Source organism: Armigeres subalbatus, chromosome 1 (genome assembly GCF_024139115.2).
Source record: "Armigeres subalbatus isolate Guangzhou_Male chromosome 1, GZ_Asu_2, whole genome shotgun sequence".
Classification (NCBI taxonomy): domain Eukaryota; kingdom Metazoa; phylum Arthropoda; class Insecta; order Diptera; family Culicidae; genus Armigeres; species Armigeres subalbatus.
In genome coordinates, this window is record NC_085139.1 from 263,222,991 (window position 1) to 263,367,169 (window position 144,179).

Sequence of the window (144,179 nt, forward strand, 5' to 3'; positions counted from 1 at the left end):
GTCTAGCCTTGAGGCAGGCTGATCGTAGGGCTGCAATTTCGGCACTCCACCAGTATACCGGGCGTCTGCCATTTCTTGGCAGGGCTTTCCTCGGCATAGTAGCGTCGCACGCGCGTGATAGGACAGCTATCAGCGCATCCCCGCTTAGACTGTCGGTGTTGGCCTCCAGTCCCAGGGCCGCGGTGAAAACTTCGCTGTCGAAGTGATCGGACTTCCACCCACGGACCTGACAAGGATCACCCGCCCTCGGACGCTGCACACCATAATTGATCTTGAAGCGAATTGCTAGGTGATCACTATGGGTGTAGCCCTCGTCTACCCTCCAGTCCAGGTCCGAGACCAGACTAGGGCTGACAAACGTTACATCTATCCATGACTCGACCCCATTCCTACGGAATGTGCTACTGGCTCCGTCATTGACAAGCACTGCGTCGAGTTTTGCAAGTGCCTCGAGTAACGCTTGTCCCCTCTGATTGGTGCAGCGGCTGCCCCATTCCACTGCCCAAGCATTAAAGTCTCCCGCTATAACGAACGGGCTCCGACCTACTAGGTCGGCCGATAGCCTGTCGATCATCTGGTTGAACTGTTCCATTGGCCACCTTGGTGGGGCGTAGCAGCTACAATAGAACACCCCGTTGATCTTGGCTATCGCGACACCCTCCGCGGAGGAGTGTACAACCTCTTGAACAGGGTACCTGCCCGTTGTGCAAATTGCCGCCGACTCTAGACCCGTCCGCCACCCAGTTGCCGTTGCCGGCAGGGACGTTGTACGGGTCGGACAGGAGGGCGACATCGATCCTCGACTCCGAGACCGCCTGCCACAGGAGCTGCTGGGCAGGTGCACAGTGATTCAGATTCAGCTGTGTTACTTGCACGGCTTTTTCCGATTGGCTTCTCCGAAGGGACACGCAGGCCCGCCCATAGCATGGTTCCGGGCCTGCTTCTTACTGGCGCAGATAAGACACCTAGGTGCCTTGTCGCATTCCTGTGCTTTGTGTCCCTCCTCGCCGCAGCGACGACACATCTTGCTTAGGTCTGGGCCCTTGCAGTCATAAGACTTGTACCCGGACTCAAGGCACCGGTAGCACCTGTCCACTGAAGGTGGCTGGAGCACGCTTACTGGGCATACTGACCAGCCGATCTTCAGCTTCCCTTTCTCAATGACCTTTTTGGCGTCAGCCACCGGTAGTCTGAGATAGGCTACCTGCGTACCAAAGAATCCCCCTCTTAGACGTACAGAGGACCGCTCAACCTCTGTGCCGCACTGCTCTTTGACGGCAGAGACGACGTCTTCCGCGGTCGTGACCTCATCCAGCTGCTTACACTGGAGGGTCACTTCCGCACCCAACGACCTGACCTGAGCGCCGTCACCCAAGACCTCCTGGGCAAGCTTTTTGTAAGCCACCCCGCTGGATTGCGCGCCACGCTTCAGTACCAAGATCATTTCACCGTTCTTGGTACGTCTAATGCTGCGCACGTCCTGGCCCAGGGCCGATAGGCTATCGGCCGCTCGCAGCGATTTAAGGACATCGGCGTATTTGTCCTTGTCGGTTTTCACCACCTCTGTCTCTCACTTTCTTCGTAGGTCGAGGGGTGTTCGACTTCCGCGCCCTACTGACCAGTTGCCAAGGATTCGCATCCCCTTCGGCGGGTACCGATGGCTGGCTGGGGCCAGCTTGTGGCTCAGCAACTTGTGCCTGTCTAGTGCCTTTCGCCTTCTTGGGCACACGCCCTTCAGGCTCCGGTGCACCATCCAGGCGACGCTTCGCCTTAATGGTAGCGCGTTTGGGTCGCTTCGTACTTGGCGTTTTCTTGCCCTCACTGGCCGTAAGGGCGGTCGCCTCTTTCACCGCAGTAACACCGCTAGGGGAGGAGAGGGCCTTGGTCTGCGTACCTTTGGCTACCTTCTCTGCTGCCGCTACACGCCTGATATAAGCGACCTGTTCTTGTCTTGCGACACGAACAGCTCGCCGGAGCACCAACAGGCTCTGCTTAAGCTCCTTGTTGGTGTTCTGCCTGCCGCTTACGAACTCGATGATCTCATCGAGTTGCTCGGCCACCACCCGTATCCCTGGTAGTGGCTCGTCAGGCGTGCAGGCAGGGCTACTCCCCACCACCACTGGAGACTCTTCGGTACTGCCAATAGCAGCAGCCGTCACTCCAATCGCCCCCTCTTTAATAGGGGACCTCACTAGACCCCTTTTGGCAAAGGGGTCCGTCACCTCCAACTCCAAAGACTGATTTCGTTCAATGCTCATTGCTGTATGGGTCCCCTTGCGGCTGCCGCCGAATCCTACTGGAGTAGTCGCCTTTAGTGATCCCATGGTTATCTATGCCTGCCTTGCGGCAAGCAGGAGGCCATGCGAGGGTTGACACTTGCGTGTTCAGAGCCAGATCAGCGCAAGTCAGGAAAGGGCATCTGAGCCTACTCCCACCCAGTAGGCAAAACTGGATGGCAGGATTGGGCAGCGTGCTACAAGGCCCGCCACGGTTTTATGGGACGGAAGACAGCCTAGCCATTAGCCCACTCGCCGGCGAGTCGGTGTCACCCGGCCCTACTAAGAGAGTAGAATGTCAGACTGCCAGCCCTCACTTCACAATACAGCAATATCCAAATACAAAACCAGTACACGCAACCAGTATGCCATAATCAGGGTCTTACTGATATCAACCCTGATGTGCCAGTAGCACTCCCTGGGCTTGTGCTTTTGAAGCGGCACACAGTCGCTTTGATAGAGTCTGATTACGGGCACTTGTGGTTTTTTGGGAGGGATTTTAGCAGAGCCCACTGCTAAATCCCACCACGCCCTAGGCAGTTCTCCCTGACTCACAGACAGCTGGGGAGGGGTCGTCAAGCCCTTGGACATGGTCCATGCTGTCCCTGCTGTCCCTGCTGCCCCCTGAGCACTCTAGGGTTTAGGGGACGTAAAACGTATTCATCCTGGGCGGCAGCCCGCGTTAGTCTTGGACCTTGGCACTGGTTAGATTCCTGTTATTTCTTTATCAAGGCTACGCCGCCACGAGCCCCTGGGTCTGCCTCTGCTATAATATCTTTCCGGATTCCAGTCCTGCCCTTAGCTTGCAGATTTCATCTTCGCTCTTTCGTAATGTGTGGCCGACCAACCTTCTTTTACGTTTGCGCTTTTCTGTTCAAATCTGTTTCAGATCGCCGTTGGAGCTCTCAGCATTCGAAATCCAGTTGTGAGACCACCAGACCCGAATTATAAAACTTAGACATCAGTTGATGAACACTTGCAGTTTCTTCGTGATATCTGCTGATCAACATCACTCACTGGCATATGAGAACATTGAGATTACGATGAGGAACAGTAGTGGAGATAGAATGCATCCTTGCCTCACTGCAGCAACTGCCCGGTTGGGGTCAGACGGTTGTTGCTGCAGTTTGGAGTCAGACTGCACGTGAAAGCTTCGTACTTTTTTTTTCTCCGTTGCGTCTAAGAACACCCACAGATTTTCGTGGTTCAGATAATTGAAAACTTTTTGCAATTCGTTGGAATTCGTTGTCCTGTCCCTAGGATGATATGGAGCGCGACAATATGGTCCACACATGATCTTCTAGGTTGGAATCCTGTCTGATGCCGCTAGGGCCTGATTGTAAAACATTTATTATTTCAAAAAATGATTCAAAACTCTAAAGATTTTAGGGTATTTTTATTAAATCAAATAGTTAGCATCATACTGTACGCAAAAAAGCGTGTTTTATTTAGAATCGTCTAAATTGGTTTTGAAAGCGGCATCTTCTGAAACATTTTCTGCACAAGATTTTCCCCCAAATCACTCATAGAAATAAAAGCATCAGAATGTGGAGCTTAGTCTAAGTAGATTTTAAATGAAAACCTACTAAGATGTCAATAATTCATGTCTTTTCCTTTTCAATTGATGGCAACTCACGCTTTCATTTGATTGAGCATTAGGCCTTACCAGTTTGAAAATACAATTTTTGTTGTATTTTCCATAATTTGTGCAAGCACCATTAATAACACACATTAAGTTGAAATAATAATATGTTCCTGCAATTTTTCATTTTTCCGACCACCTGTAATTCGAATCACCCTTTCCCAATTCATTCAATAAAGTCTCGCAATTGACAAGAAATTTGATGGCAATCTAAAGGAGCTAGTGAATATTTTTACGTTTCAACGTTCATATGAATGAGACGAAATTTATCAGAAAGCTTGGTTTATATACAAAAGCATTGATGCTAACTTAACTTAACAACCGCGCATTTAACATCCGTTGAAGTACCTAATGATTACTAAGCACTAAGAATGAAATGTTCCAGTTGTAAACCTTAATGCTATGTATTAGTTTGCTATTTAGATTATATCTGCCCTGTGAAACAACAACGTCACAAACCCCAATTCGAGTTTGTTTCATAAATTTAAAATATGCTATTTCCTCAATCCAGGCGACAACCCATTAACAATGGTTCCAATCGATCAACTTTACGAACCGGCAATGAAAAAAAGAATAGCTTATAACAAGCCACACATCATCCTTCCAAACCAACCAAAATTTCCCCTCATCCTTTTGTGGATGGAAACTGACTGGATTCGTCATGGTTACAGATGAGTCGGAATTTAAAAGCCATTCTACCGCCCATCACTGTTGCAGTTGTCCGAAGAACTTCCATTCGCTCTACACTCTATGTAGTCGGGCGAGGATGTTGGAAGTGAAAACACAGATAAACATCTTCCCGAAACGACCGAAGGGAAATCCATATCTTTTATGTTGCAAATCAGATAATGGATGGCTACGGATTTTTTTTTCGGAATTTTAAAAGTTTTATTGCCCAAAATCAAACAAACAAGTGAAATGCGATTTTTTTTCCACGGCGAGGTCGTTTGATTTATGATGAATGTTTAATAGGGTTTCGCCATTTGACGGTCATGGTGAAACGTATCGATTATGATCACTGGAAAGGATTTTAAAAACCTTTTAATGGAGTTGGAAAAGATTTTAGGGGAAAGGCGAAGCGAAGCGATGCAGCCGGATTATGGTAAGTGGAACGGTTGACCTTCTCCCTCCCGGAATCGAGCCGGGGTAGAAAATTTCGGCATTAGGAAGTGCGTGCGTCCGTCTCGATTGTCAGCGAGGCGCATTATTAGTTCCAGTTTAGCTGTTTATTACAATGAAAACATACAAATATTGGTAGTCGTATCGCTCCATAAAAGAGCGGGCACACGCCGCTATTGATTCGGCATAAAACGCCGCCACGCGTCGCTAAATTACGCTATTTATTCGACTTCGCCTTTCGGAATGGACTCTATTCGAAACCGTTGAGTGTTACACGGTTTAGTCCGTGGCCAGAATTCATCATCCAGACAATGGAAGACCGCATGTCGTACGTACAGAATGCGAGGATAAATATTTATTATTATTGTGCTTTATTTCGCATCCTTTCTCTCTATGTGCGCCTTTTGTGCCAACGTTTCTGTGGCTTTTCAATATATGGCGACCCGTTGCAAACCATGGCCGATATTCAAATTGTCATCGTGCTCAACTTCCTATACGCAAGTCCCTCTATAGTGAGTGAGGGTGTACTGACTGCGTACATAATTCGAGCTTACTGCTGCCGCTGAATGGGTGATCTTGAACCACAACGATAGGAACGCGAACGTGCCGACGCTAAAGTGTCTCCGGATTCTGTTAATCGGTTCCACGTCTAACCCCAGTAGGTATGAATGGGAATAACCAAAGCGTATCAACCGTGGCAAATCGCCTAATAGCACATCATCGTTGCCGTTGAGTTGATGCCACGCGTTGCCACATCGCGTCTCGATTGGCACCAAAGAAGTTAATATTTGCCAACAGCTACATTGATAGTCGAAATTTGGAATAACTTCCCTTGTATTACATGCAACATTTCAATGCAGGAATAAATTGGAAATTATGTACAGAATCAAGAGTTTCTTTTTAAATGTTCAGAAGAAATGTTCGGTTTGGAAGCAAGGATGTTAGAGTGAAAGTGAAATTCTAAATTATAACAAAACATTTCTAAATCTTAAAGGCTCCCCCAGACCTAAGCGATTTCATCGCCGCGATTCTATCGTTAGGTCGCTGCAGGCAATGTTCTATTTACGCTTCCATACCAACGGCGACAGAATCGCTGTCGCCAAGCAATAGAATCGCGTCGCGACTGTCGCGTCGCGTGTGTTTGGGGGAGCCTTAACCCTTCTTGTCAATATGGAAGTTATCGTCAACCCAACGATGATCGTATATGGTACCTTTCGCGATGACGATGGTATTTACCAAGCTCGGACCAAGTTCCAGCGCGTTCCACAGGTGCACATTCCCTGCTGACGCCGCATATGCATCCGCACCTGACGAGGGCAACGGAAACAATAAATTAGGTTATTGTAAATTATTATTAAGCATTAAAGTTCAGTTCGTAATTGTCATCCATCGAATCAGCAGCTTTTTGACGTAGGATTACGTCCGTCGGGAAGATAGAGACTGTAGATTCCCAGCCCCCTGAAACGGCTGTCATCTGCATACAATATGATTGAAGCCAAAAACTTGGTGCTAGCTGTCAAGTTGTGGCTTTAAGCACGGAACACAGTGACACATGCGACAATATCGCTCGAGGAGAGATTTAATTCGAATAAAAAATTAAAAAAAAAACAGTTTTTTTTTATTTTGAGCTCGATTTTAGGCTGTTGTTAAAAGAAAAAGCGCACCATCTAAAATATGGTTCATTGCATTTATTGCAATTTTCTCTATAGCTGATTCGTTCATTTCAGATACACATGTTTCGCTATAGCGCAAAAATTATCAGCACTGTATTTGTCACAACAACAAATACCAAATATTCTATATAATAAAAATGAAATGGTCTGTGTTCGTATCCGCATAACTCGAAAACGGCTGAATGGATTATCTTCATTCCTTTAGCAGAAACGTTCGTTATAGTTTCCGACGGGTTTATATGATATTTCCTTATTCGAAAATCACGAATAAAGTTGAGAAAATCATCAACAACTAAAATTAAGATTCGTATAGGAATTTTGCTTGGGCAGTTCACAGCGCATATTTCGCCTACTATGCAGGACAACGTCTGCTGGGTCGACTAGTCTTATATATAAAAATGAAATGGTCTGTGTTCGTATCCGCATAACTCGAAAACGGCTGGATGGATTTTTTTCATTTCTTCAGCAGAAACATTCGTTATAGTTTCCGACGGGTTTATATGATGTTTCCTAATGCGAAAATTACGAGTTAAGTTGAGCAAACCGTGAATAACTAAAATTGTGATTCCTATGCGAACTTTGCATGGGCAGTTCGGAATGCACATTCTCGCCTACTATGCAGGACAACGTCTGCCGGGTCAACTAGTACTTAATAAAAATGAAATGGTCTGTGTTCGTATCCGCATAACTCGAAAACGGTTGGATGGATTTTCTTCATTCCTTCAGCAGATATGTTCGTTCAGTTTCCGACGGGTTTATATGATATTTCCTCAAGAGAAAAATCTCGAATAGGGTTGAGTAAATCGTGAAAAACTAAACTTAAGATTCGTATGGAATTTTGCATGGGCAGTTCTCAGCGCGCATTTTCGCCTAAATACTATGCAGGACAACGTCTGCCGGATCGACTAGTCTATATTAATAAAAATGAAAATGAAATGGTCTGTGTTCGTATCCGCATAACTCGAAAACGGCTGGATGGATTTTCTTCATTCCTTCAGCAGATATGTTCGATATCGTTTCCGACGGGTTTATATAATATTTCTTCACGCGAAAATTACGAGTTAGGTTGAGAAAACTGAAATTAAGATTTGTATAGGAATTTCGCTTGAATAGTTCAGAACGTGCATTTCCACCTACTATGCAGGACAACGTCTGCCGGGTCGACTAGTTATTAATAATAACAAATTTGTTAAGTCTGCCTGATACCCATGTTGATAGTTTGATAGATGTCTGAAGATATTTGAAAAATATTTGGCATTGTGATAAAGAGTGGGCCTTCAATTTCTAATGCATCGTTCTGTTAAAAACCCATTTTTTTTCAAGTAGAAAAAATAAGACTGCAAACCAATTAACTGATTGATCAGTAGTGATTTATTTTTCCTCCAAATTTTAGAACACTATTCTCGTTGGAATCTGAAGCAAAATAAAACAAAAACCGAAGACGGCTAATAACAAGACACACAGCTGTCAAATTCTTGCATATACAGTGTAAATCATGTACACTTGCGCCCCCAAACGACTCCCAGTAACATTAACATGATTGTGTGCGTGATAAACCCAAGCTACATCATATGTGTTCGTTTCCGTTTGATGCAAGAAGAAACGTCAAAACCATTTCTTTTTGCATTGAACATTCCGAACCACGAGCGGTTTCTTTCTGGAAAAATATCTTTTGCATATGGATGGTGGCAAACGGTATTTGCGATGATCCGGTGCAACGATATTGTCGGCGTAGCACCAAGTTAGAATTCGGAAGTCGGGACTTCCGAACCGAACTTTCTTCCGAAGTTTTATTTGTCAAACTAATTGATGCGTTGTTTAGCGCATCTTTAGGCGAATCCAGCGCACTACTTCCGAAGTTGGGAAAGTTGCCTGTATCTGGAGAAAAATCCAACTTCGGTATAAAAAGCGGTATAAATTTATTCCGGATAGACAATAAATCGACGAAATTGAATGGCTGAAACCGACACAACAATTTTTATGTGAACTTTATTAATTAGGTGAGGTACACCGTACTGTATCGTAAAGTAAACTCAGAAAGGAACCTAGAAAAAAAATGCAAAGCACTATGAACCAACTAATTTTGTCCCTATTTGATTTGCGTTCAATTATTTTCCGCTATTTACAAAAGAGGATGATGTCGATTACCTTCAAGTGCACGAGCTTCTTTTATGTGGATAAATTATGAAAACCTGGGGGGTGCTGAAAATAATTTGTCTTTTTTGAATTTATTATCCACTGGCAGCAGATCTCGCAACAGCTAGGAATCCGAACGTGCACATTATTTTCACTAATAATAGTGCTAGTTGTCGTCTGATTGTTTTTCAATTTCAAGCAATTTCCCGATGAAAACAAATCCTATCCTGCTGGAAAGAGAAAGATGATTAGCCGTTAGCAAGCTCTCTAGTCCTCGCGCTGTTGAAACAAATTCACACACACAAACACTTCATCGTAGTGTTTCCGTGACCCGATGAGGGCGCTTCGAAAGTGTAGACTGAAAAAGAGAGGGAGCTGTGTGTCTTGTTATTAGCTGTCTTCGCAAAAACGCTGGTATCTCCAGCAGTGTTCTGTTCACGTTTGAATTTTGTTTGAATAAATAAAATAATTATTTATTTTGCTGCTCAGAAATGCGGCGTAATTGCAAAATACATTGATCCGAATTCCATAGTTAAAATAACGCGTTCAATCGCCAAAACATACAAAATTTGAATCTCGTGATTCAATCTGCAGAAAATAGAACAAAGCTGTGCAACAGTTTTGAGCTTTTGAATCTGAAATTAAATTAATCTAGGGCAGCTGCTGGGAGAATGCATGTTTCAGATTCATATTAAATTTAAATGCAGTAGAGCAATTTGAATCACTACTAATCTGATTTAATTCTTAGGTCGATTCTTAAGGATTCTTAAGATTAACTATTAATCGTAACATTTTAATCGAATTCAAATGTTACACATTTAAAAAATGAGCAGTATGGTTAGGTTTCTCGTCAGCTAAAATGGTTCAGCTTAAAGCAAAATTTTATCCAATATCCGCTTATATCTTTCAAATAACACGTGTAATACAAGTCAAAATCACATAATTTCATATATGAAAGTCTTATTTATGTGAAGGAAGTTTGAAATGGGCATCGGATGTTTATAAATCTCTAAGATTTTCAACTAGGGGCCATCCACAAAGTACGTCACGCTCCTAGGGGGGAGAGGGGGTTCCGAACAGCGTGACAACTCATACAAAAATTTTAGAGGTTTAATATAAAAAGTGTGACGAAGGGGGGAGGGGGGGTTGAAAATAGCCAAATTTTGCGTGACGTACTTTATGGATCTTCCCCTAGGTATCTGAAATGAAAATATTCTTCACACTTAACTCATTTCACCGTATTCGGTAAATTTTACCGAAATCTCAGCAGCAGAACTGTTCGGTAATTTATTTTACAGATTTTTTGTAATTTTTTCCATTGCTCAACTGTCAAAATCACCGAAAATCAGTTAAATTATTTACCGAACAGTTCTGCTGTTGAGATTTCGGTAAAATTTTACCGAATTCGGCGATTTATTTTAAGTGTGTTCGTTTTGGACAGTGCAACATATTTTGGACCCCCAAATGTACACATTTTGGACAACTATTGAATGGGATCGCAGTATGCATTGACGGCAACAAGTTGGAAAATTTTCGCGAGTGTCATTTTTTTGCTTTGAATAATAATGAATTATTGCCAGTAGCTGATTTTCTACTCGCCGCTTCCACATCCAGGCGCTATCGTATATGCGCAAATAGCCAGCATGAGTTAACCGCCAGAAATTTGTATGGCGAAAGACATCTAACGCTGGTTTTCTCAAAATGAATTATTGGCAGTGGCTGATTTTCTACTCGCCGCAGCCACATCCAGGCGCTATAGTATATGTACAAAATAGCCAGCAAGAGTTAACCGCCAGAAATTTGTATGGCGAAAGACATCTAACGCTGGTTTTCTCAAAATTAGGAACTTTTCATCTACGCCTACCAAATATTTTTTCGATTAAAGTGCTTAATTTTGAGAAATCGAACCTAGATGCCTTTCGCCATACTGATTTCAGAAAATTAACTCCTACTGTGCCGCTGTAAGCACACTCAAAGCAGTCGATTCATTAGGAACTTTTCATGAAAAACTATTTGGTACCGGTTATGTAGGAAGGTGTCCGCTACTACGCCTACCAAATATTTTTTCGATGAAGGGGCTTAATTTTGAGTAATCGAACCTTAGATGCTTTTCGCCATACTGATTTCAGAAAGTTAACTCCTAGTGTGCCGCTGTAATTACGCTCAAAGCAGGCGATTCATTGTCAGATAATTGTTAGGTTATTGCCCTTATAGAGGCGGTTTTATAGTAATCTTGTTGAGAAGCTATAGTGATCTTCCTTGTACGGTTTACCACGTCTCCGTTGGCAGAGTTGCCGTAACGTTGTAAAGTGAAAGTGCTACACATCGGAGAAAGAATATGCAGAAATGGAGACTTGAGAGCAGGGATTGAACTTATCATTTGATTGTCGTTTGGTGGCCAATAGCTCATTCCGGACGCGGAGTTCCGTTATTTTCGTTATTTTCGTTCTACAACGGGGCCCTCCTTAGCCGTGCGGTATGACGCGCGGCTACAAAGCAAGACCATGCTGAGGGTGGCTGGGTTCGATTCCCGGTGCCGGTCTAGGCAATTTTCGGATTGGAAATTGTCTCGACTTCCCTGGGCATAAAAGTATCATCGTGTTAGCCTCATGATATACGAATGCAAAAATGGTAACCTGGCTTAGAAACCTCGCAGTTAATAACTGTGGAAGTGCTTAATGAACACTAAGCTGCGAGGCGGCTCTGTCCCAGTGTGGGGATGTAATGCCAATAAGAAGAAGAAGTCGTTCTACAACTTTGTCTAAAGGTAGCCGTACAACACTTTTCGGAGTTCCGCCTCTGGGGTGGGTTGTTGGCCGAATACTAAATGATAACGAAGCTCAATCCCTGCTTGAAGGTCGTGTTTGCGAAAAAATGTACCGGACAAACGGATATTATCTCCACCAGACAAGAAGTAGAGAGAGGGATATCAAAAAACAAGCTGTGTTATAGAATCTTGTTTCGGGCAGTTGTGGAAAGTTTCGAGCATCACATTTGTGCAAGCCGAGTTTGGCGTCATCTTGAGCTAAGTGACACATGTTATGATTTTTTTTTGTGTTTAGTGTTTTGTGTAATGTGTATGTAATTTAATTGTAATTTGCACTAAAAAGGTTGAAAACGCTTTTGCTCCTTTGGCGGAATCAACATTTATTTTTCGTGGACATGATTTTCTATTAGATACTTTTGTTGATAAAATTAAGGCCAGAATAGCTGATGTGCATATTTAAAAGCAAGTTATTTTTTTTTCTCGAAATTTCACGTTACAGATTGTTCATTTCAATCAAATTTACAATAGATTCTCTATGGATCGATATTCTATAATTTTACACCAGTTACTGTAAAGCAGATCCTGTCAAACAAAAACATAATTCTGAGTTATCGAAACTTCCATCGACTCTCTAAGCATTTTCTTTTACATCTGCAGACTTTTCCTTAATTTTCATACAAAAATGAATAAAATGAAACTTATAAAATGCTCATAAATTTGTTCACTATTCATGCTATATTTACACGAATAACATGGAAACTATGAGATGGAAAACCGGAGCAGTATCCTAGTGAAGACACGCAGCATCGCCATCAAAATCAACGAAATTCACTAATTTACACTACATTTTTCTACACTAGTTTTCCACTACGCACTAAATGAAAGCAATATCTATTGCTGGAGAGAAGAATTCGAAAAAGAAACTCTAAAAATTTTGATTTTTTTTCTTTTGTCGTCTTGTCGAAGATTTATAATTGCTAAAACAGTAATATTCCGATGTCATCACCCCCTGACGAAGTTTGGGGTGATGAAAAAAAAATGTAACAGAATCGAAAAAAAATATTTTCATTTTTAATTTGTTACAAAAATATGAATCAGTTTATGCATTGGAAAAGCAATGAATGTATCCTCAAACCGAACAAAAAATCACCTCGGCCAACACACGTTTAGCCGCACCGTGCTGCCAAAAAGCCAGGAGCTTTTTTTTAAGTATGGAAATAATCCTTCATCGTTAAAATACATATTCATTTTAATCAAAACGCTCATGTTATTATCTATGATACTGCCATCCGTCATTTTATTTCATCTTTTCAGAAATCAAGAAGTCTATTTTTCGATCTTTGAATCAGAATGAAGAATATTCCGAACTATCGGTTTTCCATCTCTGAAGACAGCATAAATCCAAAACAAGCTGGTGTTGAAGAAAGGTCCTCCTTCATCCAGGACATGCGAATTAAAACTTGGTGAGAGAATTCCATTATATATTATATATTAACCAAATTATATTGAAACCATATGATTTACCAAAAGAACCATCAAGGCACCCGATTGAAGCGATTTGGATAGGAAGAGTGGAATCGCCAACTTCCTATTGTTAACATCTCGTGGATAAAGGGCGGGCTCTTCTCCCCATCTATTGGGTCAATCTGGGAAACGAGGGCTAGGCTATATTGTTGTATGTACTAACTTTCTTCTGGAAGGAGATTCTCGATTCATCCCGTGGATTCGCATAAGTGTCTCTGCTTATGGAACCACCCCACCCATTTTTGGCCCTTCATACAGGAGTTTGATGAAATACAAACAATAATATAATCATGATCAAATCGTTTGTCAGATATGGCCAGTGCTATCGGCAGGTGCCTTGCTACAATAGATGGTAGTATCATCATCATCATCATCATCATCATCAAATGTACACATTTTGGACACCCCCTATTAGTCTGTTCAAAAATGAATTTTCAATTTGCACAGGTCAAAAAATTCAATTTGTTTATCTTTCGATTGACATGCATCAATCAGAAGATTGCAGTGATTTAAATTTGCATAAAGACCATGCGGGATTCAGCAGCGGTATTAATTTTAGTTCAGATATCAAGAAAATGTCGACAGGTGGGTCCAAAATATGTAGGGGTCCAAATCAAGTTGGTTGCCCTAATTTTTCGCCTTGATGTTTGTTTTCATTCGGATTCTGATAAACTTATTTCTCGAAGGACCTTAGCCGGCCTTGTAAACATACTGTGAAAGTGTGAAACAATATAAAATTTCCGGTTTAGGCATACCTAAATTATCATAATCGGATGATAATTGACAGAGTTACAATATGTTTATTCAATTCCTCTCAAAAAAATTTTGAAACCTAGTAAATGTGGTCATGTACAGCATCTTATGAGCGCTAATGGCCGCTTATTTTAATCTCTTTTAGTGAAATGTCTAGAAGTATTGTGTATCCGGAATAAATTTATACCGCTTTTTATACCGAAGTTGGATTCTTATCCAGATACAGGCAACTTTCCCAACTTCGGAAGTAGTGCGCTGGATTCCCCTAAAGATGCGCTAAACAACGCATCCATTAGTTTGACAGATAAAACTTCGGAAGAAAGTTCGGTTCGGAAGTCCGGACTTCCGAATTCTAAGTTGGTGCTACGCCGACAATAATTTGATTAAAAACGGAAAGCAGTACGGGGTTGGACTTTTCTCATACTGTGTATGTATTGCGTTTATTAGGCAGTAGAAGGAAAGTCTAGCCCCGTACTGATAACCGTTTTTAATTAAATTGTTCCTAAAGCAATTATTTTCAAATATTATCCTTCGACTTCTTCTTCTTCGTGCAACCTTTATTCGCCAATAATGATAAATTCATTAGGATGATGATGATCGCTGCGATGACAAACGATACACGACATACGTCAAATAGATTGCACTTTACCAGAACATGATAAATTGTGGCGGCTATCGAAATTAATTTATTGTTTTTTTTTTCGGCGATGATTTCGGCTGATTTTGATGATAATTATATTGTGGCAGCTATTACCGCACGTAAAATGCTGGATAAATAACGAAAACAGAACAATATAACTTAAGTTATTGAAATTTAAAATTTTCAGATCGAAAATCATTTTACGATACATAATTAAATACCCACCCGAAATGTACGGTACAATATGAACGGAGCTTTAAATTTCAAGAACAGCACTAGCGCCACACCAACAAACGGTGGCTTCAAGAACTACACGGAGATTTGAGATTACACATTTTATGTTTCAAAATCACCCACCTTTAATAGCTATATGAAGCTGTCAAAAAGGTGGGTAATTTCAAATTTTCCAAAATGTGTGAAAAGCACCCATCTTGGACTTGCGTTATGTAGTCCCGAATGTGGGTATTTTTCACCATATTATGGCTGAAAATAAAATTAGAAATTTTGATCAAAGTCAAGACATTGCCGCGGCATATCAAGTGCATTTTTGCTACAACTTCTACAATTTCGTAAGCTTTTTCGAAAACCTAGTATTTTGTATTGTAATTGATGAATTGTAGAGGAAAAATAAAAAAAAATGTTCGGATAAATAAATATGTTTTATCGTTAGTTTCCAGGTTTTCATTTTATTAATATTTATTTTTATTCTCTTCGATTTTTTTTTTTCAAATGGGTACTTTTCACCCATCTACTGAATTTTTAGATTTCTGAAGGTGGGTAAAAATTATACATCCATTTTGACGTACAAGTCGTCTACCCACTTATGAGTACAGCTGCTCTACCCACCTTGTGGGTTAGTCCACTTATCTTAAAGGTGGGTGAAAAAACACCCACTTCTGAGTAGTTCTAATCCTCCGTGTAGTGCTTGTTTCACGGGGTTGTAGATTCCATGAGACCGTCACGAAAAGTGGTCAGGAAGTGTGGGCTAATATCTCGGCCGTCGTACCAATCGATTTCGGATAATTTGGTATCAATCTATCGACCAACAGTGCCAAGCACTGTTGAAAATCGATGAACCATCCAATCCTGTATGTGCATCGCAAGCCTACCTGGATACCTGGTGGGCTACAGCGTCGATACACCTATGCCTGGCGTATTGTAGAGCTTCATAATCGCCGGTCTTAGGCGATGTTCCTCCAGTTTCCCCGAACGTCCGATTCCACCGCGTGCAGTCAGCGTGCTCGTGACCTTCCACGAAGTCGCCGACCCTTATCTGGTACTCTGTTGAATATTGTTTTCGATATTCTTTCTTCCGACATTCGCACTAAGTGACCATCCCTCTGAAGTCTGCCGTATACGCAGCACTTTACATACGCGACAGGATTTTGTACGCAGGTTCAGAAGGGTGATCCCTCTGTAATAGGCACACTCTAGTTTGTGCCCTTTCTTATAGATTGGGCATATGAGGCCATCCAACCAGCCGGCAGGCAGTTCTTCATGCTCCCATATTTTCTGGATAATATGGTGGATTGATTTATGCAGCTGCTCACTTCCATGTTTGAGAATCTCGACCGGGATCTCGTCCTTCCCAGCAACTTTACTGTTTTTCAGCTCGTTTAGAGCCTCGTCTAAAAAGCAGGCCAAGTTCCAGTTAGAATGTAGAGCCATTGAAAAAAAGAGAACGTATCCATTCCAGATGGAAATAAAAATCCCAACAAACCAGACTACATCGTTAGACCATTTGATCTCATGCGAACAAAGTTTGTTTATCAAATTCTTTTCACGCGACATTACGGCCGGAAAAGCGACAAGCGGAAATGGCTTTCAATTTTCGTTCCAACCCACGCATGGAGTCGCATCACACGCACGAGACCGGAGGAAACCGTGCGACATTCGGGCATCGTCGTATATATGCAAACATGCTGCAGGGACAGCCAAATAAAGCGAAACCAGTTTCGATAATATTTCCGGTCTGAGATGGTGAAGCGAATTTCCTCTTGCTGTGGCATGCATAGAAAACATCCTCTATTATTGGTATGCTCACTGCGGCAGCAATGTCGTTTTTGCTGTGCGCCCTAAATGTGGCATAACTGGAGAAAATTTTCCTATTTCCGATCGTTCTCTTTGTCGATCCGGATCCGGGAAGGGAGCCTGATTTATGGCGTTGGAATTTTCTCGATATAAACAGGCAATTTGTTTGCCTATTGTTGGTTAACTTTGGTCGTTTGTGGACATAAGAAAGAGATAAACAAAATACATTTAGGTTGGTTGAAGCTAGATTTGAATTTTATGCATGATGATAAGGAATAGGCACAGATAGAATCGACCATGGAAACAAATCAATATCAAGCAAGTTCGATATTATGCAATGATAAGGAGACGCCAATATAATTTTTAAACTTAGATGTACAAATTTTCATGACAGAATTAGAGGCGAATGTATAGATTAGAAAGATTCGTGAGGATACGACAGGCATGAGGAATTCTATAGGGGGAGATCCCCCAGCGCCGAACTCCTCTCAATACCGGACACGTCTAAAAACAACACTTGCAAAGATTCCTACATCAACTCATGTAGAACAAAAGAAATCTATTGAAAAGTCCTATACCAGCATGGAATATCAGATCCTCAGTTGCAAACTTTGTACAAAATTTGAAATTGAACAAAAAAGTTAAAAAAAATCATGTTTCGCCTTATTTTAGAAGGTTTGACTCATCAATATTAAAATCAATCGAATGCATTCTGATTATATAAAAATAGTCAATATTAGTCATATATTAATCAATATTAGTTATATATTAATAGAAGCTCAGAAAAGCAAAATAAAGTTTTTATAATGCATCCGAAAAAATCCCTTGTTCTTTTTGCAAAGTTGTACCGAAAGGCTATCATTGCACTCCGAAAACGAACTTTTGATAGGAGTTCCGGAGACACATAGTGTTATATTTATACCAATCGATTCAGCTCGACGAGCTGAACAAACGTCTGTATGTCCGTGTGTTTTTTTTTCTTCCTAAGCAATGGAGGGGGAATCTGCTCAACAGACATCCTGGGTTGTCCAGGAAGTGCGGGGTTAGGGATCACCTCCAACAGCAAACCGTTTCCATTGCCGCCAAGCCCATAGTCCCTTCGGTACAACCCGAAAGTAATGCTTCAAAGGGAGGCCAGTGCACAACGCACCCTCGAGGTTAGCTGCGTGTCCTTGCAGCACCGAACATCGTAACTCGCTTTTTTAGAAGAACACCATGGTATCGTGCAGGCGCATTGCCGGCTCTCCAGGTGGCCTTATCACGCCCTATGTCCTCGGAAGGTGGGAAGGGTCGACTTTGCGCTTGGTATCAAGAATGATGATGCCGCGTGTACCCCAAATTGACCTCTCTGCGACAGGGTCTATTCGCCAACACACAGAGGGACCTGCCGACGCGGTGCCTACGCCTGCCCCAGCCTTGACGAGGACCCCTTTCCGTCCTCGGGCTCGGAACCCGCCCGGTTGACCGACGCCGCGAAAGCGACGATACCATGTTGTTCTTCGCGCGGCCACTTGTTCGATAATAGGATCGAGTTCGACCACAGAGCATGACCGCCGGTATGACCCATGAAGCCTACTCCGATCCCTTGGACCACATCTTGTTTGCGCCTGAACTAGCCATCCTTGAGTCCACGCGCCACCTTCTGTGCAGCTCCGAGACGATTTGGACGATAGCCGATAAAACGGCTTTCCAGCCAACTTCATCTTTACCTATCCTCCAAACTAGGTTGTCCGGAGCAGTGCCCAGACCACATGTGGCAAGCATGTGGTCACGCATTACGCGAAAACGTGGGCACACGAACAACGCGTGTTCCGCCGTTTCCTATAAACCTGCGTACACTGGACACTCGGGCGAGGCCGAGCAAGCCAGCTGCGTTACCTGTACTGTGATTTTGCAACACGCTTAAACGTCGGGCACTTCGAGCCCCCCAGGGGGTGCTTGCTGGGCACAGCTTTGCTGGAACAAAACAGACAATTGGGGGGGGTCGTGCAGCATTGTGCTATATGTCCCTCCAATCCACAGCGTCAATCCATTGCTTGTGCCCCGGTTCCAGGCACTTGAAGCAGACTTCGGGTTGCTCGTATATGCCCACAGGGCATACCGACCATCCCACCTTGACGCTCCCTAACTTGACTACCTTGGAGGCGTCCGCTGCAGATAGCCGAACCAATGCTACCTGCGTCCCTGCCGGACCTTTCCGTAGCCGAACGGCTGCGGTGGACGTCTCCACTTCACACTGTCGCCGCAGTGCCGTGACGAGCTCTTCGACTTCGGTGATCTCGTCCAGGTCTTTAACCCTTAGATTCACCTCCGTCGTGAGTGCCCTCACCTTGACCGTCTCGCCTAGGACTTCCTCCGCCAACTTCTTGTAGGCGGCGCCCTTTTGCGAGACACCCCGCTTCAGCTCGAGGATCATCTCGCCGAACGTCGGCGCCGAGTTCACCGAGCTTGACGTCACTCCTCATCGCCTCCAAGACGTCCGAGTACTTGTCCTCGTCCGTCGTGATGACTAGGGCATCGCCCCTGGAGTGATTGGCGCCTACCCTAGACTTCTTGCTACCCTCATTCGCCTGGGCCTTCTTTTCGGCCCTCGACGTCTTCGGTTTCCTCTTGTTCTTGACCAGGGTCCAGGAGGCGTCATCCCCCTCTATTTCCCTGGTCTGGTGTGGCTGAGAACTTTCAGCCTGCCGTAACCCCTTATCACCGTCTTTCCTGAGTGGACGGACCTTTCCAGGTCCTTCCTCCCCCGGTTTTGGAGGTACCTGACCGGGGTTCAGCTTCCCAGCCCCACTACCCTTGTTCGGGGTAGTAACCCTCCGCGTTTTGGAGGTCCCCTGGAGACTGTCTCCCCCGTTTTTGTGTCTGCTCCGTTGGAGCAGTCACCCCCGACGTACCCGCAAATACTTGAGCCTCAGTCTGGGTAGACTTTGGCACCACCGTCTTTGCTGGCACGCCTTCGGTCGATTCGACCTTGCCCGAGTCCGCGAGTCCTTGGGCCTCTGTCTGGGTAGACCTCGACTCCACCGATTTCACGGGTTTACACTTGGCCGTCCCGACCGCCCTCTCCAGCTTGGCGTCCAGCATCGACTTTCGAAGTTTCTGCAAACTCCTCTTGAGGTCCTTGCTGATATTATGCTTCGATGACGCAAAGTCGATGATGGCGTCCAGCTGTTCCGTCGCCACCTCGAAGGCCGAAAGCCCATCGCGTTTGCGGTTCATCGCCTCCACAAGCCATGGGCCGTCAATAACCCCTACCGGCGTTTTTTTTAGCCGAGAGGAAGGTTGAGTGACCCACGCTGGCACTGCGCACTGAGCTGCCGACTATTGTCTCTGGCCTCCTAGGCGGAGACCTGAACAACCCACCTCTTGCGAAGGGGTTGTCGCCTACACTACTACCACTAATTGAAGAATTGATTTGGTTTTCCATTTTGGTCCCACGAGTTGCTCGGGAAAAGAGGTCCACCACGCCAGAGCCCAGCATGACGCGGTAAAGGACAATTACTGTGGAGGGTGCCCAAGTACCCCACAGGCTCCGTTAAAGGCCTAGCTTATTATTTCACCCCCCTGGCCATGCATCCCCTCAGCACGGGTCGCTTGATGCCTTGGGATTAGAGGTTAGGGACGATGGTCCCGGTCTAACTCGCAGTGGCCATGGGGAGGGGTCGTCAAGCCCTTGGACAAAGTCCCTGCTGCCCCTCCCCCCCGCGCGTATGTGTGTGTGTGAGTGTGTGTGTGTGTGTGTGTGTGTGTGTGTGTGTGTGTGTGTGTGTGAGTGTGTGTGTGTGTGTGTGTGTGTTTTTTTACAAGGGTTAAAGGCCATCAAAAATCGGCGCGACAGACGCGCCGAGCATCCACACTATGCTCGAAGGCGAGCAGGGATGGGCTCCTCCCGACCTGCTAAAAATGTGCCTCCCGGATAAACCGGGTCCCTTATCCTCCTTGCCTCGATCCCCCCGGGACCACGGGATGCTGCGCATACTTCGGGGGGTGGGGGTGGTGGGCTGTGCTCATGCACTTCTTCTAAAATTCCGGCCCCTAGCTTAGGCTAGTTCGCCGACTGGCTTGCTGAGATCCACTGCTACGTTGTCTCGATCCCTCGGCGGCCACAAACTTCCTCACTCGAATCCTCCTCCTGACTTCCCCCGGCGTCGAGGGTGGTCCACCAGTTCCGGTGAAGGAAACTTCCGCACTGATGGTGCCCCGACTACCGGCGGCTATCGCAGGGGACGCTTTCGCGCATTGCGCCGTCTTCGTCTTCGGGTTGCAGAGGTGGTCCGACAGCTCCGGTGGTGGATAACGTCCGCACTGGCGGTGCCCTACATACCCGAAGCACATCCTTCTTCTTTCTTCTTTCTTCAGCAGGTTGGCAATTCGAGTGCCGAGGTCGGTCCAACGATTCCGGTTGGCAGAAGACTTCCGGTTCGCTGGCGCCCCGACGACCCGAGACCAAACACTGCTCACTGTGCTGGATTTTGCTCCCCGACGCTTACTTGCTGGTCCCTTCTCCATCGACGCTGCAGCTCTGACATTATTTGTGTCACGACTCTGGTTACCGCATGCCACGTACCTTCATCGCGACACATTCGCTCTGCGATGTTGTCCGCCCTTATGGCAGGCATTCTCCTACGTGCCTCCGCAAACCTCGGGCAGTCGAATATCACGTGCTCTGGAATCTCCTCTACGTTGATACACGCCGGGCAGAATGGCGATGACGCATGGCCACACCGGTGCAAATATTGGCGGAAACAACCGTGTCCGGACAGGAACTGTGTGAGGTAAAAGTTCACCTCACCATGCTCCCTGTTCACCCACGTCGACACATTGGGGATGAGCCGATGTGTTTGTGTGTGTGTGTGTGTGTGTGTGTGTGTTTTTTTTTTTTTTTTCCTAAACAATGGAGGGGGAATCTGCTCAACAGACATCCTGGGTTGACCAGGAAGTGCTGGGTTAGGGGCCACCTCCAATGAGGGAGGCAGGACTGCATCCCCGACCAGCTAAACCGTTTCCATTGCCGCCAAGCCCATCGTCCCTTCGGTACAACCAGAAAGTAATGCTTCAAAGGGGGGCCAGTGCATAACGCACCCTCGAGGTTAGCTGCGTGTCCTTGCAGCATCGTGTGTGTGTGTGTGTGTGTGTGTGTGTGTGTGTGTGTGTGTGTGTGTGTGTGTGTGTGTGTGTGTGTGTGTGTGTGTGTGTGTGTGTGTGTGTGTGTGTGTGTGTGTGTGTGTGTGTGTGTGTGTGTGTGTGTGTGTGTGTGTGTGTGTGTGTGTCTGTGCGCACCCACGTACCAAAATATAGCAAAAGTGTCACTCATTTTTGGGGCACTTATTCTCAACCGATTTGCTTGCAACAAGTTGCATTCGACGCAGAATCTTGTCCCATGGTTCGGAAAATTGGCCAGATCGGACTATGGGCTTGGAAATTATGGCCAAAATACTTTTTTTTACAAAAAATAAATAAAAATTTGTCACTCATTTTTCGGGCACTTATCTTTAATCGATTTGCATTCGACGTGAAATCCTGTCCCATTATTTCCTATTGAAAAAACGAACACTGGGTAATGTCTGTGACATAACCGCTAAGTGGAGGTAGGACTTGACTTGACCATGCCTTTAAGATTCATAATATGTCCGAATTTCTCACATCAACTATTTTGGATAAATAATCGGCCTCATCAAACCGACACAGAAATCAAATCTACCTCGAACAAGAATCATCAAAAACAATTCAGGAAGTATCTGTCCGGTCACGGAATATTAGCCTCGACAGTGGCAACCTTCCCACTGAATGACTGCCTGAAATAAGCCACAAGTTGGCCCATCAGGGGATGTAGGGCCTCCTGATCCGCGCGATAGCGACTGAAGGAGAACATTATTTTTAACTCTTAGAGCCTTGAAAAAGGCTGTTTGCTTCGGCTAAGTCCAAAAAGTAAGAAAACGATCTTTTCAAATAACCGCGAATTTCTAGTGGTGGTATAAAAAAGACTGAATGCTCTGCGAGCGAATGCACTTTTCTTTTATACCTTATTTTGTATCTTCTCTGCTTCCCAATTGGTGGGCCAATCAGCCAGTGTCTTGTATCCCGCTTCTTTGTCAGCCCATCATCATCAACGCGTTCGAGAAGGGCTTCTTCTTTTTTACGCTTGTTGCTCGCTGCTGGCGTCTATTTCCTAACGGGACTTTTCGCTTGATACAGGCCAATAAGCCGGGCAAACGAGCATAGAATAGCAGTTCAGGTGAGAAGTACGTGTTCTTTTCTGAGACAACATTGTTAGTAGTAGATGGAAGGAAACACCCGGACATGGGATTTCGGGTGATAAGATTTAGAATTGGTAACATGGGACGATCATTCAGTCACGTTCGCTTTGTGTGCGGTCAGTATCTGGTCAGTATCAAACAAACGTTTATCTAGATATTTCTTGATCAATGCCAAAAAATCCAACATTTGATGAAAAATCGATTGATATTTTATTAATGTTTGAGCTGTTATCGGTGTTTTTTTTTAATCCAAATATCCAAGTATTATGTGAGAGATTTGGACATCTTATGGCATTTTTAGGCATGGTCAAGCGAAGTCCTTCGTCCACTTCGCGGTTAAATCAGAAAAATTATCCACTGTTAAGCCTCAAACGCAATACAACGGAACGGCGACGGAAATGGCAAATTTGACAGAAAATATATGGGCTAACTGTCAAATTTTCCGTTTCCGTTGTATTGCGTTTGAGGCTTTTGTTTTGACGCTATTTATGAAAATCACGCATAAAATTTTATCACTAGAATATTGGATTTGTCACCCAAGTACAATTTCTATCCCGAAGGGTATTGAAAGTTTTGATATTGATCTCTATTATTGGCTCTCTGAAGAACCGTTTGTTTTATGGACATACATGCTGCATCCAGAGTTTCTTAATTCTCGTGTATACATGGATGAGACAGTGTGCCATGAGCTACAAAAGCTCACGTAGCACCGATTCAGTGCGACGAGAGAAGCTAGCGCGCATGAAATAACTAAGTGAGCGTGTCTCAATGTACACATCTCATGCGCTAGAAATGCATAGCTGGCGTTACTTAGGCGACGATATTATTGAATGAAAATTTCCCGCCTAAGCTGTTTTACGCATCTCCGCTGTTGTTTGCAAAGGTTTGCCATGGCAAACAGCGCATGAGCTGATCGCATTGAGATGTCTCAATGCGACTCACCAATGTTAATGTGAGGTACACAAGCTTTGTGAGACTCGCGCGCGCTAAATTTTATGTGCGCGTAGCAGTCGTTGCTCAATCTCATCCTTTTTTGTACGCGTGCATGATGTCTGGCTGCATCATGTTGCTTTTCTTCAGCCTGTCTCGGCTCATCACCGATGCCGGCCGGTCTCGACTCTGCTGCTGCTGCCGGTATCTGCTCAGCATTGCTGCTTTGTCGGGTCTGTAGGGTGGACTGCTGCTGAACTGGCTAGGTTTCGGCTGATGATGGTGGCTTCGATGGTGTCGAGCCGAAAAAGCGGTCGGTGCAGACTTCAATCGATGGTGCGGTTGCTTCGCTTGTCCCGGTCAGAATGAAAGGAAAAAATCGCGTTGCGATATTTTATGGCTTCTCGGCAGACCCAGCGGCTGCTCATTCGCTGGTGTCTGCACCAATGAGAACGTGGTAATGGAATGATGCAAGAGTTATGCGGTACCCATATTTATAGGTTCCCTTGATCTCAATGTTTTTCATTGAAAACAGTTTCATGCCCTACATGAAAGGCATACTTGAAATCTGTCGATTGAGGGGCTTACCGCAGAAATTCGTCCATTGAGACGAACGCTATTAACGTTTAAAATCTTTCAACACAGCGTAACGCGGTCGATTTGAATATTTTGGAATGACACCCGGTATAGTAAAGAGAGACGTAAGTCCTACGTCAAAAATTGGACAGATCGGACCATGGGCTCGGAAGTTATAGACAAAACACAATTTTTTATTTGCACGAGAAAGACACCATCGCCGCTAGGTGGATTAATCAGGGTTTCTAGTCATTCTATAACAAACGATATCTGCTACGATTTATCGATATTATTGGATGTCGAAATATCGAATATCGTATCGATAAATTGGAGCCGATAAATATCGATAATATCGAATTTATCGATATCAGCACACCCCTAAGCAATGCAAAAATAAAAATACTGACTAAAAATACTGACAATTATCGGCCCATATCGACTCTCTCAGTTTTCACTAAAATTTTAGAAAAGCTATTGATCACTCGTATCGTAAACTTTCTAGAACGTTATAACATACTTTACAGTATGCAATACGGGTTTCGCAACGGAAGCAGCACAACTATAGCTATAACGGAACTTGTTGATAAAGTTCTGGAAGAAACAGATTCTAAGAAATATGTAGGGGCATTATTCTTAGACTTAAAAAAAGCCTTCGATACCTTGAACCATAACATATTATTGCGTAAGCTAGAATGTTATGGAATTAGGGGGGTTGCGAATAGTATAATCCGGAGTTACCTCGAAAACAGAACTCAATTCGTGTCATATGAAGGTCAGACAAGTGCTCTTAAACAAATAACTACTGGTGTTCCCCAAGGGAGCAATATTGGACCCTTACTTTTTATCGTATATATTAATGATATAACGAAAATTGGACTTATGGGTACTCCCAGGCTCTTTGCAGACGACACCGCTTTATTCTATTCGAATGTTGATCCAAGATCAATCATTTCAAGTATGAGTGCAGACCTGCAAACCCTTCAGAACTACTTTTCCAACAACCTGCTTTCGCTTAACTTGCAGAAAACCAAATACATGATCTTTCGGTCTCCTAGAAAATCACTTCCAATTCTACCAGAATTAATGATGGGGATGTTATAATTGAAAATGTAGATACATTTAAATACCTTGGGATCCTCCTTGATAGTACCTTATCCTGGGAACATCATATCAAAAAAGTAGCTGGAAAAGTTTCGACCATGTGTGGAGTTCTAAGACGTATTAGCAGTTTCGTCCCGCGAAAAGTTTTGCTTATGCTCTATTTTGCTCACATTCATTCTCATTTGAATTATTTGATAATAGTTTGGGGAAGAGCCAGTAAATCCAAATTAAAAAGCTACAAACACTACAAAATCGTTGTATTAAAATAATTTATAATTTACCTCTGCTATACTCATCCATTGGACTTTATAATGATTTTCCTCATAAAATACTGCCGATACAAAGGTATGTGCGAGGAGCAAACATTACTCATGGTTCATAACATACTACATAACCCAACTAGTATCCATAATATAACTTTAGATGTGGTATCTGGACATCGTATTACAAGACAGAACAGTCATTTAGCTAGGCCTCGTGCATATTCAAGCTTTGGTCAGAAACGGTTTACTTTTATAGGTCCTGCAAAGTACAACAACTTACCCAGAGATTTACGATTGATTAACAATCGTTTAACCTTTAAATCCAACATAAAATGTCTCTTAAGAAGTAGTTTACACCAACTCATAATATGATTACTATTAAACCTTTTTATATATATTTTTTTTGTATCCGTCACCAACATTAAACCTTAAAGATTAAATATTTATAGTTTCTAATTTAAGTTAATATTTTGTTTATTTGCTTTCAATTTGTGCTTCTTTAAAAGGATGCTTAATCCACTAGAAGCACTTGTTTTGATTTATGTAGTCATTGTTCTCTCTTTTTTGCATTAATTTTGTATTAAATTGTTCTCAGTCAATATTGAATTAATTTAGTTTTAGCTTTTTGTTTGATCGCGTTTATTTTTTATGGCTGAGAACTGAGTGTCCACTACGCTCATTTAGAGCTTTTTGGTGTGGGGAAGAACGGAGGATCACTCTAAAAAAAAAAAAAATATAAGCGAACAATAAAAATAAGATAGAATGTATATTAGGGTTGCTCAAATTAGTATGGGAACAACTTTTTTAAATTTTTTTGATGGGCCGCCCTCTTATTCGGTTCTATTTGATGCCCTGATGCTCACGGGCAGCAGGGACTATGTCCAAGGGCTTGACGATCCCTCCCCAGGCCATCTGCGAGTTGTGGGGCTTGCCTAGGATGTGGTGGGGTTTGACAGTGGGCCCTGTTAAACCTCTATAAAAAGCTGCATGTATCCGCAAGTAGGCCCCACCAAAGCGACCGTGTGCCGCTCAAAGCGCACAAGCCCAAGTCCTGGTGTTAGGTGGGACGCTAAACAGCCCTGACACGACGGCCCTCCGACGAGACAGGTGGTTTGCGCAGGCCCAAATAAGCCGCCTAGAAAACCAATCATTACGAACAATATAAGAGATAATGCGACTCGATATAATCGGCAAAGACCTAGGCGACGAATACAGGATCACGATTGGAAGCTTGGAACATGGAATTGCAAGTCGCTAGGTTTCGCAGGTTGCGACAGGATGATCTATGATGAATTACATCCCCGCAACTTCGACGTCGTGGCGCTGCAGGAGATTTGCTGGACAGGACAGAAAGTGTGGAAAGCGGGCATCGAGCGGCTACCTTCTACCAAAGCTGTGGCACCACCAACGAGCTGGGAACCGGCTTCATAGTGCTGGGTAAGATGCGCCAACGCGTGATTGGGTGGCAGCCAATCAACGCAAGGATGTGCAAGCTGAGGATTAAAGGCCGTTTCTTCAACTATAGCATCATCAACGTGCACTGCCCACACGAAGGGAGACCCGACGACGAGAAAGAAGCGTTCCATGCACAGCTGGAGCAAACATACGATGGATGCCCACTGCGGGACGTCATCGGTGACATGAACGCACAGGTAGGAAGGGAGGGAATAGACCGGTCATCGGACCGGATTGTCTGCACACCGTATCGAATGACAACGGCCAACGATGCATAAACTTCGCAGCCTCCCGCGGAATGGTAGTCCGAAGCACCTTCTTTCCCCGCAAAAATATCCACAAGGCCACATGGAGATCACCTAACCAAGAAACGGAAAACCAAAACGACCACGTTCTAATCGACGGTAAATTCTTCTCCGACATCACGAACGTCCGCACTTACCGCAGTGCGAATATTGAATCCGACCACTACCTCGTTGCAGTATGCCTGCGCTCAAAACTCTCGACGGTGTACAACACGCGTCGAAGTCGGACGCCGCGGCTTAACATTGGGCGGCTACAAGATGGTAGACTAGCCCAAGAATACGCGCAGCAGCTGGAAGTGGCACTTCCAACGGAAGAGCAGCTAGGCGCAGCGTCTCTTGAAGATGGCTGGAGAGATATTCGATCCGCCATTGGTAGCACCGCAACCGCTGCACTTGGCACGGTGCCCCGGATCAGAGAAACGACTGGGATGACGAGTGTGAGCCGTTAGTGGAAGGGAAGAATGCAGCATGGGCGAGATTGCTGCAACACCGCACGCGGGCGAACGAGGCACGATATAAACAGGCGCGGAACAGACAAAACTCGATTTTCCGGAGGAAAAAGAGCCAGCAGGAAGATCGAGACCGTGAAGAAACGGAGCAACTGTACCGCGCTAATAACACACGAAAGTTCTATGAGAAGTTAAACCGTTCACGTAAGGGCCACGTGCCACAGCCTGATATGTGTAAGGACATAAACGGGAACCTTCTTACGAACGAGCGTGAGGTGATCCAAAGGTGGCGGCAGCACTACGAAGAACACCTGAATGGCGATGTGGCAGACGAAGATGGCGGTATGGTGATGGACCTGGGAGAACGTGCGCAGGACATAATTCTACCGGCTCCGGATCTCCAGGAAATCCAGGAGGAGATTGGCCGGCTGAAGAACAACAAAGCCCCTGGGGTTGACCAACTACCAGGAGAGCTATTTAAACACGGTGGTGAGGCACTGGCTAGAGCGCTGCACTGGGTCATTACCAAGATTTGGGAGGAGGAAGTTTTGCCGCAGGAGTGGATGGAAGGTGTCGTGTGTCCCATCTACAAAAAGGGCGATAAGCTGGATTGTAGCAACCAGAGCATAAAATATTCACTTTCATGAAGCAACTTCAGTCCGAATTTTGACAAACATCGCATGAATATTCAAAACATAGAATGACATAGTCAGACGACTACTCCACCAACTCATTCATTCGGCTGTCACGGAGTGTGCTTACTATATGCAGAAAAAAGCATAATTAGCATTGTTTATGTTGATGTTCACCGTTGAAAGTGCCTCGCGGATGAAAATCGGATGCAGCTCTATGTAATAAATTACTTTACTCATTTGAAACGTGTTCAGATTTCAGATAATTTATCAATTTGTAAAATGTGCATAAATATTCAATGACTAATATTCAACTGAATATTGACAGTCCAGAGCCGACTATGAATGTGTTTGGAAGTGAGCTGACAAGTGAAGAAAGGTGGACTTCACCAAAAAATGTCGATTATTTTACACTCTGGTAGCAACTACCGCGCAATCACATTGCTGAACGCCGCCTACAAGGTACTCTCCCAAATTTTATGCCGTCGACTAGCACCAACTGCAAGGGAGTTCGTGGGGCAGTACCAGGCGGGTTTTATGGGCGAACGCTCCACCACGGACCAGGTGTTCGCCATTCGCCAAGTACTGCAGAAATGCCGCGAATACAACGTGCCCACACATTATCTATTCATCGACTTCAAAGCCGCATATGATACAATCGATCGGGACCAGCTATGGCAGCTAATGCACGAACACGGTTTTCCGGATAAACTGACACGGTTGATCAAAGCGACGATGGATCGGGTGATGTGCGTAGTTCGAGTTTCAGGGCATTCTCGAGTCCCTTCGAAACCCGCAGAGGGTTACGGCAAGGTGATGGTCTTTCGTGTTTGCTATTCAACATCGCTTTGGAAGGGGTAATACGAAGAGCAGGGATTAACACGAGTGGTACAATTTTCAATAAGTCCGTCCAGCTATTTGGTTTCGCCGACGACATAGATATTATGGCACGTAACTTTGAGAAGATGGAGGAAGCCTACATCAGACTGAAGAGGGAAGCTAAGCGGATCGGATTAGTCATCAACACGTCGAAGACGAAGTACATGATATGCAGAGGTTCAAGAGAAGACAATGTGAGCCACCCACCGCGAGTTTGCATCGGTGGTGACGAAATCGAGGTGGTAGAAGAATTTGTGTACTTGGGCTCACTGGTGACTGCCGAAAATGACACCAGCAGAGAAATTCGGAGACGCATAGTGGCTGGAAGTCGTACGTACTTTGGACTCCGCAAGACGCTCCGATCGAATAGAGTTCGCCGCCGTACCAAACTGACAATCTACAAAACGCTAATTAGACCGGTAGTCCTCTACGGACACGAGACCTGGACGATGCTCGTGGAGGACCAACGCGCACTTGGAGTTTTCGAAAGGAAAGTGCTGCGTACCATCTATGGTGGGGTGCAGATGGCGGACGGTACGTGGAGGAGGCGAATGAACCACGAATTGCATCAGCTGTTGGGAGAACCATCCATCGTTCTCACCGCGAAAATCGGACGACTGCGATGGGCCGGGCACGTAGCCAGAATGTCGGACAGTAACCCGGTGAAAATGGTTCTCGACAACGATCCGACGGGCACAAGAAGGCGAGGTGCGCAGCGGGCAAGGTGGATCGATCAGGTGGAAGATGACTTGCGGACCCTCCGTAGACTGCGTGGTTGGCGACGTGTAGCCATGGACCGAGCCGAATGGAGAAGACTCTTATATACCGCACAGGCCACTTCGGCCTTAGTCTGATTAAATAATAATAATAATGCTCTGGACAAAATTTCAGCCAAATCGGTCAACGTTTGGGCGGTGCTAAACTCGTTGGAAGTTTATATGCAAAAATGTATGCAGAAACATCCAAAAACAGTGAATTGCAGTTGGACGGCACAACTTACGATGAAGCACTATGATACTCATTCAGATCTTGAAGAATTTAATACAGAATGTTATGCAGAAAACCACGAGAAGATTACAGTTTGCCCGGCTAAGTTATTAGCATTTTTCTGAAGTGGGGTTTGAGCAAATTTCGTTTCTTTTACCTTTGAAAAGAAATAAATTTACCCCTACAACACTCCAGTAAAATGCTAATATCTTCGCGTAATAAACTTTAATCTTCTCGCGGTTTTCAAGCATAACATTCTGTATTTTATTTTACAAGAACTGAATGAGTATCATGGTTCTTGATCGTAAATTGTGCCGACCAACTGCAAATCACTGTTTTTGGATGTTTCTGCATACATTTTTCCATATAAACTTCCAACGACCTTAGCACCGCCCAAACGTTGACCGATTTGGCTAAAATTTTGTCCAGAGCATCAGGGCATCAAATAGAACCGAACAAGAAGGCGGCCCATCAAAAAATTTAAAAAAGTGTTTTTTGAGCCACCCTAAGGATTTTTACAACCCTGAAAAATCTACAATAAACGTACAATAGATTATTATGTTTATTTACCATACAATCTAATGTATTCCAATGGATTATGTCATACAAGGCAATAAATTTTTATCCGGTAGCAAACATAAAACAAAACCTTCAAGATGACACGCACACATCGCAATAGAATATGGTTCAATGATATACCTTCGATATCCATTATAGCTCTTTAATAACTGTGTGCGTCAACGAAAAAAAACTGAAAAATCTACATTCCGTAGCAGTCGGTATAATTTACTTTATACAAGTTCCATTCAATCCATTCTATGCCTCGCATTTTGCTGCAATTTTATATCCATTGGCCCTCTGTGCCGTCCAATATTTGCGATAGTATCAAACGTGCGCAGTCGCAGGGCAACGTGATGGAATTTTGAAGTTTCTCGATGCACGTGCGTTTGTTTTGATTCCTCTCATTCGTCAAGTGTTTATCAACGGTGGTAGCGCATGCACGGTTTCTCGCGGTTGTTCTCGTTAATATTTCGAATTTTGAAGTGTGTTTCCTGTTGAAATCAGGACCTCGTTAGCTCTGGAACATGGATTTAATGCTAAGCAATTTTATCACAGATGACGGACCAGTGGTGGAGAAGGTAAGTTGTATTGATGTTGATCAAAACATATCTTCGATCATACAATCGTTTGTTTTTTAGCGGAAGAAAAAATCCGCCGGAATCGATGGCGGTGGAGAAAAGTTTTCAATGGTTTTCAATACAAGTCAACCTGTGAAGGCGGTTGTGGCTAGGAAAAAGTCATCTATTGCGCTAAGACCGAGTAGCCAAAAGGGTGAAGTAGTTAAGAACACGTCTATTTCGTTAAATTCTCCAGTGGAGGCTTCACCCGTGGAAAAAATCCCGGCCCTTCCAGAGAAAAAAACAGATTCTCTCCAGCACAGAAAGCCTAAAGAATCATATGGTATGAAACACACAAGTCCAAATAAACCTAAAGTGAAACAAGATGAAACGAATCAAAAGTTTTCCCTGACACACAAATTCGCCGAAGTCAAAAAGCACCGTAAATCGAACATGTTCGATCGAATGAAGAACGATATGCCAAAGGTAGAACTGCCGGAAGTGCATCCACTGACTGAGAAGGTATTCAGTGATGTGACGATCGATTCACTGACTATTCACCCGCATTCAAAGAAAAACATCTCCGACTTGTTGCATTTCAAACATCTGACGGTGGTTCAGAATCTGTCGATTCCGAAAATCTTGGATGGGAAAGATGTGCTGATTCGGGCGCAAACGGGTTCCGGAAAGACGTTGGCCTACGCTCTACCCCTGGTGGAGCGATTGCATTCGCAGGAAGTAAAAGTTTCGCGATCAGATGGTATTCTAGCGGTGGTGATTGTCCCAACGAGGGAATTGGCTTTGCAGACATATGAGTTGTTTCTTAAGTTACTGAAGCCTTACACGTGGATCGTGTCCGGGTATTTAAGTGGTGGCGAAAAAAGGAAAGCGGAAAAGGCTCGATTGAGAGCTGGTTTGAATATTCTGATATCAACGCCGGGCCGTTTTTGCGATCACTTGAAGAATACGGAATCTATGAAGATGAACGCGGTCAGGTATCTGATTCTGGATGAGGCGGATCGTTTGCTGGAGCTGGGATACGAAAAAGACGTCAAACAGATTGTGGAATCCATTAAGGAAAATCGAAACGATGCTGACTGCTCAATCCAGACGGTTCTACTATCAGCAACATTGACCCATTCCGTCAAGGAACTGGCGGGATTGACTTTGAAGGATCCGGATTATGTCGACACAAGTGATATCGCTGTAGAGCGCCGGTTTGACAGTGTTGATTTTGAAAGCATGGAGGAACGAATAACCATTCCAGCCACGGTTTGTCAAAGCTACATCGTTATTCCTCCGAAGCTTCGACTTGTTACCCTTAGCGGAGTCATTGCGTACGAATTCAACCGACAAGCCAAAAAATGTCTCGTATTTATGGCCACACAGGATTTGGTGGACTTCCACTACAACGTCATGGTGGAAGTTCTTACCCAGAAGAAGCCTGATTCGGACGATGAGAAAGATTCCGATGACGACGAAGATTCAAATGATTCAGAATCAGAAAAGGAAAGTACTTCCATCTATCCGATTCTGCTTCCCAAAGTATCTTTCTTTAAGTTACACGGAAAAATGACGCAAATCGAACGAAGTTCGGTATTCAAAGAATTCCGCGCTGCCAAATCAGCAGTCCTGTTATGTACGGATGTAGTCGCCCGCGGGATAGACGTCCCCAGCGTGGATCTTGTAGTTCAGTACCACTCGCCGCAGATCCTGGCTGATTATGTGCACCGGGTGGGTCGAACAGCCCGAGCAGGCCAGTCCGGAAAAGCCCTGCTTTTCATCGAACCGTCCGAAATTGAATTCATAAAATATCTGGCCGCAAAGCAAATCAAACTCGCCGAGGAAAGGGTGGATCCTATATTCGGTCGTATTGGTGTGCTGATTAACAGCACCCCGGGGCGGAAGAACAAAAACAAGGAACAAGCGGCTATCGAGCTGCAGCAGCGGTTCGAAAAGCTCGTCGCAGCCGAAAAGGAGCTCTTCGGTGGCGCTTGTAAAGGTAAGTGCATTATTCGATGGCCTAATTGTTATTGGAATGTTCGTAACGAATGAGAGCTGGATAGCTTCCTGGTGTGGACCGACCTTAATTACAACACACCAGGCAGAAGCGCCCCGAAAATTGTTAGATTTAATTAGGGTTATTTATTTTGTCCTCCCACATTTAGTTTTCACGTTGTCTTATGGCCGTTGTGAACATGGTAACGGCAAACGATAAAGGATATCAGATTGCAGACTCATGAGCGGATTCGTTCCTATTATATAATGCGTGTTTCCTCGCACGATGCATATATGAACGATGCGTGTCATTACGTATGAAGTGAAACGCTGGGACCAATGCTGGCTTCGCATTCGAGTCATTGCATTAGACCCAATGTAATCCATTTTACAGTGGAAATTAAGTCCTTCTAATAGAAACGCACTGAAAGTTTTTGTAGAAGAAAGAAGCCAAAGACAGTTATGGAAAAATTTTATATTACGGTACACTTAACGATTGCGAAAATCGGGGACCGTCACGAAAATATGATAGACTTTAAACTTTATTATCTCAGCCGTTTCACGATGGATTTTCAATTTTTTTGGACCATTCGATCAAGGATGAGTCAACGCTTCTTTGTACGTATTTGAAAATGCTAATTTTAAATTATTTATTATTGATAAAATGTTTAGAAATAGATAAACCAACCAATCACGTACATGCATGCAAAATTTAAATGTCAATTTGAGAACGGTTTTTTACGAACAGATCGTAAGTTTCAGTTATAATTCGTTGAAAAATGACGACAAAGATATACTTTTTCCCATTGTAATAATTATTTTGAATCTCATGTGTTAGATTATGGCCTTTCTTGTATATTTGGTTTTTGGATTTTTGACCAAATTGCTTGGTCAATCTTATATTCATTTTTGTTGTATTTTCTCCCGCTTGCAAGGCAGTGGCAAATAACATTCTCCGAATGGCCCATTGTCTGCGGAATCCCGATCAAAATGGTTCGCGCGCGCCGGAAAGCAGCTTTCTTATATCTAATGAAGTAATTCCATTAGCCCCGCCCCTTCATTAATCGTTATGAGTGCACATTAGGGTGGCTCAAAAAACACTTTTTCAAATTTTTTGATGGGCCACCCTCTTATTCGGTTCTATTTGATGCCCTGATGCTCTGGACAAAATTTCAGCCAAATCGGTCAACGTTTGGGCGGTGCTAAACTCGTTGGAAGTTTATATGGAAAAATGTATGCAGAAACATCCAAAAACAGTGATTTACAGTTGGACCGCACAATTTATGATCAAGAACAATGATCCTCATTCAGTTCTTGTAGAATTAAATACAGAATGTTATGCTGAAAACCGCGAGAAGATTAGAGTTTATTAAGCAAAGATATTAGCATTTTACTGGGGTGCCGTAGGGGTGAATTTAATTCTTTTCAAAGGTAAAAGAAACGAAATTTGCTTAAACCCCACTACAGAGAAATGCAAAAAACTTAGCCGGGCAAACTCTAATCTTCTCGCGGTTTTCTGCATAACATTCTGTATTAAATTCTTCAAGATCTGAATGATTATCATAGTTCTTCATCGTAAGTTGTGCCGTCATCGTACTGCAATTCATTGTTTTTGGATGTTTCTGCATACATTTTTCCATATAAACTTCCAACGAGTTTAGCACCGCCCAAACGTTGACCGATTTGGCTGAAATTTTGTCCAGAGCATCAGGGCATCAAATAAAACCGAATAAGAGGGCGGCCCATCAAAAAAATTGAAAAAGTTTTCCCCATACTAATTTGAGTCACCCTAGTGCACATTATATTTACACCTATATCAGATTACAAAGAGGCGGGGATAACGAGCTTAATTTATTGAATACAAGAAAGCTGCTTTTCGGAGCGCGCAAGCCATTTTGATCGGGATTCCGCGAAGAGCGGTTATACAAAATTTGATGCAGCGGCGCGGACACAGAAGCACGAAGGCGTGGGTAGCAGTGGCAATGCTGAAAATTTATACCAAAAGGTGGAGGCTTAGCGAAAAATCATCGAGTGGCTGTCGAACAATTTCAATGCAAGGTCATTCTATCCCCGACAACCGATCTGATCGGACGTACGCGGTTCTTTGTTCTTATCGATTCGTAATTTTTCGGTGCGAACTTGCGTTTTTCCACCCCGCAATGGGTGACGCGGTGGCCGATACGGCTACGAACAAAGGCGCCAAGAAGAAGGTGCTTGCGAACAATATTTTTTCTACACTGGACGACGATGATGCTTGTGCGGCCCAGTTCTGCCGAACAAGCTATTACGGGGTGTGCTTTATAATCGCGCGTGCGTCTCCGTTCGTTGCCCACGAGTGAAGAGGCAAAGTCATGGCCTGCTATTTACTAGTTAGTGTTGGCCACCAAACCGTTATACGATATTTGCATATCTGTCATCAATGCACTCTTAAAGTGGATTGCCCAACTCCTAATATATCTCACCCTCGCATTCCCCTTCTTCTCTCACTAAAAAAGAGAAAAAAAACCATTGACTTAGGATTTTCATAAACAACTATTTACATCGCCTTTGTTTTTTTTTTTCTAATTTTACAATCCAGTATCCAATATCCGTACTCAATTCCTATATTCAAAATCATCCTAATTCAAATTGGAATTCAAATATTTCAATATGATTTTCCAATCTAATACTCAAATCCAATGTATGAACCCGAAAAGCAAATCCAATATTCCTATTCCATGAACAAAGTTTTATTCCCAGTTTTATTATTTATATTGGAATAATAAAATCAAACATTCATATAAAATGATCAAGTTTTTTTTTTCATTCTCCTCATCTTCCATGGCTCTGCATTACAACTAGTTCTCGGTTTACTATTTATGTGTTCTTTAGCATTTCCACAGTAATTAATTGAAAGTTTTATTTATGCCTGCCATTGCATGGTTATGTATTTTGTTCTTCCAATTGAAAAACCAATACCAAAAACAATCCAAGTTCAATATTTCAATTCAAAGTCCACATACAAATACGCAAATACATATTTACTAAGCAAATTAATCCAGCCTTTTTTAACATTCTGAAAATGTCAACTGTTTCAGATTCATGATCCTCCAGCTGTATTCCTTCTAATTTTTTTGCAAATATTTTCAGCATTGCAATCCAAAACCAATAGAATTCGATCCGGTAGTCTATATCCAATACAATTTGATGGCCTTCCAATGGGAAAATCAAAACAATATCGTTGGTTCGCCAAACATACTATGCCCTTTAAGCTCAAGCCAATAAGTCCGACAACACCTCCGAAATTCAAATTTGAATAGTTGTGTTCTGCTGATCCGCATTAACGTTGCTTTGACGCGAACAATCCGCCCCTCTTTTACACCACCTTCACCATCAAAAGCTGCAACAATCCGATACTCTTGCAGAGCACCTTCGACAACACAAGCAGAAAACCGATAGGAAAACAAATCATTTATTCCGAAAAAAATCATGTTTAGTCGAAACCGATAAGAACAACAAATCATTCAATCTGGCACCTTCAATATTACAAGTGGAAACCGATGAGAAAACGAATCATTTGCTTCGGCACTACTCCAGAATTCTTTCGACATTTTAACTCGTTTAAGTCAAACCAATAAGAAAACAAATAACTTTTTTTTTCGGCGTTTTTCCAGAGCGTCTGTGACGTCACAAGTCAAAACATTCAATCCAGTGCAATCCATAACATTCAACAGCAGCTTCCACATCACATTGCGAAACCGATGAGAAAACAAATCATTTATGCCTTCAACTTTTTTTTAAAGTAAAAACCGTTGAGAAACAACACATTTGTCAATCCAGCGTCTTCGACATCAGAAGTCGAAACCGATGTGCAAATCATTTTATCCGACGCTCTTCCAGAGCGTCTTCGACACTACAAGTCCAAACCGATGAGCAAATCATTCATTCCGACGCTTCCCACAGCATCTTCGACATCACAAGTCGAATCCGATAGACAAATCATTCAATTCGACACTCTTCTAGAGCGTCTTCGACATCACAAGTCGAAACCGATGTGCAAATCATTTAATCTTCCAGAGCGTCTTCGACACTACAAGTCGAAACCGATGAGCAAATCATTTTATCCGACACTCTACCAGAGCGTCTTCGACACTACAAGTCGAAACCGATGAGCAAATCTATCAATCCGACGCTCTTCCATAGCGTCTTCGACATCACAAGTCGAAACCGATGTGCAAATCATTCAATCCGACGCTCTTCCATAGCGTCTTCGACATCACAAGTCGAAACCGATGTGCAAATCATTCAATCCGAAGCTCTTCCAGAGCGTCTTCGACATCACAGGTCGAAACCGATGTGCAAATCATTTAATTCGACGCTCTTCCAGAGCGTCTTCGACACTACAAGTCGAAACCGATGAGCAAATTTATCAATCCGACGCTCTTCCAGAGCGTCTTCGACATCACAAGTCGAAACCGATGTGCAAATCATTCAATCCGACACTCTTCCATAGCGTCTTCGACATCACAAGTCGAAACCGATGTGCAAATCATTTAATTCGACGCTCTTCCAGAGCGTCTTCGACACTACAAGTCGAAACCGATGAGCAAATTTATCAATCCGACGCTCTTCCAGAGCGTCTTCGACATCACAAGCCGAAACCGATGTGCAAATAATTTAATCCGACGCTCTTCCAGAGCGTCTCCGACATCACAGGTCGAAACCGATGTGCAAATCATTTAATTCGAAGCTCTACCAGAGCGTCTTCGACACTACAAGTCGAAACCGATAAAAAATGTCCCAATCACGCCCACAGTCGAATCACAAGTCGAAACCGATGTGCAAATCATTCAATCCGAAGCTCTTCCATAGCGTCTTCGACATCACAAGTCGAAACCGATGTGCAAACCATTCAATCCGACGCTCTTCCAGAGCGTCTTCGACATCACAGGTCGAAACCGATGTGCAAATCATTTAATTCGACGCTCTTCCAGAGCGTCTTCGACACTACAAGTCGAAACCGATGAGCAAATTTATCAATCCGACGCTCTTCCAGAGCGTCTTCGACATCACAAGTCGAAACCGATGTGCAAATCATTCAATCCGACGCTCTTCCAGAGCGTCTTCGACATCACAAGTCGAAACCGATGTGCAAATCATTTAATTCGACGCTCTTCCAGAGCGTCTTCGACACTACAAGTCGAAACCGATGAGCAAATTTATCAATCCGACGCTCTTCCAGAGCGTCTTCGACATCACAAGCCGAAACCGATGTGCAAATCATTCAATCCGACGGTCTTCCAGAGCGTCTCCGACATCACAGGTCGAAACCGATGTGCAAATCATTTAATTCGACGCTCTACCAGAGCGTCTTCGACACTACAAGTCGAAACCGATAAAAAATGTCCCAATCACGCCCACAGGATACTTACAAAACAATTATTTTCAACCAGGAACAACCTGGCAGGATCGCCAAATGTGCGGCCCAGTTCTGCCGAACGAGCTATTACGGGGTGTGCTGTCTAATCGCGCGTGCGTCTCCGTTCGTTGCCCACGAGTGAAGAGGCAAAGTCATGGCCTGCTATTTACTAGTTAGTGTTGGCCACCAAACCGTTATACGATATTTGCATATCTGTCATCAATGCACTCTTAAAGTGGATTGCCCAACTCCTAATATATCTCACCCTCGCAATGCTGGTAATCCACTAGCCAAAAAACAGAAGAAGCAGCATGAAAAGCAGCCGGATCGGAAAGAGAAATGACCACCGATTTTCATCAAGGGCGACTCTGTGACTTTGCGAACAATGTTTCGCGAACGAATTGCGAAAGGTACCCTAAAATACACGAGCTATGCTCCGACGGAGTGAAAATTATAACGGAATCGAAAGCCCAGTTCCAAAGGGTGCTTGATGTCATGGACAAGGAGAAATATGAGTATTTTACTCATGATATCCCTAGTGACAAGCCATTCAAGGTAGTGCTACGTGGCCTTGACAATATGCCAATCGATGAACTGGAGAAACAACTAAAGGAATGCGGACTGCTACCCAGTGGAGTCTTTAAGATCGCAAGGAAAGATAAATCGCGGAAATATCGTGACCAGCTTTATCTGGTGCACCTAAAGGGGAGATCCACCCTGGATTTGCTGTCAGTGAAAGCAATCGACGCCACCGCGGTGGAATGGCAACGGTATAAACCCGTTCACCGCGAAATCACTCAATGCATGAACTGCTGTCATTTTGGACACGGCACCAGAAATTGCCACCTTACGCCTCGCTGTGCTAAATGTGCTGGCAATCATAAAACTGACAACTGTTTCTGGAGCGCGTGGGAGAAAAATCCGGATATGAGGAAAACGGATCAGAAGAGTGCAAATTGTAACGAAAACCATGAAGCTACAGCCAAGGATTGCCCGAAACGAAAGGAGCTCATCGAAATTCGAAAGAAAGCCAGCTCTAAGAACCAGCCCCGGAGTAAACCTCCAGCATTCACCAGTGAAAACTTCCCCGAGCTACCCTGTCGAATGCGAACGACAACTACTGGTACTGCAGCAACGACAAGTGCATCTGCCAATGTATGGCTTCCATCACGTCCTCCGGGATTCCAGCAGCAGCGTTCAGGCGAAGATTGTCCTTCGGAAGATGCCTCGCCATATACACCGGAACAACTCATCCCAATCTTCAGTAAACTTGCGGTCCGTCTACGTGGCTGCAAAACCCGATTCGATCAGATCCTTGCTCTGGGCATGTTCGTCATAGAGAACGGTTGCTAGAGAGGATCTGATCGATGGGTTTACCGGCTAGCCAGTGCTGGTATTCTTAGGTTAGGTAGGTAGGATAAAAAATTAATAAATTAAAACCATCAAACTATACACCAGTCAAGGTGAAACTATTTTATATGTGACATAATCCTACTCTTACGAATGTTCAAAAACATATAAACATTACTTTAGAGATGTAAAACTATTAAGTTAAATCACTCGCAATGTAAATTTATTGTTAAAACAAAACAAGAGAAAAAAATAAAGAGAAATTTTACTACTTCAATGCAAGGTGCCGACAAGCGTTTGGATGCAGTTGGTTAGTGGAAAGGCGCATTTGGAAAAGAAAATTGGTTCATCTCAGGACCAGCATTTTATGGAAGAAGAAGTTTTTCGAGTTGTCTCGTACTCCATCCCAGCAAGCCCGGCCTCACCGGGACGCAAAAACGTCGCGCCGACGATGAAAACGAAGAAAATACAAGCAAACGCGTCCTGAAAAGCAATTGTTTCGCTGTGCTCGCGACGGACAACGTGGAAAAGAAGGAGCGGCTCCAGCCCTTCTATACGAAAGGCTTTCCGAAGAAGCTGTGTTCGGACATAGATTACTACGTCAGGCAAGGCCTGCAGGTCAATCTCCGCCGGTGCGCGGGTGGCTACAAAATAGCCGTCCCCTCCATCAATCACTACCGTGCTGTGGAGACTCTCTTGAATCGTTCAAAGCGATCCTAAGGGGTCTCGACGATATAGATCAGCAAGCTGGAGGAAGAACTGAAGGAAGCTGGTCTCAAGCCGGAAAAGTTCTTCAAGATCAAGCGTCACAACGTGAACAAAAAGTACCGCGACCAGCTGTACCTGCTCCACTTCCCGAAGGTAACAGCGACGATGAAGGAGTTGCACGGCAATCGAGCTCTGTCCAATCACATCATTGATTGGGCCGGTACAAGCCAGTGCATCGCGGAGTTACGCAGTGCGCAAAATGCTTTAATTGAGGGGGTCAAACGCAAAGGGGTGTAAGTGCCAAAAAATTAGTTCGAGAAAAATGAGTGCAAAGTTTTTCAATATTTTTTCGCTTCATACAAACCGTATGGAAGTTCAAAAAATTAAAAATTTTCTTTGAATTTTTACATTCGTACAAACTATACCAACATATTGCCGCAAAGCACAAGAACCGATACATTTTTTGCTGTAGTCAACTCAATTTTGACCAAAATGTCACTTACACCCCTCTGCTTCTAACCCCCTCAATTCTGGCCATGGGGCCAAAAACTGCCATATCCAGTGCCGCTGCTCCAACTGCGGCGGGAATCACGCTTCGGTCAAATGTGCGGTGGAAGACCCCGCGGCGAAATGCGTGAACTGCGTCCAGCACCACTCGTCGGTCCTGCTCGAAGCGAGCTGAATTCATTCAGTTTCGCAAGCAAGCTAACCAGCGAAACCGTCGCCCGAAAAAGCAGCAAGACAACATCGACCTCGGCCCCGACTCCTTCCCGGAGTTACTCCCACCCAAAGGAGCCAAGCCAGCTCAGAAGCAAGCATTCGCCGGCCCGCCCCCAGGATTTTGGGGCAATACCCCGCCGTCGACTACATCTTTTCATGCATAAGATGCTCATGAAAATGATGCAATTCTTCATGCACTGCAAGATTCGCCTTCAAGGTCCTTAATCGGAACATCAACTCGGTGGCGAAAAAACAGCCGGAAGTTATCGACTTCCTGCAAACCGAAAAAGCTGACATCGCGTTCCTGACGGAAACAAATCTCAAGACAACCAAGAACTTCAGTCTTCCGCATCATTCTATCGTCCGACTCGATCGGATCAAAACTTTCTGGCTTCGCACAGTCTGGGTCGTGATATTGTCAGTCCAATGGAAGAACAGGTGTTGTGACAGCAAACACGGCGATCAAACTTTCTGATGAGCAACAGATCACAACGCGTGAGTTTACCATTGATCAAATCCTCAAAAATATGAAAGCTCCTGGGTTTGACGGCATTTTCAACATCGAACTCAAGAATTTAGGACCGAAGGCCATCTCGCTCCTTGTTAAAATGTTTAACCGCTGTCTGGCAATAGGATACTTCCCATCGGTCTGGAAGCGATCCAAAGTAGTCGCGATCAGCAAACTTTTGGAGAAGCTCATCTACTCCAGACTTCTGTCCCATACGGAGTCGAACAACATCCTTCCGGATGGACAGTTTGGCTGTGGTGCAACAGATCCAGAGGGTGACAAACTCCATCAAGAAAGCGAAGGCGATCTCGATAACGTCAGATGCTAGATGTTGAAAAGGCTTTCGACGATGTCTGGCATGACGGTCTGATTCACAAGCTCTGCCAGTACAACTTCCCAGTGTACTTGGTGAAAATCATCTTCGGCTATCTCGACGGTCGATCTTCTCAAGCTTCCGTTGGCTTCGCACTCTCGGGTTTGTATCCGGTTACCGCCGAGTTCCCCCATGGAAGCATACTTGGACCCTTGCTGTACAACTTATACACCTCCGATTTCCTCTTCTTCCGGGAGCAGGCACTCTTTCACTCTTCACCGATGATTCAGCTATCACCTACATAGAACGTGTCATGCGGACGCTCCTATCGCAACTGCAATGCGGTCTCGATACGTACACCAAGTACCTAACGTATTGGAACATACGGGTAAATGGAGCCAGAACACAGACGATAGTGTTCCCTCATCGCAACTCCGATCGTTTGAAACCGTCCACCAAAATCACGTTGCAGAACGTGGAAATCGAATAGGCTGACGAGGTCCGCTACATTGGACTTGGCTTGACAGAAAACTCCTCTTTCGGGCGCACGTTGACGACCGAGTAATGAAAGGAACAGCGATGCTGAAATGCCTCTATCCAATAATCAACCGACGATCCAAAATGACCATCAGCAACAAACTGGCGGTGTTCAAGAACATTGTTGCCGATGTTGGAATATGAGTGTCCAGTCTGGCAAGGATGTGCGAAAACCCATCGGAAGAAGCTTAAGGTCCTTCAGAGTAAATACCTTAAAATGATTTTGAATCTACCCCCACAAACCCGAACCGTAGAAGTACGCCGACTGGCAAATCACTATACCATCGATCAAAGGGTTGTCCATACTTTCCGAGCGTCACCAATTAAGGGCACAACATTCAGAATTCGATTCAATCAGAAATCTAAACCCAAATTTGTAAATAATAGGTTAAGATATGTAGTACAGTGTCAACCCGATTTTGTCACTCCCCGATTGTAAATATTGTAATTGTAAATGTAATGTAATTGTAAACAACACCGCAAACAACAATAATTTTCATAAAATAACTTCCGCCGCCTGTGGTTTATTATAAATCATTTCTGAGTACCAGTCAAAGATTTAAGTCTTTTCGACAAGAAATAACGGGTGCCATTTACACATTTTACCTACTCAAGGCATAAACTGATTCATTATTTGTGAAATATTTAAGTTAAAAATTGAAAATATTTTTTTTCCGATTTGTCACATTTCCTATTTTATCACCCCAAAATTCACCAGGGGTGATAAAATCAGAGATATTATTTTTTTCCAATTTCGTTTATTTGGTAGGCTCAGGCGTGTATAACACTTTACGGAGTCACGTTTCTTTGAGATATGTACAATCGACATAATCTTATTATTAAATTAGTAAGAGAGGAAATAAGCCAACGTACTCGTGGTGACTCGAGGTTAGGTTTACAATGTTTAAGGATGGACGGGGATTAGGATTCGGGAATCAGGGAATCATCATAATCAAGGAATTTCAGCAGCTCATCCGGTCATTTGGCGTCGGGGACGATGTGGTGTGTCGTCGTGCTCGAAGAATGGTTCGAATGGGAGCATCTTCCGGACGGCCAGAGCTACGGCGCTCTACGCGACAGACAGACAGAGACAAACAAAAAAAAAAAACTTTTAAGAAAAAAAAAAAAACAAAAGTATTAGATTTTTATGTCAGAGGAACAAAGAAAACTATAAATGGCTTGCATATATACCACATCACGATCCCCCAAAACACCTCTTATCTCCTGGGAGGGTTATTTACCTCAAGCCACTAGGGTATCCAATAATTGCTCTCTGGAGACGTCGTTTTCCGAGCAGAACCAAACTACGTGATCGATGTCATCATAACCGGCTCCGCACCTACATAAGTTGCTATCGACAAGGTTTATTCTGTACAGATGTGCGTTTAGTGAATAGTGATTAGACATAAGTCTCGACATCACGCGAATGAAGCCTCGACTTAAGTCCTCACCTCTGAACCACGCTCGCCCAGAAACTTTTGGAACTATAGAAAATAGCCACCGTCCAAGTTCGTTGTGTGTCCAATTTCTTTGCCAACTTCGAAGAGTACTCTTGGGAAAAACTCATTGCTCGAGAATCGTCTATCATAAACCTCACCTTCCTGTGCGCCCACCTTTGCCAGCGAGTCTGCCCTCTCATTGCCGTAGATTGAGCAGTGAGAAGGGACCCAAACAAAGGTAATCTTGAATGATCTTTCGACCAAAACACGCATCTGCTCTCTTATGTTTGTAAGAAAGTAAGATGCGTGCTTAACAGGTTTCATCGACCGGAGTGCCTCGATAGAACTAAGACTATCCGAGAAGATGAAATAATGGTCTACGGGCTGATTGGAAATTATCCCCAAAGCGAAGTTAATTGCTGCCAGCTCAGCTACATAAACCGAACACGGTTCCTGAAGTTTTCGGAAGGTGGTTAAAGTTACATTGAAAACACCCAAGCCAGTGGATCCGTTAATGCGAGAATTATCAGTGAAATATCTCTTTTTGCAATTGACATGTTCATATTTTTCAAAAAAAATGTAGGGAATAGAAAGATTTCAAAGATGATCTGGTATTCCTTGAATAGCATATTTCATGGACAGATCGTATTCAATTAAGAAACTGTCATTGGTTTGACTTCACCGAGGGGGGGGGGGAGTATAACATGGAAGACAAAGATCTGACGATATGTAGTTGAGATAAACTCTTAAGAATCTTGACCGATGAACCAGTTCAAGCATATTATCGAAGTTGTGTAAGACAAGTGTGTTACTTGTTCCACATTTGATTAGTATTCTTAATGAGAGCTCCCAGTAACGGTGCTTTAAAGGAGTGACTCCAGCAAGCACCTCCAGGCTCATGTTATGCGTTGAATGCATACAGCCAAGGGCAATACGCAAACAACGATATTGAATTCGTTCCAATTTGATAAGGTGGCAGTCAGCTGCTGAGAGGAAGCAGAAGGAGCCGTACTCTAAAACAGAGAGAATAGTCGTTCTATAGAGTTTGATGAGGTCTTCCGGGTGAGCACCCCACCATGTTCCGGAGATAGAACGTAGAAAATGGATCCTTTTCCGGCATTTCTCTATCAAATACTCAATATGAAGTCTCCAGGTGCATTTAGAATCAAACACGACCCCAAGGTATTTAGAAGATAAAGATTGGTTGATGTCATCATTCAACAGCTTTAGTTTCAGTTGAGCAGGGTACCGCTTCTTAGTAAACACAACCAACTGAGTTTTTGCGGTGAAAACTCGATCCCCAAATGTCTGGCCCAAACAGTCAGATTATCTAGGGTACTTTGTAATGGTCCTTGCAAGACAGCTGCACTTGGACCTCTTAGAGAGACCACGGCATCATCTGCAAGTTGTCTGAGCGTGCATTGTCCTTCCAAACAATTGTCAATATCTTTAACATAGAAATTATAAAGCAAGGGACTTAAACATGAACCTTGGGAAGACCCATGTAGCTATTTCTGGAAGTTGTCAGAGTGCCGAGTGTAAAATTCATTTGTTTTTCTGACAACAAATTGTACAAGAAATTAATCAAAATAACGGGCAATCCATTATTGTGCAGATTGTCTGACAGCACTTTTATGGAAACTGAATCAAACTTTACTTGCTTACGGATCCTGTACACCTCCGGTGGTGCAAAGGGCCGACTTGAAAGATCTCCTTCCTGAGCGTTGCCCGGCTATCGCTTTAACCTGTTGCCAGGTTAGATTTCGGTCGACTTCTTTTATTTCTTTATTGAGGCTTCGCCGCCATGAGCCTCTGGGTCTGCCTCTGCTGCGATGTCCCGCTGGGTTCCAGTCTAATGCTTGTTTACAGATTTCGTTTCCGCCCCTACGTAGAGTGTGGCCGACCCAGCCCCACTTCCGATCCCGAATTTCTGTTGCTATCGGCCTCTGGTGACAATGACGATGGAGCTCATTGTTTGAGATCCACTTGTGAGGCCACCAGGCCCGAATTATATACCGCAGGCATCTGTTAATGAACACCTGCAGCCGTTGAGTGTTCTCCACTGATACACACCATGTTTCGCTAGCGTATAACAGCACAGATTTCACGTTAGAGTTGAAAATTCGTATTTTGGTGCGTTCACTTATCTGCCTTGTTTTTCCAGATATTTCTTAAACTCGCAAGGGCAGCCCTTGCTTTCTTGATCCGTGCGCCTATGTCGATCTTGGTACCGCCGTCCGACGCCATTTGGCTACCAAGATATTGGAAGCTTTCAACATTCTCCACTGGTTGCCCGGCTACTGTGAAACTGGAAGGAGTCACCGTGTTTACATCCAACTATTTGGTTTTGTTGACGTTGATGACTAAACCTGTCGAGGAGGAACGCTCGACAAGGTTGATGAGCTTACTCTACATATCAAAGCGCCGTTGCGCGAGGAGTGCAACATCATCACCCAATTCGAAGTCGTTTACGTGCTCCATGGTTATATGCTGCCATAACAGCCCGCGGTTTGGTTCACGGTCAATCGCATTTACCAGAATCTCATCTATTACGATGAGGAACAGTAACGGTGATGGAATACATCCTTGCCTCACACCAGCTACGACCCGGATAGGGTCGGACAGCACCCCATTATGCAGCACTCTACAGGGTGTTCAATAAGTTCGAATACACTTTCAAAAAATGTTTAAAAATTGTAATTAAATTATTTCTTTTCCCGGTTACATTTCATTGAAAGTATTGTTTATAAGGAACGTTTGTAACATTTCTTCTGGAATGACCTTTATTTTGTACTTCTTCACGAGCTTCAAACGTTTCTGAAATCCATCGCAAGCGGCACGCACGGTCTGCATGGGCATTTCGTTCCAGATTTTGAGAATTACGTCTTGAACTGGTCCAAGTTACTGACCTTGTATTCGTACAGCATTAACATAATAAAGGACCAAACAAGAAAGTTAAGAGGGTTCAAATCCGGGAAGCTGGAGGTCGCAAAGTTTTGTCCAAAAAGTCGATGAAATTGTCCCCAATTTCCAAAATTGGCTTAAATCGCAGTTTCCGTGTATAAAGGGTTATTGTCCTATTGGAACATGTAGGGCTGATCTCCGTCTTATCACCGGGCCACGGGGGGTATCAATCTTCCCCAAAATCTCAGTTTTGTAGTACATCGCAATGTTTTTGACCTTCAAAAAATGCTGTTTACAATGCCCCAATCCATTTTCACCGCGCGTAATAAACAAACAACAAGTGACAGAATGTCAACACCACACACATCCGTTAGCGTATATATACCGCTAACGCTGACACCAATACTTATACAGAATATGTATATTGGGCTTACAAACACAATGATCAAACATTTGTATTCGAACTTATTGAACACCCTGTACACGAAAAGGCCTCGTACTGAGCTTCGATGAGGCCGATGATTTTCTCAGGAACCCCTTTGCGTCTCAGGGCGCCCCATATATTCTCGTTACTGAGACGGTCGAAAGCTTTTTCGTAGTCAATGAATACCAAGTAAAGGGACTCTTGGAATTCGTTGACCTGCTCCAGAATGGTGCGGAGCGTGACAATATGGTGTACACAGGATCTTCCGGCACGGAATCCGGCTTGCTGCCGCCGGAGAGTCGCATCGATCTTCTCCTGAATCCGGGCTAGGATAATTTTGCACAGAACTTTGAGAACGGTGCACAGCAACATAATGCCTCGCCAGTTATCGCATACAGTCAGGTCACCCTTTTTGGGCACCTTCACTAAGATACCTTGCATCCAGTCGACCGGGAAAGTTGCGGTGTCCCAGATATTACGAGATAAACGATGCAGTAGTTGAGCGGATGTCATGGGGTCAGCTTTGAGCATCTCGGCTGATATGCGGTTGACCCCTGGGGCTTTATTAGATTTCATGCTATGGATGGCTGTTTGAATCTCTAGCAGTGATGGAGCTTCGGTATTGACACGTGTTATACGTCGGATCATGCCGAGGTTGTGATGGCCTGGCTGGCACTTGAAAAAGTTGTTCGAAGTGCTCGAACCAGCGTTTCAGCTGGTCAGTTGGGTCGGTCAATAACTGATCATTCGCGTCTTTCACAGGCATCGTTGCATTCATCTTCGCCCCGCTTAAGCGTCGTGAGATATCGTAGAGGAGGCGAATGTCCCTGGTTGCGGCAGCTCTCTCTCCTTCGTCGGCCAGAGAGTCTGCCCACGCTCGCTTGTCCCGTCGACATGAGCGTTTTACTTCCTTCTCAAGAGCCGCGTATCGTTGACGGGCTAAGACTTTGGCTCCTCTGGTTTTCGATCGCTCTATCGCGGCTTTGGCTTCTCTTCGCTCTTCTATCTTCCTCCAGGTCTCATCGGTGATCCTTTGTTTTCGCTGAGTGCGCAGTTCGCCCAGATTGTTCTCGCTGGTGGCGATAAAGGCATTCTTGATGGCGGTCCATTGGTCTTCCACGCTGCCACCTTCCGGAATATCTGCAGCACGCATCTCCAGTTCTTCAACGAAGGACCGTTTCACCGTGGCACCTTCCAGGCGGCGTGTGTTGAGCCGTCGTCCAACTCTCTGCTCCTGCCGACGAATCCGCTCAATGCGCAGGCGTATTTCGCCGATGAGGAGGTGATCAAGAAGGCTCCGTTTCCATTTTCGGCTGATGCAGATGTGGTCGATTTGATTTTCAGTAAAGCCGTCACGGGAGACCCACGTGACCTTGTGAACCGGTCGATGAGGGAAGAGCGATCCCCCGATCACCATGTCGTTATTACCACAAAATTCTGCGAACAGCTCTCCGTTTTCGCTCATTTCTCCGAGACCATGGCGTCCCATAATGCGCTCATGGTTCGAGTTGTCGGATCCGATCTTCACATTGAAGTCGCCCAAACAGATCTTGATATCACCCTTCGGAATTCTATCTACGACGGCATTGAGTTGACTGTAGAAGTTCTCTTTGTCTTGCAGATCGGCAGCATCGGTTGGCGCATAACATTGGATTATAGTAAGGTTTCCCACTTCATAAGCGTAGAGTGTGCCTGAGCGCTTAGTAGGAAGCCAACTCCGCGATGCCGGGGAGCGTGTTCACCTCGTAAACCAGAGTATAGCAGAACTTGTCCCGACGGCGTTCTGTGTTCTCCAAAGTTTGGTCAACGGACTTCACATAGTCCCTGGATCTCAAGCTTCATGCGGCGTGCCTCATTGGCAAGTTGTGCCAATTTACTGGGCTAGGGTTAAAACGTTCCATGTTCCTATTCGTGTCCGTTGTTTCGCGCTAAGAGTCGTCACCGTAAAATCAGTCCGTATTCTTCCATTATCGGATTCTCGAACAAATTGATGTTTCGGGAACAGTAGGTTGTTGGCCCAAGGTTCCCTATCCACCGGGATGGGGCTGCCATCTTAGGTATAGCTTCCGGGGAATAGTATTTCATACTCAGCCGCTGGATGCCAGAACAGACGCTGTTGGAGTCGCACCTCCTTGGTGGACAGACGCTCGATCAGTCGGGTCAAATTAGTTTAAAGTTCCACCTAACACCAGGACTAGGCTAGTGCGCTTTGAGCGGCACACGTTCGCGTTGATAGGGCATGCTTGGGGACACATGCAGCTTTTTATAGAAGTTCAACAGAGCCCCTTGTCGAACCCCACCCCATCCTAGGCAGACCCCACAGGACGCACCCTCTCACTCTAGCTGATGTCAGAAGGACAACAGTGCCCAGGCTGCACTACCAGCTAGGTACGCAACCCTTAGCTGGCGGTCAATTGTCACCCGTGGAAGCGTGAGTATTTGAACTTGTGAGGACCAGAGCTATGTTAGGCGCCCCTTCCCGGATGTCAACTCGCCATTTCGCAGCCCATTATTTCTAAAAGGTTCTTTAAAATTTGTTTTGAAGAATGAAGGAGAGGCAAAATGAAGTTTAAATCACTTCAAGAAATTGTGCTTCTACTTTTTCTTTTTAATAAAGTTATATAGGAATTTCTTGAATATGGTCTTCAACTATTAAACTTTTTTTGTGGAATCTAATTCCTCCGGGTTCAACTATGACAAAAATGGGATAACGAGTCTAAGAGCCTCCTAGTATTCCCACCAATAAAATGAATATAAAATATGTTTAGTATCGGTTCCTCCAACTGGAAAAAAACTGGAAGTTTGTAAATCCCAGGGGCGTCGCGTGGAATAATTGGGAACCTGTTCAAAAATGTTCAATAATCGAATAACATTCTTATTAACCCTTCAGCACGTCCGCAGTCCTGAAACGCCCGTGTAGGCTCGTTCCTATGAGGATTTTTCGTTAGTGTTGTACACTAGTGGTTTGAGAGGTGGGGCGCCACTCGTCGCTAGCACGCTTTGCGTTTTAAGGCAACGTTCTTGCACTAAGTGGTGCCCTACCAAATAACTATGACTGGCGCCACCAGTGACCATCTGAGAAATATCTATAAAGCTCACTTTTTGTTGTTGGCTGTTGGCGAGGGAAAAGCGTCATACAACCCTTTGATAACGAATAAGTTTTCATTGAAAAAGTGAGGTCCTGCTGATCATTACAGCTATATTTGAGCCACATATGAGACATCCGCATGCAGAGACATCCTCAAATTGTATGAAATTGAGCAAACAATATTGAAATAGAAGAGCAGTGCTAGTGACAACTCGGCCACGTAATATGCTGAAGACAATGAACTACGTTCAAATAACTATGCTGAACCAAGCTGCCCCCCCCCCACGAACTAAATCAAATAGGGGAAATGTTCCGATCTCCATCTCACTGCACATATATCCATCTCATCGTTAAACAAAGAAATACGGCACCAAATTCATCGCTTCTTGACCCTTCCTTCGGAAGTGTCTATAATTTCGCTTTGTATGCGTTACACAGGCATGTTATTTTTGTCAACATGCGTGCTCACTGCTGAAAAAAAATCACAAAAATAATAAACAAACCAAATTCTTTTCTACTGCTTTGTTTTTGATGGGATGGAAATAGGAGCTACGAGATTAAGTGGCGAACCGTTCCCCTATGTACTGTTGTTACTACTGACAACCGTATCATGTGTAGTTTTGTATTCCGCGCATTCCATATTAGTTGAAGCGACAGAAGAATATGTTTTTTGCTCGTTCAAATTTGAAGTTGAACGAGTTGCAACGAAATGTGAGAAGGCGTCGATATTATGCTTGCAGTGTGTAGCAGCGCTTAGTTCCCAAACAGACGAACAGAGAGACAAATTTCCTCAAAATTTTCTCTCGTATTTTCTACTTTGTTCACGTCGTAAACTTGAACGAACTGCGACGCTGTTTCGTTGCAAGGTTTGTTGCATCGCTTCGTGTTCTACATGTAGGCGGGCTGAGACAAAAAGCACGTGTTTTGATGCAGGAGTGTCTTTTTGTGCATTGGAATGATACAAACAACCAAACGCCTGAATACAAAAAGGAAAGCTACCTATTTGCCTATGTTTCAAATGTGTGGACTGGTTCAGAAACAAAATTGAACGCAGCTGTTGCAGCTGCTCTGTTTTCTGCCAACCAGTGCAACTATGTTTTTGAACACAAGATCAACATATAACCTTCATTATTTTGCCTACCTGTGCAATGAACAGGTTGAACAGGCCGACCAGACGACCAGATTTACTAAATCCATTTTGAACGGACACCCTGTTGGAACCTGGAAGCATTAAAACGTGTGGTGTCTTTTTGCCTTTCTATATTGCCGAAAGGCTATCATTTCACTCCGAAAACGAACTTTTAATATGATACCGTTCCTGGTACGGCCTCTTGCCCTCGAGGAACCGTCGACAGGTCCTAGAAGAGGAACCGTCCTAAACCCCAGACTACTGGTCTAAAGCCAACGGTAGTCAACGGGGTGGGCACGCAAGGCCTCTTTTAGTCCTCGAGTCCCAGGGTCGATGGAGGTAATGGGGAGGTTTTCGGACTTGCTAAAAATCAGAAGCTTGGAGGTTAGGTTACAAACAGTTTACTTACGGTAAGTATGGGGGTGACAATGCCAGACTACCTACAAGGCCAACTTGCTGCTCGACGGCGTGCACGAATCGCCGATGGCGATATGGGTCTCGGCTCGATGGATTAGCCGACGGATGGCTTGGACTTGGACGGTCGACTGATGGCAGGACAGCACGTGGTGGCGGATGACGATAGTCACAAAACTGGCTTGGCTTGGCTTGCTGGTCCGGCCGTCAGATTGGCGGATGGGTGACCTTGTCCTCGATTTGTTGTCGGATGCCCAAGATGGGCCGCCGGATAACGGATTCTGTTGTACTCGGTAGTTATGACCAAAAAGGGGTCGACGGATGGCGGAACTCGTGGATTTGCCGATGAATGGCTCGGCCGACGGATGGTGTGGCCGGTTGGAGGCCTGATGGGTGACGTTGTCCTTACACGACTTACGGACGGATGTCCAAAATGGGTCGACGGATGACGGAACTCTTCGAATTGCAGATGGAGGGTTTGGCCGACGGGTGGCACGATGCGGAACTTTGCGAGTTTGCCGATGAATGGTTCGGCCGACAAAAGGCGTGGCCGGTTGAAGAGCTGACGGATGACGGAATCCTCCAAATTGCCGATGGCGAGTTCAGCCGACTGATGGCGTGGTTCGCCGGAATGGCCGACGGATGGCACGATGCGTGGACTCGGTAAAACTCGCCCAATTTAGCTCAAAGCAACCGGTTTCAGAAATAGTGCAGGCTCTCCAGCCAACAAAACGTTTAACCCAATAATTTTTCGGAGGGAAATTGCTAGCGAACTATTCACTTTGACTGCCGAAAACCAAGAAGGCACCGCTCCGCATTGTTCGCTTCCCGGTACCTCATTTCGGCTATCGTCCACATTCCCGTTCGTTCCGTATGTCGTAGCGCTAGAATCCCAGCTACCAACGAAAGCCTTCACGCTGCTACCACGCAAAGTTGCACCCACCAGAGCAAACAGTGTTCTGAACCGACCCTCTTCACTTTGGCAGTTAGCAAGCATTTGAAAATCGCAGTCAAAATTTCTTCTCACCCATATATTTGTTCATTTGTAACGATTGATGGTTACAAAGAGAAGCCTCTGAGACCCATAGTGTTATATACCAATCGGCTCAGCTCGACGAACAACGCACATATCTGTCTGTCCGTGTGTGTGTATGTATGTGTGTGTATGTGTGTATGCACAAAAGCTTAAAAAACATTAGACAACTTTTCGAATCGAATAGTAATCCTTAACCGGTTTCTTCGCATCAAGTTTTATTCGACTGGAGACAAAGCCTTGCTGATCACTATTGAATTTGAAAACGATTAATCATTGCGTTCAAGGTGACTCGGGCAGGCACTACACACCGTGTTATTTTTCCTATCTTTTGTCTCTTTCTTACATTATCACCTCGTAATTTTCGAGCGGCGTATTTCGGTTTTCAGTTGTTTGATGTAACTGTAAATGTATCAGAATGTAGATTGCGAGTAAGCACATAGGGTAAAACGTCCTATCGTTGCGGTATGTCCTAATTTTGCGGTAGGATCTGGATATAATAGCATTAAAAACAATTGTGGTTACGCTAAAACTCTTCGGATTAACGATTAGAACAGCTTTTGTTTGACAAAATTCCGTTCAAAATGGTGAAAAATCAACATTTTTCGTTAAAATTTTGAATCCTTTGAGCCTATTATTGCGGTAGTGCTAAGGTCCTATTGTTGCGGTATCGCTCTCCATAAGAATTACCTTCAATACCACAACAAAAGAACTGACCTTCAAAAAATATCGCAACGATAGGCAACTGCGTTATATTATTGCGATAGTTTGTTTTCATTGTGATAAAACAAAACAACATAAGTTCAGCACAACTGACGTAATATTTACGAAACTATAGTTAACGAGCATCCCATTCAACTACTACAATGTGGAAATCGACCTACAGGTAATTTTAAAAAAAAAATGGAATCAATTTTGTTTTGACACGGTGCTTAACCCCTCCATAATAGGTCGTTTTACCCTACCGGTAATACTTTTTTTAAATCATATTTGTTGTAGAAAAAATGAAGAAAATGGTACATCGAACCATCCCTATTAAGGGTTTATGCTGGTTTTTTAACACTCATAAAGAGTAAATTAAGGTTTTCAAGAGCGTAATAAATCTTAAAATGTTACTTGGGATGAGAGCCCCATATAAGATTGGTGTGTTAACTAAATGCGAGGAAGGCACCACCAACGCTAGGTAGATTAATCTGGTTTTTATTAGAAAATAACAACCTTTCTCGACTTGCATCTAGGTATAGCAGTAGAAAACCGAAATGGACGATTAGCGAAGTTGGATTTTTCTCACAATCCGTACGCTAAACCTAACATCGGAAGTGGTGCACTGTTTTCATTTGGTGATGCGCTATACAGCGCACCACTTCCGAAATTAGATTTAACGTATGTGTTGTGGTGGGGAAACGTTCAAAATTCCTTTAAGCAAACCCGATTTTGTGATGGTAAGCTAAAAGCTAAGCAATGAGTTTATTAGCGGAAAATCGATCTGGCTACCCTATCACTAGCTTACATTTTTTGGTGAACACCTTAGAGTGTGGGATCTTATCACCCTCTGGGATCTGGCTATGTTTCACACTTTGGCTACAAATTCAATATAAATGTGTTTACTGATGCCTGTTTGAATAAATATCATTACTCACATTTCTGTGCAAACCACGGTGCAAAGTTTCCTGATTTGTCTCCGAGCTATCATCTATAGATCGGGTGTAAAATCTACATAGGTCTGCAATCAATTTAGGTATTTGTATTTGTTTCGTTCGTTACCTGTATGCAGTTATTGGCACTTTAGTCTTAGGAATATAAGTAGCACAATAGTTTTAAGTATACGTTTAAGATAGAAATTAACTTATTCTAAGGGAGCATCCACAAATTACGTAACGCTTAGAGAGGGAGAGGGGTTCACCGAAATGTGACAATCCATACTAAAATGTTCAATGATTCATATAAAAAGTGTGACATGGGGGGGAGGGGGGTTTGAAAATGACCAATTTTTGCGTTACGTAATTAATGGATCTTCCCTAACAACTCTTAATGCAGCATGAGGAACAATTTATTGTTGTTTTGTTTATCATCTATTCCATCCTTCTTTGCGCTGGTGGTCATTGTATCGCTGTATTGGTCAACGATTGAGTGACCATAATGATGACCGCAGCAAAAATTCGCCACAGTGGATGATTGGCAGGGGGGTGACATGACATCCCCCCTCCCGTGAACCCTAGTCACGTTTTTGTTGCTCTGCGACATATCCGATTGGTTCACTCCTATCTATAGAACGTCGAGTACTGCCAATTTCACTGCTGGCCGTCGTAGCACTCCAGTTGCCGTCCTGACTGTTGCTTGGCGTACTCTCCCATCCCGTCCAGGAATCACCGTCTCCACTCGTCCGCGGATCCACTGGTCCTTCGCCGTTCCACCAACAACCAATACTAAATCTCCCGGTTGAATGTCCCGAACCTCTTCAAACCACTTTGATCTGCGTGTGATTACTGGTAGATACTCTTTGATCCATCTTGCCCAGAACCGTTGGGCTATTGCTTGAGACAGTCTCCAGCTGCTTCGTAATACGGCCGGGCTACTCACAGGTTCATTGGCTGGACATTTGTCGCCACTGGAAGTCCCCAGAAGAAAATGGTTGGGGTGAGGGCTTCTTCATCCGCCGACTCCAGAGGAATATAAGTGAGTGGGCGTGAGTTGACGAGAGCCTCAGCTTCGAGCAGCACCGTCTCTAAAACTTCATCGTCCGGTGTCCGTGGGGCCTCTGCTAGGTTTCCTATAGCTGCCTTTACAGAGCGAACGAGGCGCTCCCATGCGCCTCCCATGTGAGGGGCGGCAGGTGGTATAAAGCACCATCGAGTTTGAGCGGTTGTAAACGTTGTGGCCAATGCGTTATTCCGTTTCGTTATCTCTTCTTTCTGCAGTTCCTTGCTCGCACCTTGGAAGCATGTTCCGTTATCCGAATAGAACTCGGCCGGGTACCCGCGACGAGCTACGAAGCGTCGTACTGCCATGATGCAGGATTCAGAAGACAGGCTGTGTACTACCTCCAAATGTATGGCACGAATCGTAAGGCAGGTGAACAGAGCTACCCACCGCTTCACATGGCTCCTTCCCACTTTGACCAATACCGGTCCGAAATAGTCCACCCCAACAAAGCTGAATGGCCGAACGAATGGTTGCAAACGAGCAGCAGGAAGTGGAGCCATTGCGGGAGGACTTGGGGCGGCTTTCTTCACTCGACATATCATGCAGTTTTTCGCGACCTTTTCGACCAAGGCGCGTAGCTTGGAGATCTCGAAGCGTTGTCTCATCTCGTTGACGACGGTTTCGCGATTGGCGTGGCGGAAACGACGATGGTACCAGTCTGTAATTAGGAGGGTGATTTTGTGTTGTCGGGGAAGAATCGCAGGGTACTTAGCTTCGGTTGGTGCGAATGTGGCAGCACCAATTCGGCCACGAAGACGTAGTACTCCACGTACGTCTAAAAATGGCCAGTTCTTGTAAATCGGGCTGGATTTAGCTACGCGTCTGTGACGCGCATCAGGTGAAGCTTGGGTTTGAGAGGATGGACATTTCTTCCGGAAAGGCATCACCTTGTGCTACCCTCCACAGTTCTTCCTCAGCACGTTTCAGCTCGTCTTGGCAGAGAATGCCAAGTTGTGGTGTAACACCACTTCGTCTACATTTTAGGTTGTTGATGAACCGGAGTACAAACGACATCGTTCGTTGCAGACGGAGCCATTGGCTGAACCGTTAGGGGTCGATTAACGATGCAGCCGTAGAATGGGTGTTTCAGTTCTTCGCTGGTGGTTATTGTTTGCACTTGTTGTGACCAGAAGTCCTCCGGCTGGTGAAGGAACGACGGTCCGTCGAACCAAGACTCGGCGAAAAATCTGGCCCATTTTTCCACTTAGTGGCGAGATCTGTTGTATTTAACACGGAGGGAACCCATCTCCATTCGCGGACATCTGTTGCGGTAAGGATCTCGCCAATTTATTGTATCGACGATGTTCAGACCGAATCCATGCCAGCACGGTACTTGAATCGCTCCAGAGAAATCTTCGACGAATATGGTAAGTGTGAATACTGTGCACTGATTCCAGAATCCGAGCTCCCAAGACAGCTGCTTTCAACTCCAGGCGAGGGACCGATAGTACCTTGTTTTCCAAGCAGATCAGTGTTACATGCATTCCGTTCTCCGTTTCGAGGCGGTAATATGCAACGCAAGCATAACCGGAATCACTAGTGTCGGCGAAAACATGGAGCTCTATACCGTCAAAGTTAGTGGGAAATGGAGCACGAAAATAGCAGCGAGGAATCCACACAGTGTCTAATTGCGGAAAGTAGTTGGTCCATAGACTCCAACGGGTGTAGAGCTGATCGCTGATTCGTTCATCCCAACCAATTTCAAATACCCAAATGTCCTGGATCAATACCTTGCCGTGGACTAGGAAAAAGGACAGGAATCCCAAGGGATCAAAAAGGCTCATGACCACTTTCAGGACTTCGCGTTTCGTCGGAATGTGATCTTTATCAAGAACAGGCAGTAGATTGTCGCGCATAACAATACTGTACGTGAAGACGTCTTCGGTTGTGATCCACTTCATCCCGTGCACTGATTCGGTAGTTTCTGCACGCATTAGAACAAAATCTTTGGATGAATCTGGTTCGATCTCTCCAGTTCTCCTCAGTACTTCGCCTTCATTCGACAGAAAGTTGCGTATTTTGAACCCGCCTCCTGAGTGGACAAGTTTGACTTCGTTTACCACCTGTGCAACTTCGTCAACTGTCTTGAAGCTGTCCAAGTAGTCGTCCACATAGTGGTGGTCGATGATTGCCGCCGACGCACTAGGGTATTGGGCGTTTGTATTCTTGACGAATTGCGCAGTAGACGGAGAGCACGTGGAACCAAACATAGTGACTTCAATAGCGTAGATTTGAACCGGCTCCTCAGGCTTGTGGCGATATACAAACATCTGGGTGTTCTTGTCGCTAGCTTGCAGTTTTATTTGCAAAAACATCTCCCTGATGTCCCCTGAAACTGCCACAGGAAACAATCGGAAACCACTGAGAACTTTTGGCAGGGGTGTGAGAAGATCCGGACCTTTCAGCAAGTATGAGTTGAAGGAAACCGCTCCAACTTTTGCCGCAGCATCCCATATCAACCGAATTTTCGCCGGCTTCTTCGGATTGATCACGACGCCTAGAGGTAGAAACCAAGTCCTCCGAGAGTCGATGAAGATCGCTTCTGACTGGCTGACTTTGCGTATATAGCCCTTCCGCTCGAAGTCGCACAACTGCTCGCTAACTCGCTGCATCAATGCAGGATTTCCTTGCAACTTCTTCTCCAACGCTTTCATTCGGCGAATGGCCATGGGGTACGTATTCGGGAACTGTGGATCGTCAACTTTCCACAGGAGGCCAGATTCAAACCCAGTTTTGTACGCTTTGTTGTATCCGCCAGTATCTTCCACGCTCTTATGTCCTCGTCTGACTCAATCGTCTTTCCTGGATTAGTAGTTCCATTTTCTTCCAGAGTGAAATAATCTCAAAGTTGTCTTTGTTGATGCGCCATATATTGCCCAACCTAATCGGCACTTAGCTGCTATAGGATCAAACGGTCCTCCCTCACGTAACCGCTGTGGAACACCGAGACGCAGATTATCTAGTCCGATTAGGAGCTTTGGTCGCACTAGATCGTAATCTTCAATTGGAAGTCCTCTCAGATGCGGGAAGCGCGATGCCATCTCCTTGTAATTAAAACGCTGCGTAGGTAGAAGAAGACAACTAACGGTCCGCGCATTACGCAACTCGTGGCGAACTCTGCTGTGTTTCCCCGCTACTTCCAGATTAACTTCTTCAGACCTTTGTTCGTTGCGTTTGACGTTCCCTGTCCACTGAAGAGTGAGAGGCTTTCTTGGGCCAGAAACACCAAGTTCCTTCGCGATCTTGTCCTCCAGCATCGTAATTTGTGAACCCTCGTCCACGAATGCAAACACAGCTAGACTTTTCCCATTTCCATGGAGCACAACTGGCAGAATTCGGAAAAGCGTATTCCCACCGTCAGCAGCTTGTGTACCCGACGATACATTCACCGAGTGTGTCGAGGTTGTTGGAGGGGTTGAAGAATGAAGAAGAGTGTGGTGTTTTAGTCGACATCCATCGAATTCGCATCCTTTCCATGATTTGCATGGCCATTTGCCATGATTGTTGAGACATGTTCGGCAAAGACCTCGATTCTGAACTTGTTTCCACCGCTCATCCAAGTCAAGCTTCTTGAACTTGAAGCAATCAGCCACTCTGTGGCCCTCGCTTTCACAAACTGCACACACCTTCGCTGGCTTGCGTGCATCTCCGGTAACTGGTTTGTGGAATGAAGTTGCTTCAGTAGAGTGGGCTTGGATTCCCTTGGTCGCTGCTGCTTCTCCGCCTTTATTCCTCTGGAAAGTCCTGGGAGCTCAAAACTGACCTCACTAGCTGCGCTAACTAGCTTAGCCATGAAGGTTGACACCGTAGCTCGCATTTGTTGGCCCTTGAAAGTGGCCCAGTCCATTCTCATCGGCCCCGGCAGCTTCTCGACCAATTCTTGCATGAGCATTGGGTTAGCTAAATGCTCTTCCTGGCCCGCCGCCTGAAGGTGGTCCACGAAGTTCTGCACTGCCAGCCCGAATTCCAGAATGGATTCCGGACGATCATGTTTGGGTCCAGGCGTTTGGCGGATCTTCTCGTGTAGCGAACGAATCAGCAGCTCTGGGCGACCATAGAGCGTGCGAAGGGTGCTAATGACTTGTGGTACGTTAGCGGGAAGTAACAGTCTGCTGCGAACTGCTTCTCGCGCGTGTCCTGTGAGGCATCGTTGCAGACGTACAAGGTTTTCGGAGTTTGAGTATCCACACGCCACTGTTGACTGCTCTAGGCTGCTAATAAACATCGGCCAGTCCGCCGGATTCCCACTGAATGTCGGCAGATCCTTGCCTACGACCTGCCTTGCGGCTATTTGTTGCGAGTTGAGAACCCCTGGTGCCTCATTCCGCGTCCATAGATGGGAATTCTGTGACCTATCTGGACCTTTCGATGATGGTTTTTGATGTTCCGATTCCAAACGACCTTCATTTGCAGGAACGAAGGAACGATGACTCGCTGGCTGGGGATTTGCTATTGCGCCATACCGGATGGGGGTACTGGAAGTTGGTTCTAGCTGATAACAACTCTGGTGGACATTTACATCTACATAATAAGCTGGAGCGATTGAGCGATGAATCGCTGGAGAACACGAGTATACTGACGCGGGGGAATGCTTGCAATTTCTTTGACGACGTCGTGAACTGTCGGAAGGGCTCACGGATGGTAGCCGATCGTACGGCCTGGCACTGGATTCCGTAATTCGTTGAGCGAGAATTTGGCTTCGGAATGTCGTTTGCGATCATTGAGCCGGTGGGATGTATGGGGTGAACATGATTTGCAGTTGTTTGAACTTGTGATACGGATGTTTTCGATACGAATGCCCTAATGGAAGGAGCATCGATGGTTATTGGCCTGACATTTTTTGGGGCCGGAGGAACCAATTCAGTTGGGACATCGTTCCGATTACCCAGTATTTCCCAACCGGTCTTCCCATGTGCAGAGTGGGCCACCAACCAGTCCGAGACCTTTTATCTAGAGCTTCTCTTCGACTCTATCACACTACCACGTTCGGAAATCTGCAACATCAACTCGTTTCTCTTCTCTAACGACTCTCGGCGAATCGTTTGCTGTTTTAACAGACGCGCTTTATCTGCTTCCAGCTTGTGCTGTCGAAGGATTGATTCTTCATCCTTCAGCTTCCGTTCCTCCTCCAACTGGCGTTTCTTTTCTTCTAATTTCCTTTCGGCTTCTTCCTGTTCAAGCTTTCTGAAGGCTTCTTCTTCTTCCAGCTCAATCCTTTTCAGCTTCGCTTCTTCCTCGATCAAGGCCATTCGGGCTCTAACGACCGACGATCGACTACTCCCACTTTGGATCGACGCTTCCTTCCCGAAAGTATTCGCGCTTGGTCTGCCTTCCGGCGCCTTAGCTGACGGTACTCGTTTGGTTTGAGACCGCAATCGAGAAGAGATCGTAGAACCAGCAGCATTGCTTTCTCGGCACTGTCCACAGATGAATGGACGACTCTGAATGGACTCGATCATGCCGGCACAAGCGAAATGCTGCCATTGACGGCACTGATCGCAGGCAATCATATGGGCTCCCGACGAATCAAGCTGACTGCATAACTTACACGTGAATCCCGTTTGGCTGTGATGTTCGTCCATTCTTGCTACCCACGTACAAAAAATCTTTTAGAATGTTGTGGTGGGGAAGGGTTCCAAATTCCTTTAAGCAAACCCGATTTTGTGATGGTAAGCTAAAAGCTAAGCAATGAGTTTATTAGCGAAAAATCGATCTGGCTACGCTATCACTAGCTTACATTTTTTGGTGAACACCTTAGAGTGTGGGATCTTATCACCCTCTGGGATCTGGCTATGTTTCACACTTTGGCTACAAATTCAATATAAATGTGTTTACTGATGCCTGTTTAAATAAATATCATTACTCACATTTCTGTGCAAACCACGGTGCAAAGTTTCCTGATTTGTCTCCGAGCTATCATCTATAGATCGGGTGTAAAATCTACATAGGTCTGCAATCAATTTAGGTTAATTTTAATATATCATAATTGCATGTTTTCTACCTAAGTATTTGTTTCGTTCGTTACCTGTATGCAGTTATTGGCACTTTAGTCTTAGGAATATAAGTAGCACAATAGTTTTAAGTATACGTTTAAGATAGAAATTAACTTATTCTAACAACTCTTAATGCAGCATGAGGAACAATTTATTGTTGTTTTGTTTATCATCTATTCCATCCTTCTTTGCGCTGGTGGTCAGTGTATCGCTGTATTGGTCAACGATTGAGTGACCATAATGATGACCGCAGCACAAATTCGCCACAGTGGATGATTGGCAGGGGGTGACGTGACAGTATGGATTGTGAGAAAAATCCAACTTCGCTTGCAGCTAATTCGGGTTTTTACTGAATTTATAATATATGTGTGTAATCAATCTAGCTACGCTAAGCTAAAGGATCCTACATCCACAGGTGTTAAACTTTAGGTGGATTAATTCGGGATTTTAAAAATTGGGAGTATTATATCTCAGTATTATATTCTACTACCAAACTGGTTAATATTGTTGCTATTGAAGCAAATATTCATCAATTAAATAGTTATCCGTATCTTTTATTTTCCCCTATCGCCTCTATAGACCATGTGTATTACAATTGGTTTCATGCATTATCCTCTTAATTTCATTTTCAATTCCCCGCCTCCTTAACTGACTAATTGGGAGAGATATGCGCTCCGGTACGCTTCACGTAGTTGTTGGTTTGTACTCCAACGACTGAATCCTTCGTGAACGAAAGCTTCCCGTTGCTTCGTCGGTGACAATAACATGAGCACCAGAACAACAACGCGGCAACGGTAACCGATGCGTTGGGGGTGGGTGTGGTGTTTTCCCATTCCATCTTTCCAGCTGTTCACGATAGATGTGGCGACGCTATTATTTACTCGTTTCTGTATCATTTTGCGGTATATTAGAGCAGGATATGAAATATTGTGAATTTATTTCAATTTGGATTGTTCTCCCTGTCGGTACGTTACCTGGTGCTTATTTTGCGATAGAGGTATGTGAAACGGTGCGTTAAAAGAGATTTTTCTAGAAATAATCTGCACTTCCATCGCACACACTGCATGATTCGCCATTTAGAACATATGGAGTAAATAGTTCCGTGGAGAAAAAAACAAAAAAATAATGAACTCAACTCAATTACTTTACCTTTGTGCCTTTGTTGAACTCTGAACACTTGAACTAAGTTGAAAAGAAATCATTATGTGCTCCGCATATATGTAGGATACTTCTGCTCTGCATTTAACACACTTTCCTTGATAAAGTTGTCAACCTCATCGCAAACATATCTTATGTGAGCGGCTCATTACATCCGGGTATTCGTGTTCTTAGTGTCATTTATTTTATCGAAAATAATGTAATTCGAATATTATAAACAAAAATTAAAATTTGTTAAGATAATTATGAGTTTTTTAGTGGAATGTCTTCACTTGTCATAAGACGAGTTTGAATAATCCCATTTGATTCCAACACTTAATTGTACCTTGACAGATACGTATTTCGACCTCAATAGTAAGGTCGTCTTCAGTGTCTCGAACTTGACTCGACTCGAAGTCGAGTCAAGTACGAGACACTGAAGACGACCTTACTGTTGAGGTCGAAATACGTATCTGTCAAGGTACAATTAAGTGGTGGAATTAAATGGGATTGTACAAACTCGTCTAATGACAAGTGAAAAATTCAAAGCAAACATTTTGAACAGTTAACTTATTATTTTAACATGATGGGACTTATATGCGATCATTTTCCAAATGGATTAAACTGGTATGATATTTTTTCGCTTTTTTTCTGTAGATATATTCCTATTTATGATAATATTATGAAAAATATAACCGTTGCAGATTCCAACCCGAAAAGGACAAAAATTCATATGGGAATGGTATGCGATCATTAACGATATGTATACTAACAAAAAGGAAAAAGCACTGAACATATATCAGCTTTGAGGACTCCCTTCAATGTTTTCTATCACCAACATAATATTTTAATAGGGAACTAGGTTTAAAATGCGCCAGTCAGCTAATATGAGCCATTGCATTTTCTGGGTTAATAGGCTAAATTAAGTTACAAAACCGATGGCAGCTGGCGCCTAAACATATTTTTAGATCAACAAATTAAAAATAATAGTTAAGACATTTATAATAAAATTTTTAAAAATAAATTTGTTTTTTTCCGCCTTTTGATAAAATTTAAGTTTCCGTTCCCTAAGGTTTTTCACTAGATAAAAACATTTTTTCAATAATCTTTGCACATGTCTGGAAAAACAAATTAGTAAAGATTGTGCCAAGTTACTAAAAAGTTAACTTTACTACATTTTTCATAGAAAAACACACATTTTATTAAAACCTCTGCATGCAGGATAAAACGCGCCTATCTAATGTGCTTGACTATGGATGTCATAGTTTGAGAAGGGCGTGTGCCGATAATAATTTATTTTTAAAATATTATCAATTAAAAAGTAAAAAAGTAAAAATTGAAAAGTGATAAAATAAAAGTGAAAAGTGATGAGTGAGAAGTTATGAGTGATGAGAAGTGAGAAGTGAGAAACAACAAGTGAGAAGTAGGAATTCAGAATTCGACTAAAAATCCCTAAATAGTTTTATAATCAATCGTGAATTGTAAGCTGGATTTGGGATATGAGAACTGAGGAGTGAGGTGGGAGAAACAAGAAAAAAGAATGAGAATTGAGAAGTGAGAAGCGAAAGGCAAGCAGTAAAAAGTGCGAAATAGGATGTGATCAGTGAAAAGCGAGAAGCAAGTAGTAGAAGGGGAGAAGTAGTAAGCGAGATACTTTGTGTGAGGAATGAGTAAAAAAGCATGAAGAGGAATATGACAATTGATAAATGGGATGTGAGAAGTGAGAAACGAGACGTGAGAGGTGCAAGGTACAAGGAGTGAAATTGAAGAATAGAGAAAAAAAAAAGCAAAAATAGATGCGAAGGGAGAGACGTCTCTAAAAGTGATACAACCCCTTTGTGGTACATAGGATAGAATGCGTTCATTGCATAGGTTCACGTTGATCCAAGAAAACTCTGGAATATGCCTTAAGATCTACACGCGTAACCAGAGGTCTTTCAATTTGTTTCAAAAGTGGTACATGCGCTTTGTAGTATATAGAAAAGAATGCGCCCATTGCATAGGTTCATGGTCATCCAAGAAAACCCTGGAAAAGGCCTTAAGATCGCGTAACCAGATCTCTTTCGGCTTGTTTCAAAAGTGGTACAACTCCTTTGTGGTACATAGAATAAATGCGTCCATTGCATAGGTTCACGGTGATCCAGGAAAACTCTGGAATAGACCCTAAGATCTACACGCGTAACCAGAGCTCTTTCGGCTTGTTTCAAAAGTGGTACAACTCCTTTGGGGTACATAGAATAGAATGCGTCCATTGCATAGGTTCACGGTGATCCAGGAAAACTCTTGAATAGACCCTAAGATCTACACGCGTAACCAGAGCTCTTTCGGCTTGTTTCAAAATTGGTACAACCCCTTTGTGGTACATAGAATGGAATGCGTCCATTGCATAGGTTCATAGTCATCCAATAAAACTCCGGAATAGGCCTTACGATCTAAATGCGTAACCAGAGATCTTTCAGCTTGTTTTAAAAGTGGTACAACCCCTTTGTGGCACATAGGATAGAATGCGTCCATTGCATAGGTTCACGGTGATCCAAGAAAACTCTGGAATACGCCTTAAGATCTACACGCGTAACCAGAGCTCTTTCAGCTTGTTTCAAAAGTGGTACAGCCCTTTTGTGGTACACAAGATAGAATGCGTCCATTGCATAGGTTCACGGTGATCCAAGAAAACTTTGGAATACGCCTTAAGATCTACACGCGTCCCCAGAAATCTTTCGGCTTGTTTCAAAAGTGGTACAACTCCTTTGTGGTACATAGAATGAATGCGTCCATTGCATAGGTTCACGGTGATCCTAGAAAATTCTTGAATAGACCCTAAGATTTACACGCGTAACCAGAGCTCTTTCGGCTTGTTTCAAAATTGGTAAAACCCCTTTGTGGCACATCGAATAGAATGCGTCCATTGCATAGGTTCATAGTCACCCAAGAAAATTTTGGAATAGGCCTTGAGATCTACACGCGTAGCCAGAGATCTTTCAACTTGTTTCAAAAGTGGTACAACCCCTTTGTGGTACATAGAATAGAATGCGTCAATTGCATAGGTTCAAGGTGATCCAAGAAAACTCTGGAATAGACCTTTAGATCTACATGCGTAACCAGAGATCTTTCGACTTGTTTCAAAAGTGGTACAACCCTTTGTGGTACAAATAATAGAATGCGTCCATTGCACATGTTCATAGTGATGCAAGAAAACTCTGGAATACGTCTTAAGATCTACACACGTAGCCAGAGCTTTTTCGGCTTGTTTTAAAAGTGGTACAACCCTATTTAGGCACATATAATAGAATACGTCCATTGCATAGGTTCATAGTCTCCCAAAAAACTCTGGAATAGACTTTAAGATCTACACGCGTAACCAGAGATCTTCCGACTTGTTTCAACAGTGGTACAACTCCTTTGTGGTACATATAATAGAATGCGTCCATTGCATAGATTCATGGTCAGATTCATGTCTTTAGATCTACACGCGTTACCAGAGATCTTTCGGATTGCTCAACAAGTGGTACAAGCCCTTTGTGGTAGGGGCCCTCCTTAGCCGTGCGGTAAGACGCGCGACTACAAAGCAAGACCATGCTGAGGGTGGCTGGGCTCGATTCACGGTGCTGGTCTACGCAGTTTTCGGATTAGAAATTGTCTCGACTTCCCTGGGCATAAAAGTATCATCGTGTTAGCCTCATTGATATACGAATGCAAAAATGGTAGCTTGGCTTAGAAACCTCGCAGTTGATAACTGTGGAAGTCCTGTCTCGTCAGAGGGCCGTCGTGTCAGGGCTGTTTAGCATCCCACCTAACGCCAGTACTTGGGCTTGTGCGCTTTGAGCGGCACACGGTCGCTTTGGTGGAACCTACTTGCGGATTCATGCAGCTTTTTATAGAGGTTTACCAGGGCCCACTGTCAAACCCCACCACATCCTAGGCAGGCGACACAACTCGCAGATGGCCTGGGGAGGGATAACCTGGGAAGGCCTTTTAGACCTGGAGAGGGCCTTTTAGATCTACACGCGTAATCAGAGATCTTTTGGCTTGTTTCAAAACGGTAAATGCTCTTCGTGGTATACAGAATAAAAAGCGTCCATTGCATAGATTGATGGTCATCCAAGAAAACCCGAGAAAAGGCCTGCACGCTTAACTAGAGATCTTTTGGCCTGTATGAAAAGTTGAACATGCCTTTTATGGTACGTAGAATAGAATGCGTTATTTCAAATTTCCATGGTCATCCAGGAAAACCCGGAAGTAAGACGTTAGGATCTACATGCTTAACCAGAGATTTATCAATCTGTTTTAAATGTGGTACTTGTCCTTTCGGGTTCATAAAATAAAATGCGTTCATGGCATACGTTAATGATCATCCTAGAAATTTATGGAGTAAGGCTTCTAGGCTTACACGCGGTAACACGGTAAGCTAAGGTAAGGCGGTAACACGGTACATGATCTAATATAGCGCCGTTTTTTCCTTACGTTTCTAGCGTGAAGTTATCTCGTTCCAATTTATTCATATTTTGCATTTCCAAGGAATAAACAGTTTCGTACGTGATATGAATGAAGTTGGTATATTACCTGGAACCCATGACAACAAGAACTACTTGGAATGCGAATATATCAAAATGAGAATGCACACCTTGTCAATAACTGCCTAGAGCTAATGACAACAACTTGAACTATTTGGAATGCAAACATATACCAACAGCCTCCCGTTCGGGGTTAATCTGCAAATCATAACTGTATCGAATTCATACATAGTTCCTACTACCATGGAAACAACTAAAGCTACTTGGAATGCATAATATTCACTCAGATGAGGTTGCACAGCTTGTTATTTTTTCGATAAATAGCTTCATCACGGAGGTTAATCAGCAGGCCCTGACTCTACGAATTTCGTAGATTACTTCGAACCCATGACAATAACATGCACCACATGGAATGCGAACATATACAGTATTTGCCCGATTTTGTCGACCCCGGTTTTACCACGTTTTCAACACGATTTTATCACCACAAAAGTTTTTAATTTTTTTTGTCGTTTCTATTGTTTTTAAATAATACCGAAAACAACAATAAATTTCATGAAATAACTTCCACCGCCTGTGGTTTATTATGGATCATTACAGAGTGTTTAAAGTGTTTAATGCTCAATAACTACGTCCATTACGGAGCCCACGACAACAAAAAGAACTACTTTTAAGACAAACATATACCAAGAAGGGGCCACACAACTTATTTGTTTTCAAATAACTGCCTCCATTAAAGAGGTTGATATACCGACCTTGATTCTATGGAGTAGACTACCTGGAATTCACGACAACAACAAGAACTACTCGAAATACAAACATATATCAGGAAGAAGTCACACAATTTGTTTATTCTTCAATAACTGCCTCCGTTTCGGAAGGTGATCCACAGGCCTTGACTCAATGAAGTTCGTAGACTACCTGGCACCAATGACAAAAACAAGAACTACTTGGAATACAAACATATACCAAAATGGGTCACACAACTTGGTTTTTCTTCAATAGCTGCCTCCATTACGGAGGTTGACCCATGTACCTTGATTCTATGGAGTTCGTAGACTACCTGAAGCCCACGACAACATTAAGAACTACTTGGAATAAAAACATTTACCAATAAGGGGTCACACAACTTGTTTATTTTTCAATAACTGCCTCCATTACGGAGGTTGATCCACAGGCCTTGACTCTATGGAGTTCGTAGACTACCTGGTACCAATGACAACAACAAAAACTACTTGGAATACAAACATACACCCAGGTTTTTTTTTACACGGTTTGGTTTTCGTCGTTTTAGGCCTTCAGCATCAATAAAACAATGAGTTAACCCCACGAAAAAATTCACAAAAAATCAAAGAAAATTCATGGGGTATTTAAAAAGCTGCAAAAGTTTAGGTTAACCGAGAAATTAACGAATTCCAACCGCGTAAAAAAAACCTGGGTGTATACCAAAAAGGGGTCACACAACTTGTTTATTTTTCAATAACTGCCTCCATTACGAAGGTTTATCCACAGGTCTTGACGCCATGGAGTTCGTAGACTACCTGGCACCAATGACAACAATAAAAACTACTTGGAGTACGAACATATACCAAAAAAGGGGTCACACAACGTGTTTATTCTCCAATAGCTGCCTTCATTACGGAGGTTGATCTACAGACCTTGACTCTATGGAGCTCGTAGACTACCTGGAGCCCACGACAACATCAAGAACTGCTTGGAATACAAACATATACCAATAAGGGGTCACGCAACTTGTTTATTTTTCAATAGCTGCCTCCATTACGGAGGTTGATCTACAAACCTTGACTCTATGGAGTTCGTACATTACCTGGACCTCACGACAACAACTCGGAATACAAACATATACTAACCAGGAGTCACACAACTTGTTTATTTTTCAATAGCTGCCTCCATTACGGAGGTTGATCCACGAACCTTGACTCTATGGAGTTCGTAGACTACCTGAAGCCCACGAAAACAACAAGAACTACTTGCAATACAAACATATACCAAGAAGGGATCACACAACTTGTTTATTTTCAATAACTGCGTTTAATTACGTAGGTTGATCCCCATCTATGGATTTCGTAGACTTCCTAGCATCAGTGACAACATCAAGAACTACTCGAAATACAAACATATACCTAGAAGGGGTCACACAACGTGTTTATTCTCCAATAACTGTCTCCATTACGGAGGTTGATCTACACACCTTGACTCTATGGAGTTCGAAGACTTTCTGGAGCCCACGACAACAAAAAGAACTACTTGGAATACAAACATATGTCAAGAAGGGTCACACAACTTGTTTCTTCTCCAATAACTTCCTCCATTGCGGAGGTTGACCCATGGACCTTGACTCCATGGAGTTCATAGACTATCTGGAGCCCACGACAACAACAAGAACTATTTGAAATACAAACATATACTAACTAGGGGTCACACAACTTGATTATTTTTCAATAACTGCCTCCATTACGGAGATTGATCCACTGGCCTTGACTCTATGGAGTTCGTCGACTACCTGGCACTAATGACAACAACAAGAACTACTTGGAATACAAACATATACCAAGAAGGGGTCACACAACTTGTTTATTCTTCAATATCTGCCTCCAATACGAAGGTTAATCAACAGACCTTGAATGTATGGAGTTCGTAGACTACCTACAACCCATGACAACAGGTAATACCACTTCGCATCCAAGTAATCTTTGGATCCGCATGTAGACCTAAAGGCCTATTCCAGGGATTTCTTGGATGGCCAAGAACTCATACTTTGATCACATTATATTCTGTGCATCACAAAGGGCAAGTCCCATATTTGAAACAATCTAAGAAATCTTTGCTTCCGCGTGTAGACCGAAAGGCCTATTCCAGGGATTTCTTGGATGACCAAGAACCTATGCTGGGTACGCATTCTATTCTATGTGTCATAAAGGGCATGTACCATGTTTAAAACCATCCGATCGATTTTTTGTTGCTTCTATAGACTTTATAGCCTTAATCCAGAGATTTCTTGGACTATCAAGAACCTATGATGTGAACACGTTCTATTCTACGTATCACAAAGGGCATATATCACATTCGAAGCAGTCCGATAGATCGTTGGTTACTCATGTAGACCGTAAGATCTCATTTCTTGGAAGTGTGATACATGTACCATGCACAGAAAATCGTGATTTGGCTCCGTAATGCACAAGGTCACATGCGCCCACCAAATAAATTAAAGAATAAACATATCTTGTATGCACACATCAACTAGTTACACGAAAATTTAGCAAAAAAAATTAATTTACATTTCATTGCAGTGGAAACGAGAATAGGACTTTTCATAAATTGATACTTGATTCTTCTGTCAGTTCACTGCTGTTTGTTTACATTTTTAGGCTGGCGCGTTTTAGCCTCGGGGTGGCGCGTTTCAACCCGCATGGTTTGAAATTGCACGAAAATGCAGCGCTTCAAAATAAAATCGTTTTCTCGGAATATAATTGGTTTTTCGTCCAAATTTTTATTCCGTATCATAGATGGTAAGTTAAATTAGTGGTTAACACATTGGAAGTACATAATTTCGACCATTATCATCGTTAAATTCGAAGATTTGCTTAGGGGGCGCATATTGAACGTATCTCCCATACCGTTCTCCTGTTCAGTCAGCATGCCATAGCAGGTCCAATTAGAGCTGCCGGTCGTCCTGCACCGAAAAATGCTCCAAATCACCCTGCAGAGCGATCGTGTCTGTGTTTTTAACCGTAATTAAATTCACTAGAAATAACTCTCAATCCATTCATAATATTCGGGCACGTCGAGTCGCGAATAAACGACATGTATCTGTCTTCACATTAATGAAGTGCACCCGACCGACGATTTGTTCGAGGGGGTTGTCGTTGCTGTCGGCCGGCACCAGATTATGGTTCCGAATTTATTATCGTGTTATTGTTGTATTGAAGTTGATATTGCTATTATTACCATTGAAAGAGAATCATTTCGTGTGTTCTATCGCCACAATTGCTGTGCGCTACTGTTGCTCAAGTCTGATGCTTTGTTCGTCGGACATAGAATCCAGAACCAACGAGGGGGAAATTGAAGCCCGCTGTGACGAAAGTGCCAAAGCGAGAAATAGCCATGGGACAATTATTATCAAGCAAAATAAATAATAATTCATTCAATTGGCAAGTTGGGCAGGCAGCGCAGTCCACTTTGATTCTTTTTGATCCAACACGAGATTCATAACGATTATGGAGGGAATTGGAATTCCGGGCAACAATGGGATGTTGCGCGCCGCGGGAGTCGAACGAGTACCGCCTTCGGGCACGGGATTTCACGCAGGTTTGAAAACAATCGCAATAGGTGCGAATTTTGCTTCTGGTCATTTCTGTTATTGCTGCATTAGCACGGGATAATAGAACTCGTGTTGTGGCAGCCGCCAGTCAGCCAATTTGACGTATCAAAATAATTTAGCTGCAGAGGAACCGCGAGCTTAGATTTTTTCCTCCGTCTCCGTGGATTGAAAATCCATTTAAATATCGAATTACAGAGCTCGTGCTTGCCGGGACTGCCTGTATCTAATTGTTGTTCGAGTTAACCAGATTGGATTGGCGGATTGTAACGAGTCAATGGGAAGCAGCGGGAGTTCGACTACACATGGAGGGTGCACTCTCGGAAGAAGGAACGATATTGTTGCCATGTGTTCGGCGGGACAAAACGCCAAAGGAGGGCTAATTTGATTGTTGTAAAAGGAACCTCAAACGAATCGTTTGGAATTGGATTATCTGTTGAAGGGTGGTGATCATAGAGAACTAATTTGAATGGTATAGTATTCGTATCATAAGAGTCTATGCTTAGCTATTTAATGTGTATAATTGTAGTTGAATTTATTTATTTATTTATTTTATTTATTTATTTATTTTACAATGATTCATAACTACATATATAATCACCTAATGATTTTCAATGCATATGTTATTATGACTAACTATGCTACGCTTAATAGTCGTTTGATCAATACCATTGTACCCTTCAGCTCCGATTAAAATGAATCTTGATTCTGTCCTTAAAAGTGTTTGAATTCCTTTCACTCCTACAATTTGCCGGTAAACAATTCCAATATTTGATTGCACGGAAACGAAATGATTCCTTCAAATAATTTGAGCGATATCTTGGTACAATTAGCAAATTGGTTCGTGATGATCGAGTAAAATTGAAAAAAAATATTAAGGTAAGCTGGCGGTCGGTTCAGTATATTATGTGTTTGAATGCAAATTCTTGAAATTAGATGATCAGAATAACTACATCCCAATAGGGCATTTCTATAAATCGATAAATGGTCAAATTTCCTTAAGTTGTACACATACCTGGTAACTGCGTTGAATACTAGATTGAGCTTTTTTCATTTCCTCTAGAAACTAGACCAAAAAGAACATCACCATAGTCTAACAATGGTATTAAGAGAGATTTGGCCAATTTTGCACGAATATGTTGTGGAGTACAGTGTCTTAACATAACAAGTGAATGTAGAGTTCCATAAACTTTGCTACATATAGAATTGACTTGACGATTCCAATTCAAATTATAATCCATCAGAAGTCCCAAATTTTTACAACATTAGCGTAATCAATGGAATCATTTCCAACTGTTACTAAAGGAGTCTCAGGTATATAGGTGCGCTTTGTACGGAAAATAATACATTGGGTTTTCTTTGAATTTAAAACCAAACCGTTAGAACCACACCATTCAAGTATGCTACGGATGTCAATGTTAATCATATTTACAAGCTCAGTGATACGTTCTGGCGAGCCAGATATGTATAACTGGCAATCATCAGCATACAAATGAAATTGACAGAATGATATTGCAAGTGGAAGGTCATTAATGTACATAGAGAAAAGTAGTGGGCCGAGAATAGACCCTTGAGGCACACCACTTGATACGGGAATTCTGTCGGATTGAGTGTTATTAAAATCAACATATTGGTATCGATTTGATAGGTAAGACCTTATCAGGTTCACGGAGAATGAATCTAACTTGAAATTTTCTTGTAATTTTTATAATATATTAGTAGATTATATATTTATAATAATAGTAGACGGTGATTAATTGAGTCGAAAGCTTTACTGAAATCCAAAAGAACCATGACCGTAATCATTTTACTGTCTAGAGCTTCTCTAATATCATTTTCAATTTTCGTTAATGCAGTGATAGTACTACATGTTTTACGGTAGCCTGATTGCAGAGGGCACAATAAGTTATTACGGGTAAGATAAAGATTTAACTGTTTTGAGATAATGGATTCAAACACTTTCGAGAGAGCGCATAGTATGCTTATCGGACGATAGTCATTATCGGTAGCAGGATTTTCAATTTTACCCATTGGTATAATCCTTGCTATTTTCCAATCTACGGGGAACACAGAAGTAGTAATACAACAGTTAAAAATATCGGTTATGTACGGTAGAGTTACACTTAAAGATAACTTCAAAATGTGTAGTGGAATTGAGTCATTGCCGACTGCTTCGCAATCTGCAGAAACGAATTCCGCAAAAACATCGTTATAAGTCAAACATTCAAAAGAAAAATTTGATGTTGCTCCAACGGCATTTTCGTTTTCATGAAAAGTAGAAGGAGTACAATGTGACCCAAAATAATTATTCAACGTTTCGGCGGTTACATCACCGCCGCCCATATTGCTGCTAGTTTGTTTAATACCAAGTCGCTTTATATTCTTCCATAATTGTTTAGCCGAAAAATCGATGTTAAGTTGTGAAGAAAAATATTCCCTTTTCGTTCGTTTCACTTCACGGTTAGCTAGATTACGGAGTTTAGTAAAATTGTTCCATTTCCTACAATCATTTCTATCTCTTTTCCAACATTCATACGCATCACATCGGTTTTTGAAAATACGTTCAATATGAGTAGTAATCCATGGATTATTAGCATCTCTCACCGTTTTCTTCTTTAAAGGGCATGACGATTGAGAGTTTCGAAGAAAAGTTTGTTAAAACAGCGAAGCTTATCGTTAACATTTGCACTGCAAAAATACGATTAAAAGCACAATCATGCAGGTCAGATATAAATGAGTTTTTATCAATTTTATGGTAATCACGAGCCCAGTAAACTTCTGGGAGTGCCTTCGAATGTTTATACTTATAATCGACACAAAGAAAATCGTGATCACTTATCCCACCAAGAGAAGATTGATAAACATTATTAATGCTTTTCGTGCAATTTCCAGTAAACAAATCGATGACAGAAGATGACCCAGACCTGTGGCATGTGGGGAAGTACCAATTAACTTGAAAGACAGTGAATTCAGGTTTTCAATGAATTTCGTGCATTTATTCGAATTCTGGGCTATCAAGTTAATGTTGAAATCACCCATTAGTAGAATATTGGGCTCAGTAGATGATAGTTCTGAAATAATAGCGAAAATACGATTTAAACTTGATACATTTATATCAGGGGGCTTGTATATGACACCACACACCAGGTTCATGTGTTTCAATTTAACGAAAAGATAGTCAATCTCACTTTCATTTTCAGATTTGAAGATGACCGAATACTTCAAATTTTTCTTTAAATAGAAGGCCACACCACCACCTCTTTTTTTCTTATTACGTCGATCAGATCTAACTATAGTGTATCCCGCAATCTCAACAAACTTATTGGTGTTGGAAGATTTGAGCCACGTTTCAGCAATTGCAAAAACATCTAATGTAGACATGGTTAACAATGACCGATAGTTTTCGATGTTTCCAATTAGACTACGGGCATTATGCAGCCCAATTTTGATAAAATTCCTGGAGTGTTTTTGTAGGAAGGATTTAAGTCTATCATATTCTATCTATATATATATTATATTTGCTTGCTGACTTTTTATTGGATTCATCAAATTATTTAATTTTTATATATAGAAATTCCAATGATAGCTCGAAAGTATTTTCCCTACAATATCCTGATAGCGGATATTTTTTTAAGGGACTTGATCATATTTTATGGGCGAATCACTAAAGACTCTTCTTTTACCAACTATTTTGAACAAAATCTTTGCTTCAATACTATATCATATAGGCTTTCATTAATCACATCGTCCCAAAATGTCAATAAAATGTTTTGATGTTGGACAACAAATCCATCGCTATTTGCGTTCTGTAATAATGCTTACATTCTTACACGATGAATCTCCGAGATTTTCATATCAATCGACTCGGAAACTCTCCATCAATTTGCTAAATCATTTGAAACTTTTAGTGACTAACATTCAACTATTCAAAATTAGAGTTATTGTCTAGACTAGTGGAAATCTTTGATTCTTAAGCCCTAGCCCTACTCCTTGTGCCCAATCAGCAGCATTGGCGTCATTTAATTTCAAAAACTATGTATCTCGGAGGTTTTTGGAGGTTTTTGCTTAGTTTTCACTAAAAACAAGGGGATTAGTTGTACTTTCATGTATGTACATGCAAACCATCCTTTCCGCACCCTACCCCTTTTAATGGGTCAGAAAACAAGGTGGCCCAAAAGTGTAATTTTGGGCTGTGATATATAAAACTGGTCATATTTGACAATTTAATGGTTCGTTTATCAGCTTGTATGATACTTGATACTTGATGGGTTACAGCTCTTCGATTAACCTACGCCGAATGGAGTATCCTTCTCCACTGGACTCGATCCTGGGCCAATCGCTTCCAGTCGCCCTGAACATTGAGCGCCCTCAGGTCCTCTTCAACTGCAAAAAGCCATCGTGTACACGGCCTTCCACGAAGCCTGCGGCCTCTTCCGGATTCTCTACTAAATATTATCTCTGCTTGACGTTCTTCCGGCATACGAACAACGTGACCAGCCCACCGTAGTCTGCCGTGTTGAATAAGTTGAATAAGGAAACACAAGAAATTTTAGTTTTGGATTGTGGGAGGTGGTTGTCCTTAAGGCTCAAATCACCGTCATCCAGTCATTGACGAGAAAGACAGCCACGTGCTCGTACCACCCCCCCAGTAATAAAACCACTCACCGAGGAGAAAAAGCAGTCTCCAGCTGGATGGGGGAAGTATTTTTGTTTCAGAACTACATCATCCAATCCAGCTTTCCACGTTCACCATAATGGCGGATGCTATAAAAAAAATGACAAGAACTGCTTCCCGACACTGAACTGGAATTCTCATCTAAGTAAACGCTGAATGTTCTCGTTACCAATTGAACCCATTATGTTGTTTATTTTTCCATCAACAAAATAATCCGCGCCAGATTTCTAAACTTCTAAATTACAATAATTTTAAATTTACTAATGTTTCTTTTATTCCAGATATAATTGATAATGAACTATGAAAGGGCGCAGAGTAATCAGTTACAATAGCTCTTCCCAATTTTCATAAAGTACGCCTAGATACAGCGCAATCCCTTGCCAAGAGGATCCGTGATGAAAGATTTCATAAGTCTCCTCGAAATCTGTACTACTCTATACTGAAACCAACAAGATGCTGAAACTCTTTACTATCTTATGCCAATTTGAGAAAGCTTTTATTTCTATTTAATAACACATTGACAGTCATTGAAATTCTACCCATTTTAAATGCTTCGACGCCGCTTTCACGTGAAACCTTTTATAGATGTTATCTTCCATAGCTTAGGACTGTGTTAGAACTCGTGTAAGGCATGTGACCTCTCCGACAGCAACAATGATGCTGATGTCGCATATATATTCTCTTCCTACTTGTCATAAGGATAAGACGAGTTCGAACAATTACATTCAATTGTACGAAGTCGTCTTATGACAAGTAAAAGACATTCCACTAATAGCTCAAAATAATTTTCTTATTCTATTCCTAAAATCGCATTAAAAAAATAGTGGTAATACCCTATACTATTGGCGGAAAACTTATAGAGCTATCACAACAATACTCAACGTATCCGAAGTATAATCTCGGGGAGGTGACACATCATGAAATCTTATCTATTCCTCAGATGTTTTATTTAAAACTGGAAAACGTTATTTTTCTTTAACACACAGCTGTTGCTAATTTCTACAATATTTGGGCTGATACAAGAGCAAATTAATATGATTGAAGTAGCATGAATATCATCAATTCAGGACGAATCCCACATAAATCTCGTAACATGAGCATAACGACGTGATGTTCCTCGTAATATTAGGTATAGTAAAATGGCGAGCATACCGACAGAACCGGAGAATTTCACGGTACACGTAAAATTAGCTCGAACAAAAACGACGGGAGTTTTTGTTAGGTTCCGTTAAATTACAGAAATGTTCATTTGGTAATGGTTACTCATGGCCCATTTAATACTTCGGCCATTTCATATTTCGTTATTAATAATATCTGGAATAAGAGAAACATTAGTAAATTTTGAAACAATTTTTAATTGGAAGATTAGATATCTTTCGCGGATCCTTTTGTTGATGAAAAAATAAACAACATATTGGGTTTCTTTGGTAACGACAACATTCAGCGCTTACTTAGATGATAATTTCAGTTCAGTGTCGGGAAGCAGTTATTGTCAGATTTTTTATAGCATCGGCCATTATGGTGAACGTGGAAAGCTGGATAGCGAAGACATAATTATATCCGGTGGATGCTTCATTTGCTTGTACTTCGCTTTAGTTTTCAAAAAAACAAAAAAAAAACTGAATGCTTAATATCTTTTTCCGATCAAAATTTATAATCGTTTTTCTGTCAAAATTACATATTTTTCAAAAGTTGATATGTCCGGTTAGGGCAGTCCAAAAAATATGTTTACACGGCATTTGAAAGAGCAATTCATATTATTTATTATGTCAAAAAATTGGAGTTATTTTTTTGTCTCAAGTTTCATTAATTTTACTGAAGTCCAATACCAATCAAATGGATGAACGTTAATGGATTGTTGTTCCGCAAAAAACGTTTTGCCACCTTCTAAAGAATTCCTGGAGAATTTCCAAAGTTATTCTTGGTGAAATCTAAGAATTTATTTGGGAAATCAATAAGGGATTACTTTGTAAATTCTTTTGCGTATTCCCTCGGAAATTCTTTAGGAATATATAAAAAAATACTGAATTAGTTAGGATTCTTCAATCAGTTCAGGGATCAGTTTTCCAAGTAATTTTCCAAAGAAATCACTAAAAGGGTGTCCATAAGAATGATTAGCAATTTACTAAAACATTTCTGGAGCAATTTCCAAGCTAAAAACCAAAAACAATTCCCGGAGGAATTTCAAAACGAAATTCCGGACGATTTTTCGTATGGTTTCTTAAATAAATTCCCGAAAGGGAACCTGAATGGAATTTCAAAAAAAAAGTGTAAGTGATTTTTGAAGAATTTTTGCTAAAGGAATTCTTGAAAGAATAGCCGAAGAATTCCCGAATGAATTTTTTTAAAAAGTTTCTAAAGGTATTCTCGAAGTATTTCCAAAGAATTCTTAAAAGCAAAATACCTGGAAAAACTTCTCCAGGTGTTTTCTAAAGTATTCCTCCAGATATTTCTGAATGAGTTCTTAAAAAATCCCAAAGAATTAAAAAAAAAGTCCAAGGCATTTTCCGAAGGTTTTTACAGCAAAGCAGTAATAGAACGCTAGTGACGCTGTAACCATTGAAATTATTCTGCCAAAATATGGTTCAATAAGCTTAATAGCCTATTCAGATAACGATTAGATTATTTATCGTAATAAATATCGTGTTAAAACGGAGAAAATAAACTGAATGTATGGGGATTGCATCAGGTTGTTGTTTATCGTGATATTTATGATCATAAATGACGTAATCTGAGTAGGCTATAACTTGGCCGTTTGACACTTATAGTACCGGTACCTTGGCTGCCAGTGGGCCCTCCTTAGCCGTGCGGTAAGACGCGCAGCTACAAAGCAAGACCATGCTGAGGGTGGCGGGGTTCGATTCCCGGTGCCGGTCTAGGCAATTTTTGGATTGGAAATTGTCTCGACTTCCCTGGGCATAAAAGTATCCAAAAATCCAGAGGATTTTCCGATGGAATCTATGGAGAAGTTTTCAAAGGAATATCTGGAGGAATTTTGATTGAATGGCTGAAGCAATTTCTGGATGAACCTGGAGGAATTCCATAAGTAATTTACAACATTGTTTTTGTGAAGCCACCAAAATTCTTTAAAATAATATTTTTTGCAAAATTTACTTTTTTGAATTGATTATTTTGCTGCTAAAATCTATATATGGTACGTTTGTATTTGCCTGGAAATTAATGTAAAACACCTGGAGAAAACCTGGAAAAATCAGGGAATTTTGTTTTTACAGATGAGTAGACATTATTGATTTTCAGCTTTAACAGATTTTTTAACTTCATCTAGTGTAGGCGACTCAACAGCTTGTCCATCGTCGCTAATATTTATTCTGTTCACCGATGCACTGTCTCTTCCACTATTCAACAAAGTCTCGAAGTGTTGCTTCCACCTGACAGCCACTTCGGTTTTATCTGTCAGCAAATTCCCTTGTTGGTCGTTGCACATGACGGGAGATGGCGCTGCCTTTCTCCGCAAGCCATTGACAGACTCATAAAACCTCCGCATATCGTTCTGCTCTACTTTTTCCTGCGCCTCGCTAATCACTTGTTCTTCATATTCTTTCTTCTTCCTGCGGTGGGTTCGTTTTCGGCTGCTCTTGCTTCCTTGTACCGATTTCTATTCGATCGGGTACACGACACCAACATCCGGCTTCTGGCAATGTTCTTCTCGTCTGTCACTCTCGGACACTCCACACCAAACCAACATGTCCTGGGTCGCCTTTGTGCAGTGCCTACCACCTCGCGCTGTTGTGCTCACCGCTCCATGGATCGACTCCCATAGATCGTTGATGTTGTCGCTAACGTTGATTGCACTTATCCGTTCGTCGAGCTTCTGGCGGTACTCAGCTGATACTCCTTCCGCCGACAATCGCTGGATATTGTAACGCATCGTTCGCTGTGATCTTTCGTTCGATACAGTTGACAACCGTGATCGAATTTTACTGACAACGAGGTAGTGATCAGAGTCAATGTTCGGACCTCTGAATGTCCGGCACATCGATAACATCCGAGAAATGGCGCCCGTCCACCAGAACATGGTCTATCTAATTGCAAGTTCCACCATTTGGGTGTCTCCAGGTGTGCTTTCGGATGTTCGTGCAAAGTAGGTGCTACTGATGGCCATCCCTCTGGCAGCAGCGAAATTTACTAGCCGTAGGCCGTTGTCAGTGAAGGCTCTCCCTACCGATTATGGGACGGAAGAAGTCCTCTCTACGGACTTGAGCGATAGCGTCTCCGATAACAATTTCACGTCATGCTTTGGGCACTCTCCATAGGCTTTATCAAGACATTCGTAAAACGTGTCTTTCACGTCGTCGGATTTATCGTTTGTCGGTGCGTAAACGTTGATAAGGCGGTAATAGAAGAATTTGCCCCGTATCCTCAACACACAGATTCGTTCGCTAATGGGTTTCCACCGCATCACTCGCTTCATCTGCTTGCCCATCACTACGAAACCAACTCCATGCTCTGCTTTTCCGCCGTCGCTGTGATAGATGTTATATTTGAATGCAGTGTTGGTCGTGGGGTCCACGGCTTGGAATTCTCGTTCTCCGCATCTTGGCCATCGGACTTCTTGAATAGCGGCCACGCTCACTCCAACCTTCTGCAGTTCGCGAGCCAGAAGGCTCACTCGTCCAGGTTCATTTAGGGTCCTGACAATCCAGGTACCGAGTTTCCAATCATAGTCCTTATTTTGTTGCCCGGCGGTTGCCAAAAATAACGTTCTCTTTTTTTCTTTCTATCTCCATTTTTCGTGGTATTTGAGAGGTTTCAGTAAGCTACCTTACCGGGGTCGCGTTACCTACATCGCGATGATGGGGCTGCCACCTTAGGTATAGCTGACGCAATACAGCATTTCGTTAATCAACGGCTAGGTACCAGGCAGACGCTGTTTGAGCCGCACCTCCTGGTGAACAGACGCTCGAGGCGTACCTTCTAACTCTAACTGATGTTAGAAGGACAACAGTGCCCAGACTGCACTACCAGCTAAGTACACAACCCTTAGCTGGCGGTCTTTTGTCATCGGACGACCCGTGGAAGCTTGAGATAGGAACTTGTGGGGACCAGAGCTCTGTTGGGCGCTCCTTCCTTGATGTCAACCTACAATTTTGCAGCCCATTTACGCTCTCGAATTTCTGCTGATATCGATTTGTGATGATGAGCTCAACATTCATGTCCATTTCGGCCAATTGACATTTTCAACCAAATGACTTTGGGGCCTTCCGGAGGAAAAAGCGCCAGCAGGAAGATCGAGACCGTGAAGAAACGGAGCAACTGTACCGCGCTAATAACACACGAAAGTTCTATGAGAAGTTAAACCGTTCACGTAAGGGCCACGTGCCACAGCCTGATATGTGTAAGGACATAAACGGGAACCTTCTTACGAACGAGCGTGAGGTGATCCAAAGGTGGCGGCAGCACTACGAAGAGCACCTGAATGGCGATGTGGCAGACGAAGATGGCGGTATGGTGATAGACCTGGGAGAACGCGCGCAGGACATAATTCTACCGGCTCCGGATCTCCAGGAAATCCAGGAGGAGATTGGCCGGCTGAAGAACAACAAAGCCCTGGGGTTGACCAACTACCAGGAGAGCTATTTAAACACGGTGGTGAGGCACTGGCTAGAGCGCTGCACTGGGTCATTACCAAGATTTGGGAGGAGGAAGTTTTGCCGCAGGAGTGGATGGAAGGTGTCGTGTCCCATCTACAAAAAGGGCGATAAGCTGGATTGTAGCAACTACCGCGCAATCACATTGCTGAACGCCGCCTACAAGGTACTCTCCCAAATTTTATGCCGTCGACTAGCACCAACTGCAAGGGAGTTCGTGGGGCAGTACCAGGCGGGTTTTATGGGCGAACGCTCCACCACGGACCAGGTGTTCGCCATTCGCCAAGTACTGCAGAAATGCCGCGAATACAACGTGCCCACACATCATCTATTCATCGACTTCAAAGCCGCATATGATACAATCGATCGGGACCAGCTATGGCAGCTAATGCACGAACACGGTTTTCCGGATAAACTGACACGATTGATCAAAGCGACGATGGATCGGGTGATGTGCGTAGTTCGAGTTACAGGGGCATTCTCGAGTCCCTTCGAAACCCGCAGAGGGTTACGGCAAGGTGATGGTCTTTCGTGTTTGCTATTCAACATCGCTTTGGAAGGGTAATACGAAGAGCAGGGATTAACACGAGTGGTACAATTTTCAATAAGTCCGTCCAGCTATTTGGTTTCGCCGACGACATAGATATTATGGCACGTAACTTTGAGAAGATGGAGGAAGCCTACATCAGACTGAAGAGGGAAGCTAAGCGGATCGGACTTGTCATCAACACGTCAAAGACGAAGTACATGATAGGCAGAGGTTCAAGAGAAGACAATGTGAGCCACCCACCGCGAGTTTGCATTGGTGGTGACGAAATCGAGGTGGTAGAAGAATTTGTGTACTTGGGCTCACTGGTGACTGCCGAAAATGACACCAGCAGAGAAATTCGGAGACGCATAGTGGCTGGAAATCGTACGTACTTTGGACTCCGCAAGACGCTCCGATCGAATAGAGTTCGCCGCCGTACCAAACTGACAATCTACAAAACGCTAATTAGACCGGTAGTCCTCTACGGACACGAGACCTGGACGATGCTCGTGGAGGATCAACGCGCACTTGGAGTTTTCGAAAGGAAAGTGCTGCGTACCATCTATGGTGGGGTGCAGATGGCGGACGGTACGTGGAGGAGGCGAATGAACTACGAATTGCATCAGCTGTTGGGAGAACCATCCATCGTTCACACCGCGAAAATCGGACGACTGCGATGGGCCGGGCACGTAGCCAGAATGTCGGACAGTAACCCGGTGAAAATGGTTCTCGACAACGATCCGACGGGCACAAGAAGGCGAGGTGCGCAGCGGGCAAGGTGGATCGATCAGGTGGAAGATGACTTGCGGACCCTCCGTAGACTGCGTGGTTGGCGACGTGTAGCCATGGACCGAGCCGAATGGAGAAGACTCTTATATACCGCACAGGCCACTTCGGCCTTAGTCTGAATAAATAAATAATGACTTTGGGGCAGATGGGTTCGATCTAATGGTTTCTTCGGCCAAATTGCTCTTCCTCATTCAAATAATAGATTTCAAAATAAAATCCTTGCGAATTTCCATAGGAAATTCTTTAGACTTTCCACGAAAAGTTGTTCAAAATTTGCACTGCTCTATTCGGAATTTCCACAAAAATTCTGGGGATCTCTGCAAATTTGAATCGGGGTGGAAGATTTTTGATAAGTGGCGTGGCATATTTTAAACAGCGGCGTGTCGATGCCAAAATGCCGACGGCTAAAAAATGACGGAGGCGGCGCACACCTCTAATAGAAATCGGAAGAAATTTTTATTAAATTCCAAAAATTTCGCGTTGAAATTTCGGATAGTTTCCCGGAAAAAATAAAAACTACACGTGGAAATTTTGAAGAATTTCAGTGAAAATTTTAGAAGGTTTATCGTGGAAATACCGAAGCATTTCCCGAAGCACTTTGGAAAAGCTTCCCATGCAAATTCCAAAGAATTTCCTGTGGAACTTCCGATGGGTTTTGGAAATTCTGAAAAATTGTCTGTTGAAATCCACGTTTTGATCAATATTCTGCATAAACTTCGAAGAAGTTCCATAGATTCTTTCTTTGAAATTTCATCTTTTTCTTTGTCGAAATTTCGGAAGATTTCGCGTGAAATTTACAGAAAGTTTCCTGCGAAAACTTTATAAACTCATAATTTCAAACAAACTTCTTAATATACACCCAACCAGCAACTTGTTTTATTTTCTAACAATTCTGTATAGGATCCTACTAACATCTATACTAGAATTGTTAGATTCTTATACAAAAAATGTAAGTTCTCAATCAAATATTGCGAGAAAAGCTTGCAAAATTGAAGGTCTCATACAGTATTTGTGTAGGAATCTAGCATTTTCGCATTATACAGAATTGTTAGAAAATTTAACAATCCCCGGTTGGGTGTAGAAAGTGTCAAATAAGAACAAGGTGAGTGCCAAAACGATGTTGCTTAATTAACAAAATGTGATTATAATTGTTTTCAGTTCCGTTGGCACATACCGTTAGTCTAGATTTTCAACCAACATACCCGGTCACATTTTATTCGAATAACGTTCCCTAGAACTTATCCTTGAAATTTTACTTTGCAGAATATTTCTCACGTAACTCGACATCATATTGAGTAGGCACTTACCGTCCATGAATCAGTTCATCGTCCAATCTCTTCAAAAATACATTGTTTCACTCTATGCCACAAATCTCCCAAATTCCTGCCACACCCCTTCACTACTCCCATCTCATTCAGTTGGACCACAATTGAAACTCCCGACCGAAATCACCATTCAACAACTCATTAACCACCCATTAGGAGGAAGCTTCTACCGAAAAAGTTTCGCTCATTTCCCAGCCCGTTTGATATATGACCTCCGTGTTCGTCCGCCGTTCACCGCCGCCGACTCCACTAAGTAATGGTAACTGCGTGTATGACTGATCCGGTCGAGAAATTCAATTACCACTTGAAAAGACCTCACCGTCTTGCCATCGCAGCGACGATTTATCGATATATTCCCGGACAATGCTTGGTCCCTTCCCTTTCCCAGTCATCAGCATCTCTCATGAATCGACGGGAAACGAACTATGGGAATCCGTCTCCGCTCCCGACGGCGTTCGATGGGTGCCAAAGTGGAAAATATTTCCCGTTCATTAAATGTAACTTCCATTAATTATTGTTTCCTTACCCGAAGGAAGGAAGGCACGGCAACAGGAGGGGAGTCAAGAGTCAAGATTCCCGTCAAGGAGTGCGTGTGTGTGGCTGGCGGTGAACAATCACCATTTCAAATCCCATTAAGCACTCCGTCGACGTCACGTCGTTGAAGTCGCACCGCAAAACGCCTCGGCGACCGCCGATTGCTCACAATTTCCCATTCAAATTTACATCAATTCAATGTTTGATTAATCCCTTTCCTGATGCTTTTCCCTCTCCGGGTCAAATCGGTTGTTCAAGACGACGACGACGACGGTCGCTTGCATTCCGTACAGCATCCAAATGATATAATAATTGTTACCGTTTCTAAGGTGGTACTCTTTTTGTGAATCTGGAGAGCACTCGAGTAATACCCTCGACAAAAAAACTCATATCCAATTGTTCGGGGTCCAACCCCTGTCATATATGAACAAAATATAACTAATGTAAATTTAATCTCCTTCTATTCCTTCTGGCAGCGTTCGTTTCCTGGGTGCGCTACTATTCCAACTTTCCGAAGGAGCTGCGACGGATCTTTGCCATCAAGGCGGTCAATATGGGTCATTACGCCAAATGCTTGGGGCTGCGCGATCCCCCGAAGCAGTTTATGCGCGAGCACACCGGACCCAAGGCTGAAGGAGAGGACGGTGGCCAGGGCGGCCGGCCAAGAAAGTTTACCAACCAGCAGAGGGGAAGAGGTGGTGGAGCTGGGCGAGGCGGAATGTTCGGCCGAGGCGGGTGAGTTTTAGGGTTAGAATATTTAGAGTAGAGTCGAGTACAAGATACTACACTGGAGGTAACGTTACATTGGATGTTGGAATACGCGTAGGGGAATTATTTTTTATATGTATCATAATAAGGCAAAATCAAACGATTGGAAGGATAAAGGTATCATCACCGCTTGGTGGATTAATCTTGGTTTTCTTTTTGTTACCCCTGTTATATTTATATTTTGTTCAGGAACAGTTTTAGGATATTGACGAAAGTCTTTACTTTCACTTAATGGAAAACAATACTGAGAACTGAAAACATGTTTGAGAAGAAGAGTATTATTGAAATATGCGAAAAAATATCCTCTGCCTGCCATTAGGAATTGAATCTACACCTCCTACTACGCTAGACGGGTGCTCTACCAGTATGCTACAGTAAACTTGATGCTACCCTTATTAAGTTACACTAGCGGTATGTGATAAATACGGTCCAGCCCCCAACGGCAATGTCGGATCAATCACACTCATCCATATTCTCTCTTCTCAAGCACGTACTTTCTGTACTTTCTACCTATTTCAACCTAACCTTCCTCCCAAACATAATGGTGGTCCTGAAAAGAACCGATTCATTTCCACTTATGTGCCTCACCAACAGCACGGCGTTGATTGCCAGATTCAAAGATGCTGTTGGGAACACGGATGTAAAGATGCACTGCTGTTGCCACGACCGCCACCACCACCCATCAAAAAATTTTATCCGCATCATCACTCATAAATCTCAATCAACGAGCCCTCCCGTGCGAACGAAATCATCTGTGATTTTAAAGGAATGCATCACGCTTGAATTTGTAATGCTAAAACGCATCATTCCGCTCATTTGCCAAAACATCATTTTGGTTTAATACGCATTCGAAATTAATTTGGGGCCAATTTATTGCTTATACATGAAAGAGTGTCTAATATTCTATGCGAGAAACGTCAATTCACTGTTTTTAACAAAGGAGAATAAAAGAAAACATACGATGATTCAACTCATCCAGGAGTTTTAAGGTGCTGAGTTTGGTGTGTTTCCACTTACGCTTGATTAGAATCATCCATGAGTTTTGAGTTTTTACCACCACAGACCAAACCACAGGCGTTATCGCTGGAACCGCGCTGGTTCGTTCTCGGTGACATCCAGAATGAAAATGAAGCGCGCACGCGAAACACGGGGCTTTTTATACACAGGGAAAACGAAGCAGTGGATCAAAAGGCCCGTACCTTACTGCAATTTGATGTCCGTGTTGGGGATTTATGAACGGGATTGATTATTTCTGAATTTTTCACCCTGTTTGGAAAGAAGTAACATTTTCAATAGTTTAACGTTGATAATAAATAGTATCAATAGAATTGGCAAATTGCTGGAGAGTTTCCGAATCTATTGATAAGCAAATCTCGGAAATCCATCGAAAAATAAACACGCTATTAGCGTTTGAAATCTATCGTAATTTCGTGACGGTCTCGAATTTGGAAATTTCCGTTTTACACCCTGTAGGCTAGATGTATCAGTTGTGGCTATAGCACCAGTTGTCGCACTAGTGCTTTATATGCCAAATGGCCAATCAAATCACCGCAAATCAAGTTCATATCGATAAAACATTTTCATATGATACGATAAAACCTTTGATCTCCCCCAAAACAAGCAAAGCATAATTGTAAAAATTAATTTTGCTTAATTTTTGACGTCCTTTGCACCAGTTGTCGCACTAGTGGTCCCTATTTGGCCAGTCCCATAAGAAAACAATGGGATTTGCCAAATAAGGAACCAAAATTAAGAATAGTGCCACAACTGGTGCTTGCGTTCCTATTATGGATTAATTAATTTTGATGATTATAACAAATTTTATTGTGGTTTTCACAGCTGTTCTAAGGAGCAGGAAGTAAAACCTTTCGCTTGATATATAAAGTCCACCCACATGCCTTTTACTTATTTTTAAAAAAATAGTTGTTCTTATGTATGGCGACAATTGGTACACCCACCCTCTCTGAGTCTTCCCCTTAGACGTAGTTTACGTCAAAAGTTCGTCTTATATCAACTTTTTCAATCACTTATCAATCACTGAATCATTGTTCAAAATTAAGTCCACAGCAAGAAGAGTACACAGGATTCTGTTTTTACACGATTTACATTTTCTCAATTTTCCAATCATCCGAAATGTTTAACGTATATTAATTATCATGTGATTTTTCTTCGATTCATTCTGAATTTTTTGGAACATGTTGCGAAGAGTTTGGTTGCAAATTGAAGTCACACGATCAAAAATACGAGCGAAAAAAAATCGTGTGAAAACAAAATCCTGTGTAGTTAAGTGCTAGACAAACATCATATAATTGAGCTCAGAATCACGCTAGAATATTTCACTGAAAATTTTTCTAGTTCCTAGCGGTTGCACTATAGACAAATTATTTCAACTTAACCTTCCTCCCAAACATAATGGTGGTTCTGAAAAGAACCGATTCATTCCCACTTATGTGCCTCACCAACAACAACTACTGGACTGCGCGACAGCCATCCTATGATTCGGCTCTACGCACGCCGTTAATTTTGCCACGACCGCCACCACCATCGAGCGAAAATTTTTTATCCGCACCACCACAGCCGTTGTCGCTGGGACCGCTTCTGGATGCCTTGGTCCGCTTTCCATGAAATCCAGAATGAAAATGACGCGCGCACGCGAAACACGGAGCTTTTTATGCACAGGGAAAAGGAAGCAGTGGATCAAAAGGCTCGTACTTTACTGCAATCTGATGTCCGTGATGGGGATTTATGAACGGGATTGATTATTTCTGAATTTTTCACCCGGTTTGGAAAGAAATAACATTTTCTATAGTTTGCTGTTGATAATGAATAGTTTTAATACAATTAGCAAATTGGTGGAAAGTTTCCGAATCTATTAATAAGAAAATCTCGAAAATCCGTCAAAAGATAAAGTCGCTATTACCGTTTGAAATCTTACATGATTTCGTGACGGTCCCCAATTTGGAAATTTTCATTTTGCACCCTGTATCCGAGGCTTCCCCTTAGACGTAGTTTACGCCAAAAAAAATACTACGAGCAAGGGTTAGAAGAACTGCATAGCACTCATTCTATTCTACCCAACTAACAATGTTTGTGCTGTAAGCTTCATCTTCTAGCCTTAGGCTGTATACCATTCGAATAAAATCAGCAAATGCTGAATGAAAAGTGAGCCACCACAATTAACTCCTCAAGGTTCAACTTGACTATTACCCAAATATCTATCAGCTAGTCAGTTTGTGTCGAATATCTTTCACCTTTTATCGATTACGCAGCTTCCATACAGCCATAAAACAGCTTAGTATGAATTAGCAACACAGCTAATCGATTAAGAGCTCATGTACCGTGGGGCATCGAAATCCGTACACTTAAGCACCTTAGTATATGAAAAAGGCATTAGAAAATAGGAATCGAATGTAAACAAAACGTTTGTCATCGACACAGGGGCATGAAGGCTTCTACTTTTGAAGTGTTTCACATTTACTCATTAAAAACTACGAAAAACATGATAAAATAATGAATTTAATTATTGCTTGTTGCATCAATTTTTAGACTCTGGCGCAACTTCGTTTTGCTTCAAATTTTTAGCGTGCACACCAATACATTCAAAGTATCTTTGTAATTAATTTATTATGTTGATATTTATCGGACACACGTGTTTTTGTTTACTCACACAAACAGCAAACAGTGTTAATTCATTTTTGTTTGTGACACGCGGAAAATATTCACGCAAATAATTTGCACGCAGGGGTCTAATAAGGCGGAATCTGCGCAATAACTACTCCTGACTCGAAATCCGTCCACCGTGTACAGCTATTTTTTAACTAAATATTTAAATTGAAACAGTCTGATTGACTAAACTACCACTGTAAATAGTTCGATACGCACCTTGAGAAGCGATCCCTTCGATTTGTATTCCGCTTATCTTATGTTATGATTCGCAATAAGCAATTAAAACACAGTTATTTTTGGTGCAATTATGCTCTTCCCGAAAACAAAATGGCGGCACAAACTTCGCGTTTGGTGGGTGGAGATTTGTTTTTGATTTTTGTTGTTTTAATTTTAAAGCCTTCTTTCCAATTTTATGCCCTAAAAGCTTAATGCCAAGAATCTGAACAGGATAAGATTAATTATTTCTACAATAATTTACTGATATCTCATGAGGTGGACGGATTTCGGTGCTGTACGGATTTCGGTACCGCACGGTATTCAATTTCGTTGCTTGTTAGCAACTTTCCTTGTTACGATGTGTAGCAGTCCAAAACGCTTTCTCTCTTGTTTTTGCATCAATAATACAGCGTAATGTAGCTATAAACGAATTACCGAAGCCTTGTCGCAACTTCTGTATCCTTGATGGTTTCACAACGTTAAATAAACCTGATACTGCTTTTTTAAATACAGTCGCCTCTCCACATCTTGATATTGAAGGGACCATCGAGATAGGGAGAGATCGAGGAATGGAAGGAAAATTGAAATGGATACTAGATCCAAAAAAGCTCGTTGCTATGAAAAACGACAACACAACAAATGTCATTTCTTGTTGTTGATCCGTTTGTTTTTGTCCAAAGATGGTCTAGTAGCCTAAAATTTGGGCATATAGTCCTTGTCACTGGCCCATCATCAACGCGAGTTATGACAACTCGTGAAAGAAAGAAGAAGAAGAAGAAGAAGAAGCCTAAAAATTTGAACATATCGACATAAGAAGAGTGAATCCAGAACAAAATATGATCACAACACTGCGAGATAGAGAGATATCGAGATAGCGAGGTTATCAAGATGTAAAATGTCCAAATGTATGCAGATTGAAGGGACCGAGGAAACCATCGATATAGGGAGAGATATCGAGATATAGAACATCGAGATGTAGAGAGTCGAGTGCAGCTTATCAGTATGAAACGTCATGTTTACATTTGATTTTTGTTCCCGGAGCCTGTGTATGAGCTATTGATTTCTGTAATGTAGCTTAAAAGGTATTCAGCTTTTCGTATGGCAACTGAAAAAGCGCTGTCGTAGATGCTAGCAGATAGTGTAATAAAAAAGCCATTTAGAAGCCATATTTTTGTTGACGGTTACAGTAAAACGATTAGGATGCTGCTGCATGCTGGTCGAGAAATTGTTGCCTAAAAACAATTTCAGCGATTGATGATGGATAAAAGTAAGCCACTACAAAATGCTGAAAGATGTTTGAATAATCATTGAATAAGTCCTTTTTTTAAGCTTATGTGCTAAAAGCAGCATGTAGGACTCTTTCTAACGTTTATACAGCTCGAAACAAAAAATAGCTTTAGTAAAACAACCTAGAGGGTATGCGAAGAAGCACATTCTTAATTGAATTATTTGTTTGAGAAACTGCATAAGTCAATTTTACACAATTTCGAGAAAACAACAAAAAACTGTTTTTGAATATATTGGCAACGAACCTTTCGATTTCTTCTATACAGATCAATAGTTTCTGTGCAAAAAGCAACTGTCCATAATTGCTCTTCAAAGTGCGTGGACATATGTAGTTTCTCAAACCAAAAGAAAAAAAATCATACACTCCTGAAAAAAAAATTTTTTTCGTATTTTTTGCCAGAAAACGTATTTTTGGACGAGGATTCAGCATATATAAAAATCTCATTTTGGCCAAAAATGTTACATATGCAGTTTCTCAAACAAACGGTTCAATTATCTCTGTTATATACCATATGTCAAAGTGACTTTTGAAAGGAAACCTTTGGTGACGTCCGTACGTCTATATTGGCTAGCTCGTATCAATATAATAACTCAGGGTCGGCCACCGACCTCGGGAAGACTGTTAAAGCCATCAATTACCTATTTCATCTATAGCTACTAAGAACAAGGCCACATCAACCGATTCTTTCTCTATGACATGCTAATTTGAGAAGAGAGAGATTTTACTTAACATAAAAGATTTTTATTCGAGTTTTTGTAGGGAAATGTGTTTCGTTGCAGCGCTGATGACGGTGGGGCCTTCGGGAGATGATGGAGAGAAGTGGCAGGGACGTATCTTGACTTACATGCGTTGGTGGGATGTTAACAGAGATGCACGCAGCTTTGAGATGGATTCTGGGTCGAGAGATCCTCGCACAGTGGGTTCGTTGAATCAGGTACCCAAAAATAGGATTTAGACCTGTACGAAAGGTCTGGCTTCGACCAAAAGAGCCGGGTGTTGAATACTTCACGACGTAAGATTAGATGTGGTAGTTCGGCTCGATTGCGAATAGCCAGGTCGTGGTAATCCGCTGCTTTGCAATCCGAAATATACACGGCGTCTCGGGAAACCATTTGGTCTTGGCCATAGATGCGACGTTCTAACACGTTTTTTCCTCCAAACTGCCACTTGTACACTTCTTTCTGACATGCGACTAGATGTTGTTTCTTTCGTGGACAAGAACATACTCCCCTAAGCAAGCGTCACTAATCCCTAACAGCTTCAACTCCTATTCATCTCCTTCCTTCTCTATTGCTTCTCCATCCTTCTCTCTCCCGGATCCAGTGGTGCGGTTGATCCAAATTATCCCCTTTGGTAACACATTTATTCATATTCCCATTTCGGTAGCTCAGTACAAACGGTGTTTCAATTACAGAGTCTTTTTTCGGAAAATTTAAATCTACTCACAGAATTATACTTTTTACTAATTCATTACTAAAATGTATTTTATATGACAGTAAAGGCTCGATGGATGCTTATTGTTCCGATATTTAGAAATACGGTAACACTGTCAACAGCAGCAGCCATTGAATCCGGAGATCAGGAATCCAGAATCCAGGTAGCAACAAATTGGAATTCAAGTTTTCACAATTTAAAAAGATTAGGATATTAACTCTCTCCTCTAAAATAATATTCAATTTAAGTAAATTTAGTGGCTGTATAAAACTTATTTAACAGATTCAAAAAATCTGAATAAGCGCTATTGAAGCAAATTAATATTACTAAATAGTTCGGTAAAGATTGAGAAAAGGTTGTATAACATGCTGCAAAGTAATTGTGCAGGCACGTCAAAAACAGCTGAATAGATTCGCCAGATTTGCTGGTTGAAGGATTGAATAGAAGTTCTTGATCATATGTACAGCATACATGTTCAGCTTGAAGCCGTATAGACGAGTTAAAATAACATAAAATGTTAGTTGGGTATGTATCACAAGAAGCATGCACCATATTTGAAACTGGTCGAGAGCTCGCGTGAAAATCACAAAAAAACTTATTTTCGATTGGAGGTCGATTTTTACGAGGATTCTTTGTAAAACAAATTTTTACGGGGTTCTTTACCGCAGTTTTGATTTACGTGGAACGTATGCGTATCCTCCGCAAAAACCGGTTCCGGTGTGAATAGCTTGTTACTGGCCACAGTTCCTTCATCTATGAAAGCGGTTCTAAGCGCTTTTTCAAGTAGATGAGACGACTATTACAGTATAAAAACATTCGTAAGGACGTGGCCAGGTGTACAGAGACAAGCGTTTGACGCTTTTATCCTTTTAAGCTAAATAATATAAGACTTGAAGCTTAATTGTTGTAATTGTTTTTGTTCAATATATTATTTTATTTCAATTCATTTAGCGTTGGATGAAACCAAAATAAATTTGCCGCCACGTAGTGGATTCTGACGGAAAATGCTTTGATGGGACGTGCTATTCGTACTGCGGATAAATTTTACACATCTATGAGAGTCTTGGAAAATGATCACGAAAGTTGTTATTTTGTTGCAAGACACAATATAATCTTTATTGTAAATCTAAACGATTGGATTGGATTGGTTTCGAAATAGTATTGGATATATTGTCTTATTCTCTACACTAAGACTGGCAGCCAACAACCACGTGTTCCATGTGATTGTTTGTGCTGCCGCTCGGTGTTGCACTACCACAGTTATAAATTTACGACAGACGGAAAGAGACAAACGACACATCGTCGATGGTAGTTCGATCGGATATTTATTTCCTTCGTCCATTTTTTTTGCACCCTAATACGGTCATTTTGTACACAAGCTCTCGTCGCCATCTTGTGGAGTAGCGACCGCGCACTGCCCGGATAAAAAATACAATAGAGTTGCAATAAAATATCATAAAAATACAATACATTTTATTGATTATCTATTGTTTATATATCATACCAATTAAAGTTCCATATTGTTGTTCCAATAGACATACAATAAAGTCTATGGCCAGTAAAATGTTGGCAATAGAATTACAATAAATTAAATTGTAATGGCAAAAATTTGTTCGAGAAAAAATCGATTTATTATTGTAAAGATACATAACAACCTCTATTTTCTGTTGTAAAACTGTCATTTACAATAGGCTTTATAGTGGAAAACAATATTCTGTAATGTTATTCTATTGTGAGCCACAATAGACTTTACCGTAATTACTATTAATTTCATAGTACTGTTACAATATTTTCTATTGTAATTCTTTTGGAATTTTTTATTAGGGTGGCATGCCGCTTTTGCTACAAAAATCCTGCGCATGTACACACTCAGTTTTTATTTCTGCGGCTCGGCAAAAACCGCACAGCCGTTTGTCCAGCAAAATAAAAAACTGATATCCCGTCAAAAATGAGGTTTGTTAGCTGGGTTTCGGCAAATTACATTGAAAACATCGAAAAAGCTTATGGAGGGCATTTTGGACCGTTCTCCCCTATGTGCATAAGCTTCTTACATCATCTTGAATTCATCTTGGGTATGTAGAAACGTTGTAATCATGGCCATGAATAGTTTCCCAGGTTTAGCGTAAGCCCATTCAGTTTATCGGACAACCCGAAAGAACTCGTTTTTATGCTTACTATTGTATAGGTTACCGTAGATTTTTTAACAAATCTTGATTTTGCAATGGAATTTACAATGGAATTTATCAACAAATGATCAATCCTTTAAGATTTTCAAGTTTTTCCAGAGCTTTGTAAGTAATTGTTAACTAAAACGAGCGTATGATCTTTATTAGCTCTCTAACTAAAACTAATCTTAAAAGATGCATCACCTCTCAGGATAATCCTTATAAATACGATGCAGCGCCTCGTATGACTGTAAGTTATGTATCGATTCTAAATGTTTCGAAAGTATTTCTTAGTGTTTGCTGCTATTTTCTAAAAAAAAATGAATTTCCAATTATCACGCTAGGCTTCTTGAGATTGCGGGCAGCAGGGACTATGTCCAAGGGCTTGACGATCCCTCCCCAGGCCATCTGCGAGTTGTGGTGCTTGCCTAGGATGTGGTGGGGTTTGACAACGGGCCCTGTTAAACCTCTTTAAAAAGCTGCATGTATCCGCAAGTAGACCGTGTTTCGCTATGGTGGGGCCTACTTGCGGATACATGCAGCTCAAGTCCTGGTGTTAAGTGGGACGCTGAACAGTCCTGACACGACGGCCCTCCGACGAGACAGGAGGTTTGCGCAGGCCCAATAAGCCGCCTGGAAAACCAATAATTACGAACAATATAAGAGATAATGCGACGGATCGGGTGATGTGCGTAGCTCGAGTTTCAGGGGCATTCTCGAGTCCCTTCGAAACGCGCAGAGTATTACGGCTAGGTGATCGTCTTATGTGTCTGCTATTCAACATCGTTTTGGAAGGGGTAATACGAAAATCAGGAATTAACACGAGTGGTACAATTTTCAATAAGTCCGTCCAGCTATTTGGCTTCGCCGACGACATAGATATTATGGCACGTAACTTTGAGAAGATGGAGGAAGCCTACATCAGACTGAAGAGGGAAGCCAAGCGGATCGGACTAGTCATTAACACGTCGAAGACGAAGTACATGATAGGAAGAGGTTCAAGAGAAGACAATGTGAGCCACCCACCGCGAGTTTGCATCGGTGGTGACGAAATCGAGGTGGTTGAAGAATTCGTGTACTTGGGCTCACTGGTGACCGCCGATAACGATACCAGCAGAGAAATTCGGAGGCGCATAGTGGCTGGAAATCGTACGTACTTTGGACTCCGTAAGACGCTCCGATCGAATAGAGTTCGCCGCCGTACCAAACTGACAATCTACAAAACGCTCATTAGACCGGTAGTCCTCTACGAATACGAGACCTGGACGATGCTTAGAGGACCAACGCGCACTTGTAGTTTTTGAAATGAAAGTGCTGCGTATCATCTATGGTGGGGTGCAGATGGCGGACGGTACGTGGAGGAGGTGAATGAACCACGAGTTGCATGAGCTGCTGGGAGAACCGTCCATCGTTCACACCGCGAAAATCGGACGACTGCGGTGGGCCGGGGACATAGCCAGAATGTCGGACAGTAATTCGGTGAAAATGGTTCTCGACAATGATCCGACGGGCACAAGAAGGCGACTTGCGCAGCGGGAAAGGTGGATCTATCAGGTGGAAGATGACTTGCGGACCCTCCGTAGACTGCGTGGTTGGCGACGTGTAGCCATGGACCGAGCCGAATAGAGAAGACTCTTATATACCGCACAGGCCACTTCGGCCTTAGTCTGAATAAATAAATAAATAACAAGAACAGTTCTACTCAAATGGGCTTTACCCTGCTCCAAATAAAGATAAAGACTTGTGAAAAAAGTGATTGGCAAATAAGTCCCACGACATCGAAATGACATTTCCCGTCACTGATCCTTGAGTTCGGAACTTGAGATCTACAGCTGCGAGAACATCGTTTTCTAGTACATACTCAAAGCTCCAATATGCGTTTAATTATATCCATTACACCTCCCGGGAGGTCAACGGATATCGTAAGATATTTTTATATTCTTCTGTGCAATCCAAACTGTCCTTGAGTTCGGGACTTGAGATTTACAGCTGCTTAGAAGCTCTTTTCGGTAATCAAGGCTTCAATAAACATTCAATAATATCCAATATAACACCTTCTGGAATAATTTCCAACTGAATTCTTAAGAAAAGAAGGATCTTTTTTAAAAAAATCGAAGGGAATTGTAAAGGAATATTCGACAGAATTCCCAAATTAAATTTCGATGAAATTTTTGAAGGAATTTCCAAAAGAATTTTTATTGAGATTCTCAAAAAATATCTTGAAAGCATATTTAAAGGAGTTCCTGGGGGAATTTCCGAAGTAATTACTGGAGAAATTAAAGAAAGTCCGGATTTCCTTCAGGAATTCTCTCTGAAATTCCTTCAACAAATTATTCGCAATTTCCTAGGTTTTCTTTCTAGAATTTTTTGAGGAATTTCTGGTGGAAATTTCAAAGAAATTACAGTCGAAATTTCAGAAAGAATGGAATTTCCGGAAAAATTTGATTGTCCGAAGAAATAAAATTTTCGAAGAAATACTTGAAGGAATTTCCGGAGGAATTCTAGAAATAATTTCCGAAGGAGTTTCTGGGAGAGTTTCTAAAGGAATTTTCAAAGGAATTTCTAAAGTAATTACAGGAAGAATTCCTTGATTTTTCTTTATGGATTGCCTCATAGAATTTCCGATCGATGTACCAAAAGAATTCATGGATGTATTTGCTAAAGCATTTCTTGGTTTTCTACGAAAAAATGTCTGAAGAGTATGTCGTCAAAATTTTTGGATTGCGATCTGCACCATATATAACTCAAAACCGTGAAAGCTGCTTCTAACTGTTATGTGTATATCCAACGTTTTTTCATAATCCTGGAAATTTAACGATACACTGGAAAAAACCTGGAAAAATCAGGGAATTTTTATTTTGAAGATGAGTCGACACCATGCATACTTCTGTATGTTGAAAGGAGTGATAGCACGAATGAAGTATGTACTTAATATCAGATCTTCATTTTGTAAATATTGTACAAAATTTGAGATTGAACAAAAATGTCAAAAAATTTCATGTTTCGCCTTACTTTAGAAGGTTTGAATCCACAATATTAAAATTAATCGAATGTGTTCTGATTATGTTGAGATGGTCAATATTGGTCATATTTCAAATAGCGATCATAATTTGTTAGATATATAATGCATCTGTGGTGCAAAATAAATTTCTGTATCCGGTTGCTATCCCCCGGCTCCGGACAGTGAGTTTTTTCATGTAATCAAATAGCCATTCTTTACCCCTGTTTCCTTAAACTTACTGCAAATCAATTGTTTCTTCTTGCCAAGGTATCAGAAAGCCACAAAAATAAGCAGAAACAAAAATTGAAGATGTCATTGAAAAAGGTGGGAATTTTGAGAGTCAAATAAGCTCTTCTAATATGTTCTAATATCTACAACTTAAAGTAAGTGAATAATAGTACTATTCTAAATGATGTCTTGACTCATTTAATAGGAACTTGGTTATATTTGAACATGATGCAGTAGTGTCCAGTACTCGGGGACACTGTTCTGAACCGAAATTTTTCAAATAATTCATTAATCTAAATTCGTCGTCAAAATTCATCGTCCGAAAACGTGTTCAAACTACCAAATACAGTTTGTCTGAATCATCAACGATCATATTTTGTCTATATGGTGTACAAGTAAACATAATCCGGATAATTAGAAAGTTTTTCGTTAAATGGCTTATGTGTCCGGCACTGGGGGATCTCCCCCTGTACCACATCGCCATATTGCTGCATGATTGAGGTTTTTGTTTTGTCGAAATATCTTAATGAAAACTGTACACAAAGATTGCTTCGCCATAACAAAAAGTTTGTGAAAAAATAACACACATTTAGAACTAAAACCAGATGTCGCACATGTTGAGGTAGGCCTTTACTGTTACGCCTACCTCCCCTAGTTTCTTTCATCCACTCGTTAAATCAAAATAATCTCAAGCTACAAATATAAAAATAATTATTATCGAATACAACTTATTGCGCAATACAATGCTCGATTTTCGTTCTTTTTCAATTCACAGAAAACCATCCGCCGGCAATCAACGGAAACGACCGTTTACCGCGGCCCACAACAGCGGTAACGGCGCATCGGGAGCCAACAGGAAGCACAAAGACCTTGCCAGCTACGCGCAGAGCTCTCGCATGGTCAATACGTCCGAGTTCGCTAGTGGTCTTGAACCGGCGCGGAAAAAAGCCCGAAAGAACTGATTTCTTCTGGAAACCCGACTGAAGTCCGCCGCCCGCAGTTTTTCGCCCTATTTGTACATATTTTCTGCCGTAGAGAGAGGAAACCCACAGAGGTACTGAAGAGAGCAAATACCTCGTACCTCATATTTGTTTTTATAACAATCGCCGATCGATCGAGTGCAGTAATATAATTCGCATTACAGAAATAAATTAAGGAAAACCAACTCGAAAATTGTTATTACCTATTATTGGCTGTGTGGCGCCGGCGCCGACCGTCGTCGGTCGGCGGCGGAATGGAACCGAAACCGAAAGAAAGAGTGATGAGCCTTGTGGGTCGGAGCCAAACGAACTAATAACAGTGGTAAAAGTGAGTGCGGTTCGGACTCATCATCATCATCAGCAGCAGCAGCAGTTTCCACCAAAGCAAAAGCAGGTAGAGCAGCCACCGTGATCGTCGTGATCCAATGAGTGGCACCAAATTGGAAAAGCGGTAAATCGCTTACGCAAAAACCACAAAACAATTGACGGGGGGAAAATTGATGTACTCGTCGCGCATTTACAGATCCTCAGAAATGTCGATATGGATCATTGGGAGAAATAGCTTCTGTCTTACAGCTGCGCTGCGAATGATTGAGGTTGGTCAGGTGGAGTCTTCTCGTTTACCTTAACTTGACTGTGAGGGATCGCCTGGCACCGTTGTGTGCATTCATTACAATTGAAAATTTGAAGGGTATTTACTGATTGTAATTTTAATCGAACAAATAATATCAAACATCGTTTCTTAAGAAAATCACTTGCTTGCTACTTGCATTCAAATAGATTTAGGTCTGCACCAAGAGCCCTTTTCCACAAAAGATGCGTGAGCGTTAATCATACAGAAAACTTGTTTGTTTTTCCGGCACCATCCGACAAAGTGGCGCAGATTCATTTTCTCACCTCAACAAGCACCGCAATTAGCTGTGAGGTGCAACCATGTTCCCTATTTCTGCCACCGATCGCGCGGTCGCTGCCGCCGACGACAACAGCATCATCAACCCACTTCAAAGGCTTTTAACTGGAGCCCAGCTCAATTAGCCACATCAATAGACATCGAACTCGTTGAGTGGTGCATTTCTTCTATTTCCCAGCACTTTACCCACCTACCTTCCATCCGCCTGTGTACGGAACATTCGTGCAAGGCCGAGGTGCGTAAGTAACCACGTTTTCCTCCGGTGAGGAAAATTCTCATCATTATCTCCAATTCGAGCCAATTTCCTATGAGCTTTTTCCTTCCTTTCTTTGTACCGTCCATTCCACACTCTGCACAGTGCCTCTTTTGTTCGTTCTCAAGCTTATCATCACCCACTTGGCTTTGATTCGTCCATCAGGCGGGAGCCCAATCAATCAGTCTGCCGGTCAGCTGGTTGATCAGCCGAGCCGAAGACGATTCAGAAAGAAATCAATCGGAGAAACATTTCTCGCATTCCATTCTAGGTGCAGAGAGACGAGGCGCCTCGTCCGATTGTCGGTCGGAAGCAGGAAATGCACGCAAATATCTAATTATGGAGAACAATTTGGTTACTTTTCGTTTCGTTTCGGTTGGCGGTGCATTAAAGAGAATTGGACTGAAGTAAATTTCCATTTCAACCGGTGTTATGTGAGGTTCGTTTTAAGTTTTTATTCTACTATTTCGTTCGACATTGGAAAGAAGCCGTCTTGTGTTTTCCGTGACAAAACTGTGTCTTAGGGCCTTTTACGGATTACGTAATCAGCTTAGGTCCCGCAACATGCAGATAGAGACGAAATTTGCTCTGATGAAAGCTCTGATTTGTTTTTTTTAACTAATTTTATTTGCTAATTATCTTATACATGTGTCCAGTACTGGTTCTCCGGACTTATGGGACCACTCGCGGCGAACTCAGATGCTTCGAATAGCATAAAATAGTGTTATTACGCGAATTACTAACGAGAGAAAACTGCGGTGGGGCACAAACTTTATTATTGCGATAGTCTTCCGTTGTACACTCGTCGATTGGCGTTATTAACTACTGATGGTACAATTAATTGTGCATGCAATTGTGCAAAAATTCAAACAAATATTCAATTCTTTCATATCTGCAGCAATTGGTAGTTTCACCTTCACGATGGATGTCGCTCGAATGATCGGAACACGGTGAACCTGGCTTGATGATCCTCTTAATGCAAAATGTCCTCCTAGGCATGGCCAGATGTCAAGGTCCCTAGCAATATGGACGACGTAAGGTTGCAGAAGGTGAGGTTCTGAGGGACAAAAATAGATACCTAACTTGGGATGAGACTATAAGGCCTCCTCGACTCCGATATCGCTTGTGTTGCTGGAAACATGAACTGCTAAGACTGCGCTGCTTTCTGGTCACCAAGTTGGTTGTCGGGAATAGGCAATACGCACAAACGCGTGTAATTGCCCTTTTGTAGATGTCATCTTTCGTACGTATGTTGACGACCCGGATGAGACCGTCGTTGCCAGGGAATACTTCAGTTACACGGCCGAAACGCCACTTCTGCGGCGGAAGATTATCTTCGCGAACTAACACCATTGATCCGACGCGAATGTTGTCGCACTCATGGGTCCATCTATTTCGTTGTTGCAGTCCGGAAAGATATTGCTGAATTGCGTAAGTGGCCGGGAGTTGAAAATTGCCTTCAGTCTGCGTAAGCACTGTGTTGAATTGCTCAGTTGTCACCAAAGCATTCGCAAGTGTTCGGCGGAGGTGCGTCTTCAGGGATTTTATCGCTGCTTCCTCCAAAATTGGGTGATTTAGGGGAAATGAATTAGAATTGAATGCCCTTATTCTGCGATTCTGCTGAGTACGAAACAGGTGCAGGAATTGGTTCAATGTTCGGTGTGCCTCGGCAAAGTTCGTCACATTATCGCAATAGATGGTATGTAGTACTCCTCTGCGTGCGGCAAATCTTTTCAGAGAGGCAATAAACGAGTCTGCAGATAAATTGCCCACCAACTCAAGATGTATTGCTTTGGTTGACGAGCAAACGAATATACTGCAACAAACGATTTTACTGGCGCAGGTTTCCTCGGCGGCGGCCACAGGTAGAAGGGACCGCAGAAATCCACCCCAGTATTCAAGAACGGCAACGTTGGTGACACTCGAACCGGAGGCAAGTCTGCTATGATTTGTTCGGCAGTGCTTGGTCGGGTTCGAAAACAGATGACGCAATCGAAGAGGCCAGAACTTTGTCCGAACAGTTGCTACCATAAGCGTAGGTCCAGCGTGTAGATAATGCTGGTGATCATGCCTAACGACCAGCAGCGTAAGCATATGTTTGTTGTCCAAGATCATAGGTTGCTTCTGAGCGTACGGAATAGATGCGTTGGTGAGACGTCCTCTCGTGCGGAGAACCCCATTAACGAGCACTGGAGATAGGGTATTTAGCTTTGACGTAGACTTTACTTGACCAGTGGTACGGATAGAGTGCAGGTCTTCGCATTATAGCAGTTCTTCGCATTATAGCAGAATCGCATGTAGGAGACCAATCGAACAAGACCAGAGAGAGTAGCTTTCAATGCGAATATAGGGCTGCGGACAGATGTATGCAGTGAAATCTTGGGCCTATCCTGTAGTTGCACGGAACTGAAGAGATCATCGGAAGTTAGAACTAAATCAGGCCAAAAACGATTTGGTTGTAGCAGCCATTCTGACCTTGCCACCACAAGAAATGATCAACAAGCTCCATAGCAGACATACCCCGTGATATGGCGATTGCTGGGTTATCGATGCCTGGGACGTGCCTCCAGCTTCTAGCAGCAGTGATTTGCTGGATTTCAGCTACTCGATTAGCAACAATTTTTTTTTCAACGAGATGGTGAAGCTGACAACCAGTGAATAACAATAGTTGAATCTGTCCAGAAAAATGGACTGGCTTGACTTTTTCGAACAAGTGGCTTAGTAGCAGCGCACCGCAGAACTCTAAACGAGGTAGGCTGGGCTGGGTATACTGGGCTCAAGTTTGGTAGTCCCCGTAGGCGTAACTCTTGACTTTGCTGTAAGTAAGTGCACCGAGACGTTTCCGATTGAAGAAACTGTGAGGATATATATATGCATGCACCGTATGCACATTCGGATGCATCACTGATCGCATGCAGCTCAACGTTGATTGGATTTCCGTAAGGTACCACCCACCGCGGACTTCCAGAATTACTGTTCCCGATCGTTCAGCGGATTGTCCCAAGATACCTTCGCTTTCCATAGCTCTTGCATAAATAATGTTGAGCGTAGCACGACTGGCCCCAATAGGCCAAGATGGTCGAATAGGCGTGCTGCCTCAGAAATCACCAACCACTTGGTTATCACAGTATCATAATTCCAAGCAGGTATTTTGAAGCGGAGCAGCCCCAAAGTTTTCACAGGTGCGGTAGAAGAATCGAGGTCCAGCAGACTCGCTGTAGAATTAATTGCCAAGCTATTGGATGCCCATTTGTGGAGCTTGAAGCCGGCGGACTGCAGGAGGTTGTCGTGACCCGACCGAGATTTCTAGTCTCGACCGTTCGTCGCAACAATACTCAGCAAACTGATTGTCATTTCGCTCTCACACGATCATCCCGAAAAGTTTCTTGCTGGATGGAATCAAAATATCTTACAATCTAAGGTCGCTCGTTGCACGTTTAAACGAAATATACTACAAAAGAGTATAATCTGATTGGCTAATAACTGAATGGAAATAAGACAATGGAGTTAAGCGAATATTGTTTCCGACACTTTATAGACCCGATCTTATCTACTACATTCTTCTCCTCCTCTACTCTACAGGAATGTAGTGAACGTATAATTCAAAATTTCACGAAAAGTTTCTGCAAAAATTATTTGAAACATAACACAATGAAGCCGAAAAAGCTGCAGATCACCCAATTCAATTTTTGTCCAATCCAATTCTAATGCAATCCAAATCCAACTCAAATCGTACACTCAGTTCAAATGAAGCTGAAAACTAATTCATATCCAATTCCAATCCAATCCAATTTAAACTTCATCCAAATCCAAGCCAAATTTAATAAAATGCTCAATCATATCTAAATCCAATCCAATCCTAATCTAGAAAAATCCAATTTCTCATTTAAATCTAATTTTATCTAATCTAAATTTAATCTTTATCCAATCCACATTTAATCTGAATCCAAAACCAAATCAAATCCAATCCAAATCCAGTCCGAAGCCAATCCATAACCAGTGCAAATCGCATCCAAGTCCAATCCAAAGTCAATCCAAATCCCTATTTAAATCCAAGTCCAACAGAAATCTCATCCCAATTCAATTCAAATTAAATTCAAATCTATTAAAGAATAGTCCAAATCAAATCCAAATACAATTCAAATCCAATCCAAATCTAGCCAAATCCAATGAAAAAAAATCTAGCCATAGCCAATGAAATATACTCCAAAATCCTATCCAATTTTAATCGAAATCTATTTCAAATCCATTTCAAATTTATTCTGAAATTATTGGAAATCCAATTCAAATCCAATCTAAATTCAATTACTCATTCAAATATAATCTTTATTCCAATCCAAATTTAATCTGAATCAAAATCCAATTCAAATCTAATATCCGAATCCTATATCCAAGTCCAATCCAAATCCAGTCCGAATCAAATCCAATTAAGACATAGCCAAATCCAAATAAAAACTCATTCAAGTCTCTTAATCCAATCCAAATTTAATCTGAATCCAATTCAGATGCAATCCAAATTCAATCCAAATCCAAATTCAAGTAAAAAATTTCAAATCCAAAATTCAAATCTAATCTAATCCAAATGCAATTCACATTCATTACAAATCCAATCCAAATTCAATTCAAATCTAGTCCAAATCCAATCCAACACAAATCTAGCCAATTCAATTACTAATTTAAATCTGATCTTGAACCTGAATCTAATCATAATTTAATGCAAATCCAATTCAAATACCAATTCAAATCCAGATCCAATGGAAATTTCACCCCAATGCAATCCACATTCAATTCAAATTTAATCCACATTCAATCCAAATCCAATCCAAACCAAATGTAGCCAAATTAAATCACTCATTTAAATATAATCTTTATCCAATCCAAATTTAATCTGAATCCAATCCAATTCAAAGCCAATTTAATCCTAATCCAAATCCATTGCAAATCCAATCCAAATGTAATGCAAACCAGTCCGAATCAATTCCAATCAAAACCTGGCCAAATCCAAATAAGTACTCATCCAGATCTAATCATAATCTAATCCAAATTTAATCCATATCCAGTCCAAATCCAATTTAATCCGAGTCCAATCCAAATCCAATCTAAACTCAATCGAAATCCAATCCAAATTCGATTCAAATTTGGTCCACATCACTGAAATACTCATTCAAATTTAATTTAAATCGAATCTATATTTAATTTGAATCTATTGCAAATCCAATCCAAGTCCAATGAAAATCCAGTCCAAATGCAATCCAAATCTTAATTCAAATCCAGATCCAATGGAAATCTCATCCCATTTCAATACAAATCCAATCCCAATACAGTTCAAGTTCAATGAACATCTCTAAATCCGATGTCAATTCCAAAACGAGATTCAAATTGATAATCCATCTTTAAATATAATGTTGCTAGAACATATTTTCTAATTCAGTATTAAAATTCAATCTTTTGTTTATTTTTTTTTCAAATTTTTGTCACCCGGCCTACTCCACTGCCCTTCCGTCAGGGAGCCTACCGGGGACGCTAGCCATCTTTGTTTTTGTTTTCATTGTGCTCTCTTTTTTGCACTATTCTGTCACCCGGCCTACTCCACTGCCCTTCCGTCAGGGAGCCTACCGGGGACGCTAGCCATTTTTGTTTTTATTTTCATTAATTGTGCTCTCTTTTTTTTGCACTTTTCTGTCACCCGGCCTACTCCACTGCCCTTCCGTCAGGGAGCCTACCGGGGACGCTAGCCATCTTTGTTTTTGTTTTCATTGTTGTTCATTGTTTGTTTTCATTAATTGTGCTCTTTTTTTTTGCACTATTCTGTCGCCCGGCCTACTCCACTGCCCTTCCGTCAGGGAGCCTACCGGGGACGCTAGCATATTTGCTTTATTTGTCTCCATTTTACGCTTATATTTACCTGATTGTTTTCCCTATATCACTTCTTCCGGGGAGCACTAAAAAGATAAAGATAAAAATCGTAATTCTACCGGCTGCGTCATTGTCGTGACCCAACCGAGATTTTTAGTCTCGACCGTTCGTTGCAACAATACTCAGCGAACTGATTCTCATTTAGCTGTCACGATCATTCCGAAGAGTTTCTTGCTGGATGGAATCAAAATATCTTACAATCTAAGGTCGCTCGTTGCACGTTTAAACGAAATATACTACAAAAGAGTATAATCTGATTGGCTAATAACTGAATGGAAATAAGACAATGGAGTTAAGTGAATATTGTTTCCGACACTTTATAGACCCGATCTTATCTACTACAGAGGTCAATCAGCTCCTGACATAGTTCCATTCCTTCTTCTTCCGATGCTACTCCACCCAGAAAATCATCAACGTAGAAGTCTGTCGATAGCGCCTTTGCCGCCTTGGGGTGGGTTGATTTGCCATCAGAAGCGAGCTGCTGGAGACAGCGGGTCGCAAGGTATGGAGCTGACGCTGTACCATAAGTAACCGTCAGCAGTTCGTAGGTTTATAGGGAATCTGAAGGAGAAGGTCGAAACACAATGCGTTGCAAGGGACGATCGACCGGAGACACCAGCACTTGCCGGTACATTTTCTGCAAATCAGTCACAATAACAAAGCGAGAGTTCAGTGCGTGGTGGCTCTTGTTTCGGACGGCAGAACGATCGCGCGATTTGCCGAAATTTTGTGTTTTGCATTGCACGGCCGTCAGTGCCTGTTTTGTCGTGTTTCTGCTCAGTAAGCAGATAGTTCGCGCGGCCGAGTGAGTAAACAATTGGTGCGTGATCGGACGTGTTTCAGGTAGGATTTAGAACATTCGTAAAATCCGAGTTTTTGGTTCTGATTTTAATGTTCGGTGAATAAGTGTGCGGTTGAACGTGTTTTGTATATAATGCGAAACATTTGTAAAATCCAGGTTACTTTGTCCTCCTTTGGACGGTTCGTAAGTAAATTGATGAATATATTTTATTATTTTTTCAGCATATACTGTTATTGACAAACGCTCTATATTGTCGAATAGAGCTCCCTATTATTCACCTTACCCACTAACACAAATTTCCTTCCCGAGACATCTATGAAGGTAGTATGGGTTCCCTGCATCTTCACTAGTAGATGTTGAACTAACATTCCTTCCCTTCATTCCGTGATTGTAAGGACGTGGCCAGATATACAACTGCTACTGTATAGGAAAAGGTACTAATCCCAAGTACCAATTTGCGACAGTATACAGTAGATTGCTCAATTGAGCATTGTATAGCCACCCACGATTTGTACAATCACATATGCTATGCTATCAGCCACAATAACGAAGCGAGGTAGTCTGAATCGTAGTCGTAGAATGATGCTGTACAGCTCGTTTTGTACAACTGGACCACCATCAGCGCATCGTTTAACTACACGCCAGTGTCAGTGGAGCATGATGCGTCAACAACGACGCGGAGTTTAGTCGTTACATTCTCTGGACGCACGATGCAATGGTGAGGCATGCAGTAGTGTTTACCTCTGGGTTTATCAATTTTAGAGCTAGTATCGATCGGAGCCTCATGTCCCAGCTGAACTTACTCCAGCATGAAGGTTGCATATTTTTCTAAAAGCGAAGGATTCGCGTGAAGCCGTCTTTCCAGGGACAGGAAACGTCGAGTAGCGATGGTACGAGATTCTTCCAATTTGTCCAGAACATCTGGCTTTTGACGTAAGACTTACGTCTTTCTTTACTATACTGGGTGTCATTTAGATTTTTGGAAATCGAGAGCGTTACGCTGGAAGGGAAGATTTTGAACGTAACTAGCGCCTTTATCTTTCGATGGATTTTTAAGATTTATATATCAATCGACTCGGACACTCTCCACCATTTTACCTATTTCATTGAAACTTAAGATTATTAACGATAAGCTATTGAAAATTTCAATTCTTGTCAAAGCCAGTAAAAATTTCATATGTAACCAATCCCGTGCTTTCCTAACACGGACATCAGAATGCGGTATATCACAAGCCTTCGGGTCTATCGGAAGATTTTCTTTGTGTTTAAAAGAAGCAGTGAAGCAGCAGTAGACAGTTCTTGGCTTTCAGTCTGAATAAGGATCATAAACGGATATCCGTTCTAAACCTAACATTTCGGTGACCGAAACGTTAGGTTTAGAACGGATATCCGTTTATGATCCTTATTCAGACTGAAAGCCAAGAACTGTCTACATAAAATAATTACTTTCATTTGCTTGCAGAAGGCATTAGCAATTGAAGATGCACAATCAGCAACAGTGTTAATATCAATTTTAGATTAGAAAATTTCGCTGTATTGCTTGTAAATATTTTAAACAAGATCGCAAAAAATAATTTCCAAAAGAATATTTAAATAAACTTTATCTTATTCTTTGTTTTGCATATTCTGAGAAATTGTATTATTAAACTTTTCGTAAACTTGGAGTTTGGAATCAAAACACTGAATAATTTTTCGTTGACGTATTAGCAGCTCCTATATTTTACTAGGGATACTGGTTTTTGACTTGTTCTTATTGTTGTAATTTTTTTCAGCAGTAAGCACGCATGTTAGCAAAAAGAAGCAACGAAATTGGTGCTGTATTTCTTTGTTTGGAAAACGGAACAGTTCCCCGAAACAGTTGGAAACATTACCCATTGCTCGTTTTTCGTCGGTTTCATTGACGACCAACCTCCCAACCTTCAACCTCCCAGTACAATCTCGGGTTGTGGTAGCAGCAAAGTAGGTTTCGCATTTCCGTTCTTCTATGGAGAGGGTCTCGTTCGAGTGGCATGACTCCACTTCCCAGAACCGAGCAAGCTGGTTTTCCAAATCGGCGTTACTGCAAACAAGTGTCGTGGCAGGTTGACTTGAATTCAACGTGTTCACTTTTCCGGAGACTATCCACCCGAAAACCGTTTCCTTTAAATGGGGTAGTTCCGGTCCAAGATCGATGAAACCTTTCAATAGTAGACGATAATACATTCCGGCTCCGTTGATGGCTTCGATTCGGTTTGTCTCAAAAAAGCGAGGATCAGCGAGTTTAACGAACGGGGGTATATTCCAGGTGGAGACCGACAACCGGTAAAATGGTAAAATCAGTTTGAACTCCGGTAAAATGTGGAAGTGTGGGTTCATCATGTATTCAGTGCTACAAGAACTAATGATTGCCGTCGTCGATTGTTTCGATACAGCAGCACTTGATCCCACGCCTTGGCAAGATTTTGAGCTGTTACTCCTTATCTTTCTCGGTAAAATATTTCGTTAAGTCTTGCCCCTGTTCCGCTTCAATCTTCGCACGATTATTCCAAAACTTTGAACAGCGTTTCTAAATTTTCTAGACGTGAACCCGTTCGCATTTTATCTTGCGGAGCTTGGAAATTGGCCACAAAGGCCTCCATGTTGGCCATAGAGTCCACAAAATTCCGCTCTATCTTGAACAATTCGCGTAGTGATGCCATATTTTATTCAATTCCTGATATTGTTCCAAATCGCAAAACCAATCAAATTCCAAAAATCGTAGCGTAGTAAAAATTCCCAAAAAAAAAAATCGTTTGAATCGCAAACAAATTCCTTACGTACGTCACTGGATCAAATGCTTTCGTTATGACACGTTTTTGAGCCTCAAAACGTTTGCCTGCATAAAATGAGAGAATTGATCTTAAATTCAAACAAACTCCCTCTAACTACTTCCGAGTATCTATTATTTGAAAACGTCTTAAATTTCTTAACCACAAAAAAAAAATTATTCGCGTTTTTTTACAGTCTACTCTGTGTTCGTCTTTGGCGCATTGGCATCTATGGCTTCTTCCCTGGAAACTTGTTCTTCAATATAAAAAAACAGTTTGGGCGGAAAATTTTCATTTAATAATATCGTTGCCTAAGTAACGCCAGCTATGTATTCCTAGCGCATGAGATGAGTCTCATGAGAGGTACATTGAAACACGCTCACTCAGTTATTTTATGCGCGCTAGTTTCTCTCGTCGCACTGAAGCGATGCTACGTGAGCTTTTGTAGCTCATGGCACACTGTTTCATCCATGTATACACGAGACTTAAAAGACTCCGAGTAGAACTCAAAAATCGATGTTTGATGCAATTTTTAATCCAAGATGGCGGCTATATGGACCAATTATTTGACCTGAAACCATGCGATATGGGCGTCATAATCCCAAACTTCAGTCAATTTTTTGTTGCATCTTGAAGCGTGGTCAGGGAAAGAAATCAATGAGATTTTTCAAAACTGACCAATTCCTTCTAGGCTAAACGTCTCCAGGACTCCAAACAAACTTTCATTTTGGATTTCAAAGCCGCGTTCCATTTTTTCCCAAAAATGTCTTCACTACCGATCACTCCGACTCCTGATTCATTCATCGCTTTCAGTCTGCCGCATGCATCTACTCACTGGATTTCGAAACAAACTTATGAGGAAATTTCCTTCGCCAATGCCTCCAGCTTGTCACCAGGACGCATAAGTGCCACAAGCACAGAGGAAGCCTCTAATCCACTCAATACAGTCGTGCCTCTTGTGCCTAAGATCATCAGCCGTCCTAGTCCTGTGCTTAGGCTTGGAGACGGGGGCTTCCACACTCTTATCTCCGGCAAATATCAACCATCAATGAACGTTTTTCTGTCTGAAAATTCTCCGTTTTTTAGTGAAACCATGGAAGATTCCACTCTCCCGTTGGAACTGCCGACTAACCACACGCCTGGTAGCTTATTAAAGCCTTCAATCCGCTCGTTGCAGTCGAGCCACTCCCTCCAGCGCTCCGCAGTCATCCCGGTCCTGTAGTTAAAACTGGCACGAAAGGCTTTCAAACCGTTATTGCAGGCAAGTACAATATCGTCCCGAACAATTATCTCCCGTTAACGTCTGTTACTTCCAGTATCCATCCAGTAGACGCAAATTCCAACTCCGAGCAGCCTGCCATATCATCCAACGTTTCTAACGATTGCCTGCCGATCAGTGGAATAATTTTGTTCCAGAATGTGCGCATTCTTCGTACTAAGGAGTACTCTTCCTTTCTGGCTGCTAGTGAATGAGACTATGACGTAATTGCTTTGACGGAAACTTGGTTAGACGAACAAATCCTTGGCTTACAGCTATTCGGTTCTAAGTTCGCTGTTTACCGTACAGATCGTAATTCAGCTAACAGTACTAAGTCTCGCGGAGGAGGAGTTTTGATAGCAGTCTCAACACGATGGAATAGCTACGTTGATTCTACATTGACAAGCACAGCATTGGAGTACCGTCGTGCGGGGCTTCTTTTGAAAAATTAGGGGCTACTTTCGACATTTTAAAACAAGAATTATAACGAAAATAACTATAAAATTGTCCTTATCACCAATCGGGTGTCTTGCTGATAGTTGGATGGCAACTTTCTGTTTCAAATTTGGTATTTTTTCCGTTTAAATTTTTCAAAAAATCGAAAATCCAAAGTAGCCCCCGGAATCAAAAGAAGCCCCGCACGACGGTAGTTATGGATTAGAAATTTTACGAAATTTTTACGATCGATTGGTTAGCATAAGAGTATTATATCTACTTCCAGACTAGCGTAGCATCATGAATTGCATTCCGGATCACATGAACTCTTTTAGCTCCATTAGTTCCAATTATTATTATTTATTATTTATTCAGACTAAGGCCGAACTGGCCTGTGCGGTATATAAGAGTCTTCTCCATTCGGCTCGGTCCATGGCTACACGTCGCCAACCACGCAGTCTACGGAGGGTCCGCAAGTCATCTTCCACCTGACCGATCCACCTTGCCCGCTGCGCACCTCGCCTTCTTGTGCCCGTCGGATCGTTGTCGAGAACCATTTTCACCGGGTTACTGTCCGACATTCTGGCTACGTGCCCGGCCCCCCACAGTCGTCCGATTTTCGCGGTGTGAACGGATGGTTCTCCCAACAGCTGATGCAACTCGTGGTTCATTCGCCTCCTCCACGTACCGTCCGCCATCTGCACCCCACCATATATGGTACGCAGCACTTTTCTTTCAAAAACTTCAAGTGCGCGTTGGTCCTTCACGAGCATCGTCCAGGTCTCGTGTCCGTAGAGGACTACTGGTCTTATGAGCGTTTTGTACATTGTCAGTTTGGTACGGCGGCGAACTCTATTCGATCGGAGCGTCTTGCGGAGTCCAAAGTACGTACGATTTCCAGCCACTATGCGTCTCCGAAATTCTCTGCTGGTATAATTTTCGGCAGTCACCAGTGAGCCCAAGTACACAAATTCTTCTACCACCTCGATTTCGTCACCACCGATGCAAACTCGCGGTGGGTGGCTCACATTGTTTTCTCTTGAACCTCTTCCTATCATGTACTTCGTCTTCGACGTGTTGATGACTAGTCCGATCCGCTTAGCTTCCCTCTTCAGTCTGATGTAGGCTTCCTCCATCTTCTCAAAGTTACGTGCCATAATATCTATGTCGTCGGCGAAGCCAAATAGCTGGACGGACTTATTGAAAATTGTACCACTCGTGTTAATTCCTGCTCTTCTTATTACCCCTTCCAAAGCGATGTTGAATAGCAGACACGAAAGACCATCACCTTGCCGTAACCCTCTGTGGGTTTTGAAGGGACACGAGAATGTCCCTGAAACTCGAACTACGCACATCACCCGATTTATCGTCGCTTTGATCAACCGTGTCAGTTTATCCGGAAAACCGTGCTCGTGCATTAGCTGCCATAGCTGGTCCCGATCGATTGTATCATATGCGGCTTTGAAGTCGATGAATAGATGATGTGTGGGCACGTTGTATTCGCGGCATTTCTGCAGTACTTGGCGAATGGCGAACACCTGGTCCGTGGTGGAGCGTTTGCCCATAAAACCCGCCTGGTACTGCCCCACGAACTCCCTTGTAGTTGGTGCTAGTCGACGGCATAAAATTTGGGAGAGTACCTTATAGGCGGCGTTCAGCAATGTGATTGCGCGGTAGTTGCTACAACCCAGCTTATCGCCCTTTTTGTAGATGGGACACACGACACCTTCCATCCACTCCTGCGGCAGAACCTCATCCTCCCAAACCTTGGTAATCACCCAGTGCAGCGCTCTAGCCAGTGCCTCACCACCGCACAGTGATGCCAAGGCGGAAAAAAGTGAAGAAAATTGAGTTGAGCGTACAGCTTCGAAAGTATTTTTATAATTTTTCATAATGTTTGAAATGTCTTTCCTCAAAATTTCACGAAGATTGGATGAAAATTGCACGGGGTGCATCATGTCGATCCAATGGTAAATCAAAGATGTTTTTTAAAATTGCTTGCAACATGTATGGCGAAGACATAATGTTGTTCAACCTGATTTTTAACTATGAGCACGCAATCGCACGCATGCCGAATCGGGCTTATTTCAAAGCTTATTTATTCAGCTTTTCGGGGATATGATGATTGTTTTGCGCAAATCTGCGCAAATAGCATTTGTCTTCAAAGCATTCTTGAAGTAAACATAAGCATTAACACGCTGAATACAGTGATCAGAAAATCGTGGGAACTAAATTTTCAAACAGCTGCATCTCAAGCGTCTTTCGACCGATTTTCACAATTCTTTCACGGATGTCTTACCTATCTCATCTATTTTCTTCATACTGGTGAGATATGTTTCTAGGGATGCTCAATTTGTCCCTAGAGGGGCGTGAGTAAGGATGTTTTTTTATTCAAAATATAGTAAATTTCGATTTACATGACATTCTTCAGTTGGAACTTACAGGTTTAAAAAATGTTTTATAACACTAATCTAGCTATACTATGTGTCAACAAAAGGTTTCTTCTGTACATCCCTAGCGACTCCAAAATGACCTCTATAGTAATGAAAGATTATATGCAAATATTGACAATGAAAACTACGGAAACCCGCGCCAATAGAAACCCGTAATTTCCATGTAGGTCAATACTGGCCAGGGGAATGATATTCTACTCAGTTTTACCCAAATCAGATGTTCTAGGATCTCCAAACTGTTTAGGAGTTTGGATCAATTGGTCTACCAAGTCATCTGAGCTCGATAGCTATCTGAAATCGACTAATCATGTCCACACAAGTCTTTAGAGCCCACGCATATGATTTACAGCACAGTTATACCCATACCAGATATTTCAGGTTCTCCAAACTGTTCTGGAGTTTGGATCAATCGGTCTACCTGGTCAACTGCGCTCGATAGCTATCTGAAATTGACAATTCGTGGCTACACACATCCGAAGAGCCCACGTTTATAGTTTTCAACTTAGTTATACCCCAATCAGATGTTCTAGGCTCTCCAAACTGTTCTAAAGTTTGGATCAATTGGTTACCAGGTCAACTGCGCTCGGTACAAACATGATATCATACATTCATCATATCATACAGCCCATGCATACGATTTGGAACTCAGTTATACCAATATCAGATGTACTAGATACCCTAAATGTTCTGGAATCAATCGGTCTACAAGGTCAACTGCGCTCGATACAAACATGATATCATACATTCATGTTAATACATGCCCGTAGACACGACACTTACAAATTTCGTTTCAGTTATACCCAAACCAGATGTTCTAGGTTGTCCAAACTATTGCGAAGTTTGGAACAATTGGTTTAACAGGTCAAAACTGACATTGATCAGTCATGTCCATACACGTCCGTCGAGCTCGCGTATATGATTCGCACCACATCTAAACCAGAAGTTCAAAAAATTTTAAACTGTGTAGGAGTTCGTATCAATTGGTCTACCAGGAATTCCTAGAGGAACTTCCAGAAGGACTCCTGGAAGAACTTCAGATTTGCCGAAGCAACTTCCGCAGGAATTCAAAAAAAAACTTCCGGAGGAGTTCTAGAAAGAACTTCCAAAGCTTTCCAAAAAGGAACTTCCGGAGGAACTTCAGAAGGAACCTCCTGAGTAATTCCAGAAGAAACTTTCGGAGGAATTCCGAAATGAACTTCCGCAAAAATTTTAAAATAAACTTCCGGAGAAATTCTGGAAAGAACTTCCGGCGGAATTCTAGAAGGAGTTTCCTGGGAAATTCCATCAGAAGGAACTTCCGGATGAATTCCATTAGAAACTTCCGGAGGAATTCCAGAAGGAACTTCCGGAGGAATTCCAGAAGGAACTTCCGGAGGAAATTCAGAATGCATCTCCAGAAGAACTCCAGAAGAAACCTGGAGAATTCCTGGAAGTGTTTTCGGAGGAATTCTTCCAAATATTCCTCCAAGAATTCCTCCGGATATTCCTCTAGGAATTTTTCCGGATATTCCTCCAAATCTTTCTCTGGGATTCTTCCAGAACTACAGGAACTCCTCCGGATATTCCTCCAGGAATTCCTCCATGCATTCTTCTTAATATTTCTACAGAAACTCATCAGGAACTTATCAGGAATTCCTCCGGAAGTTGCTCCAGGCATTCCTCCGGAAGTTCCTCCAGGAATTCCTCCGGAAGTTCCTCCAGGAATTCCTCCGGAAGTTCCTCCAGGAATTCCTCCGGAAGTTCCTCCAGGAATTCCTCCGGACATTCCGGAAGTTCCTCCAGGAATTCCTCGGGAAGTTCCTCCAGGAATTCCTCGGGAAGTTCCTCCAGGAATTCCTCGGGAAGTTCCTCCAGGAATTCCTCGGGAAGTTCCTCCAGGAATTCCTCCGGAAGTTCCTCCAGGAATTCCTCCGGAAGTTCCTCCAGGAATTCCTCCGGAAGTTCCTCCAGGAATTCCTCCGGAAGTTCCTCCAGGAATTCCTCCGGAAGTTCCTCCAGGAATTCCTCCGGAAGTTCCTCCAGGAATTCCTCCGGAAGTTCCTCCAGGAATTCCTCCGGAAGTACCTCCAGGAATTCCTCCGAAAGTTCCTCCGGAAGTTGCTCCGGAAGTTGCTCTGGAAGTTCCTCCGGAAGTTCCGTCGGAAGTTACTCCGGAAGTTCAGCCGGAAGTTCCTCCGGAAGCTCCGCCGTAAGTTCTGCCGGAAGTACCTCCGGAAGTTGCTCCGGAAGTTCCTCCGGAAGATCCTCCGGTTCCTGGAGGAACTTCCTAAGGAATTCCTGGAGGATTTTCCGAAGGAATTCCTGGAGGAACTTCCGAAGGAATTCCTGGAGGAACTTCCGAAGGAATTCCTGGAGGATTTTCCGAAGGAATTCCTGGAGGAACTTCCGAAGGAATTCCTGGAGGAGCTTCCGAAGGAATTCCTGGAGGAACTTCCGAAGGAATTCCTGGAGGAACTTCCGAAGGAATTCCTGGAGGAACTTCCGAAGGAATTCCTGGAGGAACTTCCGAAGGAATTCCTGGAGGAACTTCCGAAGGAATTCCTGGAGGAACTTCCGAAGGAATTCCTGGAGGAACTTCCGAAGGAATTCCTGGAGGAACTTCCGAAGGAATTCCTGGAGGAACTTCCGGAGGAATTCCTGGAGGAACTTCCGGAGGAATTCCTGGAGGAACTTCCGGAGGAATTCCTGGAGGAACTTCCGGAGGAATTCCTGGAGGAACTTCCGGAGGAATTCCTGGAGGAACTTCCGGAGGAATTCCTGGAGGAACTTCCGAAGGAATTCCTGGAGGAACTTCCGAAGGAATTCCTGGGGGAACTTCCGAAGCAATTCCTGGAGGAACTTCCGAAGGAATTCCTGGAGGAACTTCCGAAGGAATTCCTGGAGGAACTTCCGAAGGAATTCCTGGAGGAACTTCCGAAGGAATTCCTGGAGGAACTTCCGAAAGAATTCCTGGAGAAACTTCCGAAGAAATTCCTGAAGGAAATTGCGAAGGAATTCCTGGAGGAACTTCCGAAGAAATCCCTGGAGGAACTTGCGAAGGAATTCCTGGAGGAACTTCCGAAGGAATTCCTGGAGGAACTTCCGAAGAAATCCCTGGAGGAACTTCCGAAGGAATTCCTAGAGGAACTTCCGAAGGAATTTCTGGAAGAATTCCCGTAGAAACTTCCGAAGGAATGCAGGGGGGAATTCCGGAGGAATTTGCAGAGGAACTTCCAGAGGAATTCCTGGAGGAACTAATTTTATTTGTCTTATTTATTATGGCTATCTTATTTGTCTTGTTTGTCTTATTTTTCTTATTTACATCAGCACTACTGTTATTACACAAATCCTTTTCATGGCTCATGTTTTCATTTTCCAAAACCAGCTGGAGTTTGTTTATTTTGATCTGCTCATTGCGTGATGAGTCGGCATTGCTGCTGTTCTCTCGCCGAACCACTGAATGCATGCATGCATGAGTAATAAATTTCTTCCCCATTGTTGCCAATTCCTTTTGTTCTCCGTTTGCGGCAAATTCTAAAGCAATTGTAAACTGCATAATGATGAAATAATTTTGGCGACACTGACAACGTCATTCTGGCGGGCTGAATTGGGCAATTTTCTCTCTCAGAGCGGGATGCCACGTGATTTTTTAACGGAAAACCCTTCCCTCAGACCTTAAGGCTTAAGGTAATAAAATCGTCATATGTATATGATAAGTTTTATATATCACTGTCTTAAAAAAGCTTCGTAGCAATCTCAAGCACTAAAACCCTAAATAATCCACCTATCGGTGATGGTGCCTTTCTCGTTCGTTCAAAAGAATTAAGCAATATGTAAGAAAAGGTAAAACTAACACAAATATGTGGATAGGTCTTATTTTTCATATTTGTTTATATGCATTATACAATTTCTCGCCGAACGCAACTTGTTGCAAGCAAATCGGATGGACATAAGTGCCAAAAAAAGTGATTTTGTATTATAATAATGAAATTAGTATTTTGGCCATAACTTCTGACAATGGGTGTCCGATCTGACCAAATTTTCAACAAGAAACAATGGAACAGGATTCTGCTTTGAATGCAGTTTGTTGCAAGCGAGTCGGTTGAGGATAAGTGCCAAAAAAATGAGTGATGGGGTTTTACCCGTTTTTTTGTATTTTTTTGTATGGCCACAGCTTTTGAGCCCATAGTCCTATTAGGCCAATTTTCAATAGGAAACAATGGGACAATATTCCGCATCGAATGCAACCTGTTGCGAGAAAATCGGTTGACAAAAAGTGATTGAAAAGACTTTTTTCCATGTTTTGTATGGAGTGGCATCACTGTGCACCGTGTTTAAACAGCTCCCCTGGTAGTTGGTCAACCCCAGGGGCTTTGTTGTTTTTCAGCCGGCCAATCTCCTCCTGGATTTCCTGGAGATTCGGAGCCGGTAAAATTATGTCCTGCGCGCGTTCTCCCAGGTACATCACCATACCGCCATCTTCGTCTGCCACATCGCCATTCAGGTGTTCTTCGTAGTGCTGCCGCCACCTTTGGATCACCTCACGCTCGTTCGTAAGAAGGTTCCCGTTTATGTTCTTACACATATCAGGCTGTGGCACGTGGCCCTTACGTGAACGGTTTAACTTCTCATAGATCTTTCGTGTGTTATTAGCGCGATACAGATGCTCCTTCTCTTCACGAACTCGATCTTCCTGCTGGCGCTTTTTCCTCCGGAAAATCGAGTTTTGTCTGTTCCGCGCTTGTTTATATCGTGCCTCGTTCGCCCTCGTGCGGTGTTGCAGCAATCTCGCCCATGCTGCATTCTTCTTTTCCACTAACTGCTCGTATTCGCCGTCATACCAGTCGTTTCTCTAATCCGGGGGCACCGTACCAAGTGCAGCGGTTGCAGTGCTACCAATGGCGGATCGAATATCTCTCCAGCCATCTTCAAGAGACGCTGCGCCTAGCTGCTTTTCCGTTGGGAGTGCCACTTCCAACTGCTGCACGTATCCTTGGGCTAGTCTACCGTCTTGTAGCCGCCCAATGTTAAGCCGCGGCGTCTGACTTCGACGCGTGTTGTACACCGTCGGAAGTTTTGAGCGCAGGCATACTGCAACGAGGTAGTGTTTGGATTCATAATTCGCACTGCGGTAAGTGCGGACGTTCGTGATGTCGGAGAAGAATTTACCGTCGATGAGAACATGGTCGATTTGGTTTCCCGTTTCTTGGTTAGGTGATCTCCATGTGGCCTTGTGGATAGAAGGTGCTTCGGACTACCATTCCGCGGGAGGCTGCCAAGTTTATGCACCGTTTGCCGTTATCATTCGATACGGTGTGCAAACTATCCGGTCCGATGACCGGTCTATACATTTCCTCTCTTCCTACCTGTGCGTTCATGTCGCCGATGACGATTTTGACGTTCCGAAGTGGGCATCCATCGTATGTCTGCTCTAGCTGTGCGTAGAACGTTCCTTTCTCGTCGTCGGGTCTCCCTTCGTGTGGGCAGTGCACGTTGATGATGCTATAGTTGAAGAAACGGCCTTTTATCCTCAGCTTGCACATCCTTGCGTTGATTGGCTGCCACCCAATCACACGTTGGCACATCTTACCCAGCACTATGAAGCCGGTTCCCAGCTCGTTGGTGGTGCCACAGCTTTGGTAGAAGGTAGCCGCTCGATGCCCGCTTTTCCACACTTTCTGCTCTGTCCAACAAATCTCCTGCAGCGCCACGACTTCGAAGTTACGACAATGCACTTCATCGTAGATCATCCTGTCGCAACCTGCGAAACCTATCGACTTGCAGTTCCATGTTCCAAGCATCCAATCGTGATCCTTTATTCGTCGCCTAGGTCTTTGCCGATTATATAGAGTCGCATTATCTCTTATATTGTTCGTAATGCTTGGTTTTCCAGGCAGCTTATTGGGCCTGCGCAAACCTCCTGTCTCGTCGGAGGGCCGTCGTGTCAGGGCTGTTTTGTGTCCCACCTGACACCAGGACTTGGGCTTGTGCGCTTTGAGCGGCACATGGTCGCTTTGGTGGGGCTTACTTGCGGATACATGCAGCTTTTTATAGGAATCTAACAGGGCCCGCTGTCGAACCCCACCACATCCTAAGCTAGCTCCACAACTCGCAGATGGCTTAGGGAGGGATCGTCAAGTCCTTGGACATAGTCCCTGCTGCCCGCTCTTCAAATTAGCGGCACCTAAATAAGTACCATTACGTGACAGATTATTCCCACTGTGTAATGGTGGGGCCGACGTCTATTGCTACTTTTACCTACTGTTTCTTCACATCCAGCTTTTTCTCGAATACCTTAGATTTTTACAAAGTTTGGCGAATCGTACCAGTCTAAGAGCGGCCGCGTAAAGTGCCATGATGCTAAATACGACCAAATTAGCGTCTCGCCTCCGTGAGACCACAGGAAGAGCAGCAGGCGCTTTTGGAGGCATTCGTCTCGGTAGATTTTCCCATTGCATCATATTGCCATATCTACGTATGGCCTGCCAAACCGAGAACTTTTTGGAGAATTTGTCCAGCTTTTTCTTTGTTTGTATCCTCAGTAATGGGCTATTGCTTTGGTCTTCCGACTTGGTCCCGCCGTCGCTCATGGTACACCTTAATTCCGTCAGCAACTACCGTACACGAGGAGACCGTGTTTCATTGTTTTCTCAACAAATCAGATGAAAACCTCCGCTTTCTTCATCTTTCAAGATTTCGCCAGCTTTAATACTTTCCTTGCCTTTTCCGGATTAATTGCCTTTGGTTTTTTGCCGCTGCCTGACTGCCACCGGGTCGTCTGGGTTTCTTTGAATGATTTCACTACCCATGACACCGTCGAATGATGGATTCTCAGATATTTTCCGATCCATCTGTGCGAAGCAGTCAGATTTTCCACGAAGATACACAACTTTTGTTTTGACCTGCTCTTGTTTCGATGCTATCTCGATAACCACTTGACAGCTTGTGTGATAATCTGCCAATGTAAACATTACACTCTTAGCTAGTTTCAGTCAAAATTTCATCAATTTTTATGAACACGGTAAAAATTTAGAAGCTACTCAATGTGTCTCGTCTCATTTTCATCAAGTACAGTCTTTATGCTAATAATAAAGTTATGGCTAAGCGAGAAAAAACACGAATAATGTTTCCCCACCCTGTAAATATAAATCGGAAGGTGCCGGGTTTTCACCCCTATGGGCAGCACCTTTCACTGCTTTAACCCGAGAGCACCTCTTACTGCCCTGGTCAACAAGATGACGATGATAGATGAATGATGATGGTTTGCATTTAAGGCTGATTCGGTGCCATAACTCATTGAGCAAACTAATTGAGTGGTCGTCTCGCTCTAAGACCCAATCCTAACTCGCACTCATTGCCGCCGTCATCCCGAAAGGGGAACAACCACGCAACAACGGTTGATTGCAGTAGTGCAGAATCCTTTCTAAAATTGGCGCTTTATCGTCGTGGTTTTCCGCCGAGAATCACAACTTGTGCTCGAAGGTGCGACTGCAATCTTGTTCCTTTCAACTGGGATGCATCTGCTGCTGAAGCGCAACGCAGGTCATCACAGCAGATGAAGTATGTACCTCCATCATAAGGGGATGCACGAATGAATGAAGATCATAAATTATTCAAAGGCTGGACGGAGCTTATTTCTGCAGTGGACAAGCCGCTGTATAAGTGAGTGATGACGGTTTAATGAATCCAAGCGTGAAATGAAGTGAGAAGCTGCAGAGAGTGGGCTTCAGGGATATGATGCAACGGCTGATGGTGAAGCCTAATGCTTGGGCGAAACAAGTGATTCGTACATCAAAAACCCTAAGCGGTGGAAGCCATGAACATGTTAATTATTTCGAAATTATATTTCGACATAATTGAACTTGCAGAAATAACTCGAAAACTATCAACGAATTCGTACCAAGACTTACCTTTGGAGCAATAAATTCATTGCTTAGAAATTCTCACTGGATTAAAATGTTCAATGACTGCACCCCATTTCGCTCACTCGACGATGATTTATATAACCCGACAGTTTAATGCGTTGACATGCAGTGCCAGCCAGAGCAAGATGCTAATCTCCCCTCATCGCTGTTCGAAGCGTTTGGCCCGGTTCAAACTGTAGCCGTGCGATGCAACAACAATAACGGTGACAACTTACTACATATATGCGATGAGGTCGAGATAATCCACTCCTTGCAGTGTGCAAAGACAGGACCACAATGTTTACTGGCTTGGCATCGCATATATAACGATCACTAGAGCATGGAAGTGGTTATACGTTGGTTGACACCCGCTTTAGTTCACCATCAGCTTAATGGGACCAAGATTCGCCGCACCAGCGTTTTCCGAACTATTGGTCTTGGTTCACAATGGGTGAGAAGTTGGCGTCCGAAACTGGAGAGATTGTTGTTTCTTTATAATACCTACCACAGAAAACAATTAACAATGAGTCTTTCTTCTACCAAACAGGTAAGATCGAAGCATGGTCAAGATTTCAAACAGAAGTTGCATATTCTGAGTGGTCAAAAGAGCACAATACTGAAATGTGGTCTCGCTCAGAACTAATCATCGAAACGAATGCTTCCGAGTTTGTCGTCAATTTCAATTAAACACTCCGACAGACAGAGGGCGATGCCCGCTAACTCATAATTAAATATGTGCGCTGGTGTCGTACGTTACATTTTTGCATCGACACGGCGCTGCTCAAAATTGGTCAAAATTCGCGGCAGCTTAAAATTTATATTTGAACTTGCAGAAACTAAACTAACCATAACATAAGAATTGATTCAAATTATGAGAGAGATTGATATCGATTCTAGAACATGTTTTTCATTAGAAGATCCCAGAAGATCCAAATTTAATTTCTATACAATGAATGTCTGTTTAATGTAGAATGGAGTCGATTCTGGGGTATGTCTGAACATCGATTTAAAACTTTTAAATCATAGATACATCAAGCCTAACTAGCAAACAGTTGAAGTAACTAAAATCGGATCACAAACAATAAAAATAGAGAACCCCTGCCTCACTTTGACCATCCATGCGCACCAGTCATCGGATCCAGCCTAATTGTCTCACTTTATGGGTGGTTGTTTGGCGATATTGTAACGAGAGAACACGCGCTGATGCACTCGCTGCTTATCACCGAAATAAATCTTTTCAAATTCAAATGCGTATCGCTTGATACGGCTAACGAGTTGTTCATAATTTGAAACAATCCCTCGCGATAGCAATCGGCAGATCCTGTCCAACCCACTGAAGGCGGTCTGGCGAGCAGCCAAGCAGACAGAAGGTGATAAGAGGATTTACCATCAACGCTGGAAGTGGTACATACGCTTATTCTGGCGTATCACTTGGTGAAGATCTAAATCTCTTGCTCGTTCCGATTTCGGTTTGCCACCATCTGTGTAATACGCAATTCACACTACACCGTCAGGAGCGAGAGTGGCTGAATGGAATGTTAAATGATCACGCGTCGTACGGCGGCGACATGAAATATAAGCCAGGACTAAGGAAATTCCCAACACAATTTTAGAATTTTGCTTTAAAATTTTAAAACTTTCTTTGAATAATAATACTACCATCGTAGGTGACAATGATTCTAGGGGGTGAGAATGGGTCATCGCTCTCACTGGCAGCCTGGAGGTCGAAGAGCAAAATCGTTCAAAAAGGTCTCTTATATTTTAGTCTTCATGCCCACAGATACATTCAATCCATTCTACAAGCATTCTAAATAGTTGAAACAGTGACCCATTCTCACCCCCATTTGACCCATTGTCACCCCGACGACGGTAATAAAATCTATGAAATGAATAAATCCACTTTGCAATGATGATGCCTTTCTCACTCATTATAAAATGTATGGAAAACAGTTTTTGTAGAGAGGTCAAAATAGCACGAATATAAAACAATTAATGATTAAGCGCTAGAAAATGTATATATACCTACGTGTGCGGTTTGAGTAAGTTACCATCGGCGTGTGGTTATAAATTAACACCTCAGCGTGTGAGCAGCCGGCCATGACTCTGTCTCTCTTCTTGTCAGCTGTGGTCATCGTATTTCGTTCCGGCCATTTGGGGTCACACATTTTGGCGATCACGGCATGGTGGTTTGTATTGCTTCAAACTGTATAAAAACTGTATAAAAACGTAATTAAAAATAAATTTAGGGACAACTAAAACGATATTGAATGATTTATCGATAAAATGAGGGTGCCCATCACCGAACCAACAAGGGTGCCCACAACCGAATTGCACAGCCTTTTTGGAATGTGAAGAAAAAAAAATCCCGCTTAAATTTTGATGGCAATCGTCATTGAGCGTCAAAACAAATAGATTAAAATTACTGTATAAATACGCATTAGAACTAACTTTTTGAATTAAATCACTTCAATTTTCATTTGATGGGCTACAGCTCTTCAATGAACCTACGCCGAATGGAGTATCCTTCTCCACTGGACACGATCCTGGGCCAATCGCGTCCAGTCGCCCTGAACATTGAGCGCCCTCAGGTCCTCTTCAACTGCAAAAAGCCATCGTGTACGCGGCCTTCCACGAAGCCTGCGGCCTCTTCCGGGTTCTCTACTAAATATTATCTTCGCTTGACGTTCTTCCAGCATACGAACAACGTGACCAGCCCACCGTAGTCTGCCGTGTTGTATAAGCTTAATAATATCCAGCCCTTTATACACCTGGTACAATTCGTGATTCATGCGACGCCGCCAGATACCATTCTCCTGTTTACCGCCGAGTATTGTCCGCAGCACCTTACGCTCAAACACTCCGAAAGCTCTGCGATCAGCCTCCTTTAACGTCCATGTCTCATGGCCGTATAAAGCCACCGGGAGAATCAGAGTAGTATGCAGCGCGAGTTTTGTTTTAGTTTGCAGACTACGGGACTTAAGCTGGTTACGAAGTCCGTAATAAGCCCTATTTGCAGCTGCAATACGCCTTTTCACCTCGCGGGTAACATCATTATCGCACGTCACTAATGTTCCAAGATACACAAATTCTTCTACCACTTCAAATTTTTCACCATCCAGCACTATTTCGCTACCACCACCACTAATGAACCCACGTTGATTGCCAGCGACCATGTACTTCGTTTTGCTTCGTTTTGTTCGTGAGTCCAATCCTCGCTGTCTCCCTCTTAAAAAACACAAAAGCCTCTTCCACGGCACGGCGATCAATTCCGATAATATCGATATCGTCCGCAAATCCCAGGAGCATATGCGATTTTGTGATAATGGTACCGCACACCAGCTCTCCTAATCGCTCCCTCGAGCGCTATATTGAACAGTAGATTCGAGAGTGCATCACCCTGCTTTAATCCATCTAAGGTAACAAATGACGTCGATATTTCATCCGCAACCCTTACACTTGATTTCGATCCGTCCAACGTTATACGAATCAGCCGTATCAGTTTCGCCGGAAAACCATGTTCAAGCATAATTTGCCATAATTCATTCCGTTTCACTGAATCGTACGCCGCCTTGAAATCAATAAACAGATGTGTCTGCAAGTTGTACTCCCGGAATTTATCAAGGATTTGTCTCAGGGTAAACATTTGATCCGTCGTTGATCGGCCCTCACGAAAACCTGCTTGGTATTCGCCGACGAAGGACTCTTCAAGCGGTCTCAATCTGTTGAACAGAATACGGGACATAGTTTTGTACGCCGAACCAAGGATGGTTATTCCTCGGTAATTGGCGCACTCCAGTCTGTGCCCTTTCTTAAAGAGAGGGCAAATGAGGCCGTCCAACCAGCTAGCAGGCATTTCCTCGTCTTCCCATATTTTTGACATAATTGCAGAACTTCATAAAGCTACTCACTGCCATGTTTGAGAAGTTCAGCAGGGAGCTGGTCCTTCCCCGCAGCCTTATTGTTTTTCAGCTCTTTAACAGCTTTTTTAACCTCATCTAGTGTAGGCGACTCCACAGCTTGTTTATCGTCGCTAATATTTATTCTGTTCACCGATGTACCGTCACTTCCTTTATTCAACAAAGTCTCGAAGTGTTGCTTCCACTTTGCATCCACTTCGGTTTTATCTGTCAGCAAATTCCCTTGTTGGTCGTTGCACAGGACGGGAGATGGCGCTGTCTTTCTCGGCACGCCATTGACAGATTCGTAAAACCTCCGCATATCGTTCTGCTCCATTTTTTCCTGCGCCTCACTAATAACTTGTTCTTCGTACTCTTTTTTCTTCCTGCGTGGGTTCGTTTTTCGGCTGCTCTTGCTTCCTTGTACCGATCTCTATTCGATCGGGTACCCGACACCAACATCCAGCTTCTGGCAACATTCTTCTCGTCTGTCACTGTCTGACACTCCACATCGAACCATCCCGTCCTGGGTCGCCTTTGTGCAGTGCCTACCACTTCTCGTGCTGTTGTGCTCACCGCTCCATGGATCAACTCCCATAGATCGTTGATGTTGTCGCTAACGTTGATTAGTTTATATTAGGCAAATATAATTAGGAGGGCATGTTAGAACATTCATGCTTCAGACAGGCATATGAAGTAAAATCTTCCTAGGTCGAGATACAGTTTTGATAAGAAAATTATTTTGAGCTTTTAGTGTAACGTCCTCACTCTTTCGTACTATCCCAATTAATTCCACCACTCGATTGTACCCGACTAAGGTCGAAATACGTATCTGTAAAAGATACAATCAAGTGATAGAATATCTAAAGCGAAAATGATGCCATATCAATAATGAAGAAAAGACCCAATTTGGTATAACCGACAAATTAAGAACTTAAGAACTCGCAAGCCAAAGGTACACAAAATTTACAAAAATCATAAAAGTAATAAAAATATGTTATTTTATTTGAGCCTCTGCAACCTCATCTCTGCCCCAAATAACGATAAGCCTAATGACGGGAAGCATGAGTTCTGTAATTTGACCTTCAGTGGCTCTGACCGTTATTAATTTAATGGTCATGACCATAATGTTCTCCATATTTTACCAATCTATTTATGACTTTGTAAACACTTTCGATACACCGTACAGTAATTGTAGGCTAGAGCTTGGTCTAGTTTTACTTGTCAAGAAACTAATCAATATCTTCAAAGATAAGGTTCAATTAGAAATTAAAATGATTATAACAAAAATAATAAATAAAACATTTATTGGAGGGGCGAGGGAGATCTACTGACAGAAACGCTAGCATTTATATCAATTTAGATCCGAGAAGGTTGTGCACTATAACACTAAGATTATTTATTTATTTTCAGACTAAGACACCGGTTTAGTGAGCGTTTTTTAGATAATCGGTCGGAGCGTCTTGTGGAGTCCAAAATAGATACAATTTCCTACCGCGATGCTTCTTTGAATTTCTCTGCTTGTACAGTCACCAGTGAGGACAAGTACATGAATTCTTCAACCACCTCGATTTCGTAACCACCGATACAAACTCGTGGTGGAAGGCTTATATTGTTCTCTCTTTAGCCTCCTCCTATCATGTACTCCGTCTTCAACGTACTGAAGACGATTCGCTTTGCTTCCCTCTTCAGTCCGATGTAGGTTTCCTTCATCTTGGTAAAAGTTACGTGCCGTGATATTAATGTAGTCGGCGAAAACAAATAGCTGAACGGACTTTGTGAAAACCGCCAATCCCTGCCCTTCGTATCACTTCATCAAAACCGATGTTGAATAGCAGATACGAAAGACCAGCACTTTGCGCTTGTCGCAACCCTTTGCGCGGCAGCAGGGACAGCAGGGACAGCATGGACCATGTCCAAGGGCTTGACGACCCCTCCCCAGCTGTCTGCGAGTCAGGGAGAACTGCCTAGGGCGTGGTGGGACTTAGCAGTGGGCTCTGCTAAAATCCCTCCCAAAAAACCACAAGTGCCCGTAATCAGACTCTATCAAAGCGACTGTGTGCCGCTTCAAAAGCACAAGCCCAGGGAGTGCCAATTGGCATGGGGAGTGTCCCTACTCCGGTAGGGTAGTGCGTGAGCTGCTTCGGCAGGGAGTGAGTGATCTGTTTGTGCTGAGGCAGGAGTGTCATAGCGTGTCGCCGCTACTGTCACCTCGAAGCGCAGCAGAAGTCTGAGTATGGACTGCACATGCTAAGGTAAGAGTGTCGTAGCGTAGTATCGTTGATTGGTCCCTATATACCGCTATCGACACCTCGAGGCATGACAGTGGAGTGTTAGAGCGAGTTGTGGAGTGTACCTACTTCGGTAGGGTAGCGCGTGAGCTGCTTCGGCAGGGAGTGAGTGATCTGGTTGTGCTGAGGCAGGAGTGTCATAGCGTGTCGCCGCCGCTATTGTCACCTCGAAGCGCAGCAGAAGTCTGAGTATGGACTGCACATGCTGAGGTAGGAGTCGAGGTACCTTCTCGACACCTCGAGGCATGGCAGTGGAGTGTTAGAGTGAGCACCCGAAAAAGGGTCACATGGAGCGAATGGTCTTTGGAGAAGCTGCTTCGGCGGCAGGGTAGCAGTGGGTTGTACCCACACACCTACAGTTGTGCACATGTGGTGCATGGGGAGTGTCCCTGCTTCGGCAGGGTAGCGTGTGGTCTGCTTCGGCAGTGGTGTGATTGATCTGCTCGTGCTGAGGCAGGAGTATCGTAGCGTAATATCTGTAGGCCCAGGCAGTTACCGCTATTGACACCTCGAGGCATGGCAGCGGAGCGCCCGGAAGAGCATCCAAGTAAGACTCAAATGGAGTGAATGGTGTGCGAGCACCCAAGTCAGTCTCGCGTGGGACGAGTGCCTGTGTGAGCGATAATGAGCGAATACGCTTAGTACTGCCATCCCCCAGGAGTAGTACTGCGAGGTAGTTCCTGGGGAAACGATGGTGGAGCCCAAGGGAGTTTAGTCGGTATTACCGGTATGGTCGAGTCCGACACTCCAGTACACTTCCGTGTGGTAGTTTGGCAACTACAATGCACGTGTACTGGGTTAGTGTGTAAATGCATTCTCCCTTGTAAAAAAAAAAAAAAAAACCCTTTGCGCGTTTCAAAGGGACACAAGAATGCCCCTGAAATTCCTACGCACAGCACCCGATCCATTGTCGCCTTGATCAAGCGTATCATTATCCGTTCGTCGAGCTTCTGGCGGTACTCAGTCGATACTCCTTCCGCCGACAATCGCTGGACATTGTAGCGCATCGTTCGCTGTGATCTTTCGTTCGATACAGTTGACAACCGTGATCGATAAGAAAATTATTTTGAGCTTTTTAGTGGAATGTTTTCACCTGTCATAAGACGAGTTTATACAATCCCATTGAATTACACCACTTAATTGTATCTTGACAGATACGTATTTCGACCTCAAAAGTAAGGCCGTCTTCAGTGTCTCGTACTTGACTCGACTTGTCGACCACTAAGTGGTGGAATTCAAATGGGATTGTATAAACTCGTCTTATGACAGGTGAACCGTGATCGAATTTTACGGACAACGAGGTAGTGATCAGAGTCAATGTTCGGACCTCTGAATGTCCGCACATCGATTATGGGACGGAAAAAGTCCTCTCTACCGACCTGAGCGTTAGCGTCTCCGATAATAAGTTTCACGTCATGCTTTGGGCACTCTCCATAGGCTTTATCAAAACGTCGTCGGATTTATCGTTTGTCGGTGCGTTAACGTTGATTAGGCTGTAATTGAAGAATTAGCCCCGTATCTTCAATACACAGATCACTCGCTTCATCTGCTTGCCCATCACTACGAAACCAACTCCATGCTCTGCACTTCCGCCGCCGCTGTGATAGATGTTATACTTGAATGCAGTGTTGGTCGTGGGGTCCACGGCTCGGAATTCACGTTCTCCGGATCTGGGCCATCGGACTTCTTGAATAGCGGCCACGTTCACTCCAACCTTCTGCAGTTCGCGAGCCAGAAGGCTCACTCGTCCAGGTTCATTTAGGGTCCTGACATTCCAGGTACCGAGTTTCCAATCATAGTCCTTATTTCGTTGCCGGGTCGGTTGCCAAAAATAACGTTCTCTTTTCTTCTATCTCCATTTTCGTGGTATTTGAGAGGTTTTAGTAAGCTACCTTACCGGGGTCGCGTTACCTACATCGCGATGATGGGGCTGCCACCTTAAGGTAGAAGAATTAGTGGAAGCATTTCCAGGAGCGAAATTCGAGTGGATTATAAGTGTTTTCTGGAGGAATTTGCAATTGAATTTTCATAAGTATTCCTAGAAAAACTCTTGGTGATGTTTCCGGAAGAATTCCTGGAGGTGGGTAGGAGTTGGGTTAGAATTTCCATATGCGATTCGAAAGGAGTTGGGTGAAAAAGGTGGAGTGTTTTCAAAGTAATTTATGAAGAGTTCTTGGAGAATTTCTGAAGGAACTCCAAGAAGAATTTCAGGAGAAATTCCTAGAGAAAAAACTTGCTGACATTCTACGGGATTATTCGTAAAACAAATCTAAATTCAGTTTTATTTCTGCTCTCTGTGTGGGAGTCATCTGGCAGCATAATTAACTACGTGTGCTAAGAGACATTTGAATCAATCGCAGTAGGCTTCGCCTAGCTCCCCCAACAACACTCGTCCTCTTTCGCATCAAGCAGCAGTGAAGGTAAGACGTGCTTCTGTCCTGTCGTGGTAACCGAGACCTTTTCCCAAACGGCTGGTCACTCACAAGCCGATTTACACAATGGCGATCCTGCCAGACGGTCAAATATACAGAAGTTTGCTTCAATTATTTCTGATTCAGTTGTTCAGTACATGTGATTTGTTCCTTTTCTCTTTAATCGAACGTCTGAGAGTGAATAGAACTTTCCGCATTACTTTGCTGGTCGAGACATGTGTGATAGAAAAAAAGTATAAGTAATTGTGGAATCGGAAACCGGAAGTGAATATTAGAGCTGAGGAACAGTCAGGTACTGTAAATGTTTGATTAGTAGCAGGCAGTGGTTGGAGATAACCATTATAATAATTGGCAGCGGATCGAGATGACCGCGACGGAAGGTAGGTAGCGGCTCGAGACGACCGCGACGGAAGTTAGGCAGCGGATCGAGACGACCGCGACTGTGGATAGGAAGCGGATCGAGACGACCGCGTTTATTACTTATGGGTATTTGTATGTGGTAGCGGATCGGGACGACCGCGATTATACATTTTTTTTAGAACGGTGGTTTGGAAGCGGCTCGAGACGACCGCGTTAAATTAACTAGGTAGCGGATCGAGACGACCGCGCAAAGCAGTGATGTAATAAAAAAACTAATTTAGTTCAGGCACGATTTAGGTTAGGCATGTCTTTATGTCGGTTTACATAGTTATTTTATAATGGTAATAGAAATTTGGAGTATGGGAAAATTTGAACGGTTTATTCTTATTAATACATATACTGTTATCAGACTTCAATTCTTGAACACCAATGGTCCTTAAACTGATAGTGCACCTCGTTATTACCAAACATTACTTACAGATTTCGAATTGTATCAGTTCAGCTCAATACAGATTCAATTTGCAAGTAACCAAAATGTCTGGAGGAAAGTATGTTCGTGCCCCGGTTACAAGGATAACTCGGAATATAACGATTATCTTATCGACGACATGTGGGCTGACGAGTCAGATATCGAAGGACAGGAAGAAAGACAAGATGATTACAGTGGTGGAGATAGCGACGACAGCTCTGGCTTCGGCGGTGTATACGACAACGTTGAGGAATCAACTGCTGAGGCGGCCGATGAAGAAAAAGCAGTCAATATCGACGGAAATAAGGACTACTCTCACCAAATAAAACAAATGCAAGCCACTCTGGACCAACTAGTGCAAGCCATGGGTTCCAATCAACCAATGTGGGGATCTAACACGGTGCCTCGTCAGACTGAAGACAGCTGGAATACTGGAAACGTTAACGTTGGAGCTACGACTAGCACAGCTAGTATCCGCTGGGAAAACATACAGCCGTTTCCCAATGACGTTCCGGCAAACAGGATGTGGGAGCAGTGGAGTCGCTTCATCGATCGGTTCGAAATTGCTGTTTCCCTCTCCAATATCAATGATCCAGTCAAACGGGCTCAAATGCTTTATTTGTCAATGGGAGAAAAGTTACAAGGAATAGCCCGGGCGGCTAGACTACGGCCGAGCCTTCAAGAACCTGACTGTTACGGCATTTTCGTGGGTAACATCGAAAGTTACCTTCGTTCTATGGTAGACGTCACAGCCGAACATGAAACGTTCACCAACCTGAAGCAGGAATCAAACGAACCAACGATTGCATTCCATGCTCGGCTGATGGAAACAGTTCGTCTATGCGGTTATAGTAGCGAAGATCAGGACCGGTTTGTACGGGCGCAACTATTGAAAGGAAAGCGGAACAAAGATTTGGTAAAAACTGCTGGCTATGAGACCCTTTTCGTTGTACAATCTGCTACCCGCGAGGAGGCATACACTGCTGAAACGGCACAATCGGATCCCAATCAAGCATTCGCAGTAGCCCAGCATCATGTCCGAGCACCTGGAAAATCACAGCAATGGAAGCGAAAGAACGAAGAAGCGGATGATAGGTGGATCGACTCGAAAAGACGCGCGATGGTCGAACGCAGGAACCGAGGAATGGGACGTCGATCACGGTGCCCTAAGTGTAACCGTCTTTTTCACAAATTCGGATCATGCCCGGCAATCAACGTTAACTGCAACACTTGCGGTGAACGGGGACATTTTGCTATAGTATGTCGAAGGAAAATTGCCAACCAGTTACGCGCGGAGCGGGATAATTCACCAGGCTGGAAAATGGATGAAAACGACGAAAAGGTAAAAACGTGATCAAATGAATAACAATGTATTTTTGTCTATCATGTAGCCGTCAAATAAACTATAGTTATTTCCTTACTTAAACTGCTTTTATTGCCTTCGCCTTCCAGGAAATAAACGCAATTTCGTTGGCAGACACTTTAATACATTGCCATGTAGGAAAGTCAAAACCGATTCGTTTTATGATTGATTCCGGGGCGGATGTCAACACGATAGGTGGAGATGACTGGATAAACCTCAAACGTGAATTTCTGTCAGGAAGCGCTATGCTGGAGCCCATTAAAATGACAAATGATGGTGGCATTTGCTCGTATGCCTCTGCAAAACCCATCTCTGTAAAGGGTGCTTTTAAAGCTATAATTGAGGTAGTAGGACACAGCAAGCCTTCGATACTAGCGGTGTTTTATGTCGTTGATCAAGGATCCCGTTCGCTGTTAGGCCGCTCCACGGCTAGCGACTTAAGGCTGCTTAAAGTTGGTCTAAGCGTCAATAGCTGCGAAAAAACGTTCCCCAAAGTTCCAGGAGTCCGGGTTAAATTCAGTGTTGATCCATCCGTACCTCCGGCAAAAAATGCGTATTACAATGTACCAGCAGCGTACAGAGAGAGCGCAAGAGCTCGGCTTTCAGAGATGGAAAATCAAGGGATCATCGAACGTGTGACATCGGCCCCCGACTGGATCAGCGGCATGTCGGCAGTGGCTAAAGGAAAAAACGATTTCCGACTTGTCGTTAATATGAAGGCACCGAACCGTGCAATCAAAAGAGAGTACTATCGCTTACCATCATTGGACGAAATGAGAACCAAACTCCACGGGGCAAAGTACTTTACGAAGCTTGATTTGTCCAATGCGTTTTACCATTTGGAGCTCCACGAACAATCCAGGGACCTCACCACTTTCTTGACTGAAAATGGCATGTTTCGGTTCACGCGCCTGATGTTCGGAGTGAACTGCGCCCCGGAAATCTTCCAGCGGGAGATGTCAAGACTACTCTTAGGAGAGGAGAACGTCATAGTGTATATTGACGACATCCTTATGTTTGCTGATAACTTGGATCAACTTCGCGGAACTGTGGTTGTTGTTGTGTGTTGAGGATTCTCAGAGCAAATCCTTTGACGTTGAACTCTGCAAAATGTGAATTCGCTTGGGCACGAACTCGATGAAAAGGGGTTTAATATCGACGAGGAGAAGGTAAAGGATATACGTAGGTTTCGACAACCGAACACCGTATCCGAGCTACGAAGCTTCCTGGGACTAGCTTCCTTTGTAAGCCCATACATCCGAGGCTTTGCCGACATAGCAAACCCGCTGTGGGCACTCACGAACAGCTCGAACGGTTGGAATTGGGGTCAGGAGCATTCGAAAGCCTTTGAAAAGCTGAAGGACCAAATTGTTCATTGCACAATTTTTCTTGGATATTTTTCGGACCAGGATAGAACCATCGTTTATACGGACGCATCTCTGTATGCCCTCGGCGACTTTCTCCTCCAGGAAGACAACAGGTATCCCCACGTATTATAAGCTTCGCGTCGAAGTCAGAAAAAAAATATCCGCAGAACCAGCGCGAAGCTCTTGCTGCTGTATGGGCGGTAGAGCATTTTGCCTACTATCTATTAGGACGCCCCTTTACGCTCCGTACCGATGCACAAGGTTTTACATTTATACTGAACAGGTCAAGAGAGGATTCTAAGCGAGCGTTGAACAGGGCAGATGGATGGGCGCTTAGACTCAGCCCTTATAGTTTTGACGTACAGTATGTAAGAGGACGTGAAAATATAGCTGATCCTTCTTCGCGGCTGTATGAAGGCGTGGATGACCCGTTCGAAGACGGTGTTAACCCTTGGGAACTTGCTTCCCTGGAAGTGAACAAAATCGATTTTTTAACCGAGAAGGATATTGCAAACGCCACTGTCAAAGATAAACAGCTTACCGAGGTAAGACTTTGACATTTGCTTATCCTTGTGGCAGAATGTATTGATCTTTTAAATTGTATTTCACTGACAGGTAATAGATGCCGTGGAAACGGGCGTTTGGCCGAAGCACTTGAAGCAGTTTCAGGTGCTAGGGAATGATTTAACCACACGAGAAGGACTGTTGATTAAAACGGGTTGCGCGGTCATACCTGAGAGTATCCGACAGGAAACTTTGGCGGTAGCTCATTCAGGCCATCCATCGACTGCAAAGTTTAAGAGTATTCTCAGAGAACGTGTATGGTGGCCTGGAATGACGAAGGACGCTGAAGCTTGGGTAACATCTTGTGTTGTTTGTGCAACTAACGGAAGGCCCGAACGGCCAACACCCATGACTCGTGTGTTTGCCCCACAAACTGTATGGGAGACCATTGGCATAGATTTCAATGGTCCCTATAACAAATTTGGCGGAGTTTCTATTCTAGTTTTAGTGGACTATCGTTCACGATACGTTATCGCTAAGCCCGTGAGATCGACAAGTTTCGCGCATACCCGAAAAATCTTGGACGAAATTTTTGAAAAGGAAGGCTATCCTCAGACTATAAAATCGGATAATGGGCCTCCATTTAACGGAGATGAATATAAGATGTACTGCTCAGAGCGTGGCATCAATGCAACTTTCTCCACGCCGTTATATCCCCAACAGAACGGGTTGGCTGAGAGTTGCATGAAGTTGGTGAATAAAGCAATGAGTGCCGCTTCTGCTAGTGGAACACCCTATGAAAATGAACTAAGTGCAGCCGTCCAAGCGTATAACGCAGCTACTCACTCCGTTATCGGAGTACCACCGGAAGAGGTGATGACGGGTCGGAAAATAAGGCGTAGACTACCGCTTCTATGCCGTGGAAAGGCTAATTTCGATGATAACCTGCTTAATGCTAAAGATCTGAAGTCGAAAACAGAGGCTAAGCAGCGAGAAGATGCGAAACGAGGGGCTCGACAATGTCGAATCAGACCAGGGGACACCGTTGTTGTAGAACGTCAGCCTCGGATGAAAGCGGAATCACGGTTTGACCCTCGAAAGTACACAGTGACGAAAGAAGAAAATGGAATGCTTGTTTTGTGTGACGAAAGCGGTCAGATCATTAAAAGGCACGTGTCACAGACCAAGCGAGTTTTTAATTGGAGGAACGAAGACGGGATAAGCCAAACAGTTGATCATAACCGTGGTAGTGCTGATCCGGAAATATTTGCTCCGTTGGTAAAGAGAACGCAACGTGAAAACAGAAAACGTTGTGTCTGAACGTCCGATTCGAACAAAAAGAAAACCAGTGTATTTGGGAGACTACATCAACGCCATTGAAAATTAATAATATCAAACAGAATTGTAATGTTTTTTTTCACAACCTAATAAATAATTATAACTAGCATAAAAATATCGTCAGCCTCGAATTTTTTTTTGTGAAAGAGGGGGATGTGTGGGAGTCATCTGGCAGCATAATTAACTACGTGTGCTAAGAGACATTTGAATCAATCGCAGTAGGCTTCGCCTAGCTCCCCCAACAACACTCGTCCTCTTTCGCATCAAGCAGCAGTGAAGGTAAGACGTGCTTCTGTCCTGTCGTGGTAACCGAGACCTTTTCCCAAACGGCTGGTCACTCACAAGCCGATTTACACACTCTCGTCTCGTACAGATGAGCGCAGGTGTGATTGATTGCGGTAGAGATGCTGTTATGACGATTTGTTCGTCCAATACTTACCTACTTACGGATCCTGTACACCTCCAGTGGTGCAAAGGGCCGACTTGAAAGATCTCCATCCTGAGCGTTGCCCGGCTATCGCTTTAACCTGTTGCCAGGTTAGATTTCGGTCGACTTCTTTTATTTCTTTATTGAGGCTTCGCCGCCATGAGCCTCTGGGTCTGCCTCTGCTGCGATGTCCCGCTGGGTTCCAGTCTAATGCTTGTTTACAGATTTCGTTTCCGCCCCTACGTAGAGTGTGGCCGACCCAGCCCCACTTCCGATCCCGAATTTCTGTTGCTATCGGCCTCTGGTGACAACGACGATGGAGCTCATTGTTTGAGATCCAGTTGTGAGGCCACTAGGCCCGAATTATATACCGCAGGCATCTGTTGCTTAATGAACACCTGCAGCCGTTGAGTGTTCTCCACTGATACACACCATGTTTCGCTAGCGTATAACAGCACAGATTTCACGTTAGAGTTGAAAATTCGTATTTTGGTGCGTTCACTTATCTGCCTGTTTTTCCAGATATTTCTTAAACTCGCAAAGGCAGCCCTTGCTTTCTTGATCCGTGCGCCTATGTCGATCTTGGTACCGCCGTCCGACGCCATTTGGCTACCAAGATATTGGAAGCTTTCAACATTCTCCACTGGTTGCCCGGCTACTGTGAAACTGGAAGGAGTCGCCGTGTTTACATCCAACGATTTGGTTTTGTTGACGTTGATGACTAAACCTGCCGAAGAGGAGCGCTCGGCAAGGTCGTTGAGCTTACTCTGCATATCAGAGCGCCGTTGCGCGAGTAGTGCAACGTCATCAGCCAATTCGAAGTCGTTTAGATGCTCCATGGTTATAGGCTGCCATAACAGCCCGCGGTTTGGTTCACGGTCAATCGCACCTACCAGAATCTCATCGATTACGATGAGGAACAGTAACGGTGATAGGATACATCCTTGCCTCACACCAGCTACGACCCGGATAGGGTTGGACAGGGTCACATTGTGCAGCACTCTACACGAAAAGGCCTCGTACTGTGCTTCGATGAGGCCGATGATTTTCTCAGGAACTCCCTTGCGTCTCAGGGCGCCCCACATATTCTCGTGATTGAGACGGTCGAAAGCTTTTTCGTAGTCAATGAATACCAAGTAAGGGACTCTTGGAATTCGTTGACCTGCTCCAGAATGATGCGGAGCGTGACAATATGGTCCACACAGGATCTTCCGGCACGGAATCCGGCTTGCTGCCGCCGGAGAGTCGCATCGATCTTCTCCTGAATCCGGGCTAGGATAATTTTGCACAGAACTTTGAGAACGGTACATAGCAACAAAATGCCTCGCCAGTTATCGCATACAGTCAGGTCACCCTTTTTGGGCACCTTTACTAAGATACCTTGCATCCAGTCGACCGGGAAAGTTGCGGTGTCCCAGATATTATGAAATAAACGATGCAGTAGTTGAGCGGATGTCATGGGGTCAGCTTTGAGCATCTCGGCTGATATGCGGTCGAACCCTGGGGCTTTATTCGATTTCATGATTTGGATGGCTGTTTGAATCTCTAGCAGTGATGGAGCTTCGGTATTGACGCGTGTTATACGTCGGATCCTAGGCAGATCATGCCGAGGTGGTGATGGCCTGGCTGGCACTTGAAAAAGTTGTTCGAAGTGCTCAAACCAGCGTTTCAGCTGGTCAGTTGGGTCGGTCAATAACTGATCATTCGCGTCTTGCACAGGCATCGTTGCATTCATCTTTGCCCCGCTTAAGCGTCGTGAGATATCGTAGAGGAGGCGAATGTCCCCGGTTGCGGCGGCTCTCTCTCCTTCGTCTGCCAGAGAGTTTGCCCACGCTCGCTTGTCCCGTCGACATGAGCGTTTTACTTCCTTCTCAAGAGCCGCGTATCGTTGGCGGGCTAGAACTTTGGCTCCTCTGGTTTTTGATCGCTCTATCGCGGCTTTGGCTTCTCTTCGCTCCTCTATCTTCCTCCAGGTCTCATCGGTGATCCATTGTTTTCTCTGGGTGCGTAGTTCGCCCAGATTGTTCTCGCTGGTGGCGATGAAGGCATTCTTGATGGCGGTCCATTGGTCTTCCACGCTGCCACCTTCCGGAATATCTGCAGCACGCGTCTCCAGTTCTTCAACGAAGGACCGTTTCACCGTGGCATCTTCCAGTCGGCGTGTGTTGAATCGTCGTCCAACTCTTTCCTCCTGCCGACGAATCCGCGCAATGCGCAGGCGTATTTCGCCGATGAGGAGGTGATGATCAGACGTGATATCGGCACTACGTTTATTCCGTACATCAAGAAGGCTCCGTTTACATTTTCGGCTGATGCAGATGTGGTCGATTTGATTTTCTGTAAAGCCGTCACGGGAGACCCACGTGACCTTGTGAATCGGTCGATGAGGGAAGAGCGATCCCCCGATCACCATGTCGTTATTACCACAAAATTCTGCCAACAGCTCTCCGTTTTCGCTCATTTCTCCGAGACCATGGCGTCCCATAATGTGCTCATGGTTCGAGTTGTCGGATCCGATCTTCGCATTGAAGTCGCCCAAACAGATCTTGATATCACCCTTCGGAATTCTATCTACGACGGCATTGAGTTGACTGTAGAAGTTCTCTTTGTCTTGCAGATCGGCAGCATCGGTAGGCGCATAACATTGGATTATAGTAAGGTTTCGGACCCGTGTTCTAAATCTGGCAACGATTATCCTTTCACTTATAGGTTCCCACTTCATAAGCGCAGAGTGTGCCTGAGCGCTTAGTAGGAAGCCAACTCCGCGTTGCCGGGGAGCGTGTTCACCTCGTAAATCAGAGTATAGCAGAACTTGTCCCGACGGCGTTCTGTGTTCTCCAAAGTTTGGCCAACGGACTTCACTCAGTCCCAGGATCTCAAGCTTCATGCGGCGTGCCTCATTGGCAAGTTGTGCCAATTTACCCTGCTGGGCTAGGGTTAAAACATTCCATGTTCCTATTCGTGTCCGTTGTTTCGCGCTAAGAGTCGTCGCCGTAAAATCAGTCCGTATTCTTTCATTATCGGATTCTCGAACAAATTGATGTTTCGGGAACAGTAGGTTGTTGGCCCAAGGTTCCCTATCCACCGGGATGGGGCTGCCATCTTAGGTATAGCTTCCGGGAATAACATTTCATACTCAGCCGCTGGATGCCAGAACAGACGCTGTTGGAGCCGCACCTCCTTGGTGGACAGACGCTCGATCAGTCGGGTCAAATTTGTTTAAAGTCCTACCCAACACCAGGACTAGGCTAGTGCGCTTTGAGCGGCACACGGTCGCTTTGATAGGGCCTGCTTGGGGACACATGCAGCTTTTTATAGAAGTTCAACAGAGCCCACTGTCAAACCCCACCACATCCTAGGCAGACCCCACAGGACGCACCCTCTCACTCTAGCTGATGTCAGAAGGACAACAGTGCCCAGGCTGCATTACCAGCTAAGTACGCAACCCTTAGCTGGCGGTCAATTGTCATCGGAAGACCCGTGGAAGCGTGAGTATTGGAACTTGTGAGGACCAGAGCTATGTTAGGCGCCCCTTCCCGGATGTCAACTCACCATTTCGCAGCCCGTTCGTTCAATAGGAATGGCAAATACAATGAATGAATACGTTGTGAATACTGTTCTATTCCAATTTCCACCGGCTAGTCCGCGTCCAACATGGACGGAGATTGGGATCTTCCTGAAACAGTTGGATACCAACTTGACGGACAAGGAAGCGGCCTAGAGCACGGCCCATGAATGGTCGGTTTTCATTAAGTTCATCTCTCAGGAAGCAATGAAGCAGTCGCCTAAGAAAAATACGGAGCCAAAACAATTTCATTACCCTACGGGAAAATCGGTAGAGGTACGGATGTCAATCACAGGTAGCAATATGAAATACATACGTGTCTTCGACTTGTCGACAGAGACAAGTAATAAAAGCTTGTCGATGGCACTTGGGCGATTTGGGAATGTGGAATGTTTAACAAGGGAAAAATTTCCCACGAAAACTGGCTTGGAGCATATGTACATTGGTGTGCGTGGTGTATACATTGACCTGAAAAAGAAAATACTGCCATCGCTTAATTACGGTGGCCGTAAAGGAAGAATATATTACGACGGTCTTCAGGATATGTGTTTTCTTTGTCGGACTGCGGGTCATCGGAAGAATTCTCGCCCACAACGACCCTCTGGAAATTGTAGGAAAGACATGCCTAAAGACCAATCCCATTCGAATTCGTATTCTGGGATTGTGTCTGGAATATTATCTGATCAAGACTCAGAAATCATTGTAGATCTGGTGGAACCAATGGATAAAGCAGCTACGGATTTTGAGAATGAACTCAAATTGGAAGATAAAGCGAGTGAAGTGGAAGATGAAGCAAAACGGATACCGTCAGCCGGTTACTTGACTGACTCGGAAAACTATGAAGATGTGAAAGATGCCGACCTACAAGAGATGAGGAACCCACAGGCGAACCAACGAAGAGCCCACTTTGCGTCTTCCGGCGGCAGTTCTAGTTCCCGCGCTAGGAAGAAAATTAGGCGTAAATTGAATTTGTACCTTAAATAAGACCTTCGGTTACATTTCTCATAAGATTAGAGTTTCCAATCAACCATGAGCAATGCCGTCAAAAAGGTTTCGATTTTTTAATATAGATTGAAATATCGGCTATAATAAATTTATTCGTGAATTTGAATGAACAAAAACAGGAATAACAGGAAAACCGTTCCAACAATCCGTGCCGTCCTTTTCATCGTAATGTGGTAGTGTGTCAGTATGTTTCACCTCCCAGCAAATAAATACCTATGGAAAAGGTAGAAATTGTGCTTCTTCTTTTTCATATACCAATACAAACAAGGAAGCGAAACTTAAAGACTTCTTTTCACTATTATCGTATTTTTCATAGGTAGAATGTTTAGAAAAATGAGTGCAGAATAATCCAAACACTCGTTTACCTTTGTAATCATCAATACCAAAATTCTTGAATTATTTAAAACAATAACTTGAATACGGCTGCGTTATGCACAAATCTTTAGTGCCTTCCAAATAAAATACTGTTGTACATATGCTCTTCATTCTTCTTCAAATCAAGGAACCAACGTCGTGTTATCATATCTATCTATCTTCTTCTATCTTCTTCTTCTATCTTCTATCTTTCTTCTATCTATCTATCTTCTTCTTCTTCTTCTTATCTTATATATATATAAAACTCAATGTTTGTATGTATGTTCCAGCATAACTTCGGAACGCATTGACCGATTTTAACCAAATTTGGAACACACATTCTTTATCTTAAGGGGACGACGATAGGGGGGTTATGGATGCTGTCCGGAAAAGGGGGAGAGTGTGGTGGAGGGGTATTGCTTAGTCATCGATCAACTCAGTATACCTTCTGAACCCCTTGGCCGATCTCAACCAAATTTGGAACACACATTCTTTATCTTAAGGGGACGACGATAGGGGAGTTATGGATGCTGTTCGGAAAAGGGGAGGGTGTGGGGGGAGGTGTATTGCTTAGTCATCCATCAACTCAGTGTACCTTCTGAACCCCTTGGCCGATCTCAGCCAAATTTGGAACACACATTCTTTATCTTAAGGAGACGACGATAGGGGGTTATGGATGCTGTTCGAAAAAAGGGGAGGGTGTGGGGGGTATTGCTTAGTCATTAATCAACTCATTGTACCTTCTGAACCCCTTGACAGATTTCAACCAAATTTGGGACACACATTCTTTATCTTAAGGAGGCGACGATAGGGGGTTATGGATGCTGTTCGGAAAAGGGGGAGGGGTATTGCTTAGTCATCGATCAACTCAGTGTACCTTCTGAACCCATTGGCCAATCTCAACCAAATTTGGAACACCCATTCTTTATCTTAAGGAGACGACGATAGGGGGGTTAGGGATGCTTTTTGGAAAAGGGGGAGGGCAATTGCTAAGTTATCGATCAACTCAGTGCAACTTCTAAACCCCTTAGCCGATATCAACCAAATTTGGAACAGTATCATGAGTATGATATCAAACAAATTTGGAACACACATTCTTTATCTTAAGGAGACGACGATAGGGAGGTTAAGCATGCTCTTGGGAAATAAGAGATGGTATGTGGGGAGGGGTATTGTTTAGCAATCGATCAACTCAATGTAAGTCTTGAGCCCCATGACCGTTTTGAACCAAATTTGTATCAAATATTGTCTGTCCTAAGGAAACGATTTTAGTGGATATTGGTAGGTCCGTTTAAAATGGGGAGGTTGTGAGAGAGAGGTATTGTTTAGTTGGCGATCTATTCAGCATAACTTCTGAACCCATTTCCGATGTTCACCAAATTTGGAACCCATATTCTCTGTCTATGAAAGACTACATCAGACTGGGTAGGACTGTCATAGCTGAACGAGAGAGAATATATTTATTAAACGAACAGTTTAGTATACCTTTTTATCGCATGGGTGAATTCAAACAAAATATTAAAACGCGTATTGTTTACCCAAAGGAAACTATTTTAGAGAGGCTTGGAGGAGTTTTTGAAATGCGGGAGAATGTTGGGGTTGGGTATTGTTTAGAAAACGACTTAATTTAAAATCCTTCTTATTGAGTTCATCCGAGGTTCTTTGACATTGTACAATGCTCCGAAAGCAATTCCTCAAAAATAGCAAATCCTCAACAATAACATTCCTCTGAAAATGACATATCCCTGAAAGGAGCAGGCCATTAACACAACACCATTGGGCCTGAGGCCATTCGACATGAAGTGAATTTGGGATAATACTGAACAGCATCAGAAAAATCTCTCATAGAAAGCATGCATTTGCTGGGTATAAAGCAATGATAATTGTTACCCTTCATCGGAATCATAGTTTGCTCAGTGAAAAGCAATTAATAATGTGTTTCCTTCTGGATGGTGGATGTGATTTCTCCTTTAAAAGTAGGCATTTTCCCGGAATAAGGCAATGGTGGGTGTTATCCCTTCTTTAAAAATATGCGTTTGCCCGGAATAAGACATCGGTGGATGTTTTCCCTTCTTTAGAAATAGACGTTTGCCCGGAATAAGGCTATTCAAACTCCCTTCTTCAAAATCAGTTAATGTTTCCAAAAGCCTTCTTTTAATCAAATGATAAACTATGAATAAGTAAACACAATTACCCTGTTGACTAATTGGTTTTATCATTTTCCGATTTTAAAAGAAAACTGCAAACCTCCGGCAACTCCGAGCAAGGCTGGGTACTTAAAGCTAGTAAACCATAAAAATGATGTTCGTTCGTCAAATGAGCCCTAGAAAATTATTTGGCAATTTGTACATAACTTTTGATAGAAAAAACATACACCTGAATTTTTAGACACAAAGCACAATATAATCTAAGCTTTCTATCGATGTAATAATATTCAAAATCGGTAGTTGTGAACCTAGCGGAAAAATAGGTTTTAAAAACAAATCCAATTTGGCTGCCTCCATTTTATTCTTGCAAATTGAGGACACACTCTTCTTCTTTCCAACGATATGCTAATCTCTTAGATCGGTTGGAAAATGTTGGAGTAATGACAGTTTTGGTGAGCTAAGAATTGACAAAAATCGAGGGGTCCATAAAAACTCCCAGAGGAATTCTTAAAGGAACTTCACGAGGAATACCTAAAGCAACTTCCGGAGGAATTCCTAAAGAAACTTCCGGAAGAATTCCCAAAGGATCTCCCGAGGAA

General features: G+C 43.2%; 2 protein-coding genes across 2 annotated transcripts; both read left to right on the plus strand.

The window, feature by feature from the left end:
• Positions 1-31,361: 31,361 nt before the first annotated feature.
• On the plus strand, positions 31,362-99,559 carry LOC134207209 (probable ATP-dependent RNA helicase CG8611). Its single transcript, XM_062682928.1, has 4 exons — positions 31,362-31,534; positions 31,595-33,515; positions 86,097-86,355; positions 99,162-99,559. Exons 1-4 carry the CDS (start codon positions 31,481-31,483, stop codon positions 99,346-99,348), a joined length of 2,421 nt encoding a protein of 806 aa, XP_062538912.1. The 5' UTR covers positions 31,362-31,480; the 3' UTR covers positions 99,349-99,559.
• A 31,486-nt stretch (positions 99,560-131,045) lies between these two features.
• Positions 131,046-136,064, plus strand: LOC134207284 (uncharacterized protein K02A2.6-like). The gene is made up of 5 exons (XM_062683007.1): positions 131,046-131,061; positions 131,522-132,852; positions 132,963-133,888; positions 134,524-134,785; positions 134,856-136,064. Exons 1-5 carry the CDS (start codon positions 131,046-131,048, stop codon positions 136,062-136,064), a joined length of 3,744 nt encoding a protein of 1,247 aa, XP_062538991.1.
• The last annotated feature ends 8,115 nt before the right edge of the window (positions 136,065-144,179 follow it).

Excerpts from the sequence above, each read along its gene's own strand:
- LOC134207209 (XM_062682928.1), top strand. The coding sequence starts at position 31,481 with ATGGATTTAATGCTAAGCAATTTTATCACAGATGACGGACCAGTGGTG. Across the intron at positions 33,516-86,096 it reads CTTCGGTGGCGCTTGTAAAG|CGTTCGTTTCCTGGGTGCGC; the intron begins GTAAGTGCATTA and ends TCCTTCTGGCAG. Across the intron at positions 86,356-99,161 it reads GGAATGTTCGGCCGAGGCGG|AAAACCATCCGCCGGCAATC; the intron begins GTGAGTTTTAGG and ends TTCAATTCACAG.
- LOC134207284 (XM_062683007.1), top strand. Across the intron at positions 132,853-132,962 it reads TGGATGAAAACGACGAAAAG|GAAATAAACGCAATTTCGTT; the intron begins GTAAAAACGTGA and ends TTCGCCTTCCAG. Across the intron at positions 134,786-134,855 it reads AAGATAAACAGCTTACCGAG|GTAATAGATGCCGTGGAAAC; the intron begins GTAAGACTTTGA and ends TTTCACTGACAG.